Source organism: Phascolarctos cinereus, unplaced genomic scaffold (genome assembly GCF_003287225.1).
Source record: "Phascolarctos cinereus isolate Bilbo 61053 unplaced genomic scaffold, phaCin_HiC Scaffold_1;HRSCAF=81, whole genome shotgun sequence".
Classification (NCBI taxonomy): Eukaryota; Metazoa; Chordata; class Mammalia; order Diprotodontia; family Phascolarctidae; genus Phascolarctos; species Phascolarctos cinereus.
In genome coordinates, this window is record NW_027555514.1 from 99,725,907 (window position 1) to 99,870,085 (window position 144,179).

The 144,179-nt window shown below is 38.1% G+C and overlaps 3 protein-coding genes and 7 pseudogenes across 3 annotated transcripts in view; 2 read left to right on the plus strand and 8 right to left on the minus strand.

Annotated features, from left to right (window-relative positions):
• Positions 1-9,368: 9,368 nt before the first annotated feature.
• Positions 9,369-10,279, minus strand: LOC110216193 (taste receptor type 2 member 41-like; annotated as a pseudogene).
• A 9,046-nt stretch (positions 10,280-19,325) lies between these two features.
• On the minus strand, positions 19,326-20,219 carry LOC110216191 (taste receptor type 2 member 134-like). The gene has a single exon (XM_020997990.1). It carries the CDS (start codon positions 20,217-20,219, stop codon positions 19,326-19,328), a length of 894 nt encoding a protein of 297 aa, XP_020853649.1.
• A 10,803-nt stretch (positions 20,220-31,022) lies between these two features.
• LOC110216190 (taste receptor type 2 member 134-like) lies at positions 31,023-31,922 on the minus strand (annotated as a pseudogene).
• An 11,341-nt stretch (positions 31,923-43,263) lies between these two features.
• LOC110216189 (olfactory receptor-like protein OLF3) lies at positions 43,264-44,015 on the plus strand (annotated as a pseudogene).
• Positions 44,016-52,723: 8,708 nt separating this feature from the next.
• On the minus strand, positions 52,724-53,643 carry LOC110216128 (taste receptor type 2 member 134-like; annotated as a pseudogene).
• A 6,883-nt stretch (positions 53,644-60,526) lies between these two features.
• LOC110216188 (taste receptor type 2 member 134-like) lies at positions 60,527-61,470 on the minus strand. The gene has a single exon (XM_020997989.2). The coding sequence runs from the start codon at positions 61,468-61,470 to the stop codon at positions 60,568-60,570; it is 903 nt and encodes a 300-aa protein (XP_020853648.1). The 3' UTR covers positions 60,527-60,567.
• Positions 61,471-72,452: 10,982 nt separating this feature from the next.
• Positions 72,453-73,356, minus strand: LOC110216186 (taste receptor type 2 member 134-like; annotated as a pseudogene).
• Positions 73,357-82,645: 9,289 nt separating this feature from the next.
• Positions 82,646-83,547, plus strand: LOC110216126 (taste receptor type 2 member 134-like; annotated as a pseudogene).
• Positions 83,548-110,717: 27,170 nt separating this feature from the next.
• Positions 110,718-111,612, minus strand: LOC110216127 (taste receptor type 2 member 134-like; annotated as a pseudogene).
• Positions 111,613-143,519: 31,907 nt separating this feature from the next.
• The window catches only part of LOC110216185 (taste receptor type 2 member 41-like), a 1,241-nt gene continuing 581 nt past the window's right edge, over positions 143,520-144,179 (minus strand). The window contains exon 1 of the mRNA XM_020997988.2: positions 143,520-144,179. This exon is cut by the window's right edge and continues 581 nt beyond it. Within this exon, the coding sequence (XP_020853647.2) occupies positions 143,843-144,179 (337 nt within the window). The 3' untranslated portion in view covers positions 143,520-143,842.

A 144,179-nucleotide genomic window follows, 5' to 3' on the forward strand; every position in this document is an offset into this window, starting at 1 on the left:
GCAAATACATTTTCTGTAAATTAAAAATTGTAGAGGACACTGGAGTATTAAGAATAGCACCCTGCACTTCTGTAAAGAAATATGGGTGAGATGAGTTTTAGGAATTTTTCTGTTTGACTAATTAAAGCTCATGTTTTGCTTTAAGAGTTAATATGCTAGGGGACTTTAAATAAGGATCTTCTCTTAATATACAAAAGAAATTACACAAATGTTCTGTAGTAATTTGGAGTGGTGGTCGGAGCCAATTAATATCCTCTAGAAGTTTTTGAAAATCATTAAAATTAAATGCTGTTAAAGAATTAAGAGGTAAATGTACTTTTTGTGGCTTCACTGTTGTTTTGGTGACAATATGACCTGAGTAGGAGAATGAAGATTTTTCTTAAACTTTTTCCAGGGCTATAATAAGCCCAGAGTCTTGTAAAGCTAATTAAAGCTGAAATAATAAATGTGTGAGTTCACTTTAAATGGAATAGCTACAAAATACATCACTATATAATGTATCATTTTTAGCTTTTTGCAACTGAATAGCAAAAAAGCAATCTTTTAAATCAATAACTATCAAAGGCTAGGAAGTCATAAAGCATTGTCAATTTTCCTGACTTCTTTTTAATAATAAAAACAGGTGAATTTTAAGGAACCCAAACAGGTTTACTAGATTTCTTTTGTATTTTGTCAGTTTTATGCATAGAGAAACACAACAGTGGGGAGAAAATAACAGCTCTCATTAAATGTGAAATGTTGTGCCCCACAAATTAAGGGAAATTAATTGAGTTTCAACTATGTTTTATTCTACTACTTTAAATTCATCTTAAAATAATTGATCAATGGTAATCTATTAGGCAGGCTAAAAGTAATTAATATCCTTAAAAGGTTATTTGAAAATTATTAAAATTTATTAAGGAATCTTGACTAATTTGTAGTATTTTGGTGGTCTAGTTGTAGACTGTGAACCAATATGTCTAAAGTTTAAAGTAAGCAAAGGGTGATTTCTTTTGCACCTTTTAAGGGGTAATTATCAATCTATGAGACTGAAAGGCTTGTTAAAACTTAGGCATTAATAAGGAGAGTTTGGTAGTAGTAGGATAACTGTAAAGTTTATCCTCCATATAATAAATCATTTTTGTCTGGGAATATTTTTGCCTAAGAGGTATAATAGTTTTATGAACAAAATTTTGGCCCCTGGTGGGAAACATTCTTTCTTAAAGGAACATAATAAGAAAACTTCAAATACTGATTTAATGGAGGCAACTATACTTAAATTTAAACTGAAAACAAAATTAGTTATAGTCCTAAGAGTCTTTTACTTCAAACAGTAAGTTTCACTAATTATGGCTTAAAGCCAGATACAGTTAATTTTATTTTCATGGAAGTGTAATAAGCAATAAAGATTTACTTGGACTCACACATATAAGAAATTTTACTTAACATCCTTTCTTTCCCAAATTTAAACTTGTCTTGGTGAAAGCCAATTATTAGAAATCATTTATATAAAGTTGCAATTTTTCAGCAAGCTAAATTAATTGTTTAGGAACTCAATAAACAAGTTCTTTCCTAGGGGCAGATGACCTTGGCACACAGCTGGTAGGAGCTTTTGGCAAGTTTACAAAGTTAAGGGAATTGCCTTATGCCCCTCCTTTTCACTCATAAGTAAATTAAAAATTCTAGGTTTTAACTTTAAAACAGTGACTTCAAATAACTTAGTTAACAATTTGGTAATTTTCATAAATGATATTTAAATTATTTTAGCTCTAAGCTGTTTGTTAATCATAGGTAAAGATGGGAATACCTGATTTTCTAATTGACAAGATTAACTGGACTTGATAAAATAATCTAGCTGACTTTACACGCTTTCCCACTATCTATTAGTTCACATTTTAATAACATCCAAATTATTAAAAAAGGTTAGTCATAACACATAAAAATTTACCAACTTGAAGAAATACTATATTTTTAAAATTTGAAACTAACATATTACTAATTTGAATGAACTAAATTATCTTTTGATTATGTTCCAATACTTAAAAACTTTTCTTTTTGATCTGAGGAGGAAAACTTACCCTCCTTTTCTTCTCATTCATTCTCCCCCACCCCAACCTGGCCAGGGTTGGAATTTGAGAGAAAGGAAGAGAATATTTTCCAACAACTTATCTTTAATAATCTTTCAATCCTACACCCAAAACTTTGTCCAGAGCTTTAGAATACAAAAAAGAAAGAGAATTTTTTTCCTAACAATTCTGCAAAAGTTTCCAAATCTTTTACTCTCAAATCTTTGATCTTTTACCAAATCATATAGCCTAAATAATAAAATATTTTTTCTGTCCTTCTCTCCTCCATTCTCCCGCTCCCGGGAAGCGGCTGATATTAGGAAGGGGGAAAGGGAGAAAGAAAAATGGCATTTCAGAGTCCAACTCTGGCTGCAAAGGTTTCAGATTACACATATCATACACAGACAATTACAGACAATCATTCATACCTCATAGACACACACAAAATGACAGGAAGAATCCAAAAGCAAGAAACTTGTCAGAAATTCCCTACGCAAATCAAATAATATCCATTTTTATTTTATTTTATTTTTTCTTTTCATGGTATTGTAGATGTTATGAAAACCAGGCAAAATTTTTCTTAAGGTTTAGATATTTATAAGATGGAAAGCAATCTGTAGTTTTATAAGGACTTCTCGTCCTGCCGCTTGAGTCTTTTTTACAGCTCAGGGCATGGAGAGTGTGGAGGGGGTGTTGAAACTTCAGATACTTTATTACTTACTTCATTTTTAATTTCTGTTTTGGCTAATGTTTCTGCAACTTTTTCCTCCTTTGTGGTGGAACAAGAGGCTTCTTCCTTAATTACTTTTGTGGCTAAAGACACCTCTTCTGGTTTTTGGAGACATATTTTAAGTATATTCCAAATTGTGAAAGTTGACACTGGAAAAGCACTAGGTCCATATTCTTGAAGATAGTAATCACTTAATTGTTTACCTACTATTTCCCATTTTTCTATATCTATCATTCCTTCCTTGAAAACTCAAGGACAGCATTGTTCCACTGTATCTAAAAATTCAACCAGCTGTCCAAAAGTGATTAATAATCCCCTGTCTATTGCCAATGATTTTAACACTTTTAAAGGATATTTTCTGTCTCATTTTTCTGCTGAAGAGCTCTGCCCATCTCAACTGCTTATATTTTCTTATATTCTCAACTGATTATCTTTTCTTATGCTCTCAGTCAGCCCGTGTAACTTCACCTTCACTGGAAACTGAATATAACAAGGTACTTCAATTCAAAGTGAAAATAAAACACACATACTGATCTGTTTTTCTAATATCCCGCTAAACCTGGTGAACTAAAACTACTTAGGAAGAAATTATCGCCCTACCTTGTCTGCCGTCTTTTTTCAAATGGCAGGAATCACCTCTTTTCCCTATCCGGCGATCTGTTTGCTGTCTTTTTTCAAACAGCGGGAGTCATCTGCTTTCCGGTGACCCATTTCCCATCTTGTTTCAGACAGGTGGAGCACTCCTTGTTATGGCTGTTGGCCAGATAGCCCCCCGTGGTCAAGGGCTACTCACTGAGGGAAACCACTCTTTCAGACCTCCTGTTTGTGTCCCCATTTGGGCACCAATTGTCCCGAGCACCTGTGTCCCTGACAGTGTTTATTTTCCAGCGAGTATGAGAGAGATAAAGAAATACGGGAGCCAGGTGGGTAACACGTTCAGAACCAGTTCTATTTATTGATCTGAGGGCTAGGATTTTTATACCCCATTTGTGGGAACAGAAACCAGAATGGAAAAATAATAATTTTTCTCATGGTAACAGTAACTGGGGGGAGTCCCCCGCAAAAGTCATTTCCTCGCTTCTGGTTATCTTTCAAGGTTTGTTGAAAATCCTTCATCTTCTCAAGGGAAAGATAGTGCCTGGGAGAGGTTGGAGAGCCTATGTTCTGACCTAGGTGGCTCTTAGATAATGGACAGGAACAGGAACAACCTCGCCTAACCTAAATCCTCAAACCCATCAGTGCAAGCCTTCAGCAAGCTTATAGTTAAAACAATTTGACTATCACTTCTGAAAGTTATAAGATTGTTAATTAAGTTATTTGAAGTTACTGTTTTAATGTTAAAACCTAGTATTTTTAAGTACTCATGAGTGAAAAGGAGGGGCACAAGGCAATTCCCTTTACTTTGTAAACTTGCCAAGGCTCCTAGAAACCATCTGTGTGGGCAAGGTCATCTGCCCTGAGAGAAGAACCTGTTTGGGTTATACAGTTCCCAAACAATGAACTTGGCTTGCTGCGAATTTTCAAGTATATAAAAATGATTTCTAATGATTTGCTTTTACACTGTAACACATTTGAATCTGAGAAAAAAGAATGTTAAGTGAAATTTCTTATATATATGTGAATCCTACTAAATCTTTATTACTTATTACAACTCCATGAGAATAAAATTAACTGTATCTGGCTTTAAGCCGCGATTAGTGAAACTTGCTGTTTGAGGTAAAGACTCTTAGGACTATAATTAATTTTGTTTTGAGTCTGAATTTGGGTATAGTTGTCTCCATTAAATCCATATAGAAGTTTCCCTATTGTGTTCCTTTAAGAAGGAATGTTTCCCACCATGTGCCAAAATTTTGTTCATGACACTATTAAACCTGTTAAACAGAGTTATTCCCAGACAAAAATAATTCGTTATGTGGATGATATACTTTGTAGTTGTTCTGCTACTAGCAAACTCTCCATATTAATGCCTGAGCTTTAACAAGCCTTTCAGTCTCATAGATTTATAATTGCCCCTGAAAAGGCACAAAAGAAATCACCCTTTGCTTACTTTAGACATATTGTTTCACAGTCTACAATTAGACCCCCAAAATATTACAAATTAGGCAAGATTCCTTAAAAACTCTTAATAATTTTCAAAAAATTTCTTAAAGATATTAATTAGCTTTAGCCTGCCTCGCAGATCACCACTAATCAATTATTTAATCTTTTCACCACCCTCAGACACCTCACCAAGAATACTTACACCTCAAACAAAAGATGAATTTTAAACTGGTAGAATAAAAGATAGCTGAAACCCAATTAATTCTCCTTAATTTGTGGAGGAGTGGTATTTTACATCAATAGGAGGTGTTATTTTCTCCCACCTCCCCAAAAAAATTTATAAGTGGTGGCCACTCTTTGTGCTTCTCCTATCTACAAAGCTGATAAAATACAATGGAAATCTGATAAACCTGTTTGGGTGGAACAGTGGCTTTTGACAAAAGAGAAGCTTTTTGCATGAAAACAATTAAGTCTAACAACAACTTTTAGAAGGCTGCCACTTAACTTTTTATTAAGCTTTTATTGAACTTTTTATTAACTACATTCTGCAAATACAGCAATCTTAACAGTAAAGAGGATAACATGTTGTGACTATTTTTGAAATAAACTCCTGCAGTATTAGAAACATAGCATAAAAAATAATATTTTTTTTGAAAAGGCTGTTCCAAATGTATCACTTTTATTAACCCTCCTTCTTTTGCCATTAATCCCAGAGGCTTTTCTCCCAAACATATTGGACAAATGAATGTAACATATGCCTTCTTTTGAAAAACTTTCTTATATTCATGTTATAATCAATACTTTTCTTCTTTCATTTTTACCACTTTACAAACAAGTGAAACAATTAAACATGTGATTGATCATATTCTACAAGCCTTCACAGTTAATGGTGTACTTAAACAAATTAAAACAGATAATGCTCCAGCAAAACATTTGCTTCCTTTTATGCTTTTTATAACATTTCTCTGATCACAGGCATTCTATATAATTAAAAACAAAGATATTAAAACTATTCTTCTTATACAAAACAGTGGGGGTTATCTGGGCTATTACCCCTCATCGACAATTGGCTATTAATTTTTGATAATTGGCTATTAATTTTTTAAATATTAACAAAGATGGGTACATTCCAGCTGAAAAACATAAACATCCAGAGGCCTGAATCCATTACTAACAAGGAGACAAGGGTATGCCTGTATTTTTTTCAGAAAACTTTGATAAACCTGTCTAGATACTAGAGGAAAATGTCCTAGCGTGTACCACAACTCACATCTCAAATGCAGAGTATGAGGATTCAGGGAAAGCACAGAAGGAGCCGACCAGTTGCCTTCCCACATGGGGTCCAGTGAAAGCTCCCTCTCATCAAGTGATGGAAGACTCCTGAAGTTGTATTTTTAGCAATAGTAGCTTTACTTTCTACTCAAGTGTGTAATGTACAGAGTGTTCAGCACTGTACTTATTTTCCTTTTCCACACTGGTTGCAATCCCTCACATATATAGACAAATTGGGAACTATATATACTAATAACACCTGTATATTCTAAAGACAAGAAGATCCCTTTCTCCAGGACAGACCCAATGTTGCAATTACCCTCAGATCTCTAGCTTCCAGGACACCTATATGTTTTTCAGAATTTAGCGACAATATTGAACCCTGGCTTTTTCTTGTAACATCATTTTTTAATACCAGTTTGTCTAACAGATATGTAAATTTTACTCAATCTAATACTACTTTTGAATAGAATGTTACTTGTGTCAATTGTACTTTCAAACAATGTATCGATAATAATGACTATATTGTACTTTTAGTAGAACAATCATCATTTGCTATTTTCCCTACTAACATCTCACATGAACAGTTCCAGAACTCTGGTGAACATGCTCCTCAAATTATTACTTCCTCCTTAAGTCAATCAAAACAATTTATTGGTCTTCTTATTACTGGTTTAATCATTGTTGCTTCTCTTATTGTATCCACTACTATTTCATCTATTGTGCCACAATCTGAAATTCAAACTACACCCTTTGTAAATGACTTAGCAAAAAAATATAAGCCTCGCACGTAAAGCACAAGAAGCTATTGATAGAGATATATTGTATAAAGTCCATTTATTACAGCAATCAGTATTGTATTTAGGAGATGTGTACAATGTGTCATCCGGGGAATCGTGTCCTTGGCATCACTTATCTCATCCATTATTGCATCAACAGTATCATTTGATACCTTTATACAACAATTACAAGATGCATGGCATCCCGAAGCATTGGCTCGGAATGTGTTATTGGCACTTCAAAAACAAGGGGAAATTGATTTAGATTTTCAGAAAAAAAACTAGATGTGCTAAAAGATGCTGTGGAATTCATTGGGGACAAACTTGCAGAAACAGTATTTAGAGCTACTTTAAAATGTGATTATCATTTTACTATGATATGTGTTACTCCCTTGCCATATAATTCTAGTATAGTAAAATGGGACAGGATTAAGAATCATTTAGAGGGTATTTGGCATAATAGTAGCCTTTCTGCTGATTTATTTTCTTTAGCTAATATAACCCAGGAGATTGCAGACAGTCATATCCCTGGGGTTAATCCAACAAATCTGGCTATAGAGATATTGAAAAAATTAAGTGCAATCAATATATTTAAAAATTTATCTGCCTTGTTACTTCATGCATTTTCTTGGACAGAGGTATTTATCATACTATGTTTTATTATTCTTTGTGTTGTCACCTTGATTAAATCATGGGTCAGAGTGTTAGGAACGGATGTTCATTGCCTCCAGCTGCTTGCAAAACAAAACAGGAGAATTTTGAGGGCCAGGCCTAAGGAGTCTGATCTGGGTTGATGATCCAGGACAGAGTTTGACTCTTGCCTGGTCTTGACCCCCTAGAGCTGGGGTGCCAACTAGGAAGTTGGCTCCCCAAACTCCAAGCAAGGCAGGCTCTTTTGAATATCCCTCCCTGCTCTTTGAAACATTAGGTTTATACTCCTCTGTGCAGGTGGCAACAGGGAAGACCTTGGAGTATACTGTCCGATCTATGAACCCTGATAACAAGGAAACATATATTGTAATGTCATGTAGACAGAAGATGTATGGGGAGAGTCTCATGGGAATGACTCTTTGTAGTTATATTAGGTTTTTTCTATATATGCTGTACCTTCAGATGAATAAACAGCTCAGTCTTCACTGACCCGCCTAGCCCATGTCTCTTCATTTCACGCTCTCCTGCCAAGTACTCCACTTAGTTGCAGACAACAATATAGAATAAATTTTAATTTTGAGCTTTAATTTTGAACTAAAATTGTCATTTTAGTTATTACAAATAATAATAATATTATATTACCCTGAAGATTCATAATACACTTGTTGGTGGTAGTGGTGGTAGTGGTATTTAAAGAAGTTCAAAAAACAAAAAAGTTAAAAACACTGGTCTAATGAAAAGAGACCTGATTTGAACTCAAAAACTTGAATTCAAGTTACCTGTGCACTGTTGGAGTAATTTTATTTCTCTAGGTTTTATTTTCCTCCCATGTAAATGGCTTCTAAGGTACCATCAGCTCGAAATCAAAGAAGATTCTACAAACTTTATCCTGCCAGTAAAAAAAAAAAAAACCTGTCCCTCGAAATTTACTTACAATGGCTTCTTCTAATATCTGTCATTGAGTCTACCAACCTGAGCTTCTTACAAACTGCCTTCCATAATTAGTGCTCTAACCTAGATTTCCTCAGATTGCTTTTTCAAATAGCTTCTATCCTAGCAAGAACAAAAGGCTTTCAAATAACATTAAAGGGGCAGCTAGGTGGCACAGTGAATAGAGCACCTGCCCTGGAGTCAGGAGGACCTGACTTCAAATACACTCTAATACACATAACACTCACTAACTGTGTGACTCTGAACAAATCACTTAACCCTAATTGCCTCATTTTAAAAAAAGAAAAGAAAATTACATTAAAACAGAATTTTTTACAATTTCTTAAAATACAAAAATGAAGTGATTTCATCACATGGATACTGTGATAGGAGAAGCATCTGTGAAATTCTTATACATTTGGTTTTTGGAATGACAACCCAGAAGTGACCTTTCTGAGGGTCGTTTGAAGAAAGTCATCATGGTTATTTCAAAAAGAAAGAAAATGTTCTTTGAAAGATACGTGATATTTTTCTTTTCTTAGATGAATAGGACACAGTGACAAGGGTGAAAGATGACAAGAGGACAACCAGAGTATTCTGCTGGTACTCTCCAAATGTCAGGAGGAAGGAAGGCTTCCAAGGTGCAGGCTGGAGACTCCTTATGGCGAACTCAAGGGAGGACAAAAGGGAAGCAGGCTGAGCACAGACAGACATCAACTTCCTCACTGGAAGTCAGACACTCCTAAATCGATGAGATCACAGATTCATCTGAATATGTGAATACAGGAATACTTAATGAGGTAAATCCTTAACTTCTATTGGGACTTCAATATGATGAAAACTTTGAGGTCAAAAGCTATGCTTAGCTCCAGGCCTCAGTAAAAAGTCTTTTCTTTGGTATGGGAGAGAGAAGTGTGTAACTTAGATAAGAGATGACATTCTCTTGTCATTCCAGAAGATTTTAGGCAGAAGAAGAAGCATCATGAATACCACTCCTAGCTGTGAGTTGCCAAGGATAAGTATGAAGGGATGAACAGATGAGCACAGGTAAAGCACAATTTGCCATAGCCAGTACCAGGAACCCTCAAAACCAGAAAAGACATCTGTGATCATAAACAAAAATGAAAGAGCATAGAGGACTAAGAAGGAGACCAGACCCTTCAGAGCTCTGGTGTGAGCCTGAGTACTGGGATCCTGGGCACTGTGGACACTATGTTGCATTTTCCAGGAGTGTCTCCTCATACAGGTAATCAGCAGAACTGTTGATACTACAAACATAGAACAGGGGATAGACAAAGTAATGAGTTTCAAAGGTAAAACAGTGGATTTCTAGTTTCCAAGTGAAGCCGTAATAAGTTATGTTCCCAGAGTGTACCCTGCAAGAATGCCTGGTACAAAGCATTGTTCCCCACAAAATACAGCATGGTGACAATAAAAGAGATTAGCAGAGACACTAATAGGAACCAGGGCACCTGTCCATTGACTCTCCACTTCAGCCAAAGGAATATGGGGTGAGTGTAGTTTGCAATCTTCACACAGAAGAGGACACTAAGCCAAGTGGCAAGCCAGAATGTGGCTGAATTCAGAAAATCCCAGTAAATCCCAAAGTACTGGTGGGTAGCCTCCTTGGAATATTGCAGGTGGTGAAAAAAATAGTAAAAGTTGTGCATCATTCAAAGCCACACCAGGTAAAAGTAGGAGGCACCCAAAGTGATGAGGATCATATCACAGGGAGAAAGCCAGTGGCATCGAACCCACTCCCTTCCCAGTACCACAACAATGAAGCCATTAGCCATGATGCCCAGGAAGCACAACAGGATATACAGAACCATGGCAAAGATTGTAAATGGTCCTATCATTTCAGTCACTCCTATAATGACAGCTCTTGCTTAGATCTCTACTGGCCTCTGATACATGGAGCTCCTGCTTTGCCTGATGATTAGCAAGGAGAAAGCTCTAGCCTTTCTCTCTAAGCCACAGTATAATTTAAGAACTCTGTGAGGTTGGGGAGGAAGGGTCTATGCAGCTCTGTGTGGATGCAAATCTCCACCAGCCTCAGTTACCTCTGCTCTTTTCAACTGCATGTGATTTGCATTCCTCGCTTGAATCAGTGCAAATCATTTCTTCAGCTCTCATGTTGGAAGTTAAGCATTTCTATCATAATATCATAGAGCTACACCTAGAAAGGTCTTCAGAGGCCATCTAGTCGAACCCTCAAATTCTGTGAATGTAAAAATAGAGGGCTGCTCACATTGTGACTTGCCCAAGGTCACACAGATACTAAGCATCAGAGGCGGGACTTGAACCTAGTTCTACCAGTTAGAGAGTTAGTGCTCCTTCCATTGTGCCAACCTGCCTCCCAACCCTACTCCCTAAAAGCTTGACTACTCCTCCAAATGACCTGCCAGCACTTATGGTATAGGGCTTGTGATGTCTGTCCTTATATGTAAGAGTAAGAGAAAGAAGAATTACCTTTTTGTGACTATATGTACAAATTATTCTTTTTCAAACACGAATACTCCTCCAGGATGGGGCTTTATCTAATGATGAATGAACCAGGAAGACAGCACAAATGGTAAACCTGTCAATAATCTCAGTTTTGAAAATGAACTAGGTATCCAAGTTGACCCAGAAAGAAGAGGCATGGAAAGGGAGTGCCTGGAAAGAAGGGCAAGCTTCTAACAGGAAAGTCAATTGGAGTTTCCCAGAGATTCTTACAGAGAATAACATGAAGAAGCCAGGCATCCCTTCAGTAGGGCCTGCAGGATTGAAGCCAAGAACAAAACTAGCCATTGCAACCAGCTAGTAAATTTACTTCAGCAAAATGAGAATAGAGATAAATGTGTGAAAGGTACTAGAAATATTCCAGGTGTCAGAGCCACCAAACATCCAGGAGGATGAAGGAAGTAATAACACATTATAATAGTATAATATATTAATTAAGGGTGGCCTGAAGAAGCCCAGAAGAGGAATGGCCAGGGAACAACTGGTATGAAAAAGGCAGGGTGGGTGCGGTGTTAGTGGATGCAAACTCAACATGAGTCAGTAGATGATGGGGCAGTCAAAAGAACTAGTGTGATCTTAAGATGCTTCTTGATAGAAGATTGTAAGAAACAGACTGGATCAGCTGCCATGGAGGGTCACAGGAATATACAGCCACAAAGGAGTTCAGACACCATCTTTTTTTAACCTTCTTTTTGTCTGATCCCTTTTGGAGTCTGGTGAAGTCTATGGACCTCTTTTGAGAATACTGTTTTAAATGAATAAAATAAATACGTAAGATTACAAAGGAAACCACTTATACTTAAATCGTTATCCAAAAAAGATACGTATTTTTTAAATTTATTGACCCCAAGTTAAGAACCCTTGAATTAGTTAAAGCTGTTCACTTTAAAGAACAACTGAGGCCTGGAAAAGTTAAGTGATTCATCCAAGGTCACCTCGGTAATAGATTTGAACTCTGGTCATCTGACTCTAGAACCAATGTTCTTTCCATTGCCTCTCCCTTTCATAGAATAGAAAAAGGCAGTTGGAGAAAAAAAAGGGAGAAATCCTCTAAACTTCAAGAATCAGTTGGGAAGTGCTGATAGAAGCAAGAAACATAGAAACTAAATGCTAGGAAAAGGAAAGAAATGGTTCTTATGAAAATGAAATTCATTCCCAGAATACACATCCATTGACAGTGGGAATAGGGAAGTGCATGGAGTAGCAGGTAGAAAGCAGGCTGAACTGTACTAGAAAGAATAAGGGATTCTGAAATAAGCTTCGTGTAAGCCTGGGAAGGAGGGCTTTCATTATGTGCTGTTAATGCTTTCTAAAACTTGCCAAGTAGCAGTGTTGCTCTTCCAAGGACAGGCAGCCATCCCTCTGAGTTTGTGTCATCTGGTTTTCTCCACAATTGCCCATTCTGGGGATTGAGGTCCATTGATACTGAGATGGGGTTCCATCCTGCTATTTATCTACAGTGAGAAAAATTCTTACATCTGTACTAGGAACATTTCCTAATTCATTAACAAGGCCTGCATTCTTCCTCACTGAGCTCACCCCTGAGTCACTATAGTCTCACCCACAAGATTTAGTCCTAAAGCTGCGTCTTCATCCAAACTATCCATTCACCTAGCCCTGAAGATTACTTTGTTCTATGGGATAGTTATCTTATTATCTCTTTGTCTTCCTAAAAAATGGAGGGCAGAATTAGGGCCTTTTCACCCTCCACAACACAGAGGGCTCTTTCCTCTTAGATGGGATCTCACATTGTCCAGCCCAGGCCAGAATTCTGAGTCTTGATCTGGGTTAAAATAAGGAGAAAGGAAGAAGCAGGATGTTCCAGTCGGGCAGACAGATTCTTCTGAAAGACTTAATTGGTTCAAGTATCAACAAAATGATGGACATAGTTGTCCAAGCGACAGGCATCTAGAGACATTAGTCTCAACACCACTTACAAGGCTTCTAGAAAACATTCAAGTGTAAATCCAAGCAAACTCCTGAGAAATCACTATGGCTTCCACACCATCCTTTTATGTCTATTTCCTGAGGAGTAAGATTAGGTTGTTAAGTGTTTTTAATAGCTGTCTCCAGATTCCTTTAAGTAACCAGTTGAACCCTGATAAAATTTATGGAACTAAATTCTAGGCCCGTAGTTGAAGGCAAGGAAGATTTTTAACTAACTGAACAATAGAGACCTGAGGCATATGGAGAACAGTATAAAGGGGAGTTAAATGAGAAAATAATGAAGAAAAACCAATTTATCCACAGAAGTGGAAGGATGGATAGATTCAGAGAAAAGACAGAAAAGCATTTCAATTCTTTCTAACTTTCTGACATTCAACATTCTAACAAAAAAATTAGTCAAATGCAATGTAAATCAAAGAGATTTGAAGGGAAAAACAGTAATTGAGCTTGTAGGAGATTTGCATCCATTACTTTCAAGATGAATTGTCCTTGACTTGCATTCATGTATCTTCCTGTCCAGTTCTACCAAGGTTCTGACTCACCAAAGAAGAACCCAGAAAGAGAACCTAGAAGAGAAGAGGGTCCTCTAGAAATACATACATAGACACACACATACACACACACACACACACACACACACACACACACACCCCAACACCCTTACTCCATTATTGGTTGGTTGATTTCCTTCATTCTTGAACAGGACCAAAGTGGTATCTCTATGTTGGAGTCAAGGTAGTGTGTCTGACTGTGGCCTATCAGATCAATATGAGATCTGGAAGGCTCTACTATAGGAAAGTCACAAATAGCCCACAGGAATATTTAGAGTGAAGATATCTCTAAATTTGTGCTCCTCACATTTCTTTTGAGCTACTCCAATTCTACTTTGCTAACAAAGTACAATTTCTTTGATGTGAGCATAGCAGGCCAAGGAATCTTGTTCTAGTGTCTCTCATGTCATACAATTGATTCCAAAATTTTTCAGGGAGTCCTTGAGAGTGTCCTTGTATCAATTCTTCTGATCTCCATGTGAGCACTTGCCTTCTGTGAGTTCTCTGTAGTATTTTAGGCAAACATGCATTTGGCATGCAAATAACATGTCCAGCACATTGCAGTTGCACTCCAATATCATGGTGGGAAGAACAGGGGGATTCTTTTATTAATCAAATAGGAGGCAATATAGTACAACTGAAATGTTGATGACTTAGGTTCACATTCCGGCTCTGTCTTGTGTCATCTTTGTGCGATCTCCTGCATACTCTAAGGATGATGTATAGAAAAACAGGCATAAATTTTTCAGAAGACAAGAAAATTTGAAGAGATTTAAATATACATATTGGTGGAGGGAGGATCCACATTAAGTCACATCAACAAGCTCTTATTAAATGCTTACAATGTGCCAAGCACTATGCTAAGCATTGGGAATACAAACAAAAGCAGAAAGAAAGACAGATATCCCCTCAAGGAGTTTATGTTCTAGCTTATATTCTAAAAAGGGAAGACATATAAAAGGAAGCTGAAGGCGGGGTGGGATTGTAGACAATGTCCAGGAAAGTGAGGATACAGTCTGAAAAGGAATAAAGATGTGAGTGGCCTCAGCATCCTCCTTAAAATAGAGGCATTAGAAAGAACTGGCCAATCAGAGATAGAGTCCACAATGGCAGAAGGTATTTCAAATGTGTGGATTCTAGGATAAAGATGTTTCTGGGGCATTTTCGTGAAAGTCCTGGAGAGTCAGAAGTATAGATAAGAGACAATAAAAAATATATAAGATAGCAACGTACCAGTGCCTAGAACAATATTTTGCACTCAGTAGGCACATAATCAATGTGGGTTAATTAAATGAGAAAATGAGAAAAGAATCTGATAGCTCAACTCCTTTATATCATGATGAGAAAAAACTGGTCCCTACTAACTTCACAGATAGCACAAGGAATATGATGAAGAGAATACATAATATCATCATTTTCCATGTAATCCCAAAAGAGAGTAGTTAATAGCATTGCTCCCTTTTTAGATGTCTCCATATGTACATGAGGAAAGCTGAGTTCTTTATGTGTATATCTCAGTAAAAGAGAACAGATAAAAAGTAGTGAGTCATTAAACTATCCCCTTCTTTGAAGATGCAAATGCCCCTTGGATAGAATTCCTATAGCTCCCTTTTCCAATCCTTGTTAACCTAGCTACCATTTGCGTAATCCTTACTGGAACTATGGGCAGTAGATTTCTAGTATGTGGAGCACCAGAAGATAAAAAATACTGCAAGTCTACTATACATGGTCCCTTCTATGGTTGTTCACATGGCCTGAGAACAGAGTTGATGGATACTGCCATTCCTCAATATCAGTCTCCTCATTAGAGGAGGAGGGCTATTTCCTAGGTGGTCAAATTCCAGAGTTTTAGCCTATTATGGAGATATATTGATCAGTTCCAGACTTGAAGGTTGCTTCTCAGGACTGTGACCTATCCTGAGAAGAGAATCTTCCAGTGCAGTGTAAATATTGAAGAGATAACAGGAATATTCATGTGCTCCCTGCCCTCAGATGGAGGGGCAATAAGGAGCTAAAGCCAAAACATGAGGAGAACAAAACATTTTGGCTTGATTTGGACTATCTAAGTAGGGCTAATAGGAAAGGGTTTATTTGTCCAAAGCATGTTTCCCTTCCAGGGAAATGAAAGTCATGGGATAGCAACGCAACTTTGTAGGAGTCTGTATAGGACTCTCAAGGAGAGGAGTCACTAGCATGTCAGGGTGTTGCCCTGATGGTTACCCCAAGTTCTGTCTATCTTGTAGGGAAATCCAAACCACAGTTTAGTGCTGAGTCAGTCTTCAGCACCCTGTGGAAAAGTGGAACCCTATGGAGAATGAAGAGAATTGTATATATTGTTGATGAGTCCTGGAGAATCCCTTTGTGATTTCTACATTTGAATTCCTTCCAATCCCCAGCAGCTTCTGCATTTTCAGTAGGGTGAAATGTAGGCTGTCTTATACTCAAAACCACATGTTACCTTGAGTGCTTACACAAAAGTTAATTTTACCCACATTTATAAAAAACTAGACATAAACTATAAACAAACTATACTTGGAAGTTCCCCACAGTAAATTCTATGTGGAAATAATAAAGAGTAAAAGAAATAAGAATTTTGGAGTGTAGCTTCCAAAATCAATCTCACTCTATTTCACCCAGACTCAGGGGCCTCTGGACCACAGGTTACAGTATGCACTCTACACTTTATATGCCTTACTTACCACTCCTGTGTGGTAAGGAGGGCCAATCTGAACAACCTAAGCCTGACTCACAAAGATAATATAAGATACAGTCAGCCTGTTGCCCTCTGTTTTTGACTTCATTAAGGGGTTGTTGTTCTTCCTCTTTCCACTAATTCTACTCCAGATTTAGTCCCATCTGTGATGTTTCTCATATTCCAATTCTAGTACAGTCAATATCAGCCATCATTATCACTGTTTTATTCAACAAGCATTTATTAAGCATTGACTCCAGACAAGTTCCAATGCTAGTTACTGAGCACACAAAAACAAATTCAACTTAGACTCTGCTTCTCAATCACCATCTACCATTTTCCTAAGTATCCTCTGTGGGGAAAGCATTACACCAGATCCAAAGGACTCAAAAGAGGCTTCCCATATATCATCTTCCTTCGAGAAACTACAGTCTCATTGCAGACAGGAGCATATACTGACAAAAATAATTAATAACATAATACAGAACATTTTAAGTGGCAAGTTAAATGTTATAGGCAAAAAGTCCTACAGGAGTTGCCAGGAGGGAACAATCACTGAAAACTAGGAAAGTCAGGAAAGTTCTCACAGAGAAGGTGGGACTTAGAGCTTATCCTTGAAGGAAATGTAAGATTTGGATAAGAGAAGAGAGAAGAGCATGCCAGGCAGGTGCAATAACTAACTACAGGCAGGCCACCATGTTCATGGAACAAAGATTAGGACATTTTGATCACTATTTTAGGGAATAATTTGTGGCAGGAGAGATAAAGTTGAAGAGGTTGGAAAGGAACAATTATGGAGGGCCTTGAATGTTAAGTTAAGGTGTTTAGATTTTATCCCATAGGAAATGGAAAACCATCAGTACTTCAACTGACATAGAATGAAGAGGGCTTTATCCCAACATCCAGAGAGGCATGCTCCCTCCTGAGAACAGAATTCTTCCCCTTCACCCTCCCCATCCCATGAATTCCCTTGGAGTCCTCTGCTGTCCTATGCTGCTGGGACCACCCCCAGGCAACCACTACCACTCTCTTGTTACCATGGCTCACATTTCCCCAGGTCCACTTACCCTCCCAACTTCTGCTAGACTGTGCCAGACTCTCTGGAAAACAGGCTTCCCCCTCTCCTTGTGCAGCTGCTTCCATGACTGGATTGTCCTTTGCACAACTTCCTACTCCTTCCCTGTGTCTATTTTTACCCACGGAGGGGCAAAACTTGATGCAAGTTCAGTGTTGAGACAAATTGAGGTACTTGAAAGTCATCAAACATTTGATAAAGGAGCAGGTTTACCTTGCCCTAACAGAGCAAGAATATACAACATGGACATTAGCTTTTCCAGCCATGGTCCTCCTCCTCTCCATCTGGAAACTTCATCTAGTCAGTAAGTCATGTGGGTGTGGAGACTTACATAGTAGCAGGCACTTACCAAGTCTGATTCCACTGTGCTGGGACCTTTTCAAGCCCCCAGATCAGGAAGCTATGTCAAGGAAGCTGGAACCAATTAGGTTTAGGATGTGAGGAGGGAAGGCCTGGAAACTGAGTCATTAAAATTCTGGTCCTATCATAACATGGCAAGAGAAAAGTATAACATGTAAATAGGCAGACTACTCCATTGTATCTTCAAGATGGTGGAAGGTGAAGAAGAAGGTCTTCCTTCATGACATTGGACATACCCCCTATGAAGAACTTATGAGAGTCCATCGACAAAATCAGAGGAAATACACAGGCATAAATAAAACGTGACCTGCATTATTGGAGGGAAATCCGAAATGGTTAAGATCACAAAACTATCTTAGTATTTCTTTTTTAATTAATTTTAATTAATTTAATTATTATTAATAATTATTGCTTTAGTAAATTTATTTATTTACTTTCCGTTTTCAACAATTACCCCCATAAGATTTTGAGTTACAAATTTTCTCTCCATCTCTCCGCTCTAGCCACCCCAATATGTCATGTGAATTAATACGGACTCAACATATATATTCATATTAAATGTATTTTCACATTAGTCATGTTGTAAAGAAGAATTAGAACCACTGAGAGAAACCACAAGAAAAAAAAAGAGAGAGAAAGCAAATAATATGCTTCAATATGCATTCACACTCCATACTTCTTTTTCTGAATGTGGATAGCATTTTCTGTCATGAGTCTTTTGGAGTTGTCTTAGATCCTTATGTTGCTGAAAAGAGCTAAGTCTATCAAAGTTAGTTATCACACAATGTGGCTGTTACTGTGTACAGTGTTCTCCTGGTTTTGCTCACTTCACTCAGCATCATTCCATATGAGAGTTTCCAGGTTTTTCTGAAGTCTGCCTGATCATTAGGTCTTATAGCACAGCAGTATTCTATTACATTCGTATACCACAATTTGTTTGACCATTCCCCAACTGATGGCACCCCCTCAATTTCCAATTCTTGGTCATCACAAAGAGAGCTACTATAAAAATTTTTGTACTTGTGGGTCCTTTTCCTATTTCTATGATCTCTTTGTGATACAGACCTTCAGAGGTTATCAATTCTCTGACTCACCCAACCAGCATGTCTTGGGTAATATTGAATCCAGAACTTCGTAACAAAAAGGCTGGGTCTTTATCTGCAGTTCTCTCTTCTAGGGGTCCAAAGACACAAAGTAGTACCTTCAAGGAACTGACATTGGACTGGAAATAGAAGATTTGCTTCCAGGTGAGTTTTAAAAGGAATGGGAAAACAACAAAAAAGTCAAGCCATGACTGAAAAAGATTTTCAGGTATAATCATCTCAAGCGGATCCAATGAGAACAGTCTAGTGTCTGTCAGTGGGAACAGAGCTGTGGTCAGCTTGAGCCCATAATGCATTTCAGCTGGACTCTCAGAGGTAAATGACAGCCACTCTAGGTTTCTAAAGAGGGTGATGAGGGAATAGCAAGAAATCCTGTTTCTCTACCACTTTGAGGTTAGCAAAGTGCTTTGTTCTGGGTAACCTCCTGGGGTAGGAAGAGAAAATACTATTATCTCCATTGTATGTACTGTGTGTGTATAAAGTTATATAAATTATACATGTATGTATATATGTATATACACACACACACACACACACACACACACACACACACACACATATATCTTTTTCCTTCTTTTCCTGCTTCCATCCTTCCTTCTCTCTCTTCCTTTCTAATTCTCATGCTCACTACAGACTTAATTCTCCTCATGCCGTCTCTGGGTTATGAAGCATCTTCTTCAGGGCCCTTCTCAGTTTTGAGCTGCTCAGGATCAGGAAGGCAGGATGGATGGAGATGCCAGCATAGATCACGACCTGACAAACCCAAAACTGACACCTACAAATTGAAATGGGTGGTGTGATGGCAATGATCAGAGGCAGAACATATGATGTATAGAGGATGAGAAAGTAGAAAAGTGACTTCAGGGTTGTAATGTGGACCTGTATACTCTGATCCTGATGACCAGCGCTGTGGTGCTGCATGTTTCTCAAGTGTCGGCATAGGGAGGAAATAACCAAGATGGTGGAGGCAAGGAAGAAGAGGAAAGGAATAAACAAAACTAACATTTGCATTGAGAAGTGAGAATACCTCCGTGATACAAATGCTCTATCAGCCTTTTCTGAGTAATTCCCAGTGACTGGCAGGTACAAAACAAGATAGGTCTTTACAAAAGATGTGATATATATCAAATTGGATATCAGTAATGAACACAACAGTAGCCAGGGGACACATCGGGAAATTCTCCATTTTAGCCAGAAGAAGATTGGGTGAGTGAAGGAAGAAATTTTCACACAGTAGAAAACAGCAAGCCAGGTGGTGAACCAGAATGTGGTCACATTAGTGAAATTCCAGAAAATGTCAAAATATAGACTGTTGTCACCTGAGGAGAAATATCTGTAGAAGTTACCAACAACTGCTGCCCAATGGAGAAAGAAGCGGGAGATGCCCAGGCTGGCCAGGATCATGTCACCAGGGGACAGGGTCCAACATCGCACCCACTCCCTGCCCAGCACTATGATGATGAAACCATTTCCTAGGATTGCTGCCATAGACTCCAGGAGAAAGAAGATCATTAAGAAGACATTAAATAGGGTGAGCATTTTTCTCTACTGAGCATCTGCTGAGACTCAAATGCTTCAGAACACTTTACCCAGAAGTGATCAGATAGCAGGCCAGACTCACCAAGGATTCAGCAGCTCTCTTCATGTTATACAGGAACCCAGCTGGAAGAAACAGAGGAGGATCAGGAGGACACTATATGTGCCTAATATGGATTGAAAAAGAATCCTACCCCTTTTATGGATGCAAATCTGAAATAGATCATTCCCTAAGCCCAGTCTTGATTTGTTTATCCCAGATTTGCCTGTCCCTGACCAGAGCCAGGGCCAAGGAAATATCTGGGTATGGGCTACTGATCCTGGCACCTTTCAAGAATCCTACCACAATGTATATTTGTTCCCTGCCCATCTGGGTTCCCTCCCTTAAGGCTAGCTATAAGGCTTGCCCGGAACTATGGCCACTCTTGTTCTTGTTGTGATGCACGTATGTACTGCCTTTCCCCACCCCCACTATTAATTATTCTCCTGTCTATAATAGAAATACTTAGTTTTTCATTCATGCCCTGGATTCAAGGATCTATTTTGTTCTCTGTGACTAGTATATCAAGTCCCATTTTGTAGGTGTCAGGTAAACATTGAATCACTTATTTCATCTCTTTGGATCCCACCATTCAACCAGTTCTGAATCTCCCTAATTGCACAATCATTCAACCCACATTTCTCCATCTTTTCCACAGGAATAGCATTAATTAACAAGTTGTCCTTAATTTGTTCCTGGTCCCAGTCAGTACCAAGGCCCTGGGAGAGTGTAAAACAGGACAGGTGAGTTTCTATGAAGAGAAAAGGAAAGAGATAGGATAGGTTTCTACTCAGAGAAAAAGTATCCCAAAAGGTTAAGTATAGGAGTAGGGAGGGGAGGTACTTTGAGATCCTGGGGATAAGTAACTGTAAAGGTTTGGAATAACTGGATGGGAGAAGGAGAGGTAGGGTGGCATGGAATGAAGGCACAGAATTCTCCTACTTCATTTTACCCAGGGCCAACTCTGCCCTATAAGTAAAATAAGAAGCAAAGCAACACAATGCAAAGCATACTGGTAGTGAAATCAGAAGGCTGGATTCAAATCCTGGCTCTGCCAAAAACTACACTGCTCAACATCTCTGGGCATTAGGTTTCCTCATCTGTACAATGAGGGGGTTCTACTATATGGTTTCTGAGAGCCCTTCCAACTTTGAATCAATGGTTCTGTCCCATTAGGGTTCTACCATAATACTTCAGAGAAGCCAATTCAGGAATTGGGAGAAGGAATGGATGAGCCAGAGGAAGGCCTGGTATAACAAGGTAGTGAGAGGACATCAAGAGAGCAAAGTAGAAGAGGGTCTGTCAGCACAAAGAGCTCACTCTCTGTAACCCAATGAAAGAGAGCTAAGGGAGGATGAAGGACAAATTAAAAAAAAGAACAGGGATGAAGGAGAACTAAAGAAAAGGAGACAAATGAGAGCCCTTGTGTCTCCACTCACATATGTATGTCCTGACAGCTGACCCAGCTTCTAGGCACATTGTGGGTCAATCTCCTGTCAAAATGACATCTCATGACATTACAAACCAACCAGAGATTACCTTCATCCAAAGCAAACGTCATTTAAGTACATAGCATGGCAAAATAAGGGATAAGAAAGATTCAGCTATACAAAAGACTGCCATATTTCCACTGAAAAACAGGATGCACAAGATACATCATCAGGGTAACATATTTCTATTGCTGATGCTTTTTCCCCCACAGAGCAATCAACATCTTTGGTGGTATCACCAAGGGAGGTGCTTCCTTCACAAGGCTGCAGTTCATTATGCATCTACTATTACTTCCATCTGGATCCCTTATTAGGGGCTCTACTGAATGACTGCCATTGAGCTGCCATCTACTGCTTTTCAGCTTCTATGGGGCTTCTCCCCTGTTCTTCAGTTCACAGCCCCAGGACTTTTACAACTCTTTTGTGATTATACTCCCTACCCTGCAACACCTAGCCAGCTAACTACAGAAGTCCTGAAGAATTTAAGCCTATTTTTTTTAAAATAAATCCAAGTCTTCCTCACCTGTCACTCCATATCCCTAGGCAACTATCTCATTTGAGTTTAGAAGTTTCCTTACAGCTGGGCTTTGTTAGCAATACATAGAAATGCCAGTGATTTATGTGGGTTTATTTTATATCTTGAAAGTTCGCTAAATTTATTGTTTCAAGTAATTTTTTACTTGATTATCCCGAATTCTCTAAATATAACATCATGTCATCTGCAAAGAGTGATAGCTTTGTTTCTTCTTTGCCTATTCTAATTCCTTCCATTTCTTTTTCTTCTCTAATTGCTATAGGTAACATTTCCAGGACAATATTGAATAACAGTGGTGATAATGGACATCCTTGCTTCACTCCCGTTCTTTCTGGAATTGTTTCTAGCTTATCCCTATTACATATAATGCTTCCTGATGGTTTTTAATAGATTCTATCACTTTAAAGAAGACTCCAAATATTCCTGGGCTTTCCAGTGTTTTGAATGAGAAAGGCTGTCATATTTTATCAAACACTTTTTCTCTATCTATTCAGATAATCATATGATTTCTGTTTTGATGTTGATATGGTCAATTATACTGATGGGCTTCCTAATATTTAACCAACCCTGCATTCCTGGTATAAACCCTACCTGCTCAAGTGTATTATCCTCCAGATAGAGGATAAGAAGAGAATCTTCCAGTGCAGTGTACCTCTTGAAGAGAGAATAAGATTATATAAGTGCCACATTCTCTCAATGGAGGAGCAGTAAGGAGCTAAAGCCAAGACATGAGGAGAACAAAATATTTTGACTTGATTTGGACTATCTAAGTAGGGCTAATAGGAAAAGGTTTATCTATCCAAAGCTTGTTTCACTTCCAGGGAAATAAAAGTAATGGGATAGCAATGCAACTTTGTAGGAGTCTGTATAGGACTGTGAAGGAGAGGAGTCGCTAGCATGTCAGGGTGTTGCCCTGATGGTTACCCCATGTTCTGTCTATCTTGTAGGGAAATCCAAACCACAGTATAGTGCTGAGTCACTCTTCAGCACCCTGTGGAAAAGTGGAACCCTATGGAGAATAAAGAAAATTGTGTATATTGTTGATGAGTCCTGGAGAATCCCTTTGTGATTTTTACATTTGAATTCCTTCCAATCCCCAGCAGATTCTGTATTTTCAGTAGGGTGAAATGTAGGCAGTCCTATACTCAAAACCACATGTTACCTTGAGTACTTACACAGAAGTTAATTTTACCCACATTTATAGAAAACTAGACATGGAAATCCCCATGGTAAATCCTATGTGGAAATAATAAAGAGTAAATGAAATAAGAATTTTGGAGTGTAGCTTCCAAAATCAATCTCATTCCATTTCACCCAGACTCAGTGGCCTCTAGGCCACAGTTTACACTGTGCACTTTACACTTTATATACCTTACTTACCACTCCCGTGTGGTAAGGAGAGCTAACCTGAACAACCTAAGCCTGACTCACAAAGATAATGCAAGATACAGTCAGTCTCTTGCCCTCCATTTTGACTTTGTAAAAGGGATGTTGTTCTTCCTCTTTCCACTAATTCTATTCCAGATTTACTCCCATCTCTGATGTTCCCCGCATTTCAATTCTAGTATAGTCAATATCACCCAGCATTATCACTGTTTTATTCAACCAGCATTTATTCAACAAGCATTTATGAAGCATTTATTAGCATGGACAAGTTCCAATGCTAGTTGCTGAGGATACAAAAACAAATTCAACTTAGACTCTGCTTCTCAATCACCATCTAACATTTTTCTAAGTATCAACTGTTGGGAGGGTATTACACCAGGTCCAAAGGACTCAAAAGAGGCTTCCCATGTGTCTTCTTCCTTCAAAGAGCCTACAATCTCATTGCAGACAAGAGCATATACTGACAAAAATATTTAACAACATAAGAACATTTTAAGTGGCAAATAAATGGTATAGTCAATAAGTCCTACAGGAGTTCCCAGGGAGAAACAATGGCTGAAAACTAGGGAAGTCAAGAAAGTTTTCATAGAGAAGATGGGACTTAGAGCTTGTCCTTGAAGGAAATATAGGATTTCTATAATTTGATAGAAGACAGAAGGGCATGCCAGGCAGAGGGAATAACTAAATAGAGGTAGACCACCATGTTCAAGGAACAAAGAATGGGACATTTTGACAGCTGTTTTAGGGAATAAGTTGTGGAGGGTGAGATAAGGTGGAAGAAGTTGGAAGGGACCAATTATGGAGGGCTTTAAATGCTAAGCTAAGGTGTTTAGATTTTATCCCATAGGAAATGGAAAGCCATCAGTTCTCCAACCAGCATGGAATGAAGAGGGCTTTATCCCAGTGTGCCGACATCCAATGAGGAATGCTACCTCCAGAGAACAGAGTTCTTCCCCTTTCACCCTCTACATCTCATGAATTCCCTTGAAGTCCTCTGCTGTCCCATCCTGCTGGGGCCACTCCCAGGCCACCACTAGCACTCTCCTGTTACCATGGCTCATCTTTGTCCAAGCTCACTTTCCCTCCTAACTTCTGCTAGGCTATGACAGACTGTCTAAAAAACAAGCTTTCCCTGCTTCTTGCACAGCTACTTCCATGACTGGACTGCCCTCTGCCCAACTTTCTACACCTTCCCTGTGATGAAACAGTCAGAGGGGCTTGGTTTGGGAGTGAGGGTTGAGGATAAAGTCTAATTATGGCACTACAAACTATTAGGTTTCTAAGGATATATGACACACCGATTTTAAAGAGAATCCTAGCAAAAAAACAATGCATTATCAAAATCTACAGTGTGTCTGGTAGACATAGGAATCATAGTGTAGACTATGGCTAATTCACAAAGTGTATTGTTGTGTACAAATTAACAGACTCTTTGTACATTTCTTGCTCCTTCTTTTCACTTTTGAGTAACTAGAAGAAATAAAGTGTATCTTTCCCAGGAGTATTTATGGTGACTAGTGGGACTGGTAACTTGGAGAGGGAAAGAAGGATCTTCAAGGAGAGAAGAAAAGGACTCAAGAAGATTTTTCTTTTTGCCCTCTTCTTGAACTAGGGAAATGGTAAGAAAGACCAGAGAATCATTATGGAAACATATTCTAGCCTGGCCCAACAATGAAGACAATGGTCTATGCTACAGAACCATGGGTAAACTAGAAAGATGGAGTAATATTCATACTTTTTGCTTATAGATACATACAGATTAGAGAAATAAATTGAGATGGACATGAAGATGTAGATAAGTATGGATATAGGTATAGACACCAATATGTGTACAGATATAGGTATAGATACAGATACAGATGTAAGTACAGTATAGGCAGAAGGAGATGGAGAGGGAAAGGGAAGGAGGAAGAGAATAAACAGAGAGTAGGAGAGAGAGAAGGAGGAGGGGGGAGAAAGGGAGGAGAAATAGACAGAGAAAAGAGACAGAGCTATCTTTGGAACAAATTGTGATTCATTCTAAGAATTCTATTCTGTTTTGCATCTTACCAAATAATAATATAATGCAATTACTTATACTGCATGACTGCAAGTGAATATTTGATCTCTAGGCAAAGGGGGTTGCAATGTGTACTTTCCTCAGGTATCCTGAGTGGCGACTGTGAGCTATAATAATGAGAAAATTTTCCAAAATTAAGGTTCTCTATGTTACGGGATTGTCTCTGACACAAGATGTCAGTCTTCATCATCCTCAGCATCCTCAACAAAATGTTTATAACGTACATGTGCTGACATACAGACAAAAGATCGCCTGTATTCTATTTGCTTCCAATCCAATGGGAAGAGTACATTTCTACACATGTGCAAGGCAAAAAAAACCCCAAAAATCAAAAGCACAGCTCCTCTGTTTCCTGGGCCCCTGCCTAGAGTGAGTCACTGGGCTGGCCCCTTACAAATATAAGCTACCCTTCTTGAGTTCATCATGATTACTTCACTACAAACAATGAGGATTAACTAGAATATGGACACCATCCCTAAGATGAGAGCTCTTGGGGGAAAAAAATACGTGTATGTATATATGTACATATGTATGAATCTATGTGTGTGTGTATATATATATATATATGTATAAATATGTACACGTATGTTATATATGGAAAATATTTACCAAAAAATTTTCTGTTTAAATTCATTTCACTCATTTTTATCATCACTACTATCTTTATCTTCATCATAATCAGTATTACCTAAAAGACAAATCAGAGACCACATTCTGTAACCCAGATTTAGAAGGGGGTAACTCTGTCTGCATCAACCAACAAGCTGTATGCGAAGCCCTGGACTAAGCTCTGAACTCAGAAAAATGTGATGAATAAATATATATACAGGTGAAAGATTATTTATACTTTACATAACCCAGGTGTGTAGAATACATTTGTACTTAGCTGAGCAGGGAATTTCTCTTCAGATGTCCAAAAACCATCCCTGCTCTTGGTTCAGGCCTCTCCTGCAAGATATTCAAGTGTCTTTTCTTCCTTCTTTTCACTTTACAACTCTTGGCTCCTTTTTATTACTCTTCTTGTCTCTTTCCCCTTTTCGTTTGTGCCAGAACTACCAGTTATTGAATAACAGTGTTACTTTGAGCAAGTCATTTAACCATGTAGGGGCACATTTCCCCAAGTGGGGAAGTATGACTCGGTTCCTCCTAGGTCTATGATTTTATTTCTATTTTTGCTATTTCAAATATTTGGATTTCCTCACTCCATAGTGATAAACTCATATTTACCAACATCTTCTATGTAATAAACTATAACATTTTTTCTGGAGAGGAGAAAGGTGGGGGAAATGGAGAAATGGACATTTCCTTTTTCTCTCCATCTCTTATTTGTTCAAACCTGAGTGAAATACTTTCTTCTTCTGCAAAACGTCTTTTTCTCATGGGTTTCCCATGATGAGAAAGAACCACCTTTCCAATACTAATTTATTACCAATGTTGCTATAGGGCAATGGAACATCATTGCCTCTTAAGAACTACAAATGAGAACAAAGCAGTGGACAATGGAAAAGCACATGGTGAGTGTGAGCAAGCTTCAACATAGAGCCAAAGAGAAGTTTCAAAAAAGAACAGGAGTAAAGGATGTTGTCAAGAAATTGCATGTCAGGAAGGGAAGATAGGCCGGTCACATGTGTTGCTGACATGGCTCTAAAGCTAGTATTCTCTTGATGCAAGTTCAGTGTGGAGACAAAAGGAGGTACTCACAAGTCACTGAATATTTAATACAGGAGGAGGTTTACCTTGGCCTAACAGAACAAGAATATACAACATGATTATTAGCTTCTCTGGCCATGGTCCTCCTGCTCTCCGTCTGGAAACTTCATCTGCTTAACAAGTCATGTGGGTACGGAGACTTACATAGTAGCAGGCACACACCAAGTCTAAGAGGCTCTGATTCTACTGGACTAGGACCTTTTCAAACCCCCAGATGAGAAAGCTATGTCAGTGAAACTAGAATCAAGTAGGTTTTTGCTGGGAGGAGGGAAGACCTGTAAGTGGAGTCATTAAAATTCCAGTCCTATAATAACATGGCAAAGGAAAAGTATGATAAAAAAAAACAGGCAGAATACTCCATGGTATCTTCAAGATGTTGGGAGAAGGTGAAGAAGGTCTTCCTTCATCACACATTGGGCATAACCCCTATCAGGAATGTATGAGAATATGTTGACAAGATCACAGGAAATACACAGGCATGTACAAAATGTGATCTGCAACACAGATCACACAACACAGGAAGTGCCAAATGCATAAAATAACAAAACTATCTAAGAATTTCTTTTTTAGTGACAGATTTATTTATTTACTTATTTGTAGTTTTCGACAATTACTCCTGCAGGATTTTGAGTTACAAATTTTCTCTCCATCTCTCCCCTCTAGGGAGAGACAGCATGTAAATTGATATAGGTTCAATATGTACATTCATATTAAGCTATTTTCACATTAGTTATGTTGCAAAGAACAATTAGAACCAGTAGGAGAAACCATGAGAAAAAGAAACAAAAAAAAGAGAGAGAAATCAAATAATATAATTCAATATACATTCAGACTTCACAGTTCTTTTTCTGAATGTGGATAGCATTTTCCATCATGAGTCTTTTGGAGTTGTCTTAGATGCTTGCATTGCTGAAAAGAGCTAAGTCTATCAAAGTTAGTCTTCACACAACGTGGCTGTTTCTATGTACAATGTTCTCCAGGATCTACTATTTTCACTCTACATCAGTTCATGTAAGTCTTTCCAGGATTTTCTGAGGTGTGCCTGCTCATCATTTCTTATAGCACAATAGTATTCCATTACATTCATATACCACAATTTGTTCAGCCATTCCTCAACTGATGGGCATCCCCTCAATTTCCAATTCTTGGCCACCACAAAAAAGAGCTGCTATAAATATTTTTGTACATGTCAATCCTTTTCACATGTGTATGATCTTTTTGGGATATAGCCCTAGTAGTGCCATTGCTAGATCAAAGTGGAACTATCTGAGTATTTGTAAGTCATACAGACATTATTATATTCAAGAAACAATAATAAATAAATTCAAACATGCAAATGCCAAGCAACTAACATGACACCAAGTAGAGCACTGTGACCAGTGCATTAGACGGTTTGGTAGTGAGGTCCATGCTATATCTGCTATCGCTTAAATATTTTCCCCACATGTCATATGAACCACCCAACAGGATAGGGTGTCCAGAGTCATCCCAGATCCTTAGGCATCTCTCAGGCCTATAGGGAGCCAGCAGCCACCCTCCTCTGCACACCATTATATTCTGGGTGCTATCCCAGACTCATACTACTTTGTGATTTCTCATATAAATTATCCAATTGGCTAGATCGTTTGATGTTCCCACACTGCTAGATTCCCCTTCTTAAGGCGTGATGGTTTACTGAAGACTGTAATCAGACTATTACAAATGAATTAAACAAACAACAGTGATATATCCAGCAAGAATGTTCCTGAGCTGCATCACCTCCATTACATCCCTTTCCCTCGCCCCCAGCTATGCCAAAAGCCCGAAGTTCAGTTTAATTGAGTCATGTTCCCATAGGAGCTAACAAAGACTTTTCTCCTATGTTTTCACTCACAGTTCAGACCACTGAAACCTTCTTGTGTCTAAATGAATTGAGGTAGGAAGGAGGGATTGTGCACAAATAAATTATATCCCCCTTGGGTCACAGCTCCAGACAGCCACATCCCAGTGATTAGTTCCATTGAGCTCAATTCATTTATGCCTCTGATTCTCTCAAAACACCCAAATGAGAAGAGAAATTTCCTATCACAATCTGGGCATCAAAGTCCTGACCAGACAGCTTAAAGAGGAAGATGCCGTCTCTGCTAGCAGGGTACCATGTTTCTTGCTCTCTCTTCATATTCTCAGGCTCATTTTCTCTGTCATGCCAGAGTAATGAATGAGCTCCTTCCACCATCCTCACCTCTGAAGCTTTTTCCTGTCATGGAGGGCATTATGGAGGCTGGAACTGCAGCAGGACATCAGCAGAATGATTGGGGTGAGCAGAGATAGTCTGGAAAAACATCATTATGCTTAAACTGAACATGTCTTAATTATAAATTCCTTCATTAAGCAAACATTTATTAAGTATCCACTATGTGTGACACCCCTCCAATTGAATATGACCTCCATGAGAAGAAGGATTATTTCATTTCTTTCTTCATATCTCTACAACAGCTATGCGGTGCAGTGGATCAACTCTTGGACCTGGAATCAGGAAGACCTGAGTTCAAATCCAGCCTCACACACCTATTGTCTGTGTGACCATGGGAGAGTCACTTTACCTCTGTTTGCCACTGATTCTTCCTGTTGAAAATAGGGGTGATAATAATAACACCTACGTCCAAGGATTATTATAAGGCTAAAAAGACATTCGTAAAGCACTCTGCAAACTTTAAGTTGCTCTATAAATGCTAGTAGTCCTTGGCATATAATAGAGACTTAACAAATATTCATTGATTGAAGGTATTGTTTCAGGTGATAAGAGTTTTGTTTTGGTTTTTTTGGTGGGGGAGAGAAGGAGGAGCAAGAAGAGTGGACCTGCAATTTCATTAGTATAGGGAAATCCCAGTGCAGATCAGCACCTTCTCAGCAACCTATAATCTTAAAAGACTGTTATAGGGCCTGAAAGGTTAAGTCAATTCCCGGAGTCATTCAGCCAACATGTGTCTTCAGTTACACTTGAACCCAGGTCTTCCTGACAAAGGCTGAATCTTTACCTGCAGTTCCACTCATCTAGGGGTCCAAAGACACAAAGTAGTGCCTTCAAGGAACTGACATTGTACTGGGAATAGAAGGTGTGTTTCAAGCTAAATTTTGAAATGAATCAGGAAAGCAACCAAGAAGGTCAGGCCATGACTGAAAAAGCCTTTTGAGTATAATCATCTGGGGTGAGTCCAATGACAACAGTCTAGGGTCTGTCAATGGGGACAGAGTTGTGGTCAGCTGAAGCCCATGATACATTTCAGCTGGACTGTGAGAGGCAATTGTCAGACACTCTCGGTTTCTAAAGAGGGTGAAGATGGAATAGCAAGAAATTCTGTTTCTCTACCACTTTGAGATTGACAAAGTACTTTTCTCTAGCTAACCTCCTGAGGTAGGAAGAGAAAACACTTTTATCTCCACTGTGTGTATTGCGTGTGTGTATAAACTTATGTATATCTTTTTCTTTCCCTCATTCCTTCTCTTCCTTCCTTTCTAACTCTTGTGTATCTATATCACAAATAGCAACATTGATCATTGCTCAATATTTATCACTGGCATTAATTACTTCGGAGCTGAATTCCCCTCATGAAGTCACTGGGTCAGGAAGCATCTTCTTCAGATTTTGCTTCTTCTCACTTTTGAGGTGTTCAGGATCAGGAACTCAGGATGGATGGAGATGCCAGCACAGATCACTACCTGCCATACCCAAAACCAAGTGGTGCAAACTGAAATAGCTGCTGTGAGGGCAATGATCAGAGGCAGAACATATGATGTATAGAGGATGAAAAAGAAGAAAAGTGACTTAGGGTTGTAATGTGGACCTGAATACTCTGATCCTAAGGACCAGCACTGTGCTGCTGCATGTTCCCAAGTGTCAGCACAGGGAGGAAATGAGCAAGATGGTGGAGGCAAGGAAGGAGAGGAAAGGAATTAAGAAAATAAACATTTGTAGACATTTCAAAATATGCCTCCATAATGCCCATGTTTTCTCGTCCAATGTGGTCTTTTCTGAGTAATTCCCAGTAACTGGCAGTTGGAAAACAAAATAGGTCTTTATAAAAGAAGAGATAAATATCAAATTGGGTGTCAGTAGGCAACACAGCAGTAGCCAGGGACACATTGGGAAATTCTCCATTTCAGCCAAGAAGATTGGGTGAGTGAAGGAAGAAATTTTCACACAGTAGAAAACAGCAAGCCAGGTGGTAAATCAGAATGTGGTCATTACTAAAAGCCCAGAAAATAATAAAGTATAGACTGTTGATATTTGAAGAGAAATAATTATGTAAGTCATTAAGAACTGCTGCACAATGTAGAAAGAAGTGGGAGATGCCCAGACTGGCCAGGATCATGTCACCAGGGGCAAGGTCCAACATCACACCCACTCCCTGCCCAGCACTATGATGATGAAACCATTTCCTAGGATTGCTACCATAGACTCCAGGAGAAAGATGATAATGAAGAAGAGATTGAGTAGGCTGGGCATTCTTTCTCTACTGAGCATCTGCCGAGACTCAGATGTTATAGAATAACTTACCTAGAAGATGTTTGATAGAAAACCAAATTCTACCTGGATTCAGCAGCTCTCTTTACTTTATGCAGGATCCCAGCTGTAAGAGAAAGTGGAGGATCAGGAGGATACTGTGTGCCAAATGTGGATTAGAATAGAATACTACCACCTCAGCTAATGCAAATCTAACATAAATCATTCACTGAACCCAGTCTCTACTTGTTTATCCTTGATTTGCCTTCCTCTAACCAGAGCCAGGGCCAAGGAAATATCCAGATATAGGCTACCCATCCTGGCACCTTCAAGAACCCTGCTAAAATGCATCCTTCTTCCCTGCCCATCCTGCTTCCCTCCCTTATAGCTAGCTATAAGGCTCCCCCAGATCTACCCCAACTCCTGTTCTTGCATTCATGCACTTATCTACTGCCTGCTCCCATCCCCACTATTAAACATCCTGCTGTCTATAATGTAAACACTTAGTTGTACATTCATGCCCTGGAATCACACATCAATTTTATTCTTTGTGACTAGTATATCCAGTCTCATTTTGTAGGTGTCAGGTTAACATTGAGCCACTTATTTCATCTCTTTGGATCCCAACATCCAACCAGTTCTGAATCTCCCTAATTGCACAATCACTCGATCCACATTTCTCCATTTTTCCCACAAAAATAGGATTAATTAACACTTTGGCCTTAATTTGTTCCTGATCCCAGTCAGTAGCAAGGCCCTGGGGGAGTGTAAAACAGGACAGGTGAGGTTCCATGAAGGGAAAAGGAAAGAGATAGGACAGGTCTCTACTCAGAGAAAAAGTATCCCATAAGGTTAAGTACAGGAGTAGGGAAAAGAGGTACTCTGAGAACCTGGGGATAAGTAACTATGAAGGTTATGAGTTACTGAAAGCAGAAGAGGGAGGTGGGGTGTCATGGAAAGAAGGCATAAATTTCCCCTACTGCATTTTACCCAGAGCCAACTCTGCCCTATAAGTAAAATGAGAAGCAAAGCAACACAATGCATAGCATACTGGTTGTGAAATCAGAAGGGCTGGATTCAAATCCTGGCTCTGCCAAAAACTATACTTCTCAACATCTCTGGGCCTTAGTTTTCTCATCTGTACGATGAAGGGGTTCTGCTATCTGACTTCTGAGAGCCCTTCCAACTTTCAATCAGTGGTTCTATCCCATTAGGGTTCTATGATAATGCTTCAGAGAAGCCAATTCAGGAATTGGGAGCGGGGATGGATGAGCCAGAGGCAGGTCTGGTATAGCAAGGTAGTGAGAGAACATCAAGGAAGCAAAGTGGAAGACGGTCTGTCAGCACAAACAGCGCACTCTATGTAAATCAATGAAAGAGAGTTAAGGGAGGATGAAGGACAAATTAAAAAAAAAACAGGGATAGAAGAGAACTAAGGAAAAAGGAGACAAATGAGAATCCTTATGTCTCTACTCACATTGTATGTCCTCACAGCTGAGCCAGGTTCTAGGCACATTGTGGGTCAGTCTTCACTCAAAATGACATCACATGACATTACAAAATAACCGGAGATTACATTCATCCAAAGCAAAGGACATTTCATTAGATAGCATAGCAAAATAATGGACAAGAAATATTCTCCATTACATAGGGCTGCCATATCTCCACTGAGAGAAGGATGCACAAGGTGCATAATCAGGGTAACTCATTTCCATTGCTAGTATACTTTTGCTCTTTTGTCCTGTATCTCCTTTAACTTCTCCTTCAAAAAATTTTGATGCAATACCATTTAGTGCATATATGGTTAGTAATGATATTACTTCATTATCCATGATACATTTTACCATAATGTAGTTTCCTTCCTTATCTCTTTTGATAAAATCTATTTTTCCTTTTGCTTTGTCTGAGATCAGGATTGCTACCATTATTTTCTTTTTACTTCAGCTGAAGCATCATATATTCTATTCCAGGCTTTTACCTTTAGTCTGTGTGTGCCCTCTGATTCAAATGTGTTTCTTGTAAACGACATATTGTAGAATTATAATTCTTAATACACTCTGCTATCCATTTACATTTTATGGGAGAGTTCAACCCATTCACATTTGCAGTTACAATTGCAATCTGTGTCTTCCTCTCCATCTAATCTTCCCAGCCCTGTTTAAGCTTTTCTCTCTACTTTCTCCATTTCCCTTCTCAGTAGAGTTTTGCTTTTGACCACCACCTGCCTCAGTCTGCTCTCACTTATATTAGCCCCCTCCTTTTTCTTCCCCCTTTATCCTTTCCACTTCTTTCCTCCCTTCTATTCACTCCCTTCCCTTTTCTTTTCCCTTTCCCCTCCTACTTCCTATAGGGTAAGTTAGATTTCTATACCTAACTGAGTATGTTATTCCCTCTTTCAACCAAATCTAATGAGAGTAACATTCAAACAGTGCTGATCACCCTCCCTTATTTCCTTCTATTCTATTAGGTTTTTGTGCCTTTTCATGTGATGTAATTTATTCTTGTCTGCCTCCTTCTTTCCTCTTCTTCCAGTACAATCCCTTTTCCCCACTTAATTAGATTTTTTACCATCACATCAAAGTCAACTTATACCCATGCCCTCTGTTTAAGTATACCCCCTTTTAAATGTCATAATAACATTACAATTCTCAGGAGTTACAAGTGTCATCTTCCCTTGTAGGGATGTAAACAGTTTGCCCATATTAATAATATGTTGCTGGGGTTGTTTTCACTTTTCTGTTTACCTTTCTATGCCTCTCTTCAGTCTTGTATTTGAAGGTCAAATTTTCTGTTGAGCTCTAGTCTTTTCATCAGGAATATTTGGAAGACTTCTAATTCTTTGAGCGTCAAATTTTCTGTTTAGTTATGCTCTTTTCATCATGAATTCTGAGAGCCCCTTTTCCATGAAGGATTACACTCAGCTTTGCTAGATGAATTATTCTTGGTTGCAAATCCAGCTCCTTTGCCCTAAAGAATGTAATGTTCAACATCCTTTGTTCTGTTATTGTAGAAGTTGCTAAATCTTGTGTTATCCTGACAGTACCTCCATAGTCTTTAAATTGTTCTTTTTTTCTAATTGCATATAGTGTTTTCTCCATGACCTGACAGCTTCAAAACTTGGCTATAATCTTCCTACCAGTTTTCATCTTAAGATCTCTTTCGGGTAGTGATTGGTGAATTTTTTTCTGTTTCTATTTTAAACTTTAATTCTTAAATCAGGGCAGTTTTGCTCAATAATCTCATGAAATACAGTGTCTAGACTCTTTGTTGATCATTACTTTCAGGTAGTGCAACAATTGTGCTGAGGACAAAGAAAAAGGCAAAGGACAGTTCCTGACTTCAAGGAGCTCACATTCTGAAGAGGGAGACAGCATGCAAACTATGTACAAATGAGGTTGAGATGTGATAAATTCACGCCTTTGAATATAACTATCTTGAAGTGAATGATTGGCTAGGATGTAGAAGAAGAATTAGATTTGTTCCCCTCAACACAGAAAGCAGAACAGTGGTAGAAATTGGCACAAAAAAAGACCAATTCAAGCTTAAAGTAATGATAAATTTCTTAACAATTTTGTTGTTCAGTTGTGCCCAGCTCTTTGTAACCTCGTGGACCATTGCACACCAACACTGTCAATACAGTTTTCTTGGCAAATATACTGGAATGGTTTGCCATTTCCTTCTCCATTGGATTAAGGGGAACAGAAATGAAGTGACTTGTCCAAAGTTACAAAGCTAGTAAGTGTCTGAGGCCAGATTTAAACTCAAGTCTTCCTGACTGTAGGCCTAGCACTCTATCCACTGAGCTGCCTAGCTGCCTCCTCCTAATACTGAGAGCTGTCTAAAAGTAAAATGGACTACCAGAGGAGGTAGTAAGATTCATTCACTCTAAGTATACTAACAAAATCTGGATGACCATTTGTCAGACAAGTTGTAGAAGGGTTTCTTGTGGAAGCATGGGTTAGACTGGATGGCCTCTGAGGTCTCTTCCAACTGCGAGATTTTGGGATTCTATTTCAGACTCCCAAAGATACCCCAGGCTAGACAAGCAATAGAAACAGCTTTGTCTGTTTTCCTGGCTTTCCAGGAGGATGCTTACATGTACCCATGCTTACATGTAAAATACCTGCATGCCTATTGGTTACAGTTAAATATAGTTTTTCTTTTTTTTTTAAATAGTATTTTATTTTTCACAATTACTTGTAAAGACAATTTTTACATCCATTTTCAATAAAATTTTGAGTTCCAAATTTTCTCCCTCCCTCCCTTCCCTCCCTCTTCCACAAGAAGGTTAGCAATTTGATATAGGTTATGTATATGAAATCATGTAAACCCTATTTCCTTATTAGTCATGGTGTGAACCAAGAAACAGTCTGAAAAAAATTAGAGTTTGCAGAGGGAAAAAAAATGTGAAAAAAAAAGAAAGTGAAAATAGTATGTTTAAATCTGCATTCAGATTGCATTACTTCTTTCTCAGGACGTGGATAGCATTTTGTATTGTGCCTTTTAGAACTGTCATGGATCATTTTATTGCTGAGAAAAACTAAGTTAATCATAGCTGGTCATCTCTAAAGGTTGCTGTCACAGTGTACAATGTTTTCTAGTTCTACTCACATCATTGCACCATTTCACATAAATCTTTCTAAGTTTTTCTGAAATCTGCCTGCCCATTGTTTCTTATAAAACAATGGTATTCCATTACATTCACATACCACAATTTGTTCAGTCACTCCCCAATTGATGGACATCGCTTTAATTTCCAATTCTTTGCCACTAGGAAAAGAGCTGCTACAAATATTTTTGAAGATATGAGTCCTTTTCTCTTTTTTATGAACTCTTTAGGATATAGACCTACTAGTGGTATTGCTGGATCAAAGGATAGGCACAGTTTGATTGCCCTTTTAGCAGGGTTAGAAATTGGTCTCCAGAATGGTTGGATCAGTTCACCACTCAATCAAAAGTGTATTAATGCCCCAATTTTCCTGCATCCTCTCCAACATTTAGCAATTTCCTTTTCTGTGATATTAGTCAATCAGATATGTGTGAGGTGGTAACCCAGAGTTGTTTTAATTTGTATTTTTCCAGTTAGTGGTCATATAGAGTATTTTTTCATACAGCTGTAGATACCTTTGATTGCTTTATCAGGAAAACTGTCTATTCACGTCTTTTGACAATTTATCGATTGGGAATGATGTGTATTCTTATAATTTGATTCAATTCTCCACATATTTGAGAAATGAGACCTTTATCAGAGACAATTACTATAACCATTGTTTCTTAGCTTTTTCCTTTTCTTCTAATCATGATTGTATTGGTTTTGTTTGTGCAAAATCTTTTTGAATTAATATCAAAATTATCCATTTTGTTTCTTGTAATGCTCTCTTTCTCTTGTTTCATCATAAATTCTTCCCTTCTCCATAAATCTGACAGGTAAAGTATTCCTTGCTTTTGGTAACACACTTTATGTCAAAATCATCTACCCATTTTGACATTCCCTTCATATATGGAGTAACATATTGGTCTATATCTAGTTTTTACCCTACTATTTTCTGTTTTTCCCAACAGTTTTTGTATTTGGGTTTATTAAAAGTTAGATCACTATACTCAATTATGACTGTGTCTTGTGTACCTAATATATTCAACTGATCTACCACTCTATTTCTTCACAAGTAGTGGATTTTTTAGATGATTATTGTTTAATACTGTAGTTTGAGATCTAGTATTCCTAGGACACCTTCTTTTCCACTTTTTTTCATTAATTACCTTGATATTCTTTTGTTCTTCTTTGAACTTTTGTTCTTAATGATGAATTTTGTTATGATTTTTCCTACCTCTATGAAATAATTATTTGGTACTTTGAGTGCTATGACCCCGAATAAGCAAATAGAATTCTTATTTTTACTACATTGGCTGGGACTACCCATGAGCTATTGATGTTTTGCCAGTTGTTTAGATCTTACTTTATTTGAGTAAAAAAGGGTTTCATAATTGTGTTCATATAGTTCCTGGGTTCCTCTTGGCAGAATGACTCCCAAGTATTTTAAATTGCCTACAGTAATTTTAAAGGGAATTTCTCTTTCTAACTTTTATGCTAAGTTTTGTTAGTAATATATAGAAATGCTGATGATTTGTGTGTGGTTTCTTTTCTATCCTGAAATTTTGCTAAAGTTGTTTATTATTTCAAGTTGCTTTTTAATTGATTCACTAGGACTCTTTAAGTATACCATGCTATCATCTGCAAAGAATAACAGTTTTGTTTGCTCATTGCCTATTCTCGTTCCTTCAATTTCATTTTCTTCTCTTATTGCTGAAGCTGACATTTCCACTACAATATTGAATAATAATGGTGATAATGGCCATCTTTGTTCCACCCTTGATCTTATTAGGAAGGATTCTAACTTACCCCCATTACAGATGATGCTTGCTAATGATTTTATGTAGATACTGCTTATCACTTGAAGTAAAGTTCCATTTATTTCTATGCTTTCTAGTATTTTTAATAGGAATGGCTGGTATATTTTGTCAAATGCTTTTTCAGCATCTATTGAGATAATCACACGGTTTTTGTTGTTTTTGTTATTGATATGGTCAATTATGCTGATAGTTTTCCCGATACTGAACCAGCCTGGCATTCCTCTTATATATCCCATCTACTTATGTTGTATGACCCTGGTGATATATTGCTGTAATCTTGTTACTAGTATTTCTTTAAAATTTTTGCACCAAAGTTAATTAAGTAAATGGGTCTGTAACTTTCTTTCTCTATTTTGCTCTTCCAACTTTACATATCAGCACAATATTTGTGTCATTAAAGGAATTTGGTAGGACTCCTTCTTTGTCTATTTTCCCAAACTAGTTTATATAATATTGGAATTAATTATTCTTTAAATGTTTAGTACAAATCACTTGTGAATCCATCTGTCCCTAGGGATTTTTTCTTATGGAATTCATTAATAGTTTGCTCACTTTCTTTTTCTAAAATTGGGCTCAAAATTTTATTTACTCTTCTGTTAAAGTGGGCAATTTATATTTTTGTAAATATTCATCTATTTCTCTTAGATTGCCAGATTTATAGGAATACAATTACACAAAGTAGTTCCTAATTATTGCTTTAATTTCCTCCTCATTGTTGGTGAATTTATCCTTTTCACTTTTGAAACTTGATATTGGGTTTTCTTCTTTCTTTTTTTTTTAATGAAATTTACAATGGTTCATCTATTTTATTTTTTTTTCATACAGCCAGCTCTTAGTTTTATTTATTAGTTCAATAGTTTTCTTACTTTCAATTTTATAAATCTCTCCTTTGACTTTCAGGATTTCTAATTTTTGTCTAATTGGGGATTTTTTTCATTCATGCTTTTTCTAGCTTTTTTTTTACTGCATGACAAAGTAGTTAAACTGTTCTTTCTCTACTTTATTGATGTAAGAATTTAGAAATAAAAATTTTTCCCTAGGTACTATTTTGGCAGCTTCCCATAAATTTTGCTATTTTGTCTCATTTTGGTCATCCTCTTTGATGAAATTATTGATTGTTTCTAGGATTTGTCCTTTGATCCACTTATTCTTTAAGATTAGCTTATTTACTTTCCTATTAATTTTTTATCTGTGTTTCCATTGCCTTTTATGGAACATAATTTTTCTTACATCACAATATTGAAAAGGGTGCATTTAATATTTCTTTCTTTCTGCAGTTGATTGTGAGATTTTTAATGTCCAAACATATGTTTAATTTTTGAGCAGGTGTCATGAACCACTAAAGAAAAGATATTCTCTTTTCTATCACCATTCAATTTTCACCAGAAGTCTCTCATTTCTGATTTTTCTAAAATTCCTCAACTTCTTAGCTTAATCTCCTTAAAGTCTTTCTTGTTCATTTTATGATTAGATTTATCTAATTATGAGAGGGGAAAGTAAAATACTCCACAACTATAGTTTTGCTGTCTGTTTCCTCCTGTAATTCATTTAAATATCCTTTAGATATTTGGATGCTATACCATTGGTGCAGGGCTGTTAAGTATTGTTATTACTTCATTGTCTATGGTACCTTTTAGCAAAATATAGTTTTCTTAAGTATTTTAATTAGATCTATTTTTGCTTTTGTTTTGTATGAGATCATGATTGCCAGCCCCTTCCTTTTTTACTTCATCTGCTCCAGCCTTTTACCTTTGCTCTGTGCTTGTCTCTCTGCTTCAGATATGTTTCTTGTAAACAACATATTGTAGAATGCTGGTATTTAATATGCTTTGCTGTCAGCTTCAGTTTTATGGGAGAGTTCTTCTCATTCACATTCATAGTTATGATTACTGACTCTGTATTTCCCTCTAACCTGTTTTCCCATTTATGCTTTTCTCTGTCTCTCTCTCTCTCCTTTCAACCTGTTCTTCCTCCCCAGTGTTTTCTTCTAGGCCCTTAAGCACCAGGAATGCCTTTTTGGTGGTGGTGGTGGTGGTGGTGTTTAAATAAAATCCAGGCCTGTGATTTCATCCTTGTGGAAAATGTCAAGTGTGGAAATTAACTTCAAGGATGCAAATAGGCAATTGGTCAAAAACTTGGAATCTTAGAAAATTACCTGGAACAATGAAATCATTCATGACTTATTCATAATCACACATTTAGTGTATATCAAGAACTTGAATCCAGGTCTTCATGACTACAGGATGATCTCCTTGTAATGCTCGGATCAAAGCTCAAGGATTATATTCAGTTCTGGGCACCACATTTTAGGTAGGTCATTAATAAGCTAGACAACTAAGGGAGGAGAAGCACAATGGTAAATGATCACAGGGTCATAGATTCAAAGCAAGGAGAGATCTCAGAGATCTCTAGTCCACCCCCTCATTTTACATACAAATGAAGAAACTTCAGAAGAAGGTGTGATCTTATTGAAGATCACTCAAATAACAATAACAAATTAGTGTCAGAAGTATAAAGCATTAGCTAAAGGAAGTGAGATGTTTAGCCTCAAGGAGAGAAGACAATGGGGAAAATGTAGCACAGTTAGCTGTTTTCAGGTATTTTAAGAGCTGTTGAGGGGCTGCTACATGATACACTGGATGGAGCACTGGCCTTGAAGTCAGGAGGACCTGAGTTCACATCCAGCTTTAGACACATAACACTCACTAGCTGTGTGACTCTGGGCAAGTCACTTAACTCCAATTGCCTCACCCAAAAAAATAATGAAAAAAAAATTTTTTAAAGAGCTGTTGAAAAACAAAAGGCTTAAACTTGTTCTTCTTCATCCCAGAGGGCAGCACTAGGAGCAATGATTAGAAGTTGCTCCCTGTCAGAGAAATTTTCTTAACAATGAAAGCTATCCAAAAGAAGAATGATCTAGATTGGGAGGCATTGAGTGCCCTCTCATTTGAGAAGGCCTCATTCCTGGTCTTCAAGTAAAGGAGGAATGCTCATTTGTCAAGAATGGTTTAGAGGGAATTCCTGTTCAATCATGAGCTGGCCTCCCTAGATGACCTCTGGGGTCCCTTTGAACATTTCTCTGATGCCCCAAATCTTGCTGCTACTGTCATCATTTTGACTTTGCTCTTTCCAATGTACAGCCAAATAATGAACAATAACAATGTTTGCTCTTTTCAGAGCCGGACAAAAAGAGGAAGATAAGGAATGGAGGAGAAGGAGGTAAGGTCTGTGTACCAGTACATTAGAATTGAAGAACATTAGAGAGGAAAATAATATCCCTAGGGGTTCTTAACCTATGAATTTATTTCATTTACTTTTTATGCTTGTATTGCAATATGTGGGAAAGATTTAGCAGTTAGGCTTCCACAGCAGAACACTTAAATTCTAAGGGGTACTTCCAAGATCTCACAGATAGTCCCTCAACAAATCAGAAAGGGCCCCAAACACTCTGAAAAACCACTACTTCCTTAAGCCAGAGCCCTAGAAGCTAAACCAGTCACAACTGGTTGGGTCAAGAACTGAGCAAGAGCTTTTCTCCACTATGCTTGCTTAACTAGCTTATTGAATATTAACTGACACACTCTGAGGGCAGAGATAGTCGCCATTTTTGAACATGGAATGGATGACCGGAATGGGGGAAGATGACAAGGAGTAACATGGGGTGGGCAGTATGGGGAGAGTGTAACCGAAATGAGTTGGTCCAAGACCAGCTCAAATGAGAGGAGTATGGATTTTACTAACCATTTAAAAGCCGGCTCTGCTTCCATAGCAGCACACACATGCCATACCAGGGTGCAATGTGCCCGCTTCTTGGGAGAACTGTAATAAAGGCTTTCATTCACACATTTCTATAGTAGATTTTTGTTTCAGATTTTCTAATATGATATAGTTTATTTCCTTTGTATTAATATGTATTGTACATTTATACATCTTAAAACATTATGCTGAGAAGGGGTCCATAGGCATCACCAGAGTGCCAAAAGAGTCCAAAAAAAGGTTAAGAATCCCTGAGTCTAATGTTCTCAGTTTGCCAATGAAGGACGTAAGATGCCAAAAGGTAAATTATACATAACCTGTTACTGTCAGAGTCAGAATTAAAATCCATGTTTTCTGACTGCAGCACCAACGTGGAAACACTGTGTCATAATGACATGTTATCTAATAGAGTAACTTTTGTAGAATCCTAAAAGTTTTGCTAGGATGGATTAGTATAATTATAAGGCCAAAAAGAAATGCTGATATCATAGTTAAATGTAGCTTTTTTCCCCCCTAGGGGACCTGGTCAGCAAGGAGAAAAACAAAGATCGAGATACTCTGTTTAGTGTCCCCCCCCCCCCTCCCCTGGTCTTAGCAATGAGAGGAATGGCCCTCATTTGGAAATTCTAGAAAGACTGGACTATTATAGCTCCTAAAAGCTTAGACTTTCTATGTCAGTGCCTTCATCAGTGACAAAACTTTGCAAATATTTTCAGTACAAGTGAAAGATTGGTTAATTGATATTTTGTTAATTTCTTCTTTAAATAAACTACTGTCAATATTTTCCTAATAGCATACTTTGAAGAACTAGAGAGATTATTACAGTTAGCAAAATCAAAGTGGGGCTACTTTCATCACTCAAGGATTAATATTGGTGGAGTCAACCAAGTTCTTCCCCTTCAAAACCCAGGTCAAGAATCTCAAGAATAAGCTCCTATTGACTTTGTTAGAATCAAACAGGGACGCCAAATTCTATCCTGAATGGCATTTTGCTATTGCTTCTCTTTTTCTGGAAGCCTGGCCTTTCTACTTCATCAGAAGTGATAAGATGGCCTAAAGTGTGAATCTTGTTAGGACTCTCTACTGACCAGAAGACTCAAGTTAGGCTCTTTGTTGTGTTTGCAGCCACTATTTACTGACCTTGCTGGGCAATGGGCAGATAATCCTTTTGATCTAATTGGATGCTCAACTGCACTGTCCCATGTACTTCTTCTGTAACCTCTCAGTCATTGACATATACTACACAACCAGTGCAGTCTTTCCCATGGAGAAAAAGACCATCTCCTATGCCTGGTGTGCAACTCAGGTCTTCTCCTTGGCATTAGATGGAATCAAGTTTCTACAGTTGGCAGCAATGGCTTATGACTGATACATGGCACTCGGTGACCCTTCATGATATGTCATGGTCACGTGCAGAGAAATGTATATGGGCCTGGCCATCACCCTCTGGTTCATTGGCCTGGCCAATTCATCAGTGAAGAAAGAAGTCACAGTGAAACTTCCCACATGTGGACAGAATATCTTAAACCATGTAGCCTGCGAGACCCTGGTCAAGGTGCAGCTGGTTGGTGTAGACATCACCTTTAATCAGATTATTATTTTAGTACCTACTATCATAGTGCTTCTGGTGCCCTGCTGCCTCATTTCCCTCTCCTATATCCACATTGCAGCAGCAATCCTATGTATAAATTCCACTCAGGGATGTTACAAAGACTTTGGAACATGCGCCTCCAAGCTTACTATGTCTTATGGAATGTCCCTGTTCACTATATACAGCCCCACGTCAGCACCTCAGCTGAATACTACAAAATGGTAGTCCTGTTCTATTCTGTGGTAACCCTTATCCTCAAGCCCCTGATTTACAGCCTCAGAAACAAAGATATGAAAGCTTCACTAAAAAAAAAAGTGATAGGAAGGAGCTCAGCCTGAGGAAGGGAGAAAGATTATTGCTAAATAAAAGAGAGAGGAATTCCTCATAAACAATAGGGTATTGACTCAAGGTGACCTATAGAAAGATGGGAAGGTACTGAGGATCTGCACAGTGGGTACTAAGAGTGAGAATGACAATAATGACCTTAGACACTTTGCTACATGGCCTGGAATCATGACAAAGAGCCCACCTTGCTTTGGGGAAATGATCTACCTGTGTGACCTTGAACAAGCTGCTTAATCTCCCTATGCTTCAGACCCCTCAGCTTTAAAATGAGGGAGTTGGACCAAATGATGTCTGAGGTCCTTCCCAGCTCTACATCTATGATCTTATGTGCTATGATCTCAAGATGTTTTCAGGTGAGTAATTACACATTTATTTAGATGCATTTTATATATATACACATACACACATGTGTATTACATCCGTTTTCTGTGCCCACAACCCTTTCACCCAGATAATAATGATGCAGAGCCTTCAGACTCTTACCTCCCACCTCACTATGTTCTCTATGTCCTATGTGATGGTGACACAATCAGCAGTTCCCTGCCAGTGGCATATCATAATGTATGTGTGCATATCCATGCATGTATATATTGCGTAGAAATATATAAATAAATACACATATGAATTTATTCATAAAATCTCTTTTGATGCTTACAACAACCCTTTGAAGTAGATAAAAGATGTATTATTATCCCCAGTATTAGACAAGAAAATAAGCTCCAAAAGATCAGTTGAATTTTCTACAGTCACACAACTAGTAAGGGACTAATCTGGACCATGAATCCAAGTTCCATGTTGTTTCATTGATATGCTACTGCTTCTCCAATAAATCAGCAACCATACTTATTGTCTACTATACTGCACCATCAAATATTAGAACCCAGTCATGAACAGATATCAGTGTTTAAGAGAAGAACTTTCAATGAAATAGAATTTACAGATAGATTCTTAGAGTATGTCTAATGGGAGGGTCAAACACATACATGGGTGAAACAAATGAACACAGAAAGCCAGGACTACAAATGCTTCCCCTGATCCTGGAGCATCCAAAACAAGGAAGTTTCCATACATCTCAGACAACCTTCAATGATGAGGAAGAGAGAAAATTTGAAACCCAAAGTTTTAAAAGCTAATGTTAAAAATTGTTTTCAGACGTCACAGGGCTGGGACAGGGACATCAGAGAGGAAAGAGCAAACACCACCAAGTCAGGCCAGAGCCACTGTCACCAGCTTGCCCACCAGAAATTTTAAATATATACATGTTACTTTTACAGCATTTTTCTCAGAATTTCTATGTATTTTTAAGATCCTGACATATGTATTAATATTCATATCTTCATATGTGTATATGCAAGTTCTGTGAAATAGGGGCTGAGTTTCACACATAATCATTTTATGTGTCCTACTTTGTTCCCAAAAATACATTCTCTTTCTTCAGTATTCATTAAATTCAGAATAAAAAAGTAAAAGTTTCAAAAGAAAAGCTGAATTCAGAGAAAAACAAGTTCCATGGTCCCATCTAAAGCATTTAATTACATTGAGAATCTGATGTGGCTGAGCAAAGGAAGGAAGGGGCACCACTTTTTTTTTAACTCATCAATCATTTCAATCTGGACATGATTTTGAGCTCCTGGCACCAATACTTTAAAGATCATGTAAAATAAGCAAAGGACTACAAGATTGGACAAAAGTGCAAATGTCCTTATTTTAAAAGAGAGAGAGAGAAAAGAATCACATCTACAAAACCTTAGGCCAATGAACTTGACTTGGATTCTTTAGAAAATTCTTGAACAGATTATGAGACGTAGGTAGTGAACACCTAGAAAGGAAAGTGCCATTTACCATAGGAATCTCATTGATCATCTGGTTCAGAGGTGTCAAACATGCCTCCCCCATATAGCCCACAACACTCCTGAGTGCCACCCAAACCATCTACAATGGGTGCTTTCATTTCCTTCTTCTCACTCTCTTCTTAACTCTCTACAGTCTGGCTTGTAGCCTCATCATTCAAACAAAATTACTCTCTCCAAAGTTACTAATGATCTCTTAATCGCCAAATACAATGGCCCTTTCTTAATCCTCCACATTTTTTACCTCTCTGCAGCCTATGACACTGTCAATCAGTCTCTTCTCCTTGACATTCTCTCCTTTCTAGGTTTCCCTGACACTACCCTCTCCTCATTCTACCTATTCGACCATTCCTTTTCAGTCTCCTTTACTGCATCTTCATCCAGATCATACCCACTAACTACAAGTGCCCCACAGGACTCTGTTCTGGGAACCTTCTTCTCTTATCTCTCTATACTATTTCACTAAATGATCTCATTAGCTTTCATGGTTTCAAATATCATCCCTATGCTAGTGATAATCATATCTCCTTATGCAATCTAACTTCTTTCCTGACCTCCAGAATCCCATCTCCAATTCTCTACCACACATTCAAACTGGATGTCCTATAAACATCTCTAACTCTATACATTCAAAACTGAACTTATTTTTCCCACTAATTCTTCCCCTCTTTCTAACTTCTTTATCATTGTTGGTGTTACCACCATTGTTCCAGTCATCCATCCAGGCATGTAACTTAGTTGTCATCCTCAGCTCCTCCATCGTCTTTTTACCCTCCCATATGCAGTCTATTGCTAACAGCTGTTGATTTTACCATTATCCCATCTTTCTCATGTGCCTTCTTCTCTGCTTTGACATTGCCACCACCCTGGGGAAGGCCCTCAACAGCTGATGCTTGAACTATAGGAATAGCCTCCTGGTTGGGCTCCTTGCTACAACTCTCTCCTTACTCCAGTCCATCATCCACTCATTTGTCTAAGTTATCTCCCTGAAGCTCATGTATAACCATTTCTCTCTCTCTCTCTCTCTCTCTCTCTCTCTCACACACACACACACACACACACACACAAAACTCAATAAACTCCAGTAGCTCTCCTATTACCTCTAAGATCAAACATAATCCTCTCTTTGGCATTCAAAGCCCTTTTTAAACCTGTCCCCTCCATACACACACTATGCCAAATTTATTATGCCTCATACCTCACCAAATTCTCCATAATACAGGGACACTGGCCTTCTTGCTAGTGTTCCTTGAATATGACAGTCTATATTCAGACTCCAGATATTTTCACTGCCTTGCTTGAATTCTGTCTCTTCTCTTCTCTCTCTCCACCTCCCGGCTTCCTTGGCTTCCTTTAAGGCCAACTAAAATCTCACTTTCTCCAGGAAACCTTTCCAGATTCTCCTCAATTCTAGGGTCTTCCCTGTATTGATTATTTCCAATTTACCTTGTATATAGCCGGTTTGTACATAGTTGTTTTCATGTTTTCTCCATCCTTAGACTGTAAGTTCTGTATTTTGACTGGTTAACACAGTACCTGACACACAGTGAGCAGTTAATAAATGTTTATCTAGTAGATTCTTCAATGTTTGTTGCTTTTAAACTTCTGTGTTCATTTATATGTTTATCAAGTAGATGTTTTTTGTAACTATGTCAAGAAAGAGAAACTATTAGTGGCTACAAACAACTAGACATGGTGTTTTTGTCAGATAGCTGCAAGATGGTAAAGCATAAGAGAATGCAGTGATTTTACCATCAATTAAGAGGACATACAATTGGGGAAGATATTCTTAACCTAATTAATTCATAACAATGAATTGGAAGGAAGACAAAAAAATATGTACTTGTGAAATTTACACAGCTGGAGCAAAATTGGTGACTAGGAACCTTAAGGAGTTATTTGGCATGCTAAAAAAATTCACATGAAATGGGAACGCTGCAACATACATAAAGATGTTTCAGCATCACAGAGAATGCCACAACTTAAAAATGTATTAGATAATGCTATCAAAATTATTAAATTTATAAAATCAAGACTAATTCTTAATTATTTACCATTTTATGTAGACAGATGTATATCCAGCTTGATACACTTCAAACACACAGAGATGTTAGATGTCTTTCCTGTGGAAAAGGTATTACATATCTATATGAATTGAGAAAAGAGTTAGTTGCCATCTTTACTAATCATCCTTTTTACCTGAGGGAGTATTTGAGGCATCAAGCAGCATGACATAGATACAAAGATTAGCATATTTAACAGACATTGATTTAAAAATGAATGAACTCTATATGTCAACACAGGTTAAAAATACAAACACGTTCAATGCTCAAGATAAAGTAAAAAGTGTAATTGAGAAACTAAAATTTTAGAACCACAAAATTGAGAATAATGCTGAGTGCTTAGTGATGTTACATAATTTCTTTTTTCTTTTTTTGTAAGTTTTAAATTTTATTTTAAACTTAAACACAAAATAAGAAAAGGGAAAAAAAGCATTGCCACATACAGTGCAGAATATGAGAAGATTCAGTATAAAACAATAAATTTCGATTTCAAGAAAACCTGTATAATAAATACTACAGTGTTTTCAAGGTTATCCAGATTCTCTTTGCTTCCTTGTAAGTTTTCTTTGGTTATGTCCTGTGCACTTCTTACTTTATTTTTCTCCTCCCTCCCCCCAAAAAAGGCTACAATTAAGTTCAGGTACACATACACACACATACACACACACACACACACATATGAGTATGAAGGTATGTGTGAATATATGTGTGTTTATAGATATCTGCATATAAATACATAGATATCTATAAATACCTACACATATACATGCATACATATATGTAAGATGGTACTATGCTCATTTCCACTTGTCATCTGTTTCTCTGAAGGTGGATAGCATTTTCCTTCATAAGTCCAAGTCTTTCCATGTTTTTCTAAATCAGCTAGCTCATCATTTCCTACACCACAGCAATATTCCAACCCAATCACATTCTATCTGATTGTCTAAGAAAGCTTTTTCTCCCCAATTTTCTATATCCTTTCTATTCTTGGCTGCATAGGATTTATTAGTACCAGAAAATTTTAATTCAAAATAATCCAAATTATCCATTTTATCCTTCAACAATGCTCTCACATTATAATATAGTTTAAGTCTGATACTACTAAATCTGCTTCCTTTACATCTTTTTCCCCCGGTTTCTTTGAAGTTCCTGACCCTTAGTTCTTCCAAAGGTCTTTTTTTTTACTCAGTAAGATAATTTTTTAGTAATTTAATTGGGATGGAAATACATAAATAGATTAGGTTAAATTGTGATTTTATTATATTGGCTTTATCTACTCACAAACAATAAATATTACTTCAATTATTTAGATCTAACTTTATTTGCAGAAAAAAAATTTAAGTTTTTGTTCATATAGTTACTGTCTCTGTTTTGGCTGGTATACTCTCAGGTATTTTATACTGTCTACTTATTTTAAAGGGTCTAAAACAATATTAAATAATATGGCTGACACAAAGTGTAGTTTCCCTATTTTTCTCTTTTCATTAACTCTATTTTAGGTTTAACTTTGTCTGAGATCATGATTACTACCCCTACTTTTTTACAAAATAAATTATATTCCCAGCCTTTATTTTACTTTTCTGTGTATTTCTCACTTTTATTGCATTTCCAAAAAGCAACATGTTGTTGAATTCAAATTTTTAATCAGCTATAAGTTTCTGTTTTATGGGTAAATTCATCCCATTCACATTGTAAGTTATAATTACTTATATATTGTTCTCCTTCCTATTTTTCCTCACTATACTTATCATCCTATTCCTACCCCTTCTCACTCCTCTGCTTTGCCTGCAACCTTGCCTGCCTATTTGTTAGCCTACCCACCCCTGCAAGAGTCCTTCCCTTATCCTCTCATCCTTCCCTACGCCTTACCCTCTTCTTTCTTTCTGAGATTAGAAGATTTTTATACCCTTCTAGATACATAGGCCATTCCCTCTTTAACCCATTCCCAATCAGAATAAGGTTTCAGCACTACCTACCCTCTTCCCTACTAGCTACTTCCGTATCAGTTTTTCCTTTTTTTCCTCATTTGTATGAGACAATTGCTCCTTTTTATCTCTGCCTACACAGTTTTATTTTTTTAGAATCACCTCATCATACTCAGCTCAACCCAAGCCATTCTTTTAAACAACTCAAATAAAAATGAGAGTCATAGAAGTACTGATAATAATTTCATGTATGAGAAGTAAACAATTGGACCTTATTGAATCCCTTGTAATTGGTCCTTCATGTTTACCTTATATTTCTCCTAGATGTTATATGTCAAATTTTCCCCCAAGATCTGACGTTTTTCTCACAAATATCCAAAAGTCTTTCAATTCATTAAATTTCCATATTTTTTTCATTCAGGATTAAACTTAACTTTGCTGGTTAAGTTACCTTTGGTCATATTCCTGTTTGCTCTATGAAATATAGTATTCCAAGAACCAAGGTCTTTCAACATAGTAGCAGGTCTTCTGTAATCCTTATTGTAGCTCCACGATATTTAGATTGGTTTGTTTTTCTGCTCACTTCTAATATTTTCTCATTAACCAGGGAGTTTTAAAACTTAGCTATGATATTCCTGTAAATTTTCCTCCTGGGATCCCTTTCAGGTGATGAGCAGTGCATTACACTGTTTGGTAGTGATGTCCATGCTCTATGTGCTATCACTCAAATATTTTCCCCACATGCCATATGAACTACCCAACAGCATAGGGTGTCCGGAGTCATCCCAGATCCTTAGGTATCTCTCAGGCCTATAAGGAGCCAGCTACCACCCTCCTCTGCACACCATTACTTTCTGGCTGCTATTCCTGAGTCATAATAATTTGTGGTTTCTCATATAAATTATTCAATTGGTTAGATAGCTTGAAGTTCCCACACTGCTAGACTCCCCTTCTCAAGACATGCTGGTTTACTGATTACTTTAATCAGACTATTACAAATGAATTAAACAAACAACAGTGATATATCCAGCGAGAATGTTCCTGAGCTGCACCAATTCCATTACATCCCCTTCCCTCACCCCCAAGCTATGCCAAAAGTCAAAACTTCAGTTTAATTGAGTCATGTTCCCATAGGAGCTAACAAAGACATTTGTCCTAGGTTTATACTCAAAGTTCAGACCAATGAAAACTTCTTTTGTCTAAATGAATTGGGGTGGGAAGGAGGGATTGTGCACAAATAAATTATGTCCCCCTTGGGTCACAGCTCCAGATGGCCACATCCCAGTGATTAGCTCCATTGAACTCAATTCATTTATGCCTCTGATTCTCTCAAACCAACCAAATGAGAAGAGAAATTTCCTAACACAATCTGGACATCAAAGTCCTGACCAGACACCTTGAAGAGGAAGATGCCATCTCTTCTAGCAGGGTAGCATGTTTCTTCTCTCTCTCTTCATATTCTCAGGCCTGGTTTTCTCTGTCATGCCACAGCAATGGATGAGCTGCTTCCACCATCCTCACCCTTGAAGCTTTTTCCTGTCATGGAAGGCATTAAGGAAGCTAGAACCAGGGTACAGCATCAGCAGAATGATTAGGGTGAGCAGAGATAGTCTGGAACAACATCACTATGCTTAAACTGAACATGTCTTAATTATAAATTCTTTTCATTAAGCAAACATTTATTAAGCACCCACTGTGTGTGAGCTCTCCCCACCAACTGAATATGACCTCCATGAGGAGAAGGATTATTTCATTTCTTTCTTCATATCTCTACAACAGCTATGCGGTGCAGTGGATCAACTCTTGGACCTGGAATCAGGAAGACCTGAGTTCAAATCCAGCCTCATACACCTATTGTCTGTGTGACCATGGGAGAGTCACTTTACCTCTGTTTGCCACTGATTCTTCCTGTTGAAAATAGGGGTGATAATAATAACACCTACGTCCAAGGATTATTATAAGGCTAAAAAGACATTCGTAAAGCACTCTGCAAACTTTAAGTTGCTCTATAAATGCTAGTAGTCCTTGGCATATAATAGAGACTTAACAAATATTCATTGATTGAAGGTATTGTTTCAGGTGATAAGAGTTTTGTTTTGTTTTTATTGGTGGGGGAGAGAAGAAGGAGCAAGAAGAGTGGACCTGCAATTTCATTAGTATAGGGAAATCCCAGTGCAGATCAGCACCTTCTCAGCAACCTATAATCTTAAAAGACTGTTATAGGGCCTGAAAGTTTAAGTCAATTCTCTGAAATGTTCATCCAACATATGTCTTTGGTTAAACTTGAACCCAAGTCTTCCTGACAAAGAGGCTGGGTATTTATCTGCAGTTCCATTCATCTAGGGGTCCAAAGACACAAACTAGTGCCTTCAAGGAATTGACATTGTACTGGGAATAGAAGGTGTGTTTCAAGCTAAATTTTGAAAGGAATTGGGAAAGCAACCAAAAAAGCCAGGCCATGACGGAAAAATCCTTTCAGGTATAATCATCTGGGGTGAGTCCAATGACAACAGTCTAGGGTCTGTCAATGGGGACAGAGTTGTGGTCAGCTGACGCCCATGATGCATTTCAGCCAGACTGTGAGAGGCAATTGTCAGCCACTCTGGGTTTCTAAAGAGGGTAAAGATGGAATGGCAAGAAATACTGTTTCTCTACCACTAGGAGGTTAACAAAGGGCTTTGCTCTGGCTAACCTCCCTAGGTTATCTCCTTTTTGTGTATTTTTTGTGTGTGTATAAAATTACGTATATTTTTTCCTTCCCTCATTCCTTCTCTTCCTTCCTTTCTAACTCTTGTGTATCTATATCACAAATAGCAACATTGATCATTGCTCAATATTTATCACTGGCATTAATTACTTCGGAGCTGAATTCCCCTCATGAAGTCACTGGGTCAGGAAGCATCTTCTTCAGATTTTGCTTCTTCTCACTTTTGAGGTGTTCAGGATCAGGAACTCAGGATGGATGGAGATGCCAGCACAGATCACTACCTGCCATACCCAAAACCAAGTGGTGCAAACTGAAATAGCTGCTGTGAGGGCAATGATCAGAGGCAGAACATATGATGTATAGAGGATGAAAAAGAAGAAAAGTGACTTAAGGGTTGTAATGTGGACTTGAATACTCTGATCCTAAGGACCAGCACTGTGCTGCTGCATGTTCCCCAAGTGTCAGCACAGGGAGGAAATGAGCAAGATGGTGGAGGCAAGGAAGGAGAGGAAAGGAATTAAGAAAATAAACATTTGCAGACATTTCAAAATATGCCTCCATAATGCCCATGTTGTCTCATCCAATGTGGTCTTTTCTGAGTAATTCCCAGTGACTGGCAGTTGGAAAACAAAATAGGTCTTTATAAAAGAAGAGATAAATATCAAATTGGGTGTCAGTAGGCAACACAGCAGTAGCCAGGGGACACATTGGGAAATTCTCCATTTCAGCCAGAAGAAGATTGGGTGAGTGAAGGAAGAAATTTTCACACAGTAGAAAACAGCAAGCCAGGTGGTAAATCAGAATGTGGTCACATTACTAAAAGTCCAGAAAATAACAAAGTATAGACTTCTGTTATTTGAAGAGAAATAATTGTAGAAGTTGATAAGAACTGCTGCCCAATATAGAAAGAAGTGGGAGATGCCAAGGCTGGCCAGGATCATGTCACCAGGGGGAAGGGTCCAACATCGCACCCACTCCCTGCCCAGCACTATGATGATGAAACCATTTCCTGGGATTGCTACCATAGACTCCAGGAGAAAGACGATAATGAAGAAGAGATTGAGTAGGCTGGGCATTCTTTCTCTACTGAGCATCTGCCGAGACTCAGATGTTATAGAATAACTTACCTAGAAGATGTTTGATAGAAAACCAAATTCTACCTGGATTCAGCAGCTCTCTTTACTTTATGCAGGATCCCAGCTGTAAGAGAAAGTGGAGGATCAGGAGGATACTGTGTGCCAAATGTGGATTAGAATAGAATACTACCACCTCAACTAATGCAAATCTAACATAAATCATTCACTGAACCCAGTCTCTATTTGTTTATCCTTGATTTGCCTGCCTCTAACCAGCGCCAGGGCCAAGGAAATATCCAGATATAGGCTACCCATCCTGGCACCTTCAAGAACCCTACTAAAATGCATCCTTCTTCCCTGCCCATCCTGCTTCCCTCCCTTATAGCTAGCTACAAGGCTCCACCAGATCTACCCCAACTCCTGTTCTTGTAGTCAAGCACTTATCTACTGCCTTCCCCCACCCCAACTATTAAACATCCTCCTGTCTATAATGTAAACACTTAGTTGTACATTCATGCCCTGAATTCACACTTCAATTTTACTCTTTGTGACTAGTATATCCAGTCTCATTTTGTAGGTGTCAGGTTAACATTGAACCACTTATTTCATCTCTTTGGATCCAACCATTCAACCAGTTCTGAATCTCCCTAATTGCACAATCATTCAACCCACATTTCTCCATTTTTTTCCACAAAAATAGGATTAATGAACACTTTGGCATTAATTTGTTCCTGATCCCAGTCAGTAGCAAGGCCCTGGGGAGTGTAAAACAGGGCAGGGGAGTTTCCATGAAGGGAAAAGGAAAGAGATAGGACAGGTTTCTACTCAGAGAAAAAGTATCCCATAAGGTTAAATACAGGAGTAGGGAGGGGATGCACTCTGAGATACTGGGGATAAGTAACTATGAAGGTTTTGAGTAACTGAGGCAGAAGAGGGAGGTGGGGTGGCATGGAATGAAGGGACAGAATTCTCCTACTTCATTTTACCCAGAGCCAACTCTGCCCTATGAGTAAAATGAGAAGCAAAGCAACACAATGCAAAGCATACTGGATGTGTAATCAGAAGTGGTGGATTCAAATCCTGGCTCTGCCAATAACTACACTTCTCAACATCTCTGGGCCTTAGTTTTCTCATCTGTACAATGAGGGGGTTCTACTATCTGATTTCTGAGAGCCCTTCCAACTTTCCATCAATGGTTCTGTCCCATTAGGGTTCTATGATAATACTTCACAGAAGCCAATTCAGGAATTGGGAGCAGGGTTGGATGAGCCAGAGGAAGGCCTGGTATAGCAAGGTAGTGAGAGAACATCAAGAGAGCATAGTGAAGAGGGTCTATCAGCACAAAGAGCCCACTCTATGTAAGCCAATGAAAGAGAAGTAAGGGAGGATGAAGGACAAATTAGAAAAAGAACACGGATAAAGGAGAACTAAGGAAAAAGGAGGCAAATGGGAGTCCGTGTGTCTCTACTCACGTATATATGTCCTGACAGCTGAGCCAGGTTCCAGGCACATTGGGGGTCAGTCTCCAGTCAAAATTAAATCACATAACATTACAAACCAACCAGAGATTATATTCATCCAAAGCAAAGGACATTTCATTAGATAACATAGCAAAATAATGGACAAGAATTATTCTGCTATGCATAGGGCTGCCATATCTCCACTGAGAGAAAGACGCACAAGATGCATCATCAGGGTAACTCAGGTTTTTACTGCTGCTGCCTGTTCCCCCACAGAGCAACCAAGATCCTTTGGTGGTATCACCAGGGGAGCTGCTTCCTCCACACAGCTGAGGTTCTTCATGAATCTATTATCACTTCCATCTGGATCCCTGCTTAGGGGCCCTCTATTGAATGGCTTGCCACTGAGATGCCATCCACTGCTCTTCAGCTTCTATGGGGCTTCTTCTCCTCTATTATTCAGTTCACAGACCCAAAACTATTACAACTCTTTTGTGACTATACTCCCTACTCTGCTACACCTAGCCAGTTAAGAATAGAAGTCCTTAAGAATTTAAGCCTGTTTTTGTTTTAATTCAATCTATCTCTTCCTCACCTGCCGCTCCATGAACCTAGGCTACAATCTCATCTGAGTTTAGAAGTTTCCTTTCAGCTGGGCTTTATTAGTAATATATAGAAATATCAATGATTTGTGTGGGTTTCTTTTATATCCTGCAACTTTGCTGAATTTATTATTTCAAGTAGTTTTTTATTTGAATCTCTAGGATTCTCTAAATATACCATGATGTCATCTGCAAAGAGTGATAGCTTTGTTTCTTCTTTGCCTATTCTGATTCCTTCATTTTGTTTTTCTTCTCTAATTGTGAAAGTTAACGTTTCCAGGACAATATTGAATAACAGTGGTGATAATGGACATCCTTGTTTCACTCCCGATCTTACTGGAAATGCTCTTACCTTAGCCCCATTGCATATAATGCTTGCTGATGGTTTTTGAAGTCCTATCCATCATTTTGAGGAAGACTCCATTCATTCCTATGCTCTCTAGTGTTTTTAATAGGAAAGTATGTCATATTTTGTCAAATGTTTTTCTCCAACCATTGAGATAATCACATGATTTCTACTAGTTTTGTTGTAGATGTGGTCAATTATGCTGATAGGTTTCCTAATATTGAACCAGCCCTGTATTCCTGGTATAAATCCTACCTGCTCAAAGTGTATTATCCTCCAGATAATTTGTTGTAATCTCTTTGCTAATATTTTATTTAAGATTTTTGCATCTCTATTCATTAGGGAGATTGGTCTATAATTTTCTTTCTCTGTTTTGGTTCTTCCCACTTTAGGTATCAGCACCATATTTGTATTACAAAAAAAAATTTAATAGGACTCTTTCTTCACCTATTTTCCCAAATAGTTTATATAGTATTGGGATTGGTTATCCTTTAAATGTTTGATAGAATTCACTTGTAAATCCATCTGCCCTGGAGATTTTTTCTTAGGGAGTTCATTGACGGCTTGTTCAATTTCTTTTTCTGAAATGGGGTTAAGTATTTTATTTACTCTTCCATTAATGTGGGAAATTTATATTTTTGTAAATATTCATCCATTTTGCTAAGATTGTCAAATTTATTGGCATACAGTTGGACAAAATAACTCCTAATTATTGTTTTGATTTCCTCTTCATTGGTGGTGAATTCACCCTTTTCATTTTTGATACTGGTAAATTGGTTTTCTTTCTTTTTTTTAATCAAATTAACCAAAGTGCATCTATTATATAGTTTTTTTTCATACCACCAGGTCTTAGTTTTATTTATTAGTTCAACTAGTTTTGATATAGTTTTTTTCAATAGTTTTCTTAATTTCAATTTTATTAATCTCTCCTTTAGTTTTCAGAATTTTTAATTTGGTATTTAATTAGTAATTTTCAAGTTGTTTCTTTTCTAGCTTTTTTAGTTGCATGTGCAAGTCATTCATCTTTTCTTTCTCAGTTTTATTCATGTAAGCATTTAAAACTATAAAAGTGCCTCTAAGGACCACTTTCACTGTGTCCTATAATTTTTGGTATGTTGTCTGGTTATTGTCATTCTCTTGGATGAAGTTATTGATTGTTTCTATGATTTCTTGTTTGACCCATTCATTATTTAGGATTACATTATCTAGTTTCCAAATGATTTTTAGTCTATCTTTCCATAGCCCTTTATGACATGTAATTTTTATTATATCATCATCTAAAAAGGATGCATTTAATATTTCTGCATTCCATTGTGAGGTTTTCATACCCTAGTATATGGTCGGTTTTTGTGTAGGTTCCATGTACTGCTGAGAAAAAGATATATTACTTTCTGTCCTCATTCAGTTTACTCCAGAATCAACCATATTTAACTTTTCTAAAATTCTAATTTATTACAAGTTAGCACTCCTTCCATTGTGCCAACCTGCCTCCCAACCCTACTCCCTAAAAGCATGACTATTCCTCCAGATGACCTGCCAGCACTTACAGTATAGGGCTTGTGAGGTCCTGTCATTGTAGGTAAGAGAAAGAGAAAGAAGAATTACCTTTTTGTGACTATATGTACAAATTATTCTTTTTCAAAGATGAACACTCCTCCAGGATGGGCCTTTATCTAATGGTGAATGAACCAGGAAGACAGCACAAATAGTAAACCTGTCAATAATCTCAGTTTTGAAAATGAACTAGGCATCCAAGTTGACCCAGAAAGAAGAGGCATGGAAAGGGAGTGCCCTGGAAAGAAGGGCAAGCTTCTAACAGGAAGTCAATTGGAGTTTCCCAGAGATTCTTACAGAGAATAACATGAAGAAGCCAGGCATCCCTTCAGTAGGGCCTGCAGGATTGAAGCCAAGAAGAGAACCAGCCATAACAACCAGCTAGTAAATTTGCTTCAGCAAAATGAGAATAGAGATAAATGTGTGAAAGGTACTTGAAACATTCCAGGTGTCAGAGCCACAAAACATCCAGGAAGATGAAGGGAGTAATAATATACTTTAATGGTATAATATATTAATTAAGGGTGGCCTGAAGAAGCCCAGAAGAGGAATGGCCAGGGAACAATTGGTATGAAAAAGGCAGGGTGGGTGCAGTGTTAGTGGATGCAAACTCAACATGAGTCAGTAGATGATGGGGCAGTCAAAAGAACTAGTGTGATCTTAAGATGCTTCTTGATACAGGATTGTAAGAAACAGATTAGATCAGCTGCCGTGGAGGGGACACAGGAATATACAGCCACAAAGGAGTTCAGACACCATCTTTTTTTAACCCTCTTTTTGTCTGATCCCTTTTGGAGTCTGGTGAAGTTTATGGACCTCTTTTGAGAATAAAGTTTCAAATGAATAAAATAAAATATGTAAGATTACAGAGAAAACCACTTATACTGAAATTGTTATCCAAAAAAAAAAAAATACAGATTTTTTAAAATTCATAGACCCCGAGTTAAGAACCCCTGATTTAGTCAAAACCATTTACTTTAAAGAAAAACTGAAGGGCAAAATTTGATGCAAGTTCAGTGTTGAGACAAATTGAGGTACTTGAAAGTCATTGAACACTTGATAAAGGAGCAGGTTTACCTTGGCCTAACAGAGCAAGAATATACAACATGAATATTAGCTTCTCTGACCATGGTCATCCTCCTCTCCATCTGCAAACTTCATCTGGTCAGTAAGTCATGTGGGTATGTAGACTTACATAGTAGCAGGCACCTACCAAGTCTGATTCCATTGGCTGGGATCTTTTCAAGCCCCCAGACCAGGAAGCTATGTCAAAGAAGCCAGAAACAATTAGGTTTAGGACGTGAGGAGGGAAGTCCTGGAAGCTGGGTGATTAAAATTCTGGTCCTATCATAACCTGGCAAAAGAAAAGAATAACATATAAACAGGCATCGTACTCCACTGTATCTTCAAAATGCTGGAAGAAGTTGAAGAAGGTCTTCCTTCATGACATTGGACATACCCCCTGTGAAGAACTTATGAGAGTCCATCGACAAAATCAGAGGAAATACACAGGCATAAATAAAACGTGACCTGCATTATTGGAGGGAAATCCCAAATGGATAAGATCACAAAACTATCTTAGCATTTCTTTTTTAATTACTTTAATTATTACTAATAATCATTACTTTAATAAATTTATTTATTTACTTTAGTTTTCAACAATTACTCCCATAAGATTTTGAGTTACAAATTTTCTCTCCATCTCTCCCCTTTAGTCACCCCATTATGTCATGTAAATTGATATAGACTCAACATATACATTCATATTAAATGTATTTTCACATTAGTAACTTGTAAAGTTTCACATTCACAAATGTTTCACATTAGTCACACATTGTAAAGAAGAATTAGAACCACTGGGAGAAACCACAAGAAAGAAAAACAAAAAAGAGAGAGAGAGAGAAAGCAAATAATATGTTTCAATATGCATTCAGACTGCATAGTTCTTTTTCTGAATGTGGACAGCATTTTCCATCATGAGTCTTGTGGAGTTGTCTTAGATCCTTGCATTGCTGAGAAGAGCCAAGTCTATTAAAGTTAGACATCACACAATGTGGCTGTTACTGTGTACAGTGTTCTCCTGGTTCTGCTCACTTCACTCAGCATCATTCCATACAAGGCTTTCCAGGTTTTTCTGAAGTCTGCCTGGTCATCATGTCTTATAGCACAGTAGTATTCCATTACATTCATATATCACAACTTCTTTGACCATTCCCCAACTGATGCCACCCCCTCAATTTCCAGTTCTTGGCCACCACAAAAAGAGCCATTGTAAAAATTTTTGTACATGTGGATCATTTTCCCATTTCTATGATCTCTGGGATACAGACTCTGAGAGGTTGTCAATTCTCTGACTCATGCAGCCAACATGTCTAGGGTAAGACTTGAATCCAGGACTTCCTGAAAAAAAGGCTGGGTCTTTATCTGCAGTTCTTTCTTCTAGGGGTCCAAAGACACAAACTAGTACCTTCAAGGAACTGACATTGGACTGGAAATAGAAGATCTGTTTCCAGCTGAGTTTTAAAAGGAATAGGAAAACAACAAAAAAAAGTCAGGCCATGACTGAAAAAGTCTTTCGAGTATAATCACCTGAGGTGAGTCCAATGACAACAAGCTAGTGTCTGTCAGTGGGTACAGAGTTGTGGTCAGCTGAAGCCCATGAGGCATTTCAGCTGGACTGTGAGAGGAACTTGAGAGCCACTCTAGTTTCTAAAGAGGGTGAGGATTGAATAGCAAGAAATCCTGTTTGTCTACCACTTTGAGGTTGACAAAGCGCTTTGCTCTGCCTCATCTCCTGAGGTAGGAAGAGAAAATACTATTACCTCCATTGTATGTATGTGTGTGTATAAAATTATATGTATGTATGTATGTATACGTTTATATTTCCTTCTTTTCTTCCATCCCTAATTCCTTCTCTTCCTTCTTTGCTAATTCTCATGCTCACGTCAGACCTTAATTCCCCTCACGCAGTCTCTGGGTTATGAAGAATCTTCTTCAGAGCCTTTCTCAATTTTGAGGTGTTCAGGATCAGGAAGACAGGATGGATGGAGATGCCAGCATATATGACTACCTGACAAACCCAAAGCTGAGACGTACAAAATGAAATGGGTGCCGTGATGCTAATGACCAGAGGCAGGACATATGATGTATAGAGGATGAGAAAGTAGAAAAGTGACTTCAGGGTTGTAATGTGGACCTGTATACTCTGATCCTGACGACCAGCACTGTGGTGCTGCATGTTTCTCAAGTGTCGGCATAGGGAGGAAATAACCAAGATGGTGGAGGCAAGGAAGAAGAGGAAAGGAACTAACAAAATGACCATTTGGAGTGATAGGTAAAAATACTTCAGCAATACATGTGTCCCATCAGCCAAAGTGGTCTTTCCTGAGTAATTCCCAGTAACTGGCAAGTACAAAACAAGATAGTCCTTTACAAGATATGGGATAAATATCAAACTGGATATCAATAGGGAACACAACAGTAGCCAGGGGACACATCGGGAAATTCTCCATTTTAGCCAGAAGAAGATTGGGTGAGTGAAGAAAGAAATTTTCACACAGTAGAAAACAGCAAGCCAGGTGGTGAACCAGAATGTGGTCACATTAGTGAAATTCCAGAAAATGTCAAAATATAGACTGTTGTCACCTGAGGAGAAATATCTGTAGAAGTTACCAACAACTGCTGCCCAATGGAGAAAGAAGCGGGAGATGCCCAGGCTGGCCAGGATCATGTCACCAGGGGACAGGGTCCAACATCGCACCCACTCCCTGCCCAGCACTGTGATGATGAAACCATTTCCTAGGATTGCTGCCATAGACTCCAGGAGAAAGAAGATCATTAAGAAGACATTGAATAGGGTGGGCATTTTTCTCTACTGAGCATCTGCTGAGACTCAAATGCTTCAGAACACTTTACCCAGAAGTGATCAGATAGCAGGCCAGACTCACCAAGGATTCAGCAGCTCTCTTCATGTTATACAGGAACCCAGCTGGAAGAAACAGAGGAGGATCAGGAGGACACTATATGTGCCTAATATGGATTGAAAAAGAATCCTACCCCCTTTTATGGATGCAAATCTGAAATAGATCATTCCCTAAGCCCAGTCTTGATTTGTTTATCCCAGATTTGCCTGTCCCTGACCAGAGCCAGGGCCAAGGAAATATCTGGATATGGGCTACTGATCCTGGCACCTTTCAAGAATCCTCCCACAATGTATATTTGTTCCCTGCCCATCTGGATTCCCTCCCTTAAGGCTAGCTATAAGGCTTGCCCAGAACTACTCCCACTCCTGTTCTTCTAGTAATACACATATGTACTACCTTCCTCCACCCCAACTATTAAACATCCTCCTGTCTATAATATAAATACTTAGTTATCCATTCATGCCTTGGATTCACGCATATATTTTGCTCTCTGTAACTAGTATATCAAGTCCCATTTTGTAGGTGTTGGGTTAATATTGAACCACTTATTTTATCTGTTTGGATCCCACAATTCAATCAGTTCTGAATCTCCCTAATTGCACAATCATTCAACCCATATTTCTCCATCTTTTTCACAGGAATAGCATTAATTAACAAGTCGGCATTAAGTTGTTCTTGATGCCAGCCAGTAGCAAAGCCCTGGGAGAGTATAAAACAGGATAGGTGAATTTCTATGAAGGGAAAAGGAAAGATATGGGACAGGTTTCTACTCAGAGAAAAAGTATCCCATGAGGTTAAGTACAGGAATGGGGAGGGGAGGTACTCTGAGAAGCTTGGGGTAAGTAATTGAAAAGTTTTTGAATAACTGGATAAGAGAAGGAGAGATGGGGTGACATGGAATGAAGGCACAGAATTCTCCTGCTTTATTTTACCCAGGGCTAACTTTGCCCTATAAGTACAATGAGAAGCAAAACAACACAATGCAAAGCATACTGGTTGTGAAATCAGAAAGGCTGGATTCAAATCCTGGCTCTGCCAAAAACTACACTTCTAAACATCTCTAGGCCTTAGTTCTCTCATCTGTACAATGAGGGGGTTCTACTATCTGATTTCTGAGAGCCCTTCCAACTTTCAAACAATGGTTCAGTCCCACTAGGGTTCTATGCTAATATTTCAGAGAAGCTACTTCAGGAATTGGGAGAAGGAATGGATGAACCAGAGGAAAGCCTGGTACAGAAGGAGTAGTGAGAGGACATCAAGAGAGCAAAGTGGAAGAGGGTCTGTAAACACAAAGAGCCAATGAAAGCGAGTTAAGGGAGGATGAAGGACAAATTTAAAAAAGAACAGGGATAAATGAGAACTGAGGGAAAAGGAGACAAATGAGAATCCTTATGTCTCTACTCACATATGTATGTCCTGGCAGATGAGCCAGGTTCTAGACACATTGTGTGTCAGTCTCCAGTCAAAATGACATCTCATGACATTACAAACCAACCAGAGATTACCTTCATCCAAAGCAAAGGACATTTAATTAGATAGCATGGCAAAATAAGAGACAAGGAAGATTCTGCTATACAAAGGGCACTAAGAAACAGGACTCACAAGATGCATCATCACAATAACTCATATTTGTACTGCTGATGCTTGTTCCATCACAGAGCAACCAACATCCTTTGGTGGTATCATCAGGGGAGCTGCTTCTTCCACAGAGCTGAGGTTCATTATGCATCTATTATCACTTCCATCTGGATCCCTCATAAGGGGCTCTACTGAGTGGCAGCCACTGAACTGCCATCTAATGCTCTTTAGCTTCTATGGGGTTTCTCCCCCGTTCTTCAGTTCACAGCCCCAGGACTTTTACAACTCTTTTGTGACTATACTCCCTGCTCTGCTACACCTAGCCAGCTAACAACAGTCATCCTTAGGAATTTAAGCCTGTTTTTTTAAAATCAATTTATGTCTTCCTCACCTGCCACTCCATATCCCTAGACTACTATCTTATTTGAGTTTAGAAATTTCCTTTCAGCTGGGTTTTCTTAATACACAGAAATGCCTGTGATTTATGTATGTTTATTTTATATCCTGCAACTTTGCTAAATTTATTATTTCAGGTAATTTTTTACTTCATTCTCTATGATTCTCTAAATATAACATCATGTCATCTGCAAAGAGTGATAGCTTTGTTTCTTCATTGACTATTCTAATTCTTTCCATTTTTTTTCTTCCCTAATTGCTAAAGCTAATATTTCTAACACAATATTGAATAACGGTGTTGATAATGGAAGTTCTTGATTCATCCCCAATCTTCTTAGAAATGCTTCCACTTTATCTCCATTACATAAAATGCTTCCTCATGGTTTTTAATGGATTCTATCATTTTAAAGAAGACTCCATGTGTTCCTGTGCTCTCTAGTGTTTTGAATTAGAAAGGGTGTCATATTTTGTCCAATGCTTTGTCTCCATCTATTGAGATAATCAAAAGATTTCTGTTAGTGTTGATGTTGGTATGGTCAATAATGCTGATAGGTTTATTAATATTGAACCAGCCCTGCATTCCTGGTATAAATCCTACCTGTTCAAAGTGTATTATTCTCCAGATAATTGTTGTAAGCACTTCATTAATATCTTATTTAAGACCTATCCGGACAAGAGAATTGTCCAGTGCAGTGTACCTCTTCAAGAGAGAATAGGATTATCCATGTGCCACCTGCCCTCAATGGAGGAGCAGTAAGGAGCTAAAACCAAGACATGAGGAGAGCAAAATATTTTGGCTTGATTTGGACTATCCAAGTAGGGCTAATAGGAAAGGGTTTATCTGTCCAAAGCATGATTCACTTCCAGGGAAATAAAAGTCATGGCATAGCAACACAACTTTGTAGGAGTCTGTATAGGACTCTCAAGGAAAGGAGTCACTAGCATGTCAGGGTGTTGCCCTGATGGTTACCCCAAGTTCTGTCTATCTTGTAGGAAAATCCAAACCAACAGGGCAGTGCTGAGTCACTCTACAGCACCCTGTGGAAAAGTGGAACCCTCTAGAGAATGAAGAGAATTGTGTATATTTTTGATGAGTCCGGGAGAATCCCTTTGTGATTTCTACATTTGAATTCCTTCTAATCTCCAGAAGCTTCTGCATTTCCAATAGGTGAAATGTAGGCTGTCTTATACTCAAAACCATGTGTTACCTTGAGTAGTTATACAAAAGTTAGTTTTACACACATTTATAGAAACCTAGACATAACCTATACACAAACTATACTTGGAAGTTCACCATAGTAAATTCTATATGGAAATAATAAAGAGTAAAAGAAATAAGAATTTTGGAGTGTAGCTTCCAAAATCAATCTCACTCCATTTCACCCAGAGCCAGGGGCCTCTGGGCCACAGATTACACTATGCACTTTACACTTTATATATCTTACTTACCACTCCTGAGTGGAATAGAGAGCCAATCTGAACAACCTAAGCCTGACTCACAAAAGTAATGTAAGATACAGTCAGCCTGTTGCCCTCCATTTTTGACTTTGTAAAAGGGATGTTGCTCTTCCTCTTTCCACCAATTCTATTCCAGATTTACTCCCATCTCTGATGTTCCTCATATTCCAATTCCAGTACAGTCATTATCACCCATTATTATCACTGTTTTATTCAACAAGCATTTGTGCAACAAGCATTTATTAAGCATTTATTAGCATGGACAAGTTCCAATGCTAGGATACAAAAACAGATTCAACTTAGACTCTGCTTCTCAATCACCATCTACCATTTTTCTAAGTATACTCTGCGGGGAGAGCATTACACCAGATCCAAAGGACACAAAAGAAGCTTCCCATATGTCCTCTTCCTTCAAAGAGCCTACAATCTCATTGCAGACAAGAGCATATACTGACAAAAATATTTAACAATAAAAGACAGAACATTTTAAGTGGCAAGTAAAAAGTATACCCCATTAGTTGTACAGAAGTTCCCAGGAAGGAACAATCACTGAAAGCTAGGGAAGTCAAGAAAGTTTTCATAGAGAAGATGGGACTTAGAGCTTGTCCTTGAAGGAAATGTAGGATTTGGGTAAGTTGATAGAAGAGAGAACAGCATGCCAGGCAGAAGGAATAGCTAACTAGAGGTAGGCCACTATGTTCAAGGAACAAAGAATAGGATATTTTGACAACTATTGTAGGGAATAATTGTTGAGGTTGAAATAAGGTTGAAGAGGTTGGAAGGGACCAATTATGGAGGACTTTAAATGCTAAGCTAAGGTGTTTAGATGTTACCCATAGGAAATGGAAAGCCATCAGTTCTCCAACCAGCATGGAATGAAGAGGGCTTTATCCCAGTGTGCCAACATCCAGTGAGGCATGCTACCTCCAGAGAACAAAGTTCTTCCCCTTTCACCCTCTCCATCTCATGTATTCCCTTGAAGTCCTCTGCTGTCCCATCCTGCTGGGGCCACTCCCAGGCCACCACTAGCACTCTCCTGTTACCATGGCTCATCTTTGTCCAAGCTCACTTTCCCTCCTAACTTCTGCTAGGCTATAACAGACTGTCTGAAAAACAGGCTTTCTTGGCTTCTTGAACAGCTCCTTCCATGACTGGACTGACCTCTGCACAACTTCATACCCCTTCCCTGTGACTGTTTTTGCAGAAGGTCATGGTTTGGGAATGGGGGGTAGGGATTAAAGTCTAGTTATGTCACCACAAACTATTAAGTTTCTAAGGCTATCTGACCCACAGATTTTAAAGAGAATGCTAGGAAAACAAGAACTCATTATCAAAATTTGCAGTGTGTCTGGTAGGCACAGGAATCAAAGCGCAGACTGTGGCTAATTCACAAAGTGTATTGTTATGTAGCAATTAACAGACTCTTTGTACATTTCTTGCTCCTCCTTTTCACTTTTGAGTAACTAGAAGAAATAAAGTGTGTCTTTCCCAGGAGTATTTATGATGATTAGTGGGACTGGTAACTTGGAGAGGGAAAGAAGGATCTTCAGGGAGAGAAGAAAAGGACTCAAGAAGATTTTTCTTTTTGCCCTCTTCTTGAACTAGGGAAATGGTAAAGAAAGACCAGAGAATCCTATGGAAACATATTCTAGCCTGGCCCAACAATGAGGACAATGGTCTATGTATGCTACAGAACCATGGGGAAACTAGAAAGATGGAGTAATATTCATTTTTTTGCTTATAGATATATAGAGGTTAGAGAAAGAAATTAAGATGAACATGAAGACGGAAATAAGTATGGATATAGGTATAGATACCAATATAGGTACAGGTATAGGTATATATACAGATACAGATATAACTATAGTATACACAGAAGGAGATGGAGAGGGAAGGGGAAGAAGGAAGAGAATAAAAAGAGAGGAGGGGAGAGAGAAGGAGGAGGGGGGAGAAAGGGAGAAGAAATAGACAGAAGAGACAGAGCTATCTTTGGAACAAATTGTGATTCATTCTAAGAATTCTGTTCTGTTTTCCATTGTACCAAATGATAATAATAATAATGTAATAGCTTACACTGCATGATTGCGAGGGAATATTTGATCTCTAGGCAATGGGGGTTACAACGTGTATTTTCCTCAGGTATCCTGAGTGGGTAGTGTGAGCTATGAGAGTGAGAAAATTTTACAAAATAAACCTTGCGTCTTTATGTTATGGGATTGTCACTAACACAAGATGTCCATCATCACTATCCAGCATCCTCAACAAAATGTTTGTAATATATTTGTGCTGACATACAGACAAAAGATACCCTGTATTCTGTTTGCTTCCAATCCAAAGGGAAGAGTAAGTTTCTACACATGTGCAAGGCAAAAACCCCCCAAAAATCAAAAGCACAGCTCCTGTTTCCTGGGCCCCTGCCTAGAGTGAGTCACTGGGCTGGCCCCTTACAAACATAAGCTATCCTTCTTGAGTTCATCATGACTACTTCACTACAAACAATGAGGATTAATTAGAATATAGACACCATCCCTAAGATGAGAACTCTTGGAAAAAATGCATGTGTGTATATATGTACATATATATTTATCTATGTTTATAAACATACATATATATATATACATATGCATATGGATATATGTTGTGTATATATAGAAAATATTGACAAAAAAATCTTTCTGTTTAAATTCATTTCATTCATTTTTATCATCACTACTGTCTTTCTGTCTTTATCTTCATCATAATCAGTATTACCTAAAAGACAAATCAGAGACCACATTCTGTAACCCAGATTTAGAAGGGGGGATCTCTGTCTGCATCAATCAACGAGCTGTATGCGAAGCCCTGGACTAAGCTCTGAACTCAGACCAATGTGATGAATAAATATACATACGGGTGAAAGATTCTTTATACTTTAGATAAGCCAGGTGTTTAGAATACACTTGTACTTAGCTGAGCAGGGAGTTTCTCTTCAGATGTCCAAAAACCATCCCTGCTCTTGGTTCAGGCCTTTCCTCCAAGACTCTCAAGTGTCTTTTCTTCCTTCTTTTCACCTTACAACTCTTGGCTCCTTTTTATTACTCTTCTTGACTCTTTACCCTTTTCCTCTGCACCAGACCTACCAGTTACTGAATAACACTGTTACTTTGGGCAAGTCATTTAACCATGTAAGGGCATATTTCCCCAAGTTGGGAATGATGACTGGGTTCCTCCTAGGTCTATGATTTTATTTCTATTTTTGCTATTTCAAATATTTGGATTTCCTCTCTCCATAGTGAAAAACTCAGATTTACCAACATCTTCTATGTAATCAACTTTAACAGTTTTTCAAAAGAGGAGAAGGGTGGGGGAAATGGAGAAAGGGACATTTCCTTTTTCTCTCCATCTCTTATTTGTCCAAACCTAAGGGAAATATTTTCCTCTTCTATAAAGCATCTTTGTTTCATGGATTTCCCATGATAAGAAAGAACCATCTTTCCACTACTAATATATTACCAATGTTGCTATTGCCTCTTAAGGACTACAAATGAGTATAACGCAGTGGACAATGGAAAAGTACATGGTGAGTGTGAGCAAGCTTCAACAAAGAGCCAAAGAGAAATTGCAAAAAAGAACAGGAGTAAAAGATGTTATCAAGAAATTGCATGTCAGGAAGGGAAGATGGGCTGGTTACATGTCTTGAAGACATGACTCTAAAGATAGCACTCTCTTGATGCAAGCTCAGTGTGGAGACAAAACGAGGTACTTACAAGTCACTGAACATTTAATAAAAGAGCAGGTTTACCTTGGCCTAACAGAACAAGAACATACAACATGAATATTAGCTTCTCTGGCCATGGTCCTCCTGCTCTCCATCTGGAAACTTCATCCGGTCAATAAGTCATGTGGGTATGGAGACTTACATAGTAGCAGGTACCCACCAAGTCTGAGAGGCTCTGATTCCACCGGATTAGGACCTTTTCAAACAGCCAGACCAGAAAGCTATGTCAGTGAAGCTAGAACCAATTAGGTTTTTGATGGGAGGAGGGAAGTCCTGGAAGCTGAGTCATTAAAATTTTTGTCCTATCATAACATGGCAAGAGAAAAGTGTGATAAAGTAATAGGCAGAGTACTCCATGGTACTTCAAGATGTTTGGAGAAGGTGGAGAAAGTCTTCCTTCATCTAGCCATAACCCCTAAAGGAATTTATGAGAGTACATTGACAAGATCAGAAGAAAGACACAGGCACGTGGTTGGGGGCAGCTAGATGGCGCAGTGGATAGAGCACCGGCCCTGGAGACAGGAGGACCTGAGTTCAAATCTGGCCTCACACACATAATACTTCCTAGCTGTGTGACTCTGGGCAAGTCACTTAACCCCAATTGCCTCACTAAAAAAAAAAGAAGAAGAACTACACAGGCATGTATAAAATGTGATGTGCAACACAGGACAGAACTCCCAAACAAATAAGATCACAAACTATTTAAGTGTTTCTTTTTTTATTGATAAATTTATTTATTTACTTTTAGTATTTAGCAACTACTGCTGCAGGAATTTGAGTTATAAATTTTCTCTCTGTCTCTCCCCATAGGTTCAATATATACATTCATGTTAAGCCCTTTTTCACATTAGTCATGTTGTAAAGAAGAGTTAGAACCAGTAGAAGAAACTATGAGAAAAAGAAACAAAAAAAGAGAGAGAGAAAGGAAATAATATGTTTCAATATGCATTCAGACTCCATAGTTCTTTTTCTGAATGTGGACAGTATTTTTCATCATGAGTCTTTTGGAGTTATCTTAGATTGTTATATTGCTGAAAAGAGTTAAGTCTATCAAAGTTAGTCAAAGCACAACATGGCTGTTACTATGTACAGTGGTCTCCTGCTTCTGCTTTTTTCACTCTACATCAGTTCATATAAGTCTTTCCAGAATTTTTTGAGGTCTGGCTGCTCATCATTTCTTATAGCTTAATAGTATTCCATTACATTCATATACCACAATTTGTTCAGCCATTTCTCAGCTGATGGGCATCCCCTCAATTTCCAATTCTTAGCCACCACAAAAAGAGCTGCTATAAATATCGTTGTACACATCAGTCCTTTTCCTATTTGTATGATCTTTTTGAGGTATAGCCCTACTAGTGCCATTGCTGGGTCAAAGTGGAAGTATCTGAGTATTTAAGTCATACAGACATTACTATATTCAAGAAACAATAAAAGATAAATTCAAACAGGCAAATGCTCAGTAACTAATACGACACCAAGTAGAGCACTGTGACCAATGCATCAGACTGTTTGTTAGTGACATCCATGCTATATCTGCTATCACTCAAATATTTTCCCCACATGCCATATGAACCACCCAACAGCAGAGGGTGTCCAGAGTCATCCCAATTCCTTAGGCATCTCTCAGGCCTATAGGGAGCCTATAGGGAGGGTTTACTGATGACTTTAATCAGACTATTACAAATGAATTAAACAAACAACAGTGATATATCCAGCAAGAATGTTCCTGAGCTACACTACCTCCATTACATCCCTTTCCCTCGCCCCCAGCTATGCCAAAAGCCTGAAGTTCAGTTTAATTGTGCCACTCTCCAATAGGAGCTAACAAAGACTTTTCTCCTATGTTTTCACTCACAGTTCAGACCACTGAAACCTTCTTGTGTCTAAATGAATTGGGGTGGGAAGGAGGGATTGTGCACAAATAAATTATATCCCCCTTGGGTCACAGCTCCAGACAGCCACATCCCAGTTATTAGTTCCATTGAACTCAATTCATTTATGTCTCTGATTCTCTCAAACCAACCAAATGAGAAGAGAAATTTCCTAACACAATCTGGGCATCAAAGTCCTGACCAGACAGCTTAAAGAGGAAGATGCCATCTCTGCCAGCAGGGTACCATGTTTCTTCTCTCTCTCTTCATATTCTTAAGGCTGGTTTTCTCTGTCACGCCACAGTAAAGGATGAGCTGTTTCCACCATTCTCACCCCTGAAGCTTTTTCCCATCATGGAGGGCATTAAAGTGGCTAGAAACAGGGTACGACATCAGAAGAATTATTGGGGTGAGCAGAGATAGTCTGGAACGTCATTATGTTTAAACTGAACATGCCTTAATTATAAATTCCTTCATTAAGTAAACATTTATTAAGCACCCACTATGTGTAAGCTCCCCCCCCTCAATTGAATATGACCTCCATGAGAAGAAGGATTATTTCATTTCTTTCTTCATATCTCTACAACAGCTATGTGGTGCAGTCGATCAACTGTTGGACCTGGAATCAGGAAGACTTGAGTTCAAACCCAGCCTCACACAGCTATTATCTGTGTGACCATGGGCAAGTCACTTCACCTCTGTTTGCCACTGATTCTTCCTGTTGAAAATAGGGGTGATAATAATAACACCTACCTCCAAGGATTATTATAAGGCTAAAATAAGATATTTGTAAAGCACTCTGCAAACTTTAAGGTGCTATATAAATGCTAGTAGTTCTTGGCATATAATAGAGTCTTAATAAATGTTTATTGATTGAAGATATTGTTTCAGGTGATAGTTTTGTTTTGTTTTTATTGGTGGGGGAGGGAAGGAAGAAGAAGAAGAGTAGACCTGCAATTTCATTAGTATAGGGAAATCCCAGTGCAGATCAGCACCTGCTCAGCAACCTATAATCTTTTTTTTTTTAGGCAATTGGGGTTAAGTGACTTGCCAGGGGTCACACAGCTAGTAAGTGTCAGGTGTTTGCTGTGAGGCTGGATTTGAACTTAGGTCCTCCTGACTTCAGGCCAGTGCTCTATCACTGAGCCACCTAGCTGCCCCTGCAACCTATAATCTTAAAAGACAGTTACAGAGCCTGAAAGGTTAAGTCAGTTCTCTGAGTCATTCAGCCAACATATATCTTCAGTTAGACTTGAACCCAGGTCTTCCTGACAAAGAAGCTGGGTCTTTATCTGCAGTTCCATTCATCTAGGGGTCCAAAGACACAAACTAGTGCCTTCAAGGAATTGACATTGTACTGGGAATAGAAGGTATGTTTCCAGCTGAGTTTTGAAAAGAATTGGGAAAGCAACCAAAAAAGTCAGGAGATGACTGAAAAAGTGTTTCCAGTGTAATCATCTGAGGTGAGTCCAATGAGGACAGTCTACTGTCTGTCAATGGGGACAGAATTGTGATCATCTGAAGCCCAGAACACATTTCAGCCGCACTGTGAGAGGCAATTGTCAGCCACTCTAGGTTTCTAAAGAGAGTGAAGATGGAATACCAAGAAATCCTGTTTCTCTACCACTGTGAGGTTGACAAAGTACTTTGCTCTGGCTAACCTCCTGAGGTAGGAAGAGAAAATACTATTATCTCCACTGTGTGTCTTGTGTGTGTGTATAAAATTATGTATATCTTTTTCCTCCCCTCATTCCTTCTCTTCCTTCCTTTCTAACTCTTATACGTCTATATCACAAATAGTAACATTGGTCATTGGTCAATATTTATCACTGACATTGATCACTTCAGAGCTGAACTCCCCTCATGCAGTCACTGGGTCATGAAGCATTGTCTTCAGAGCCGTTCTCATTTTGAGGTGTTCAGGATCAGAAAGGCAGGATGGATGGAGATGCCAGCACAGATCACTACCTCCCATACCCAAAACCAAGTGGTGCAAACTGAAATAGCTGCTGTGAGGGCAATGATCAGAAGCAGAACATATGATGTATAGAGGATGAAAAAGAAGAAAAGTGACTTCAGGGTTGTAATGTGGACCTGAATACTCTGATCCTAAGGACCAGCACTGTGCTGCTGCATGTCCCCCAAGTGTCGGCACAGGGTGGAAATGAGCAAGATGGTGGAGGCAAGGAAGAAGAGGAAAGGAATTAACCAAAATAAACATTTGCAGTAACAGGTAAAAATATAACTGTGATACATCTGTCCTATCATACAAAGTGGTCTTTTCTGAGTAATTCCCAGTGACTGGCAGTTGGGGAAACAAGATAAGTCTTTACAAAAGATGGAATAAATATCAAATTGGATATCAGTAGGGAACACAACAGTAGCCGGGAGACAAATCAAGAAATTCTCCATTTCAGCCAGAGGAGGATTGGGTGACTGAAGGAAGAAATTTTCACACAGTAGAAAACAGCAAGCCAGGTGGTGAACCAGAATGTGGTCACATTAGTAAAACTCCAGAAAATGCCAAGGTATACACTGTTGTTATTTTAGGAGAAATATCTGTAGAAGTTGCTAAGAACTGCTGCCCACTGTAGAAAGAAGTGGGAGATGCCCAGACTAGCTAGGATCATGTCACCAGGAGGCAGGGTCCAACATCACACCCACTCCTTGACCAGCACTATGATAATGAAAACATTTCCTAGGATTGCTATGATAGATTCCAGGAGAAAGAAAATCATGAAGAAGAGATTGAGTAGGCTGGGCATTTTTCTCTACTGAGCATCTACTGAGACTCAGGTGCTCCAGAACACCTAACCCAGAAGATATCTGATAGCAAGCCAGATTCTCCAAGCATTTAGTAGCTGTCTTCGCTTTATACAGGAGCCCAGCTGTAAGAGAAAATGGAAGAGCAGGAGGACACTAAGTGCCAAATGTGGATTAGAATAGTATACTACCACTTCTATGGATGCAAATCTGACATAGATTACTCACTGAACCCAGTCTCTATTTTTTTATCCTAGATTTGCCTGTCCTTGACCAGGTCCAAGCCAAGGAAATATTTGGATATAGGCTACTGATCCTGGCACCTTTGTAGAACCATGTCTAAATGCATACTTCTTCCCCACCCATCTGGCTCCCCTCCCTTAAGGCTAGCTATAAAGCTCCACCAGGTCTACCACCACTCCAGATCTTGTAGTGACACACTTATCTACCACTTCCCCAATTCCAACTATTAAAACTCCTCCTGTCTATAATATAAACCTTTGTGCCTTGGACTCACACATCTATTTTGCTCTCTGTGGCTAGTATATCAAGTCCCACTTTGGAGGTGTCAAGTTGACATTGAACCACTTATATCTGTTTGAACCCCTCCATTCAACCAGTTCTGAATCTGCCTAATTGCACAATCACTCAACCCACATCTCTCCATCTTTTCCACAAGAATAGCATTAATTAACCAGTTGTCATTAAGTTGTTCCTGATCCCAGTCAGTAGCAAGGTCCTGGGAGAGTGTAAAACAGGACAGGTGAGTTTCTGTGAAGGGAAAAGGAAAGAGATAGGACAGATTTCTACTCAGAGAAAAAGTATCCCATAAGGTTAAATACAGGAGTAGGGAGGAGGGGTACTCTGAGAAGCTGGGGACAAGTAACTGTGAAGGTTTGGAGTAACTGGATGGAAGAAGGAGAAGTGGGGTGGCATGGAATGAAGGCATAGAATTCTCCTACTTCATTTTACCCAGGGCCAACTCTGCCCTATAAGTAAAATGAGAAGCAAAGCAACACAATGCAAAGCATACTGGATGTGTAATCAGAAGTGGTGGATTCAAATCCTGGCTTTGCCAAAAACTACACTTCTCAACATCTCTGGGCCTTAGTTTTCTCATCTGAACAATGAGGGAGTTATACTACCTAGTCTCTGAGGGCCCTTCCAATTTTAAATCAATGGTTCTGTCCCATTAGGGTTCTATGATAATACTTCACAGAAGCCAATTCAGGAATTGAGAGTAGGGATGGATGGGCCGGAGGAAGGCCTGGTATAGCAAGGAAGTGAGAGGACATCAAGAGAGCAAAGTGGAAGAGGGTCTATCAGCACAAAGAGCCCACTCTATGTAAGCCAATGAAAGAGAATTAAGGGAGGATGAAGGACAAATTAAAAAAAGAACAGGGATAAAGGAGAACTAAGGAAAAAAGAGACAAATGAGAGTCCTTGTGTCTCTCTTCACATGTGTATGTCCTGAAAGCTGATCCAGGTTCTAGGCACATTTTGATCAGTATCCGGTCAAAATGACATGACATTACAAACCAACCAGAGATTACCTTCATCCAAAGCAAAGGACATTTAATTAGATAGCATGGCAAAATAAAGGACAAGAAATATTATCCATTACATAGGGCTGCCATATCTCCACTGAGAGAAGGATGCACAAGGTGCATCATCAGGGTAACTCATATTTCCATTGCTGATGCTTGTTCCCCCACAGAGCAATCAACATCCTTTGGTGGTATCGTCAGGGGAGCTGCTTCCTTCACACAGCTGAGATTCTTCATGAATCTATTATCACTTCCATCTGGATCCCTAATAAGGGGCTCTACTGAATGGTTGCCACTGAGCTGCCATCTTCTGCTCTTCAGCTTCTGTAGGGCTTCTCCCCTGTTCTTCAGTTCACAGCCCAGGACTGTTACAACTCTTTTGTGAATATACTCCCTACCCTGCCACATCTAGCCAGCTAACAATAGAAGTCCTTAAGAATTTAAGCCTGTTTTTTTTTAAATCAATCTATGTCTTCCTCACCTGTCACTTCATGAACCTAGACTGCCTTCTCATCTGAATTTGGAAGTTTCCTTTCAGCTGGGCTTTGTTAGTAAAACATAGAAATGCCAGTGATTTGTGTGGGTTTATTTTATATCCTGCATCTTTGCTAAATTTATTATTTTAAGTAATTTTTACTTGATTCTCTAGGATTCTCTAAATATAACATCATGTCATCTGCAAAGAGTGATAGCTTTGTTTCTTCTTTGCCTCTTCTAATTCCTTCAATTTCTTTTTCTTCTCTAATTGCTACAGTTAACATATCCAGCACAATATTGAATACAGTGGTGATAATAGACATCCTTGTTCAACCCCCAATCTTTTTGGAAATGCTTCTAGTTTATCTCCATTACATATAATGCTTGCTGATGTTTTTTGATAAACTCTAGCTATCATTTTAAGTAAAACTCCATTTATTCCTATGCTCTCTAGTGTTTTTAATAGGAATGTGTGTTGTATTTTGTCAAAATCTTTTTCTGCATTTGTTGAGATAATCATATGACTTCTGTTAGTTTTGTTACAGATATGGTCAATTACGCTGATAGGTTTCCTAATATTGAACCAGCCCCGTATTCCTGGTATAAATCCTACCTGCTCAAAGTACATTATCCCCCAGATAAGTTGTTGTAACTCCTTTGCTAATATTTTATTTAAGATTTTTGTATCTCTATTCATTAGGGAGATTGGTCTATAATTTTCTTTCTCTGTTTTGGCTCTTCCTAGTTTAGGTATCAGCACCATATGTGCATCATTAAAAAAAAAATTGGTAGAACTCTTTCTTCACCTATTTTCCCAAATAGTTTATACAGTATTGGAATTAGTTGTCCTTTAAATGTTTCATAGAATTCACTTGTAAATCCATCTGCCCTGGAGATTTTTTCTTAGGGAGTTCATTGACGGCTTGTTCAATTTCTTCTTCTGAAATGGGGTTAAGTATTTTATTTCCTCTTTCATTAATGTGGGGAATTTATATTTTTGTAAATATTCATCCATTTCACTAAGATTGTCGAATTTATTGGCATACAGTTTGGTAAAATAGCTCCTAATTATTGTCTTGATTTCCTCTTCATTGGTGGTGAATTCACCCTTTCTATTTTTGATATTGGTCATTTCTTTTTTTTCTTTCTTTTTTTTAACCAAATTAACCAAAGATTTATCTATTTTTTTATAACACCAAGTCTTAGTTTTATTTATTAGTTTAACAGTTTTCTTAATTTCAATTTTATTAATTTCTCCTTTAGTTTTCAGAATTTCTAATTTGATATTTAATTGGTGATTTTCAATTTGTTCTTTTTAGCCTTTTTAGTTGCATGCCTAATTCATTGATCTTTTCTTTCTCGATTTTATTCATGTAAGCATTTAGCATTATAAAACTATCCCAAAAGACTGCTTTCATTGCATCCTATAATTTTTGGTATATTGTCTCATTATTGTCATTCTCTTGTATGAAGTTATTGTTTCTGTGATATGTTGTTTGACCCATTCATTCTTTAGGGTGATTATTTAGTTTCCAATTAATTTTTAGTCTATCTTTCCGTGGCCCTTTATTACATGTAATTTTTATTGCATCATTATCTGACAAGGATGCATTTAATATTTCTGCATTGGAATGTTAGGTTTTTATGCCCTAGTATATGGTCAGTTTTTGTGTAGGTGCCATGTACTGCTGAGAAAAAGATACATTCCTTTCTGTCCCCCTTCAGTTTTCTCCAGAGTCAACCATATTTAACTTTTCTAAAATTCTATTGATCTCCTTAAATTCTCTCTTGTTTATTTCATGGTTAAATTTATATAGTTCTGAGAGGGGAAGGTTCAGGTCCGCCACTAGCATAGTTTTGCTGTCTATTTCTTCCTGTATCTCCCTTAACTTCTCCTTTAAGATTTTCAATGCTATACCACTTAGTACATATATGTTTTGTAATGATATTATTTCATCATCTATGGTACATTTTACCAGAATGTAATTTCCTTCCTTACTTCTTTTAATTAGATCTGTTTTTCCTTTTGCTTTGTCTGAGATTAGGTTTGCTACCTCTATTTTTTTTACTTCAGCTGAAGCATCATATATTCTGTTCCAGCCTTTTACCTTTCCTCCATGTGTACCCTCTGTTTCAAATGTGTTTACTTGTAAATTACATATTGTAGAATTGTGGTGCTTAATACACTCTTCTACCTATTTCCATATTATGAGAGAGTTCATCCCATTCACATTCACAGTTACAGTTACTATCTGTGTCTTCCTCTCCACCCAATCCCCTCCTGGTTTATGTTTTTTTCTCTCTTTTCTCCATTTCCCTTCTTAGTAGAGTTTTGCTTTTGACCACCACCTGCCTCAGTCTACCCTCCCTTCTATTAGCCCCCTCCCTTTTCTTCCCCTTTACCCTTTTTTTACTTCTTTCCTCCCTTCTATTCACCCTCTTACCTTTTATTTTCCTTTTCCCCTCCTACTTCCTCTAGGGTAAGTTAGATTTCTATACCTAACTAAGTGTGTTATTCCCTCTTTGAACCAAATCTGATGACAGTAAGGTTCAAACAATGCTCATCTCCCTCCCTTTCATCTCTCTACTTCATGTGATGTAATTTATTCTTGTCTGTCTCCTCCTTTCCTCTTCTCCCAGTACAATCCGTTTTCCCCACTTAATTAAATTTTTTACCATCATATCAAAGTCAATTTGTATCCATGCCCTCTGTCTAAGTGTACTCCCTTTTAAATGTCATAATAACATTACAGTTCTCAAGAGTAACAAGTGTCATCTTCCCTTGTAGTGATGTAAACAGTTTGACCATATTAATAATATGTTGTTGGGTTGGTTTTTTCTTTCTTATTTACCTTTTTATGACTCTCTTGAGTCTTGTATTTGAAAGTCAAATTTTCTGTTGAGTTCTAGTCTTTTCATCAGGAATATTAGGAAGTCCTCTATTTCTTTGAATGTCAGTCTCCTCTCCTGAAAGATTATGCTCAGTTTCACTGGGTAGTTGATCCCTGATTGTAATCCAAGCTCCTTTGCCTAAATCATTCCCCAATTGATAAATGGTCAAAGGATTTGAATAGGCAGTTTTCAGAGGAAGAAACTAAAGATATCTATAGTCATATAAAAAAATGTTCTAAATAACTATTGATTAGAGAAATGTAAATCAAAATGACTCTGAGGTACTACATCACACCTATCAAATTGACTAACATGACAAAACAGGACCATGATAAATGTTGGTGAAGATGTGAGAAAATTGTAACACTAGTGCATTGTTGGTGGAGTTGTGAAATGATCCAACCATTTGGGATTGCAGTTTGGCACTATGCCCAAAGAGCTATAAAGTTGTGCATAATCTTTGACCCAGCAATACCGTTTCTATGTCTGTATCCCAAAGAGATCATACAAGTGGGAAACGGACCCACATGTACAAAAATATTTATAGCAGCTCTTTTTGTGGTGGCAAAGAATTGGAAGTTGAGGGGATGCCCATCAATTGGGAAATGGCTGAATAAGTTGTGGCATATGAATGTAATGTAATACTATTGTGCTATAAGAAATAATGAGCAGGCAGACTTCAAAAAAACTGGAAAGATTTACATTAACTGATGCAGAGTGAAAAGAGCAGAACCAAGAGAACATTGTACACAGTAACAGCTACTTTGTACAATGACTGACTTTGATAGACTTGGCCCTTCACAGTAATGCAAGAATCTAAGACAGCTCTGAAAGACTCACAATGGAACTTGCTACCTACATCCAGGGAAAGAACTTTGAATGCAGGTGGTGGTATACTATGTACTCCCCTTTTCTTTTGTTGTTTTGTTTTATTGCTTCATTCTCATGATTCTTCCCATTAGTTCTACTTCTTCTTTACATCTTGACTAAAAGGAAAATATGCTTAATATGAATGTATAAGTAGAGCCTATATAAGATTGTACACAATCTGGGAATGGGGAGAGGAATGGCAGTGGGAAAAAATTTAAAACTCAAAATCTTATGGGAGTGAATGCTGAAAACTAAAAATTAGTTAATTATCAAAAAAAACTTAAAAAAAAAGTTTCCTTTCCTAACAGAAGCTTTCCAGTGATCCCCAAGTCACCCTGGGATCTGGCCACCTGGCTCTGGATGCTACATTTTCCCTCCAGAGCCTAACCAATTTTCAGCCCAGGATCTGGCTACCACCTATAGAACCTCCTCTTACCCACATTGTCTTTCCTCCAAGGCCTTCATGAGGACCTCTGTGAGGCCTATATCAATTCTGTGAGAAATTAATGTGGCTCTCTTATATTTAATAATTTTTATATTTTTATATTAAGACCAAGGCTTTTCCCCTTTTCTACTTCCTCATCCAGAAATCAATCAGTGTGAGAAATCTCTCTTAGAGATTTACCTAGCTCAAGATCTAATTAGACAGTAAAAGAAATTCTAAGTTTAAGCTAATGGCTGTATTCCTGCTCATTGTGTTTGTGTTTGTGTTTGCTCAGACTGGTCTGGGGAAATGTTGATTGTACCTATCATCATGATAAATGAATATGGAAAATGATCTCTTTGACAGGATTTGAGTGACCTAAGTCAAGTACTCCAAGATTGCCCACCTACCATTTGATTCAACAATCAGAGTTGAGTAGAAACTCCTCAGGAATGTCTCCTCTTAGAAGGCAGAGACCTTTCAGTCTGGAGACAAAGACTTTCCCCTCCTCTGGAGTTATTTCATTGAAACAAAAACAAAAAATAAAAACACCACCTACTGAACACCTACCAAGTGCATGATACTATGGAAGTCTCTGGGGGGAACACAAAGATAAACAAGTTTTCCATCCTTGGAGAGCATGCAATATAGTTGAAGAGCTACATAAGATATCTACATAATCATTCAATGGGTTCACAAAGAATTACAAGCACCTTTTATATGCTAAGCACTAAGCAAATTCAAAAGTGAGATAGTGTAGTCATCAAGGGGCTTACATGGGAGGGGTGGGAGATGACTTACACAGATAAATAAATATAAGCTAATTGCAACATTGATTCAAAGTAATTCCAGGGGGTGGGAAACAACACTAGCAACTGAGGAACTCATGAAAGGCCTCTTAAAGGAAATGAGCTGAGACCCCAACACCATTATCTGTCTTTGGTCTGAGAGGGCCAGCAAAATGACCATCTTTTTGATGAGGTAGAAAGGAGTGCTCAAGGCAGTTGGCGAAAGCAGGATGCAGAACTCAAAATATGAGATAAGATACAGGATGTGACCAGCTGAAGGTAAATTGAAGAGTATCTCAAGGAGGGCAACAAGAAAGGTGAGGAGCCTCAAGATGGTGCTATATGAGAACTGGGTGAAGGGTGTTGGAGCATTTCCTGAAAAAGAGAAGACAGGGAAGTTATGATAGCTGGCTTCAAGTTTTTAATGGGCTGTTTCCTGGATAAGGGATCTGTCCTGCTTTTCCCCAAGGAGTTGAATAAGGAACACTGGATTAAAATTGGAAAAAGGTAAAGTGGGGTTGTAGGGAAGATGGGAGGGACTCATTCTAGAATTAAAGAAGGAAAAGGTCCTTTTTAATTTCACCAGCCTGTGAGGATAAAGGAAAAGTGGGTATATTAAAGAAAACTGTATTAATGAAGTATGATCACCTAAAATTGAATGCTGAAAAATTTAATCACATTTTTGCATTAGACATATCACTGTCCCCCCAAGTGTTCCACCTGTGTTGCCAAAATGATCTCAGTAAAACACAGAAATGAAGTGGAGCCACTTCCAATCTACTATTGCCAGGGATTCAACATCATAATGTCATTCCACTCCCTCACAGTCCTTCCACTTGCTTCATTGTGCTGAAAGAAACCAATTATTCACTCTCATAGTTTCTGGGCTGTGCAACTCTGCTAAAACCAGCCAGTTCTTCATCTCAGAAAACTAGTTAGGCTCTGGAGGAAAAACATATCATGGAGAGCCAGGCGGCCAGATCCTAGGGTGATTTGGGGATCACTGGGAAGGTTCTGGAAGGAAATGAAATTTCTCTTTCTAATTTTTTTGGGGAGTGAGGCAATCAGAGTTAAATGATTTATTTGCCCAGGATCACACTAGTGAGCATCATGTGTCTGGGGCTGGATTTGAACTCAGGTCCTCCTGACCTGTGCCAGCGCTCTATCTGTTGCACCACCTACCTGTCCAGGAAACTTCTAAACTCAAATGAGATAGTAGCCTAAGGTCATGTAGTGGCAGGTGAGGAAGACATAGATTGATTTTTTTAAAAAAACAGGCTTAAATTCCTAAGGACTTCTCCAGTTAGCTGGCTAGGTGTAGCAGAATAAGAAGTATAGTCACAAAAGAGTTGTAATAGTCCTGGGGTTAAGAAGTGAAGAACAGAAAGAAGCAGCCCCATAGAAGCTGAAGACCAATAGATAGCAAGTCAGTGGCAGCCATTCAGTAGAGCCCCTTATTAGGCATCCAGATGGAAGTAATAATAGATGCATAATGAACTTCAGCTCCGTGGAGGAAGCAGCTCCCCTGATGATACCAGTAAAGGATGTTGGTGGCTTTGTGGGGGAACAAGCATCACCATTAGAAACATGAATTACCCTGATGATGCATCTTGTGCATCCTTTCTCCCAGTGAAGATATTTCTGTGTGTAGGAGAATCTTTCTTTTCCCTTATTTTGCTACTCTATCTAATTAAATGTCCTTTGCTTTGGATGAATGTAATCTCTGGTTGGTTTATAATGTCATGAGATGTGATTTTGACTGGAGACTGACACACAATGTGCCTAGAACCTAGCTTAGCTGTCAGGACATATATATGTGAGTAGAGACACAAAAGTACTCACATTTGTCTCCTTTCTCCTTAGTTCCCTTTTATCTTGTTCTGAATATCCCTGGCTATCCCCTTTATCCCTGTTCTGGAATCAGGATGGCAGAAAACAACTCTGCATTTTGGAGGGATTCTTGAAAGGTGCCAGAATCAGTGGCCTATATCTAGATATTTCCTTGGCCCTGGCTCTGATCAGGGAACAGGCAAATCTAGGATAAACAAATGGGAATTAGATTCAGTGAATGATCTATGTCATATTTGCATCCATAAAAGGGGTAGGATTTTTTTCTAATCCACATTAGGCAGATATAGTGTCCTCTTGATCCTCCTCTGTTTCTTCCAGCTGGGCTCCTGCATAATTGAAGAGAGCTGTTGAATCCTTGGAGAGTCTGGTCCGATATCAGATATCTTCTGGGTAAGGTGTTCTGGAACACTGATGAGTCTCAGCAGATGCTCAGTAGAGAAAAATGCCCAGCCTACTCAATCTCCTCTTCATGATCCTCTTTCTCATGGAGTCTATGGTAGCAATCCTAGGAAATGGTTTCATCATAGTGGTGCTGGGCAGGAAGTGGGTGCGATGTTGGACCCTGCCACCTGGTGACATGATCCTGGCCAGTCTGGGCATCTCCCATTTCTTTCCACAGTGGGCAGCAGTTCTTAGAAACTTCCACAGATATTTCTCATCAAATAACAACAATCTGTACCTTGGCATTTTCTGGAGTTTTACTAACATGACCACATTCTGGTTTACCCCCTGGCTTGCTGTTTTCTGCTGTGTGAAAATTTCTTCCTTCACTCACTCAATCCTCCTCTGGCTGAAATGGAGAATTTCCCGATTTGTCCCCTGGCTACTGCTGTGTTCCCTACTGATATCCGATTTGGTATTCATCTGAACTTTAATAAGGACTTATCTTGTTTTGCAACTGCCAGTCACTGGGAATTATTCAGAAAAGACCACTTTGAATGATAGAGCAGATGTATTACAGAGGCATTTTTACCTGCCACTGCAAATATTTATTTTGTTAATTCCTTTCCTCTTCTTCCTTGCCTCCACCATCTTGCTCATTTCCTCCCTATGCCAACACTTGGCGAACATGCAGCAGCACAGTGCTAGTCCTCAGGATCAGAGTATGCAGGTCCACATTACAACCCTGAAGTCACTTTTCTTCTTTCTCATCCTCTATACATCATATGTTCTGCCTCTGACCATTGCCCTCACAGCACCTGTTTCAGTTTGCAGCTCTTGGTTTTGGGTATGGCAGGTAGTGGTCTATGTTGGCATCTCCATCCATCCTGCCTTGCTGATCCTGAATACCTCAAAATGAGAAGGGCTCTGAAGACAATGCTTCATGACCCAGAGACTGCTTGAGGGGAATTCAGCTCTGAAGTGATCAATGTCAGTGATATATGTTGAGCCATTCAATGACCAGTGTTGCTATTTGTGATATAGATGCATGAGAATTAGAAAGGAAGGAAAAGAAGGAGTGAAGGAAGTAAAAAGATATTTAATTATGTGCCTATGATATTTTGGCACTGGGGATACCAATACAATCACTTAGTTACTGACTTTTCATCTTCTCCATTCTCTCTTCCTTCACTACCTAGTTCATTCATCCCTAAGCCCTGTCAATTTTCCTCTGTACTATTTCATAGTTAATTGAAAGGTATTTTGCCGGCTAAGTCCCTTATTTTACAGATGGGGCACTAAGATCCTGAAAGATCAAGTGACTTGTCCAGGGTCAAACAATTGATCTGTTCTGCAAAGAAAAGTCAGATATACCTCAATTACTAGCAGAGGTTACCATTGGCAAATGACTTAACTCGCTTAGCCTTGCTTTCTTCATCTAAAGAAAAAAAGCCCTGTGTGTGTGTATGCAATGTATACTTTATAAATATGTGCAGTGTACATATGTATATGTGTATGTACACATATACTTACATACACATATACATACACATACACACACGCACATACACACACATATATATACCTATATATATGTGTATGTATATATATACATATATACATATATATATATATATACACATTATTTTATACACACGCATACACATGATGGAGATCATAGTATTTTCTTTTCTTGCCTCAGGAGATTACCCAGAGCAAAGCACTTTGTCAACCTCAAAGTGGTAGAGAAATAGGATTTCTTGCTATTCCCTCTTCATCCTCTTCAGAAACCTAGAGTAGCTGTCAATTTCCTCTCACAGTCCAACTGAAATGAATCATGGGCTTCAGCTAACCACAACTCTGTCCCCATTGACAGACGCTAGACTGTTCTCATTGGATTCACCTCAGATGATTATACGTGAAAGGCTTTTTCGATTATGCCGACTTTTTTTTTTTTGCTTTCCCATTCCTTTCAAAACCCAGCTGGAAACACACCTTCTATTCCCAGTACAATGTTAGTTCCTTGAAGGCACTAGTTTGTGTCTTTGGACCCCTAGAACAATGGTATAGCAGATAAGGACCTAGCCTCTTTGTCAGGAAGACCTGGGTTCAAGTCTTATCCAAGATGTACAGGCTGGATGACTCAGAGAATTGATTTAACCTCTCAGGGCCCACAGCAGTCCTTTAAGATTATAGGTTACTGAGCAGGTGCTGATCTGCACTGGTATTTCCCTATACCAATGAAATTGCAGGTCCACTCTCCTTGCTGCCCCCTCCCCACCACCAATAAAAACCCAGCAATACTCAATCACCTAAAACAATGCCTTCAATCAATAAACATTTATTAAGCCTCTATTATATGCCAAGAACTACTAGTATTTATAGAATAAAGTTTGCAGAGTGCTTTACAAATATCATCTTATTTTATCCTCACAATAACCCACAGAAGTAGGTGCTATGGTTATCATCCTTGTTTTACAAAGGAAGAAACTGAGGAAGGCAGAAATGAAGTGACTTGTCCAGGGTCACATGGATATTAGGTATGAGAGGCTGGATTTGAACTCAGGTCTTCCTGACTCTGGGTCCAACACTTGATCCACTGTGCCACATGTTGTAAAGATATGAAGAAAAGAAATGAAACAATCCTTGTTCTCATGGAGGTTACGTTCAGTTGGAAAATTTAATTAATTATTTTATTTAATTTCACTTAAGTGAAATTTATTAGTATTGTTACACTGTACTGGGAAATGTATTATCTCTGTGGTTTTGATGGGTCATTAATGATGGACCCCTATGAGGCTCTGGACTTTCCCATGTGGCCCAGGTCCCTGGCATTCCACCTGGGGCACCCGACCCTTCTGGGTCCTTCTCTATTACCTTCCAGTCACCTATTGGCCACTCCTTGACCACTGTATGTAAGTGTCCATTTTAACCCCTATTAAATCACTCAGATTCATTAAGAGTCTGGCCCAGTTATATTCTCATTATGAAGGCTCAGATTCTTAAAATCTAGCCAATAGCACAGACTCATTAGGAATCTTGCCTACCTCAATCAGTGTTTTAATAAACCTTGTCTCTGACTGAAAAAAGGCTTGAGTCAAATTCATTAGAGTCAAGACCCATGTCTTGCCTCTTTCTCCCTTTCTTTCTGCCCTTGAATTTTGGGGTTCCCAGCACCCCTAGACCACAACACTATCACTTATGAAAATTATGATATTGTCAACTAAGCTATTTGGAATTATTGTTTTAATCAGGTATTTACAAAGGTATTTTTAAAAGGAAAATTGGTAATTATATAAAGAAAAGACCTTGCAAAATCTCCTTTATAAACCTACAAAGATTTTTGGAGCCATCTAGACAGAAATTCTTATTAATCACATGCAAGAATTTTCTGTGTTATGGAATTCCTACTAAGTAAGTGGGCATCCTTGAACAAAAGTGAGGTGTAATTTTCAAGCCTGCTTCATCTAAGGATATATTTATATATGTTAATTTGGAGGTCTGCAGCAATTGGCCAGTGTCATTTTTCTAGGGTTTAAGTCATTTTCTATGTGGGATTCCAGAATGTGATGAGATTTGGGGACATCCCAAAATATTGGGGTGCAACATTGTCTTCAAAGAATTCCATCAGGATGTCTCCAAATCAAGTTTAGGCATTTGTTTCCTGTAACACAACACACCAATCAGGCTCCTCCCCCCTTAAGGGAGTCAAAGCCTAAGGGAGGTAGGGCAGCTCCTTAATGGAAACATCAGCTCTTTAAGAAAGTCAGCCCCCCTTCCTCTAAGGGAGACGCCTGCTTAAGGGGGACACTAAATAAAGGGAGATGCCCACTAGCCTGGAGAGGCTAGGGATTCCTATAAAGGAAAACCTGTCTTGGGCCATAGATGAGGAAAGGGGGGCAGGGCCGGCAGAGTTCAGAGTTTTGAGCATATCTAGGCTCATCATTATTCTGTTGTTCAGCCCATTTATCCCAGGCACAGGGGCCCTACTAGTTTTGGTATTTCATTGACCAGCATACTTGAATCTCAATTGTCTCCTAAAGTGGCTTTAAGTGGTACTTGAGAAAATTGGCTTCTCATTGACTACTATTTGAATCTCATCATTGCCAGGCCTCAAGAAGTAGACACCCAAATTCATTTGGGAAAAAGGGTGAGGGTCCTGCATTCCTCATCAAATATAATTATTTTTCTTGTGATACATTTAAAGAGAAAGGGAAGAAAAAGATTGTGTTAAATTTTTAAAGATCTGGTAAACTTTGTTATCGTGATAAGGCTAATTTATTGGGTTTATTTTTTTGGGCCTAGAAAAACTAAATATACTTTCTTTTGCAAACAGCTTTTGATGGGGGGGCAGGATGGGCAGTACTTAGGAATTTGTTTTGTTTTATGGTACTTTGAGGATTCATTTATGTTACCTAAAGACATTTTATACCAACTTAGTTTTGATAAATTCCAATTTTAAAGATTTGTTTTTGCTTTAAGGTTGAGTAAGAGAGAGACATGTGTCATTTTAGAGGTTTCCAACTAATTTACTTCATGTAAGTTTAGTGATTATTCCTTTTAAAATTAGGATAAATTTTAAGCTATTTTTAAGAAAGAGAAACACTTTCAGGAAGGAATGTTCAAGTAAAAAAAAATCATTTTTAAAAAAAACTGTTGCGTGTATGTTTAAGGAAAAGATCTTTTGTGTAAATTTCTAAAAGACCTACTAATTTTTACTTGTAATCTAATTTATTGCAATAATTTATGGTATTAATAATAATTGTGTCCAAACCTATGTTTATTGAGTTTATTGCTTGAGGATATAGCTTTTGTGGGACCCTGAATTTTCTTTTCTGAGCTTCATTCTGTGTTTGTTGTGTCCTTGAACAATCCTTAATGGGTTCTTTAAGAGAAACAGCCATCAGCAACTCAGTGGAAGCAATATCTGAGATCTAAGGCTTACAAATATCTGTCCCCAGGAATAAGGTAAGGAAGTTGACTTGAGAAAGATCATACGTTCTCATAGAAGAACTCTGTCCACCTGGTTCCATATGCTAAGCTATTTATAGTGGGGTGGGCCTCGGGGACCAGTTTTGATCCTGTCATAACTATGTCTCTGTTTATAACTCACATAGTAAATTTCTATTATCAAGGTAAACAAAGTGAAAGTTTGCCATTGCAATACTGATTCTATTAGTTATTAGAGTAATACTAAAGTTCCTAAATTACTGTAATGAGCTGTAAGTGGGAAAGATCTAGCTGTTTTGATCTGACTTTGTAGTCATTCCATGGCCTAAGCAAGAGTTAAATTAGCGTTTGAACTTTTCATATGTATAAGATTCAATTCCTGAAGTATCTCATTCTTTTGAATTATGAGTATAATTAGAGAAAAGCAAACACAGTTGTGAAACAAAGATGTCAGCCTATTAAGTTGTGAGGTTAAAGTCAGAAACCTCTTTTGTTTTTGTTTTAAGGAATAAGATTTCAGTACAGACAGTTATATTAGTGAAGAAGAGTAATGTATGAGCTATCTTGTGTTATCTTCTTGGGAAACCTGATTTTATTTATGTTTGTTATTTATTCTGGAATTAGAAATGCATGCAAACTAATTGAGAGTCACATTAAAGATGTTCCCATTGTTTAAAGGGATTCTGAGAGCAGTACCCTATGTTTATATGCATCTGAACATGGTTAATAACTGAACATGTTTTACTATAGACAAAATTTCCTAAAATCTGTTCTGTATATACAATTTGGGATTATTATATATACATATCTCAAGTCTTTTGTTGTTTGTTATTAAGCATCTTAAAGCAAAATCATTTGTGTAATATTGAACTTAGGGATGACAAAGCATCTACTTAGCATGAATGCTAGTTATATCAAGCTAAGTTATGATATTTTTTGTTTTGTTATGAATCTCTTACCAATGTGAGAATACAATCAATACTTGTTATATTGGGAATGTGATCCTTATGAGCTGAATCCACCTGAAGCTTGATTATTGGAACTTGCTATTTAAGACCTTATGGGACTGTTAACTGACATTATTCTGATGATCAGATATGATCATCAAGGAATGATACTGAGCCAAGGATCCATGATGCCAGCAACCCTATGGGATTTTACATCCATGAACTACAGGTGGAGTTCTCGTGGAAAAGGCTGGGAGAATGACTATTGGCGTGGGCTGAGGTAGTATTATCATGACTCAGTTTCCCCAATATGACACTTCTTGAATAGAAATATATCCCACCTGGCTGATTTTAAGCCTGTCTCAGAGCAATTGGCCACCTATATAACTTTTGCCTGGAATTGACATGAAGTTAGGAAAGCATTATTTCCTTACTACATAGTTGTGTCCTTATTTGTTTATGGCAAACTTCTATAATCATGTCAGATGATCAGTATGAACACAATACTAAATCTTGTAAGCAAATACTAGAACATATATATCTGAGTTACTATGGTAAGATGCAGGTATAAGATTTGAGCTATTTGGCCTAGAATTTCAGTCCTTTCCATATTTCAAAAAATTAACCAGTAAGTATTTAGCCTTGACATCTGTTACTAGTTATATATTCCTGTGTAAGTTAAAATTCTTTAATTTATCATGATGGTATAGGGATAATGAGGCAAATGATGCAAAGACTTGTGAAACCAGGATGTGATTCTGTCTCAGTTTTGTTTTAAGGAAAGAAATACCAGTATAATTAGTTATCTTAGAAGAAGAATGGCTAGTGGTTTATCTTGTAAATGGCTTAAAGAGACATCCACTTTTGTTAGAGGTTATTTGTTAGAACTTGGCTAGAAATTGGAAATGTTTTATTATAAATAACTTACTTGATATGCACTGTTTTAAAATTGATCACTCAATGTATTTATGTATACCATCCCTGAATCTTTCATTAAAATTGTAGTTCATCTGGCAACTTTTAAATTAATTCATTTCTGTATTGGAGTCCATCTTCTATTAATTCCTTAGTGGACTCTCATCCTCCTAATGAGGGAATGAACAATACCAAGTGTAAAAAATTGGATTCAGATTTTTCTGTTTGGTTTTGAGTTTCATAGATAAATCAATATGACAACTAGTCAACCTAAAAATGTAAATTCCCTGGTCTAAAAGATTCCAGATTTAATTTTAGAACAACAGAGACATAAGAGTTAACTTTCATTATTTGACCTGGTTATTGGCAAAGTGATTTAAAATTGCGTTAAGACCAATTTGGTAGGAGACTTTTAACAGAAGAAGAATGACCAAGCCTAAGAAGGCAATCAGTTGGAAACGACTGAGACCACACATAGACTAGAGGACTGCCACACATGGTGTCCCAAGAACCAGACAGCTGTATGAGATGAGACTTCTGAGCCTTAACTGAACATTTTTATCTTTATTCTTTTTACTGTTTATTTTTTCCCTTTGCATCTTTTATCTATAAGGTCTACTTACTAAAGGGGACTGCCCCCTTTGGTTGTGTCCACACGTTGGTCAATTTCTTTCCTTTTCCCCTCACACTGTTACACATTACAAGCCCCATAGTTAAGAACCCTTGATGAAGTATTTGTAATATCAGTTAGCAATTCATTGAGGAGACTTCATCTCTCAATTAGAATCAAATGGGGGAATGTGAGAAATTAATATTTCTCTAATACTTAATAACTAATTATTGTATTGAGACCAAGGTTTTTCCCCTGTTCTACTTCCTCATCCAGAAATTAACCAGCATGGGAAATCTCTCTTAGAGATTTACTCAACTCAAGAGCTAATCAGACATCAAGAGAAATTCCAAGTTTAGGCTAATGTGTATATTCCTGTTCATTGTGTTTGCTCTGATAGGTTTATGGAAATGTTGATTCTCCATATTATCAAGACAGGTGATATGGAAATTGATATCTCTTTGACCAAGACTTGAGTGAACTAAGTGAAGCACTCCAAGATGGCCCATCTCCCATTTGTCCTGTAAAATTTGGACTCCATCAAAGGGCCACATTTAAAAATCTAGGCCACATGTAGCCTCCAGGCCACATCATCCCCACCCCTGCTCTAAGATCTTCACAACAATCCCTACATCAGCCAAAGATCAAGTCTTCATTCCCTAAGGCCTTCTTCAGTGCTGCAAAGACAATACTTGCCTAGAAACATCTTCAAGAGCCATCTCCTGACTCTTGAGCAGAGTCTATAAGGCCATACCTTTTCCTGGTCCTTGGTGCCCCAAGGCAGATCCTACAGGACCCAAATATCACCACTTGACCTGAGGTTGGATCTTAAGGTAGGATCTGAATAGTCAGACTAATCACCTGCCTCTTAATAAACTGCTTTACAACCATAGATACTCTGCCTGGAATTATTCCTCAATGATTGGCATAATCCAGCTCCTTTGTACTCTTATCCCTATAGTTCTGAACCCCAACAATTGATGTGCAAAACCCATTTTCCATCCCCAACTTCTTGCTCGCTTACTCCTGTCCCCTTATCTCTACTTCCCAAGTATTACACTCCAGAGCTACCTGCTCCACCCACTGTGCTCTATGAAATATCTACTCAATAATTAAAAAATTGATTTTCACCTTAAACTTTTTCATTTCTCATTGTTTCCTTCTTCTGGTTCTTACTGAGCCCTAGTTTCCACCTGGTAACACTGCATGCCTGGCCAGCCTTTCTAGTACTGGTGCACTTTACTCATATACCATTCTTTGTCCTCTATTCACATGCTACCAAATAAAACTGGAGATAATCATGAAACCATGCTGACAAAATTATAATAGATTATCTCAATGGGGCCTTCACTGCATCTAGGCAATCCTTTTGTACCCCCTTAAACAATTTGCTATCCCATTCATGACAATGGTTGTTATAAACATTCTCATCTCTCCTTATGCCTTCTAAAGCATCTCTTCTCACTACCGTCTCATATGAGAACCTCACATCATACTTCACAGAAAAAAAATTGAGGCTATTCACTAAGAGTTTCTTCTTCTCTCCTCCTATATCACACCACTCAGATGTCTTCCTTCACCATCTTCTCCACCCATCTTTCATAAAGAGGTGGCCCTTTTCCTTGCCAAGGCAAACCTTTGACATGTACCCTTGATCCTATCACCTCTTATCTTTTCAAGCAGATTGCCTCTTTCCCTCTCATTTTCAATCTCTCTTCCCATCTCCTAGCTCCTTCCCTGCTACCTACAAACATGCCCATGTACCACCTATCTTTACCTCTCACTTAATCAGTACATCTCTGCTAGCTACAATTCTAGATCTTTCTTCCCCTTCTTGGCTAAACTCCTTAAGAAAGTCACCTATCCTTGGTGCTTCCACATCTCTACTCTCACTCCATTCAAAACCCCCTGCAATATGACTTCTGGTCTCATTGTTCAACTGAAACTGCTCTCTCCAATGATCTTTTAGTTGCCAAATCTAATAGCTTTTTCTTGAGCCTCATCCTTCTTGAATTCTCTGAAGCCTTTGAAACTTTCAATTGCCTTCTGCTCCTGGACATTTTCTGCTCTTCAGATTTTTGTGATACTATTATCTCCCGGTTCTCCTCCTGGCTGTATGAAAACTCTTTCTCAGTCCTCTTTGCTAGATCTACATCTAAATCCTACCTATAAACCCTGAGTATCCCCCATGGCTCTATCCTCAACTCTCTTTTCATCTCCATCTATACTATATCCTTTGGTGATCCCAAAAGCTGAATTATCATCTCTCTGCAGATTCTTCCTATAGATATAGATATAGATATAGATATAGATATAGATATAGATATAGATATAGATATAGATATAGATATAGATATAGATATAGATATATGTGTGTGTATATATATATATATATATATATATATATATATATATACACATATATATATCTCCATAAATTCTTTCCTGAGCTCCAATCAAACATCACCAACTGACTTTTGGACATCTCAAATAGGATGCTTTTTAGGCATTTTAAACTCAAAATGTTCCAAATAGAACTCACTCCTCTTCCAAAATTTTCTTTTACTCTGAAGGGAATCACCATTCTCCAAATCATGCAGGCTCATAACCTTGTTGTCATTCTCAATTCCTCACACACACACTCACCACTCACATCCAGTATGTTGTCAATTTTGTGATTTCTACCTTCATGTCTCTCGTCTATGTACCGTTTGACCCACTTAGCTCAGACTTGTTCAGGCTCTCATCACCTCAGGATGAGACAATATAGCAAGTGCCTTCTGGCTGGTCTCCCTGCCTCAGGTTTCTCTCTTGTCCATTCCAGTGATTTTCTTAAACTGAAGGTCTCATCACATCACCCCACTACTTAATAAACTCCAGTGGCTATTTCTCACATGATAAAATATGAAATGCTCTATTTGGCATTGCAAGTCCATCATAACCTAGTTCCTTCCTACCTTTCCTACACTTTATCCTTTCCCACACACTCTACAATCCTGCTACTCTGACCCACCTGATGTTCCTCACACACAACACACCATCTACTGTCCCCATGTCTTTGCAGTAGCTGTCTGCTATACTTGATATGCTCTTCCATTCACCACTTCCTGACTTCCTTTTACACTCAACTCAAAGCTTACCCTCTGCAAGAGGTCTTTCTTCGTGTTTCACATACACACACACACACACACACACACACACACACACACCCTGCCCTGCCTAGTAAAACTGCCTTCCATTTGCACTATATGTACCTTGTATGTATATAGTTATTTTCAAGTTGCCTTCCTCATTACAATATGAGATCCTTGAGGAGAGAGACCATGTTTTTTGCCTTTCTTTGTATCCCCAGTGATAAATGACTGACTGACTCCTTTCTGCTGCCATCATATCAACCTTGTTCCACATAAATCTCACCCTTAAGAGATATACTGAAAAGAGCTCAGTGGATCTGACAAGCTTTGTCTTATTATCTAGTCAATAACAAAGTCACTTCTATCCCTACATGGAAGATAAAAAGAAAGGAAGGAGAGAGAGAGAGAGAAGTAAGGAAGGAAGAAAAGATGGAAGGAAGGATGGAAGGAAGGAGGGAAAGAAGGGAGAAAAGAAGAGGAGACAACCTCCAACTCCCACTCCCAATATCTGGTCAGGTCTAGGTATCATTTTGTTTCCACAGGAAAGATTTTTCTTTCTTAAATAATGGCCATTTACATAGAATTTTACACAGATTATCTCATTTGCCTTGCAGAACAACCTTGTAAGAAAATTGCTATGACTATCACTATCCTCATTTTACAGATGAGGAAACTGAGGCTCAAAGTCATTAAGTGACTCATTTATGGTCACTCCACACCTAATCTTCTCCTCTAACATCAGCTCTTGCCAAAAACTATGCTTCTAATTAGCTCCACCCATTGATCCCCACTACTATCGAAAGAGCAAGATCTCTGGTTATTTTAACTTGTAACATACCTACATTCTCTTTTGTGTTACTGGGTTTATGGGCAATAAAAGACAATCCAAATCTGATCTATTACTTCTAGAAGCCCAGGAGCTGCAAACAATGAGCCATGGAGAAGGAACTAAAGTCCCAGCTAGTGAGCATCCTATGCAAATTGTTGGGTGTGGGCACAGAAAAAAAATGCAGTAGATAGATCTCAGTGAAATTGTGAAATCAAATTTGGGCATTAGATACTGTAACTGCTGGGACTTAACATTATTATAGTGTCACTCCCCAGACACCAATACCTCTACCAACTTCTTCTTGCTCTGGTAACAAGAACAAATAGACTTTTTAGGTTTGCAAATGCTTTAAAAATATTATCTTATTTTATCCCGGCAACAAACTTGAGAAGTAGGTGCTATTATTATCCCATTTTATAGAGAAAGTAACTGAAGCAGACAGAGGTTAAATGACTTGCCCAGGTCACATAGTTAGTAAATATCTGAGGCTGAAATTATTTTATTTCATTTTTAATTTATGGATTAAAACAAACAATTCCATAACATAATATAATAATAATAATAAAAGATGATCACCCATGAAACTGGGATTCTATTTTGCACAACTTGCTATTTCTTTCAAATATTCAACAAAATTATCATGTCAATTTCTTTTTTTTCTTCCTTCCCTCATCCCCCACCCTAGAGATATGTGTGTGTGAGTGTGTGTGTGTAAAATCATTCTATACATACTTCTATTTATCACTTCTTTCTCTGAATGCAGACACATCTTTCTTCATATGTCCTTTATGCTTAATTTGGGTATTTATAATAATCAAAATAACCTGTTCACTCAAAGTTGTTCTTAAAACAATATTGCTATTACTGTATACAATGTCTCTTGGTTCTGCTCATTTCACTCTTTGTTATTTCATGCAAGTCTTTCCATGTTTCTCTAAAATCATTGCACTCATCATTTTTTGTTAGAACAGTAGTATTCCTCACAATCATATACCACAGGGGCAGCCAGGTGGCACAGTGGAGAGAGCACCAGCCCTCAAGTCAGGAGGACGTGAGTTCAAATCTGGCCTCAGACCAAACACTTGACACTTACCAGCTGTGTGACCCTGGGCAAGTCACTTAACCCCAATTACCTAAAAAAACAATCATATACCACACTTTGTTCAGCCATTCCCCAACTGATGGGCATCCCTGAAATTTCCAGTTCTTTGCCACCACAAAGAAAGTTGCTATGAACATCTTAGAACATTTAAATTCTTTTCCTTTTTCGATAACTATCTTCAGAAAGAGACCAAATAGTGATATTTCTGGGTCAAAGGGCATAGATATTTTAATACCTCTTTGGACATAATTCCAGATTGCTTTCTAAAACAGTTAAATCAGTTCACAATTCTACCAACAATGAATCAGTGTCCCAATTTTTCTGTATCTCCTTCAACATTTGTCACTTTCCTCTTCTATCTTTTTAGCCAATCTGGTAGGTAAAATATTGTATTTGAGGTTGAATTTAAAGACTTCCTTGCTTCAAGTCCCACACTCTGTCCATTTGGGAAGGTGCAAAGGAATGAGTAGCAAAATGATGCTAGTCCAATTCGTGACCAATTCATATGGTTCATCCATCAGTGTCACTCAGCAAAGCTATTTTTCATCCATTGCTGATCCCTGAGCATACTCCCTACAACGGCTATTCCAAAATATCTCTGTTCTTCAAGCTGCTAATTCAACCCCTTCCCTCTCTTTCAGCAGATAGGACTTCATGTTCTACTTTGTTAAGACAAGCAAAACAACTAGGCACTAACTCCTTCAGCTTTCTCTTCCCTACTTTACTATCTCTTAAAGATAAAAAATTTTGAAACCATGAAAGAAATAAATTCTATTTTTTTATTGGAGAGGGAAATGGAAATACTCAGGCAAATCCAAGCTAATGCAATATATTTTCAGATCTGGGGTCACTTCATTAGTTGAGGAATATAAAAATATTGTGGATAATTTCATCTGTTCATATTTATGTATTATGTTATATTTTATTTTGTATTACATATTGCATTTATTTAATATATATTATACATAAATGTAATATATTTAGATATACCATGTTTACATAATATACTTCATTTTATTTTATAATATTGTTAAATATAATTATATGTAGGAATTATAGGAACATATTGAGGAATTAGCACAATCTCCACATTGCTGTCCATCTACTCTACTTCTCTCCTGGTAAGAACATATGTGGAGCCTAGTATTAATTCCAAGTGTTTAATGTTTGGTAGGACATTGATAAGCTAGAAGGCAAGAAGAATGGTGAAGAGCCTCAAGATGAGGCCATATGAGAATTGGTCAAAGGCAGTTGGAGTATTTCCTGAAGAAGAGAAGACTTAGGAAAGATACGATAGTTGGCTTCAAGTTTTTAATGGGCTGTTTCCTGGACAAAGGATTAAATCTGTCCTGCTTTTCCCCAAGGAGGAGAATGAGGAGCACTGGGTGAAAATTCCAAAAAGGTAAAGTGGGATTATAGGGAAGATGGGAGGGAGTCATTCTAGAATTAAAGAGGGAAAGGGTACTTCTTTTTCATTTCACCAGCCTATGAGGATAAAGGAAAAGTAGGGATATTAAAGAAAACTATATTAAAGAAGCACAAAGACCCATAATTTAGATAATGCTGAAAATTTTCCTCACACTTTTGCTTTAGACATATCACTCTCACCCAAGTGTTCCACCTGTGTTGCTGCTCTATTTTCTCAGAAAAACACAGAAATGAAGCAGAGCCACTTAAAATCTTCTATTGCCAAGAATCCAACATTATGTCATTCTGCTCCTTCACACTCCTTCCCCTTGGTTCTTGGTGCTGAAAGGGACCAGCATTGTTCACTGCCATACTTTCTGGGCTGTGCAACCCTGCTCACAACCCCTCAGTTCTTTCTTCTGAAGTGGGAAGGGTGGTGGTATATGTGTGCTTGTTTTCACCTGGGCTCATTTCTTCTTTTCAGTACTTATCACTGCCAGCAGATGGTAGTATTTAAGCATATCCCAATAAGTAACTTTAAAGGAGAACTTGTTATAAGAAGTTACCCCACCCCTCTCCCACCAAATCCCACCTGACATACCCCAAGTGTGCTTTACTAGAATTCTAGAAACTTGGTTACTGATTCATCTATAATCAACTGTAAGTAATAATGAGTGCTTTGCTTTAAAAATTAAAAGACTTGATCATAAAAAAAAATAACATATAGCACCAAACAATACAAATTGTAATTCAATTCAACATGCAAAGTGCTTTACAAATCGTATCTTATTTGATCCTCACAACAACTTTGGGAAGTAGGTGCTATTATTATCCCATTTTATATAGAAAAAAACTGAGGTAGAGGTTAAGTGACTTGCCCAGGGTCAAAGAGCTAGTAAATGTCTGAGGATGAATTTAAAATCAGGTCTTCCTGACTCCAGGTGCAGTGTGCTCTCCACTTAGGAGAGGTGGCAAAACTGCTAATTACCAGCTACATGTAAAATACTATGGGAGCAATGAAGGATGTAAATACAAAAGCAACTCTGTCCCAACCCTTAAAGACCTTATATTCTTCTGGGGGGAGGGGGAAGGGAGGAAGAGTGGGACAGACAGACAGACACAGAGAGAAAGGAAGAGACAGACAGAAAGATAAACAGAGATAGAAGGATCTAAAATATCCTTGTATAAGAGGAAACACCTGAGATGTGCCTTGAAAGAAGCTAAGGATTCCAGGAGACAAAGATGGTAGAGAAGAAGGTGCATTGAGGGACTATCTAGGGAAGCCTAGGAGGCACAAGATGAATTTATATGTTCAAGGTATAATTGATAGGCTAGATTAACTGCTTTTATATGAAAGGAAGAATATTAGGTGAACTGGGAAACATAGGTGAGAGCCAGATTGCAGGAGGCCTTAAATTTGCAGACTAAGTATTTTATATTTGTCCCTGGACCAAACAGGGAGCTACTAATGACTTTTTTAAAGCATATTTTCACATTAGTCATGATATATGGAAGAATTAGAACTAATGAGAGGAGCCCTGAGAAAGAAGAAATAAAACAAAACAAAACAAAAGGAGAGCAAATAGTATGCCTCCATCTTCATTCAGACTCCATGGTTCTTTCTCTGGATGTGTATAGCATTTTCCATCATGAGTCTTTTGGAATTGTCTTAGATCTTTGCATTTCTGAGAAGAGATAAGTCTATCAGAGTCAGTCATCACACAATGTGGCTGTTACTGTGTACAATGTTCTCCTGGTTCTGCTCATTTCACTCAGCATCAAATCGTATTATAAGTCTTTCCAGGTTTTTCTGAAGTCTGCCTGTAATCATTTCTTATAGCACAATAGTATTCCATCACATTCATACACCACAACTTGTTCAGCCATTCCCCAATTGATGGGCATTCCCACAATTTCCAATTCTTTGCCACCACAAAAAGAACTGCTATAAATATTTTTGTACATGTGGGTCCTTTTCCCATTTGTATGATCTCTTTGGGATACAGACCTGGATGTAGTATTGCTGGGTCAAAGGGTATGCACAATTTTATAGCCCTTTGGGCATAGTTCCAAATTACTCTCCAGAATGGCTGGATCATTTCACAACTCCACAAACAATGCATTAGTGTTCCAATTTTTCCACATCTTCTCCAATGTTTATCATTTTTCTGTTTTGTCATGTTAGCCAATCTGATAGGTGTGATGTAGTACCTCAGAGTCATTTTGATTTGCATTTCTCTAATCAACAGTGATTTATAACATTTTTCCACATGACTATAGATAGCTTTAATTTCTTCCTCTGAAAACTGCCTATTCATATCCTTTGACCATTTATCAATTGGGGAACGACTTGTATTTTCATAAATTTGACTCACTTCTCTATATATTTTAGAAATGAGGCCTTTACCAGAGACACTAGCTATAAAAATTATTTGCCAGCTTTCTGCTTCGTCTTCTAATCTTGGTTGCATTGGCTTTGTTTGTGCAAAAGCTTTTTAATTCAATGTAATCAAAGTCATCCATTTTGCATTTCGTAATGTTCTCTAAATCTTGTTTGGTCATAAATTCTTCCCTTCTCTATACATCTGATAGGTATACTACTCTTTGCTCTCCTAGTTTGCTTATAGCATCAGTCTTTATATCTAAATCATGTACTCATTTTGACTTCATCTTGGTATAGGGTGTAAGATGTTGGTCTATGCCTAGTTTCTGCTATAATATTTTCCAGTTTTTGCTAAATAGTGAGTTCTTATAATGATTTTTTTTAATCAGGATTACTAATAGAATGAAATGAATACTGGATTTGGAACCAAAGTTCAAGTCCTGTCATGTATTAGCTGTGTGACCTTCAGTAGATCATAGGAGGATTATACTTATAAAGCCAATAAGGACCTCAGAGGATATCTGATCCAACCCCTTCATTTTTAAGTGGATATGAGACCTCACTGAAAGAGTTCTTCTATTCAGATGAGATAATTGGCTCTATTTTACTTCTCCCTAACCAATTTTATTTTTTAGAATCATCACATCATTCTCAACTCAACCCTAAGCCTTCTATCACATATGCTTTCCAAACTACCAAGTAATGATGACATTTATAAGTTATCAGTAGCATTTTCTCATATAAGAAGTACACAGTTTAAGCTTATTAAATCCGTCATAGTTGGTCTTTAAAGTTTGCCTTCTTGTGTTTCTCCTGATTCTTGCAGGTGAGATTTTCTATTCACTTCTGATCTTTTCTTCATGAATTCTTAAAGTCCTTTCTTCCTGCAGGATTATACTAAGTTTTGATAGTTGAATTAGTCTTGGTTGTGAACCCAGCTCCTTTGCTCTAAAGAATGTAATGTCCTATGTCCTCTGCTCTTTTAATGTAGAAGCTGCTAAATCTTGTGTCATCTTTACAGTAGTTCCACAGTATTTAAATTGTTCTTTTTTGTAATTGCTTATAGTATTTTCTCCTTGACCTGAGAGCTTCAAAACATGGCTATAATCTTCCTTTATGAGTTTTCATCTTGGAATCTCCTTCAGGTTGTGATTGGTGGATTCTTTTCTATTTCTATTTTACCCTTTAGTTCTTAAATAAGGGCAGTTTTGCTCAATAATCTCCTGAAGTATACTGTCTAGACTCTTTTTTGATCATTACTTTCAGGAAATGCAACAATTCTTATATTGTCTCCCCTCAATCTGCTCTCCAAGTAAGTTGTTTTTAAAATAAAATATTTCACATTCTTTTCTACTTTTTCATTCTTTTGATTTCTTTTTATTGTTTCTTGGTGTCTTATGAAGTCATTAGTTTCCCCTTGCCCAATTCAGATTTTTATGCAGTCATTTTCTTCTATAAGTTTTTGGATCTCTTTTCCCAATTGGTTGAGTTTCTTTTCATAATTTTCTTGCATTACTCTAATTTCTTTCCTAATTTTTCCTCAACATCTCTTATTTAATTTTTAGTCCTTTTAAAGCTCTTCCAAGAACTCTTTTTGGGTTTGTAATCATTTACTTTTGTCTTGAAGTGGAAATAGCTGTTTTAACTTCACTGTCTTCTTCAGAGTTTGAACCTAGATCTTCTCTATCAGGGGCAGCTAGGTGGCTCAGTGGATAGAGCACCAGCCCTGGAGTTAAGAGGACCTGAGTTCAAATCTGGCCTCAGACTCATAACACTTACTAGCTGTGTGACTCTGGGCAAATTGCTTAACCCCAATTACCTTGCCAAAAAAAAAAACAGATCTACTCTATCACTATAGTAACTAACTATGCTAGGTTCTTTCTCTTTTGCTTACTCAATTTTTTTTAAAGAGGCTTAATTCCCTTATTGACCTTTAAAAACCCAGAAAATATCACCCCAGGAAAAATCCTGGAACAGCAGAGCCAGCAGAAAGATAAGGTGTAGCAGTCTTTTAGCCCAGGAGGCTTGGGGGATCAACAAGAAATGTCCCTCTTGCTCTGGTGGAAGAGGAGCAGTACAAGACAGGAGGTATCCTGGCAAGACAGCAGCACCCCTCCTCAGCAAACCAGTGGGAGATCCTGAGCCACAAGGTGGTGGAGCAGGTAGGTGCCAATACCAGGCCCCCCTCGTATACCTTGACACAACCAGGGGAACCAGCTCAGAGAACCACCATGTGTGCCAGTGGGCAGGAGTCTTCCAGCAACCAAACCTCCCCATGCTTCAGCACAGCCCAGGTGAGGAGGCATCCTCCAGGGGCCAGATTCCTCCCCCTCATCCCAACAGTTTCAGTGTGGCCCCAGGGAAATATAGAAAAACCCTACCTGGCCTCAGAACATACTAGTCACCACCCCTAGGACCCCAGCTCAGCACCAGGCAAGCTGCCAGACCCCTACAGCCTCCAGCTGCCAGTACCTGAGGCTCCAGCACACAAAGCCAGTGACCAGGCCTTTGGACCCTAGCATAAGAAGCTTGGGACAGTGCTCCCTATATTCCAGCAGGAAAGTTCAACTTTAAAAGCCAGGAAATAGGTAAACATAATAAGCTAAAAGCACAAATGGACAATGACCATAGATTTTTGTATAGGAACAGGAAAGATCAAAACACAAATACAGAAGAGGACAACATTGTCAATATATCCACATCTGAAATCTCAAAGGGGAATATGAATTCGTCTCAAGCCCAAAAAGCCTTCTTGGAAGAGCTTAAAAAGGATTTTAAAAGTCAAATAAGAGAGGTAGAAGAAAAATTGGGAAAAGAAATGAGAGATATGCAAGAGAGAGTCAGCAGCTTAAAAAAGAAAGCACGAAAATTGACTGTAAAAAACAATTCCTTAAAAAATAAAATTTTACCAAATGGGGAAAAGCATACCAAAGAAAACTCCTTAAAAAGCAGAATTGGCTAAATGGAAAAGGAGGAACAAAAGCTATCTGAAGAAAACAATTCATTAAAAATTAGAATTAGGCAAGTGGAAGCTAATGACTCTATGAGACACCAAGAATCAGTCAAACAAAATCAAAAGAATGAAAAAATAGAAGAAAACTTTCAATACCTCATTGAAAAACAACTAACCTGGAAAATAGATCCAGGAGAGATAACTTAAGAATTATTGGTCTACCTGAAAGCCATGATCAAAAAAAGAGCTTGGACAGCATCTTTCAAGAAATTATCGGGGGCAGCCAGGTGGCGCACCAGGCCTGAAGTCAGGAGGACCTGAGTTCAAATCTGACCTCAGACACTTGACACTTAACTAGCTGTCTGACTGTGGGCAAGTCACTTAACCCCAGTTGCCTCACCAAAAAGTGGGGAAAAAAAAGAAATTATCAAAAAAAATTGCCCTAAGGTCCAAAAACCAGAAGGTAAAATAGTCAGCAAATGAATCTGCCAATCTCTTCATGAAAGGGATCCCAAATTGAAAGCACCAAGTAATATTGTAGCCAAATTCCAGAATTAACAGGTCAAGGAGAAAATACTGCAAGCAGCCAGAAAGAAACAATTTAAATATCATGGAATCACAGTCATGATTATGCAAGACTTTGCAGCTTCTACATTAAAAAGATCAGAGGGCTTGGAATATGATATTCCAGAAGGCAAAGGAGCTTGGATAACAGCAAAGGATCAACTACCCAGCGAAATTGAGCATAATCTTTCAGGGGAGGAGATGGATATTCAATGAAATAGGGGACTTCCAACCCTTCTTGATGAAAAGACCAGAGCTCAACAAAAAATTTTATCTTCAAATACAAGACTCAAGATATTGAGATGGGGTTCCATCCTGCTGTTTAGCCATAGTGAGAAAAAGTCATATATCCATACTAAGGGCATATCCTAATTCTTTAAGAAAACCCACATTCTTCCTCACTGTGCTCACCACTGAGTCACTATAGTCTCACCCACAAGATTTAGTCCTAAAGTGATGTCTTCATCCAACCTATCCAGAGTGCTCTCCATTTACCTAGCTCTGAAGGTTACTTTGTTTTATGGGATACTTATCTTATTATATTTGTGTCTTCCTAAAGAATGGAGTGCAGAATTAGGGCCTCTTTTCCCTCCACAAGGCAAAAGCCTCTGTCCTCTTAGGTGGGACCTCATACTGTCCAGCCAGGCTAGGATTCTGAGTCTTAATCTGGGTTAGAATAAGGAGAAAGAAGAAACAGGGCATTCCAGGCAGGCAGACGGATGCTCCTGAAATATTCAGTTGGTTCAATTATCAACAAAATAATGGACATAGTTGTCCAAGCAAGAGGCATCTAGAAACATTACTCCCACCAGCACTTATAGGGCTTCTAGAAAACCAGGATGGCAATTGTTCAAGTGTAAATCCAATCCAACTCCTGAGAATTTACTATGGCTTCCATATCATCCTTATGGGTCTCCTTTACTGAGAAGTAAGGTTAGGTTGTTAAGTGTTTGAAATAGCTACCTCCATATTCCTTTAAGTGATCAGTTAAGCCCTGAAAGAATTTATGGAAGTAAATTCTAAGACCATAGTTGAAGGCAAGAAAGATTTTTAACTAATTAATACAAATTGGAGACACATAGAGAATAATGTGAAGGGGAGTAAAATGAGAAAAATATAAGAAAAAAGCATCTATAGAGGTAGAAGGGTGGATAGATTCAGAGCATAGGCAGAAGAGCATTTCAACTCATTCTAACTTTGTTAAAAATTAATCAAATGCAATGGAAATCAAAGGAATGCAAATGGAAAAACAGTAATTGAGCCTGTGGGAGATTTGCATCCATTTCTTTCAAGATGATTTGTCCTTGGCTGGTAATCGTGTATCTTCCTGTCCAGTTCCACTGAATCACCAAAGAACCCAGAAAGAGAGCCTAGAAGAGAAGGCACTTTAGAAATCTGTATATATCAACACTCATACTCCTTTATTGGTTGGTTGGTTACTTGGTTGGGTCTTCATTCTTGAAGAAAAATCAGTGGCCCATCACACCAATATAAGCTCTGGAAGGCTCTACTACAGGTCAGGCACAAATATCCAACAGGAATATTTGGAGTGGAGATATCGCCAAATTTGTGCATCTCACATCTTTTGAGCTACTGCAATTCTGCTTTGCTCACAGAGCACAACACCTTCTTTGATGTGAGCATGCCATGCCAAGAAGTCCTTTGCCAGTTTCTCTCTTGTCAAACAATGGATTCCAAAGTTCTTTAGTGAGACCTTGAAAGTGTCCTCATATTGCATCTTCTGACCACCATATGAGCACTTGCCTTATGTAAGTTCTCTGCAAATAGTTTTTTAGGCAAACAGACATTTGGCATTCAGATAACATGGCCAACTCATTGGAGTTGGAATTCATTATTACAAAGTGGGGAAGAGCTATTTTATAAATCAAATATGAGGTAGTATGGTATAATTGAAATGTTGAGAGACGTGGGCTCAAATTCTAGTTCTGTCTGGTAGATCTATGTGTGATCTGCTGCATACTCTAAGTATGATATATGGGAAAATGGGTAAAATTTGCAAAAGACACAAAAGTTTGAAGAGATTTAAATATAAATTGATGGAGGGAAGATCCATATGAAGTCAAATCAATGAGTTTTTATTAAATGCTTATAGTATGATAAGAACTGTGCTAAGCATTTGGGATACAAATAAAAGCAGAAACACAGAGTCTCCCCTCATGAAGCTTATGCTGTAGCTTATATTCTAATAGGAGAAGATATATAAAAAGTAGCTGAAGGTGGGGCGGGATTGTAGACAAAGTCTAGGAGAATCAGGGGTGCAGTCTGGAAAAGAATGAAGATGTGGCTGGCCTGAGCCTCTTCCTTAAAATACAAGTCCTGGAAGGAAACAGCCAATCAGAGATAGAGTCCACAGTGGCAAAAAGTATTTCCAATGTGAGGATTCTAGGATGAAGATGTTTCTGGGGCATTTTGGTGAAAGTCCTAGAGAGTCAGGAGTGTAGACTAAAGATAACTTAAAAATACATCACTAAGACACCAAAGTGTCGAGAACAATATTTTGGGCTTAGTAGGCACATAATCAATGTGGGTTGATTAAATGAGAACATGAGGGAAGAATCTGATAGCCTGACTTCTTGACATGAAGATGGAAAAAAAAACCAGTCCCTTCTAACTCCACAAATAGCCCAAAGAAAATGTTGAAAAGAATACACAGTATCATCATTTTCCATATAACAAAACAGAGTTGCTCCCTTTTCAGATGTCTCCATATGACATAAGGAAAACTATGTTCTTTATCTGCATATCTAGGTAAAGGAGAGTAGATCCAAAGAGGTGAGTCATTTAACTTTCCCTTCATTTGCAGATGCAAATGCCCCTTGGATAGAATTCCTATAGCTCCCTTCTCCAGGCCTAGTTCACTTAACTAGCATTTGCCTAATCCTTCCTGGAACTGTGGAACTGTATCTCCAGAATATGGAGCATTAGAAGATAAAAAATATTACGTGTGTACTACACATGGTCCCTTTTGTGCTTGTTCACATGGCCTGAGGGCAGAGTTTATGGACATTGTCATTCTTCAATACGTGCTTTCTCATTAGAGGAAGGGTATTCCCTGGACAACAGAATTCCAGAGTTTAGCTTTCTAATATACTTTCTAATATAGCTTTCTAATCAAAAATGCAGTTGTGCTGAGCAGTTCCTTGAAGGTTGCTTCTCATGCCTGTGACTTGTTCTGAGAAGAGAATCTTCCAGTGCAGTGTACCTCTTGAAGAGAGAACAGAATTATCCATGTGTCCCCTGCCCCTAGATAGAGAAGCCATAAGGAGCTAAAGCCAAGACATGGGGAGAACAAAATATTTTGGCTTGACTTGGACAATCCAAGTGGGTCTAATAGGAAAGGGATTATCTGTCCAAACCATGTTTCACTTCCAGGGAAATAAAAATCATGGGATAACAATACAACTTTTCAGGAGTCTGTATAGGACTCTCAAGGAGACAAGTCACTAGAATGTGCCCTGATGATAACCCCAAGTTTTGTCCATCTTGTAGGGAAATCCAAACCACAGGATAGTGCCAAGTCAGTCCACAGGACCCTGTGGAAAAGTGGAATCCCCTGGAGAATGAAGAGAATTGTGTATATTGTTGATGAGTCATTGAGACTCCCCTTGTCATTTCTACATTTGAATTCCCTTCAGTCCCCTGCAGCTTCTGTATTTTCAGCAGGGTGAAATGTAGGCAGTCTTATACTCAAAACCACATGTTACCTTGAGTAGTTATTACGAGGTTTAGGGTTGCTGGGAACCCTAAAATGTCAATGATAGGGCAGCATTGCCTGGAATGAATTTAGGCACTCAAATTGTCTTCAGTCAAGAGGCAAAGTTTATTGTGAGGCCAAAGAAGAGGGCGAAATTTCATAGGGAACTTGCAACTTAATAGGAGTGATACTAAAGCTTATATGAAAAAGGGATAGCAGCTTAAGGGAGACCCCAGCTTAAGGGGTGGGAGCTCTTTAAGGAAGACAGTCACTCCTTAATGGAGACAGCAGCTCCTTAAGACAGCCCCCCCCAACAGCACACAGCCCTTTCCAAGGAAAGCAGCCCCACCTATGGGAGAGGAGCCCCACCCCAAGGGAGATGGCCTATTCAGGGAGACTGCTTCTTAAGGAAGATGCCCACTAGCCAGGAGAAGCTAGGGATTCTTACACAAAACCTGTATGGGTGGGGAGATGAGGTAACCAGGGACAAGTAGGCAACGGTACAGGTAGTTAAGAGTTTCTTGGTACTTCACATAATGAACTTCTCATTGACCAGTCAATTTGAATCTCATCAGTTATACAACACCTAGTTTTACCTACATTTATAGAAACCTAGACATGAGCTATACACAAACTATACTTGGAAATTTCTTGTAGTAAAATTCTGTGTAGAAGTAATATTTAATGAAGTAATAACTTTGGAGTGTAGCTCCCAAGATCAATTTATTTATTTATTTATTTCTGTTTTTACTATTCCAAATATTTGGATTTCCTCACTCCATAGTGATAAACCAGTATCTTCTAGGTAATAAACTAACAGTTTTTTCAGAAGAGGAAAAAGGTGGGGGAAATGAAGAAAGGGAAATTTCCTTTCTGTCTCCATCTCTTATTTGTCCAAACCTAAGGGAAATATTTTCCTCTTCTATAAGGCATCTTGGTTTCATGGGTTTCCCATGAAAGGAAAGAGCCACCTTTCCAATACTAACATATTACCAGTGATGCTATATGGCAATGAAACCATTGTCTCTGGAGAACTAAAAATGAGTATAATGCAGTGGATAATGGAAAAGTACATGGTGAGGGTGAGCAAGCTTCAACATAGAGCCAATGAGAAACTGCAAAAAAGAACAAGAGTAAAGGAAACATCAAGGAATTGCATGTCAGAAAGAGAAGATAGGCTGGTCACCTGTTTTGCAGACATGGTTCTAAAGCCAGTACTCTCTTGGTTCAAGTTTGGTGTTGGGACTAAATGAGGCACTCCCAAGTCACTGGACATTTAATAAAGAAGCAGGTTTACCTTTCTCTAACACAGTAAGAATACACAATGTGGATATTAGCTTTTTTGGACATGGTCCTCCTCATCTCCACCTAGACACTTCATCTGGTCAATAAGTCACATGGTTATGAAAACTCACATGGTCACATGCAAACACCAAGTCTGAGAGGATCTGATTCCACTGGACTGGGACCTTTTCATGCCCCTACACCAGATCAGGGAAGCTAGGACTGATCAGGTTTCCTGCATGCTGAGTCATTATAATTCTGCTCTTATCATGACATGGCAAATGAAAATTAAAAACATAGACAAGCAATGAGCTCCACAGTATTTCCAAGATGTTGGGAGAAGGTGAAGAAGAGGGTCCTCTTCATCACACTGGGCATATCACCTATAAAGGACATATCAGAGTACATAGACTCACAGGAGATACTTAGGCATGTATAAAATGTGAACCTGCAACACTGGAGGGAATTCCTAAATGGAGAAGATCACAGAAATATTTGAGCATTTCTAAGCCATACAGACATTATTATATTCAAGGAACAATAACAGATAAATTCAAACAGGAAAATGCTCAGCAATTAATATGACACCAAGTAGAGCACTGTGACCAGTGCCTTAGAATGTTTGGTAGTAAGGTCCATGCTATATCTTCTATCAGTCAAATACTTTGTACACATCATATGAACCACCCAACAGCAGAGGGTGCCCAGAGTCATCCCAGCTCCTTGGGCATCTCTCAGGCTTATAAGGAGCCAGTTACCACCCTCCTCTGGATGCCATCCCTTTGTGGGTGCTACCCCAGTTTCATATTAGTTTAAGATTTGTCATGTGGATTATCCAATTGGATAAATAGCTTGAAGTTCCCATACTAGATTCCCTTCTTAAGGCATAGTGGTTTATGGATAACTTTAACCTGACTATTAGAAATGAATTAAGCAAACAACATGATATACCCAGCAAAAATGTTCCTGAGCTGCCCCTCCTCCATTACATACCCTTCCTCCAAACCCCAGCTAAGCCAAAAGTCAGTTCAGTCCAACTGAGCCACTCCCCACCAGGAGCTGACAAAGATTCATGTAGACCAGTGTTCAGACCACAGGAACCTTTTCCTCTCTCAATGAATTTGGGTGAGGAGGAGGGATTGTGCACAAACAAATTATATCCACCTTGGGTCAGAGCTCCAGACAGCCACTGCTCCATGTGTCAGGTATTAGTTCCATTTAACTGAATTCATTTATGTCTCTGATCCTTTCAAACCAAGCAAAAGAGAGGAGGAATTTCCTATGAGCTGGGTGTCAAAGTCCTACCTGGACAGCTTAAGGAGGAAGACACCATCTCTGCTAGCAGAGCACCATGTTTCTTCTCTCTCTCTCTTCATGTTCTCAAATATGCCTGTCATGCCACAGTAATGGATGAGCTCTTTCTACCTTCCTCACCCCTGAAGCTTTTTCCTGTTATGGAGGACAATAAAAGAGTCTAGAACCAAGGGAGGACACTGCCAGAGTGATTGGGTAAGCGGTTACATCATCTAGAACAATGTCATTATGCTTAAACTGAACATGTCTTAATTACAAATTACAAATTTCTTCATTCAGCAAACATTTATTAGGCAGCTGAACTGAACATAACCTCCATGAGAACAAGGATTGTTTCATTTCTTTCTTCATATCTTTACAAAAGCTGTGTGGCACAGTGGATCAAGCATTGGACCCAGAGTCAGTAAGACCTGAGTTCAATTCCAGACTCTCATACCTATTATCCGTGTGACTCTGGGCAAGTCATTTCATTTCTGCCTTCCTCAGTTTCTTACTCTGTAAAATAGGGATGATAATCATAGCACCTACCTCTGTGGGTTATTCTGAGGATAAAATAAGATGATATTTGTAAAGCACTCTGCAAACTTTAAAGTATTCTAGAACTAGTAGTACTTGGCACAGAATAGAGGCTTAATAAATATTTATTGATTGAAGGCATCGTTTCAGGTGATTGAGTATTGCTGGGTTTTTATTGGTGGTGGGGAGGGGGCAGCAAGGAGAGTGGACCTGCAATTTCATTAGTATAGGGAAATCCCAGTGCAGATCAGCATCTGCTCAGCAACCTATAATATTAAAGGACTGTCATGGGCCCTGAGAGATTAAGTCAATTCTCTGAGTCACCCAACCAGCACATGTCTTGAGTAAGATTTGAACCTAGGTCTTCCTGACAAAGAGGCCGGGTCCTTATCTGCTATGCCATTCTTCTAGGGGTCCAAAGACACAAACGTGTACCTTCAAGGATCTGACATTGAACTGGGAATAGAAGATTTGTTTCCAGCTGAGTTTTGAAAGGAATGGAAAAGTAAAAAAAAGTCAAGCCATGACTGAAAAAGCCTTTTGAATATAGTCTTCTGAGGTGAATCCAATGAGAACAGTCTAGTGCAGGCGTGGGGAACCTGTGTCCTTGAGGCCACATGAGTGCATTGCTCTGGATAACTCCTGAGGTAAGCAGAGAAAATACTACTATCCATATTGTATGCATATGTGTCTGTGAGGGTGTGTGTATGTTTGTGTGTGGGTGTGTGCGCATAAACTTATACATATATACATTGCACATATTTATAAAGTATACATTGATTACACACACACACATACACATACACATTGCACTTTTTTCCCTAGCTGAAGAAAGTCAAGGCTTAAAGAGCTAAATGATTTGCTCACAGTCCCCCTTGCCAGTAACCGACGTGTATCAAAAGATTCTTTGCAGGATAGACAGAGAGGCCAGTAAAAAGGATTGCACCATCATGTGGGCACAAGTAATTTAGAGCCTAGGACACAGGTTATTCATGTGGCCGTGGGTGTGACTATAAGAAAAAAAAAACAAGGACAGGTAGAATCATGGTGAAATGAATTGAATGATAGACTTGGAATCAGGAAGAGCTGGGTTCAAATTCTGCCTCAGACACTTACCACTTGTTAGACCCTGGACAAGTTATTTGATCTTTCATGGCTTCAGTACTCCATCTATAAAATGAGGAAGTTGGCCTCCAAAATACCTTTCAATTAGCTACAAAATATTACAGAGGAAAAATTAAGAGGACTTAGGGATAAATGAACTAGGTAGTGAAGGAAGAAAGAATGGAGAAGATGAAAAGTCAATACCTAAGTGATTTTATTGGTATTCCCAGTTCCAAAATATCATTAGTAAATAATTAAATATGTTTTTCCTTCCTTTCTTCCTTCTTTCACACTTTCTCTTCATTCCTTTCTAATTCTCATGCATCTGTATCACAGATAGCAACACTGGTCATTGAATGGCTCAATATTTATCACTGACATTGATTGCTTCAGAGCTGAATTCCCCTCATGCAGTCTCTGGGTCATGAAGTATCATCTTCAGAGCCCTTCTCGGTTTTGAGGTGTTCCGGATCAGCAAGGCAGGATGGATGGAGATGCCAGCACAGATCACTACCTCCCATACCCAAAACCAAGAGCTGCAAACTGAAACAGGCACTATGAGGGCAATGGTCAGAGGCAGAACATATGATGTATAGAGGAAGAGAAAGAAGAAAAGTGACTTCAGGGTTGTAATGTGGACCTGCATACTCTGATCCTGAGGACTAGCACTGTGGTGTTGCATGTTCCCAAAGTGTCGGCACAGGGAGGAAATGACCAAGATGATGGAGACTAGGAAGAAGAGGACAGGAATTAACAAAATAAATATTTTCAGTGGCAGGCAAAAATACCTCTGGAATATACCTGTCCTATCATCCAAATTGGTCTTTTCTGAGTAATTCCCAGTGGTTAGGTATAAACTCTGATAGCTCTTTACAAAAGATGGGATGGATATCAAATTGGATATCAGTAGGGACCACAACAGCAGCCAGGGGACAAATCAGGAAATTCTCCACTTCAGCCAGAGGAAGATTGGGTGAGTGAAGGAAGAAATTTTCATACAGTAGAAAACAGCAAGCCAGGTGGTAAACCAGAATGTGGTCATGTTAGTAAAACTCCAGAAAATGCCGAGGTATAGATTTCTGTTATTTGAGAAGTATCTGTAGAAGTTGTTAAGAACTGCTGCCCATTATAGAAAGAAACGGAGATGCCCAGGCCTGTCAAGATCATGTCACCAGGGGCAGGGCCCAACATCATACCCACTGCCTGACCAGCACTATGATGATGAAACCATTTTCTATGACTCCTGCCACAAACTCCAGGAGAAAGAAAATCATGAAGAAGAGAATGAGTAGGGTGGGCATTCTTTCTCTACCAAGCTCCTACTATGACTCAGATGTTCCAGGAAACCTAACCCAGAAGTGATGTGATAGCAAGCCAGACTCTCCAAGGATTCAGCACCTCTCTTTGCTTTATGCAGGAGCCCAGCTAGAGGAGAAAGAGGAGCAGGAGGACACTATGCATGCCTGATGTGAATTAAAAAAGAATTCTATGACCTCCATGAATGCAGATTTGACTGAGATGACTCACTGAACCCAGTTTCTATTTGTTTATCCTAGATTTGCCTGTCCCTGACCAGAGCCAGGGCCAGGGCCAAGGAAATATCTGGATATGGGCTACTGATCCTGTTACCTTTCAAGAACCCCCCAAAAATGCAAACTTGTTGTCTACCCATCCTGTTTCCCTCCCTTAAGTCTAGCTATAAAGCTCCCCCAGATCTTCCCCCTCTCCTGTTCTTGAAGAGACACCCTTGTCTACTGCCCTTTCCCCACCCCACCCCAACTATTAAACATCTTCCTGTATAATGTAAACACTTAGTTCTCTATTCATGCCCTGGATTCATGCATCTATTTTATTCTCTGTGCCTAGTGTATCAAGTGCCATTTTATAGGTGTCAGGTTGACATTGAACCACTTATTTCATCTGTTTGGACCCCACCATTCAACCAGTTCTGAATCTGCCTAATTGCACAATCACTCAAAACACACCTCTCCATCGTTTTCCACAAGAATAGTATTAGCAAACACATTGGCATTGATTTGTTCCTAATTTCAGTCAGTTGCAAGGCCCTGGGCAAGTGTAAAACAGGACAGGTGAGTTTCTATGAAGGGAAAAGGAAAGAGATAGGACAGATTTCTACTCAGAGAAAAAGTATCCCATGAGGTTAAGTATAAGAGTAGGGAGGGGAGGTACTGTGAGAAGCTGGAGACAAGTAACTATGAACTTTTTGAGTAATTGAAAGGGAGAAGGGGGAGGTGAGGTGGCATGGAATGAAGGCATAGAATTCTCCTACTTCATTTTACCCAGGGCCAACTCTGCCCTATAAGTAAAATGAGAAGCAAAGCAACACAACAGCAAAGCATATTGGTTGTGAAATCAGAAGGGTGGGATTCAAATCCTGGCTTGCCAAAAACTATACCTCTCAGCATCTCTGGGCCTCGGTTTTCTCATCTGTACAGTGAAAGGGTTAGACTCTGATCTCTGAGGGCCCTTCCAACTTTAAATCAATGGTTCTGTCCCATTAGGGTTCTATGATAATAATTCAGAGCAGCCAATTCAGGAATTGGGGGAAGGGATGGATGGGCCAGAGGAAGGCCTGGTATAACAGGAGTAGTGAGAATATATTAAGACAGCAAAGTGGAAGAGGGTCTGTCAGCACAAAGAGCCCATTCTATGTAAGCCAGTGAGAGTTAAGGGAGGATGAAGGACAAATTTTGAAAAGAACAGGGACAAAGGGGAACTAAGGAGAATGGAAACAAATGGGAGCCTTGCGTCTCTACTCACATATGTATGTCCTGACAGCTGAGCCAGGTTCTAGGCACATTGTGGGTCAGTCTCCAGTCAAAATCACATCTCATGATATTACCAACCAACCAGAGATTACATTCATCCAAAGCAATGGACATTCAATTAGATAGCGTAGCAACATAAGTGACAAGAAAGACTCTCCTACACACAGGAATGCCATGTCTCCACTAAGAGAAAGGATGCACAAGATGCATCATCAGGGTAACTCATGTTTCTAATGCTGTTGCTTGTTCCCCCACAGAGCAACCAACATCCATTGGTGGTATCATCAGGGGAGCTATATTCTCCACAGAGCGGAGGTTCCTTGTGAATCTATTATCAGTTCCATCTTGATCTCTGTAAAGGGGCTCTACTGAATCGCACTACTACTAAGCTGACATCTACTAGTCTTCAGCTTCTTCTCCCCAAGTCTTTAATTCGTAGCCCCAGAATTATTACAACTCTTTTGTGACTAGACTCTCTAGTCAGCTACACCTAGCCAGTTAACAACAGAAGTCCTTAGGAATTTAAGCCTTTTTTTTTTAAATTAGCCTATTTCTTCCTCACCTGCCACTCCATGACCCTAGGCTACTATCTCTTTCCAAGACCTTCCCAGTGATCCCCAAGTCTTCCTGGGATCTGGCTACATAGCTCTGGATGCTCTGTTTTTCCTCCAGAGCCTAACAATTTTTCAGTTCAGGATCTGGCTACCACCTATCCAATTTTTCACACCCACATTATGTCTTTCCTTTAAGGCCTTCATGAGGCCTCTGTGAGGCCTATATCAGTTCTGTGAGAAATGAATATTTCTCTCTTATATCTAACAACTAATTATTGTATTAGGACCAAAGTTTTTTACCCTTTTCTACTTACTCATCCAGAAATCAATCAGTGTGGGACATCTCTCTTAGGGATTTACCCAGTTCAAGATCTAATCAGACAGTAAAAGAAATTCCAAATTTAGGCTAATGGGGTTTGCTCAGACAGGTCTGGGGAAATGTTGATTCTCCCTATAATCAAGACAGGTGATATGGAAATTGATATCTCTTTGACCAAGAGTTGAGTGACCTAAATTACTCACCCCAAGATAGCCCACCTCCTATATGATTAACCAATCAGAGTTGAGTAGGCAAGCCTTGGGAACACTTCCTCTTTGAAAAGAATATAAACTGTGACCCCACCAAAATTAGGGGTCTTTGGTCCAAGAGAGGCAGCCAAATGAGCATCCTTTAGTAATAACCTTCTGGTCTTACTAATAAAATGATAAATTACCCAGAAACTATGTCTCTCAAATCTTCAAATCATAACAGGTCAGGATCCTACCACTAACCTCCAGGTGCTATCTTCCCCCTAAGACCTTCCCAACAATCTCTACATCAGCCCAAGATCAAAGCTTTCACCCCTAAGGCCTCCTTCAGTGCACCAGAGATCATCCTTTCCTAGAAAAATCTTCAAAAGCCATCTCCTAACTCCTGATCAGGCTCCATCAGGCCATACCTTTTCCAAGTCCTGACTATGCCAAGGTACATCTTGCAGGATCCAAATATCACTACTTCCCATGAGGTTGAATCTTTAGGGAGAACTTAGAGTAGTCAGTCTAATAAACTGCTTTTTAATACACTGATTTCCAACCACAGATACTCTGCCTAGAATTATTCCTCAATAATTGCATAATACAGCCTCTTCATACTTTTATCCCTGCAGTTCTGAACCCCAACAATTGATGTGCAAAATTCATTTTCCATACCCAACTACTTGCTCCTTTACTCCTGTCCCTGTTATCTCTACTCCCTATGTTCCACTCCAGAGCTACCTGTCCCAACCACTGTGCTCTATGGAATGCCTGCTCCATAATTAAAAAATTGATTTTCACCTTAAACTTCTTCATTTCTCACTGTTTCCTTTTTCTTGCTCTCACTCAGCACTAGTTTCTGCCTGATAACACTCATCCCTGGCCACCCTTTCTACTACTGGTGCACTTTATTCATACTATTCTCCTTGTCTTCTATTCACATGCTACCAAATGAAGCTGGAGATAACCATGAAACCATGCTGACTTGGTCCATTACAAAATAATAGTACATAATCTCAATTGGGCCTTTGCTGCAGCTAGGCAATCCTTTTTCATCACCTTAATCAATTTGTTACCCCATTCACCACAATGATTGTCCTAAATATTCTCATCCCTCCTTATGCCCTCTAAAGCATCTCTTTCCAGGACCCCTCTCATTTGAGAACCTCACCCCATACTTCAAAAAGAAATTTGAGGCTATTATCTGAGGGTTTCTTCTTCTCTCTTCCTATGTCACAACTCAGAGATCTTGCTTCACCATCTTTTCCACCCATCTCTCATAAAGAGGTGGCCTTTTTCCTTGTCAAGGCAAACCTATTGACAGGTACCCTTGATCCTAACATCTCTTATCTTCTCAAGCAGATTGCCTCTCTATCATTTCTCCCTCTCTCATTTTCAATCCCTCTTCCCATCTCCTAACTCCTTTCTAGCTGCCTACAAACATATGCACTTACCACCCATCCTTACCTCTCACTTAATCAGCCCATCCCTGCTAGCTACCATTCTAGATCTCTCTTTCTCTTCTTTGCTAAACTCCTAAAGAAAGTCATCTACCCTTGGTGCTTCCACAACCTCTACTCTCACTCCATTCAAAACCCCCTCCAATCTGCCTTCTTAATCTCATCATTTGACTGAAACTGTTCTCTCCAAAGTTACCAGTGATCTCTGAATTACCAGATCTAATAGCCTTTTCTTGAGCCTCATCCTTCTTGAATTCTCTGGAGCCTTTGAAACTGTCAATTGCCTTCTGCTCCTAGATATTTTCTTCTTTCTAGATTTTTGAGATACTAATCTGTCCTGGTTCTCCTCCTACCTGTATGAAAACTTTTTCTCAAGCCTCTTTGCTAGATCTCCATCTAAATCCCACCTATCAACCCTGGTGTCCCTCAAGGCTCTATCCTCAATCCTCTTTTCATCTTTATTTATACTATATTATTTGATGATCTCAACAGCTTACATAGTCTGAATTATTAGCTCTATGCAGATTCTTCCCTGATCTTTATGTACAGCCATAAATTCTTTCCTGAGCTCCAATCAAACATCACCAACTGCCTTTTGGACATCTCAGAGGGAATGCTTTTAGGCATTTTAGACTCTAGATGTTCCAAATAGAACCCAGTCCTCCTCTCAACTTTTCTCTTACTCTGGAGAGGACCACCATTCTCCAAATCATGCAGGTTCAAAACTTGGGTATCATTCTCATCTCTTCACCCCACATCACACTCACCCCAAACATCTAGTATGTTGTCAATTTTGTCATTTCTACCTTCATGTCTCTTGTCTATGATCTATTCGATCCACTCAGCCCACCACCCTTGTTCAAAGCTACCATTACCTCAGGATGAGACAATATAGCAAGTGCCTTCTGGCTGGTCTCCCTGCCTCAGGTTTCTCTCTTGTCCATTCCAGTGATTTTCTTAAACTGAAGGTCTCATCATATCACCCCACTACTTAATAAACTCCAGTGGCTATTTCTCACATGATAAAATATGAAATGCTCTATTTGGCATTGCAAGTCCATCATAACCTAGTTCCTTCCTACCTTTCTTATACTTTATCCTTTTCCACACACTCTACAATCCTGCTATTCTGACCCACTTACTGTTCCTCACAAATAACACACCATCTCTTGAGGCTCAAAGGCATTAAGTGGCTCATTTATGGTCACTCCACACTCATTCTTCTCCTCTAGTGTCAGTTCTTGCCAAAAATTATGATTCTAACCAGCTCCACTGCAATGATCCTAGCTGTCTACTATCTAAGAGCAAGGTCTCCAGTTATTCCTCCTTTTAACATACCTACATTCTCTTTTGTGTTACTGGACAATAAAAGACAAACTAAATTTGATCTATTACTTTTAGAAGCTCAGGAGCTGCAGACAATGGGTAAGGAACTAACATCCCAGGTGGTGAACATCCTATGCAATTGTTGGATATGGGCACTGAAAAAATGTTATAGATAGGACTCAGTGAAATTGTGAAATCAAATTTGGGCATTATATACTATAACTGCTGGGATTTAACATTATTGTAATATCACTCCCCAAGCACCAGTCACTATATCAACTTCTTCCTGCTCTGGTAGCAATAATAATAACAAGAACAATAGCTAGCATTTGTATAAAGTACTTAGGTTTGCAAAGTGCTTTACAAATACTATCTCATCCTATCATCACAACAAATTTGAGAGGTAGATAAGGAAACAGGCAGACAGAGGTTAAATGACTTGCCCAAGTAACATAGCTAGTAAATGCCTGAGGCTGAATTTTTATTTAAATTTTATTTTTAATTTATGGAATAAAAAAGCATTTCTATAACATAGTACACTAAAAAAGATTATTGCATATGAAAATGCAAATCTACAATGCAAAACTTGCTATTCCTTTCAAATATAAAACAAAATTATCATGTAAATTTCTTTTTTTTTCCTTCCCTCCCCAACCCCCACCCTACAGATGGATCTCATTAGGCACAAATAGGTATATGTGTGTGTGTGTGTATATTTGTGTATGGGGGGGTGTATGTGTGTGTGTAAAACTATTCTATATATACTTCTATTTATCAGTTCTTTCTCTGGATGCAGATACATCTTTCTTCACATGTCCTTTATACTTAATTCGGGTATTTATAATACTCAAAATAACTTATTCACTCAAAATCCTTCTTAAAACAGTATTGCTATTACTGTGCACAATGTTCTCTTAGTTCTGCTCATTTTGCTCTTCATTATTTCCCACAAGTCTTTCCATGTTTTTCTAAAATCATTGAGCTCATCATTTCTTATAACACAGTAGTATTCCATCATAATCATATGCTGCAACTTGTTCAGCCATTCTTCAATTGATGGGCATCCCTGCAATTTCCAGTTCTTTGCCACCACAAAGAGAGCTGCTATAAACATTTTAGAACTTATAAGTTCCTTTCCTTTTTCCTTAACTATTGTCAGAAATAAACCAAGTAGTGGTATTGCTGGGTCAAAGAGTATAGACAGTTTAATATCTCTTTGGGCATAATTCCAGATTTCTCTCCAAAATGGTTGGATCAGTTTACAATTCCACCAACAATGAATTAGTGTCCCAATTTTTCCACATCCCCTCCAACATGTGTCACTTTCCCCTTCTATCTTTTTAGCCAATCTGGTAGGAGGAAAATTATATCTGAGACTGATTTTAAAGTTCTCCTGATTCCATGTTTAGCATTCTGTACACTCAGGAGCAGTGCTAAAGAATGAGTAACAAGATTGTGCTAGCCTTGTCCTCCACAAATGCATGCCAATTCACATGGGCCATCCATCATTGCCGCTCAGGAAAGCTATTTTCTCATCCTTTACTGATCCTTTAGCACACTCCCTATGATAGCTATTTCAAAATCTCTTTGTTGTTCAAGCCCCTAATTCAACTTCTTCCCTTTCTTTCAGCAGATAGGACTTCATCTTCTACTTTGTTAAAACAAGTGAAACAACCAAGCACTGACTCCTTCAGCTTTCTCTTCCCTACTTCAGTATCTCTTACCCTTCTACAGATAAAATATTTTGAAACCATGAAAGAAACAAATTCTATTTTTTTCTCTTATTTGAGAGGAAATTGGAAATACTGAGGTGAATCCAAGCAATTGCAATATATTTTCGGATCTGAGGTCACTTTGTTATTTTAGGAATATAAAAATATTGTACACAACTTGGTTTGTTCATAAAATGTTCACATTTGGCCTCTTACACTTGGACTTTAAGGATGTCTTCATTTCAGACTAACTGGTCTACCAGCAGTTCCCTAAATTTGGCATTCTAATCTCCCGCCTCAGTTGGTGCATTCAGCCTTCATGCCTCGTATAGCTCTGTCATAATCTTTATCTTCCCTGATATCTCCAATTGCTACTGCTTGGTCCCTCCAGAAATCACTTATCATTACATTGAAATATATACCTGCTGTATGTAAACTTCCTGAAGGTAGGGATTTCTATTTTTGTCTTTGAAAGCCAAAGGTCTCCCACCGTAGTTTACACATAAAAAAACACTTACAATGGTTGTCAAACTGGAAGTTTTAAAATTGAAAACAAAAACATGGATGATTATTATTTTTGGCTTTCTGTCTGCCATTCCAGCAGTCACAGAAATTTGTTTTCATAACAAATCTAAGAATATAAAAGAAGGAAAAAAGTAATAAAAAATTTTGCCACATTGAACTCTAATGGATCAGTTATTAGCTGTCACTAAAAGCAGTTTTGACTTCATCCAATATTTAATTTTATCATCTTCCCAAATTTCTGAAACCTGAAAATTTGCCCAGATTGATCATGTTTTCAAACCATTTTCTCTAGTTTTGCAAATGTTAGCTCATTTCTTAATGATACCGTCAGGTAACATGTAGTACGGACAGATGATTTGGGTTCAAATTCTGGCTCTGCTTTTTTTGTTGTTCAGTCATTTTCAGGTATGTTCACCTCTTTGTGATCCCATTTGAGGTTTTCTTGGTGAAGATGGCATGGTTTGACATTTCCTCCTCTTATGTGACCTAGGGTAAGAATTTGCACTTTTCTGAGTCTCATTTTCTTCATCTGTAAAAATAGGGCATCAACTACATAATCTCTAAAGTACCTTCCAGCCCTAAGTCCTATTAACCTGAGGCCTAGAATGATGAAAACAATGTGTCCCTAAAACACTGTGAGTTGAACAACTCTTGTTGGGTTAGGAACCTATGGAAAAGAAGAGGCAGGTAACTGAGGGAAAGATGTTGAAGATATCCCCCACCCTAGGAGAAGTATGCCCTAGATTACACACTAGAGAGGTCTCATCTCTCTCTGGAGAAATTATTTCAATTCAATAAACATTGGTTAAGCATTTACTATGTGGCAGGCACAGTACTAAGTCCTGAGGTTATAATTTTTTTTAAAAGACAATATCTATCTTAATCAAAGGAGTTTCCAATCTTCTAGGGATTTTTGTTGCTCTTCCTCTGATCTCGAAGAGAACCGCTGACATCAAGAGGGTGATGTCTTGACTTGCAAGTAAATTGGATTTAAATGAGGCAGAGTTGTGCAAAAATCTCTCCTCCAGAGTTATCAGAGTCAGTGGCAAGATCAAGATGACTGACAGTGACCCAGTCTCCCATAGCAATGGGGGAAAACAATATACAAAAGGAAGCCAAAAGGAGAAGAGGGGCAGGGAGAAGGAAGCCAGGCCCAAGAGTGTGATGATGGTAGAGTCAAACCAAGCAGTGCAGATGGAAGGAAATGAAGAGCTGGCTGGGAATTCTGAGTCTTCTTTAAACAGAGTCTTTGGAAGGACTTCATGCTGTACCCTCTCACCTTCTAATCAGAGGGGCAGAGGCTACAGAGAATATTGATGAGGAGTGAGTACCAAAGCTCATATATTCTCCACGTGGTGAGTTTCCTGGTCATGACCTTTTCCTGGGAGCATGATGATAGTGGAGAAGGATCTGAGGAGTAGAGGTGCTGGGAAATGGTTTACAGGAATACAAAGACACAAACACACACACATACATATATATGGATATCCACATACACATATATGAATTGCATATTATTTATATTATATATTATATCGTATTTTATGTTTAATAGGCATTATATATTATATAATGTTTACATATATTGTATTTGTATGATGTAATGATATTTATGTAATATATAATAATTAAATATAATTATATATAGGAATATATTGAGGAATTAGCACAATCTCCATATTGGTGCCCATCAACTCTGCTTCTCTCCTGGTAAGAACATACGTGGAGCATGGTGTTAATTCCAAGTGTCTAATGTTAAGAAGGACACTAATAAGCTGAAGAATATCTTAAGAAGGACAACAAGAATAGTGAAGAGCCTCAAGATGAGGCCATATGAGAATTGGTCAAAGGCAGTTGGAGCATTTCCTGAAGAAGAGAAGACTTAGGAAAGATATGATAGCTGGCTTCAACTTTTTAATGGACTGTTTCCTGGACAAGGGATTAAATCTGTCCTGCTTTTCCCAAATGTGGAGAATGAGGAACACTGGGTGAAAATTCCAAAAAGGTAAAGTGGGATTATAGGGAAGATTGGAGGGAGTCATTCCAGAATTAGAGGGAAAGGGTACTTGTTTTTCATTTCACCAGCCTATGAGGATAAAGGAAAAGTGAGGCTATTGAAGAAAATCATATTAAAGAAGTATGAAGACCCATAATTTAGATAATGCTGAAAATTTTTCCTCACACTTTTGCATCAGATATGTCACTCTCACCCAAGAATTCCACCTGTGTTGCTGGAGTGATCTCAGAAAAACACAGAAATGGAGACACTTGAAATCCAACATCATAATGTCATTCTGCTCCTTCGCAGTCCTTCCACTTGCTTCTTGGTGCTGAAAGGACCGGCATTGTTTACCGTCATAATTTCTGGGCTGTGCAACCCTGCTCACAACGCCTCAGTTCTGAAGTGGGAAGGGTGGTGGTATATGTGTGCTTGCCTTCACCTGGGCTTATTTCTTCTTTTCAGTACTTATCACTGTCACTAGATGGTAATAGTTAAGCATATCCCAATAAGTAACCTTAAGGAAGAAATAGTTATAAGAAGTTACCCCACCCCCCCCACACACCCCAAGTGTGCTTTACTAGAATTCTAGAAACTAGATTACTAATTCATCTATTATCAGTTGCGAGCAATAATTAATGCTTTGCTTTAAAAATTAAAATACTTTATCATAAGAAAAAATAACATAGAACTAAATAACAGAAATTGTAATTAAATTCAACAAGCAAAATTCTTTACAATTGGTATCTTATTTGATCCTCATAACAGTTTTGGGAAGTAGGTGTTATAATTATCCCACTTTATAAAGGAAAAAACTGAAGCAGACAGAGGTCAAATGACTTGCCCAGGGTCTCACAGCTAGTAAATGTCTGAGGCTGAATTTAAAATCAGGTCTTTCTGACTCCAGGTGCAGCGCACTGTCCACTTAGGAGAAGTGCTAAAGTTACTACTCACCAGCTACATGTAAAATGCCATGGGAGCAATGGCGGATGCAAATACAAAAGTAACACAGTAAGCCAACAGCAAGCCCCACCTCAGCAAACCAGTGAGGCCCAGTGTGGTAAAGCAGGCAAATGCCCACACCAGGAACCCCCACATGCCTTACCAAATAGGCATCCTCCAGTGGCCAGACCTCCACATGCTTCAGTATAGGACCAGAAAAATGCAGAAACATCCCACTGGACCTCAATACATGCCAGACACCACCACTAGGACCACACTCAGCACCAGGTAAGCTACCAGACCTCTACAGCCTCCAGCAGCACCAGCCACCCATTTTCCTCCCCCTCAGCACAGCACCAGACTCAAAAGTTCCCCTGGGGCCTCAGGGAAACATCTCCAGGTAAATAGCCAGGGCTTGCAGCCACTGGCACAAGAAGCCTGAGACAGTGCCCCTTCCATCTCAGCTGAGATTTTAATTTAAATTTAAAATGTAAAAGAAAGGAAAAAGGCCAAATCAAAAAGATGTGCAAAAACCAACAAAAGAAAAAAAAAGAATCTGACCATAGAAAGTTATTATGATGACAGGGAAGACCAAGACACAAACTCAGAAAAGGACAATGATGTCAAAACACCTATGGGCAAAACCTCGGACTCAAAATGCAAATGGTCTCAAGCCCAGAAAGAACTCATGGAAGAGCTCAAAATAGAGCTTAAAAATCATGAGAGACATAGAAAAAAAATGTGAAGATAAATGAGAGTGATGAAAGAAAACTATTATATGATATGATTTTTAAAAGTAAAACTATTTAGGAACAGCTAAAGAGTAACTATCTTACACAAATAAGGAGCAAGAGGAATTTGATGTGAGGAGGAGGAATATTAGTTCTGGAAACCTACTTTCATCAGAAATGGGTTCAAGAGAAGATGGCAGAGTAAAAAGGTAGTCACTCTCATCCTCCCCTATCAACCCTTGAAAATCCAGAAAATATCACCCCAGAAAAAAAAAATAAAAACCTGGAACAGCTGAACTAGAAGAAAGATTGGGCATGGTGGTGTAGCAGCCCAGCAACCGGGTCTCCTAGTGCCTCAGCAAAAAATAAAGGAAGCAGCACTACAAAGGGCCCCAGGTTGATAAGTACCCTGCAGCATTTATCTGAAAGGAGCTGAAGAAAGCAACCTAGAGTCTTCCTAAAGTCCCAGCCTTGCTGATTCCAACCCAACATCAAGTAAGCTGTCAGAACCCTACAGCCTCCAACTGTCAACCAGGAGATCCTGAAGCCCAGGTGGTAGAGCAGGCAAACACCAACACCTGGACCTCAGATTGCCTCAGTGAGGGTGGAGGAACCAGCAGAAACCAGCTCAGAAAACCACCAGGTGCCTTGGCACTCTACCGCAAAGGAATCTCCCAGTGCATTAGCAGAAAGAGGGAGAGAGCATTGCAAGGGGCCCCAGGCAGATAAACACCCTGCAGCACACATCTAAAAGGAGCTGAAAAAAGCTAAAGGAGAGGAAAAGCAGGCAATCTAGAATTTCCTGAAAGCTTCAGCCTTGCTGATTCCAGCCCAACATGAGGTAAGCTGCCAAAACCCTACAGCCTCCAATTGCCAACATAAGAGGCCCCAGCACACAAAACCAGTGACCAAGACCTAGGCTCCCAACACAAGAAGCTCGGATCAGTGTCCTCTGTTCCTCAGCAGGAGAGCTCAATCTCTTTAAAGGCCAGGGAATAAACAAACCATGAGTAAAAAGAAATGTACCACAGATTCATATTATGAGAAGAGTGAAGATCAAGACAGAAATTCTGAAGAGGACAACATTGTCAACAAACCCACATCTGCAACATCAAAAGGGAATATGAACTGGTCTGAAGCCCAAAAAGCCTTCTTAGAAGAGCTCAAGAAGGATTTTAAAGTCTAATGAGAGAGGTAGAAGAGTCCTTAAAAAATACAATTGGCCAATTGGAAAAAAAAGTACACTGAAGAAAAAAAGTCCCTTAAAAATACAATTGGCCAATTGAAGAAGGAAGTACAAAAACTAACAGAAGAAAACAATCTGTTAAAAACTAGAATTGGACAAATGGAAACTAATGACTCTAGAGAGCAAGAATCAGTCAAACAGAAACAAAAAAATGGAAAAATAGATGAAAACATAAAATACCTCATCGGTAAAACAACTGACCTGGAAAATCAATCCAGGAGAGACAATTTAAAAATCATTGGACTACCTGAAAATCATGATGAAAAAAAGAGCCTGGACAGTATCTTTCAGGAAATCATAAAGGAAAACTGCCCTGAAGTCCTAGAACCAGAAGGTAAAATAACCATAGAAAGAATACACGCTCACCACCTGAAAGAGATCCCAAATTGACAATCCAAGGAATATAATAGCAAAATTCCAAAATTACCAGATGAAAGAGAAGGTGCTGCAAGCAGCCAGAAAGAAACAATTTAAATATCATGGAACCACAGTCAGGATTACACAGGACCTTGCAGCTTCTACATTAAAAGACCACAGGGCATGGAACATGATATTCTGTAAGGCAAAGGAGCTTGGATTGCAGCCAAGGATCAACTACCCAGCATGATTTTTCAAGGGAGGAGATGGATATTCAAAATAGGGGACTTCCAAACCTTCCTGATAAAAAGACCAGAGCTCAACAAAAAATTTGATCTTCAAGTACAAGATTCAAGAAAGACATAAAAAGGTAAATGGGACAGAAAGATACAATATGTTGTTAATAAGGGTGGACTGTTTACATCCCTACAAGGGAAGATGACACTTGCAACTCTTGAGAACTGTATTGTTATTACACCATGTTAAAGGAGTATACATAAAGGGGTGGATATTAGTTGACTTTGATGTAATGATAAAAAAAATCTAATCAAGTGGGTTAAATGGATCCAAGTAAGTGGATTAGTCTGATCTTAGAAAATGTACTGAGAAAGGAGGAGGCAGACAAGGGTAAATTACATTACAGGAAAAGACAGAAAATCCTATTACAGCAGAGGGAAAGAAGGAGGGGGTGAGCATTGTTTGAACCTTACTCTCATCAGATTTGGCTCAAGAAGGGAATAACATAATCAGTTAGGTATAGAAATCTAACTTGCCCTATAGGCAGTAGGAGGGAAAAGGGGAAAGAAAAGGGAGGGGATAGAAGGGAGGGAAGAAGCAGTAAGGGCAAAGGGGAAGAAAAGGGAAAGGGATAATAGAAGGGAGGAGGACTGAAGGAGGCTGTGGTCAAAAGCAAAACACTAGTGAGGGGGAAAGGAAAAGGAGAAAGAAAAGCATAAACAGGGGTAAAAGAAAGGATGGAGAAAAAGATACAGATAGTAATCATAACTGTGAAAGTTGAAGAGCTTTTTTTCTCTTCTGTTGAGTTTTGTTTCTTCTTTCTGATGGTTCCTCCTATTGGTTTTAATTTTTACTTACAAGTTCACTAATGTGAAAATATGTTCAATAGGAATGCAAATGTATAGACTATTTCAGATTGTGCGCCATCTTGGGGAGGGTGGTGGGGAGGAAGGGGGAGAAAAAATTTAAACTCAAAAGCATATGGAAGTAATTGTTGATAAATTAAAATAAACTAATAAAATTAAAAACAAAAAAGAATAAACTGTTTTTCATTGCTAAAAAAAAGAAATGGGTTCAAGAGTGAACAATACATATATATCTAGAAGAGTATAGAAGTCTTCTAAATTCAGAAGGAATTAAATTTTAAGGGGATAGGGAGGAGGAGAGGATAAGGGGGGGGATATTTAGAAGGGAGAGAGAGGGAATAATTTAAAGGGGGTATAGAAAGGTGTGTAGATTAATGAGAATGGGAGGATAAGGGAGGGATTCTTGGAAGGGAAGTAGGTTAAGTAATAGGAGGGCAAGGTAATAGAAGTAAAGTAGAGGAGTCAGAAGGGATAGGAAATAAGAGATACACACAAACAAAAAATAAAGATTAGTAGAAGAATTTGTTAGGGAAAATGGAGCAGTTAAGGCTAACATAGATTTAATCAAAAGAGAAAAATAGAGAAACTACACTATGTATCAGCCATATTTATCAATATTGTTTTCAACTATTTAAAACAAGTAGACAATATAAGATGGGAATATTGCTGTGGTATAAGACTGATGACTTGGTGGATTTGGAAAAATATAGAAAGACTTGAACTTACGGAGGAAGAGATTATCCATACTCAGAGAAACAGAGCACAAATAAGTATAGTACAGTCTTACATAGATGCATATGAAAGTATGTCTATATATGACTATGACTTGATATTTAAGTATATGTATGTGTAAGTATTTGTATGTATGGGTGTATGTCTGGTTTGTGTGCATACATTTATATATCTATGAATATATGTGTGTATGTGTATGTATACACATATGTATATGTGTGTATATGCATATGTGTGTATACACACACACATACACATGTATATCTGTGCTTAATTATAGCCTTTGGGGGGAAAAGGTGGGGAAAAGAACAAAGTAAAAAAGTGTATAGGAGAGACAAAAGAAAACTTACAAGGAAGCAAAGAAAAGATATACAGCTCTCAACACAACTCTTAGTATTTATTATGTAGGCTTTCTTGAAATGGGAATTTATTGCTATATATTTTGAGTCCTCTCTCACATTAAGCTATGCACATAGAAATACTTTTTTTCTTTTTTCTTTTGTATTATTTTAGTTTTGTATTTAAGTTTATTTCTTTTTTATTTTCTTATTTCTTATAAAGTTTCATTTTTTTAATTAAGAAAAAAAAAGAAAGGAAAAAGGCCAAAAAAAGAAAAAAGATGAGCAAAGAACAACAAGAAATAATCTGACCATAGAAACTTATTATGGTGACAGGGAAGACCAAGACACAAACTCAGAAGAGGACAACAATGTGAAAACACCTATGCTCAAACTCAAAAGAGAAGTGGTCTCAAGCCCAGAAAGAACTCATGGAAGAGCTCAAAAGGGAACTTAAAAATCATGTAAGAGATGTAGAAGAAAAATTGGGGATAGAAAGGAGAGTGATGCAAGTGAACTATGAAAAAAGAGTCAACAGCTTGGAAAAGTGCTTAAAAGGTAGAATTGGACAAATGGAAAAGGAGATACAAAAATCCACTGAAGAAAACAACTCCTTAAAGACTACAATTGGCCAAATAGAAGAGAAAGTAAAATATGAAAGAAAGAAAGAAAAGAAAAGAAAGTACAAAAGCTAATTAAGTAAAACAACACCTTAAAAGTTTAGAATTAGGCAAGTGGAAGCTAATGAATCTATAGACATCAAGAAGCAATCAAATAAATTCAAAAGAATGTAAAATGCCACATGGAAAAACAACTGACCTTGAAAATAGACAATATCACAGTCATTGGACCATCTGAAATCCATAATCAAAAGGAGGACCTGGACAATATCTTTCAAGAAATTATCAAGGAAAACTGCCCTGATGTTCTGGAACCAGAGGGCAAAATAGCTTTGAAAAAATCACTGATCAACCCAGGAAAGAGATCCCAAAATAAAAACTCCAAGGAATATTATAGCCAAATTTCAGAGCTTTCAGATTAAGGGAAAACTACTACAAGTGGTCAGAAAGAAGCAATTTAAATATTGGGGAGTCACAATCAGGATTACACAGGATTTGGCAGTTTCAACATTAAAGGATCAGAGTTCATGGAACGTGATATTCCAGAGAGCAAAAGAGCTAGGAGTACAATCAAGAATCACTTACCCAGCAAAATTAAGCAGAGGGAAAAATGGGTAGAAATGGTCATTCAATCAAATGAAGGATTTCAAGCTTTCATAAGAAAACCAGAACTTAACCAAAAATTTGACCTCCAATATCAAGACCCAAGAGAAGTTTAAACAGGTAAAAAAAAAAGAAAAGAAAACATAAGGCATTCAATAGAGCTAAACCATTTACATCCCTACATGGGAAGATGATACTTGTAATTCTTAAAAATTGTATCACTAATAGTACAGCTAGAAGGAATATACATAGACAGAAGGTATGAGTATAAGGTGAATTTGAGGAAATTACATAATAAAGGGATGAGAAAGAGAAGTACAATGGGGCAGAAGGAAGGGAAAGGTAGAATGGGGTAAATTATTTCACATGAAGAGGCATGAAAGACCTATTCCAGTGGAGGGGAACATGGGAGGGTGGGCGATGAGCACTGCTTGAACCTTATTCACATTAGTATTGGCTCACAGAGGGAATCATATACACAATCAGCTGAATGTAGAAATCTATCTTACCCAACAGTAGGAGGGGAGGAAATCAATTAAGAGGGTTGGGGGGATGGGTGGAGACAGACAGAAGAGAGGGTAGATCAGGTAAAGTTGTAGACAGAAGCAAAACACTGGTGGGGAGGGAAAGGGTGAAAGAAGAGAGAGGATAAATAGGAGGAAGAATATGATGAAGGGAAATAATAGGCAATCGTAACTGTGAATGGGATGAACTCTCTCATAAAACAGAAGTGGATAGTAGAGTGGATCAAAAACCAGAATTCTAAAATATGTTGTTAATAAGAAACACACTTGAAGCAGAGAGATGCACACAGACTAAACATAAGGGACTGAAGCAGAATCTGTTATGCCTCAGTTGAAGTTAAAAAAAAAAGTGGGGTAGCAATCCTGATCTCAGACAAAGTAAAAGCAAAAATTGACCTAATTAAAAGAGATAAGGAAGTAAACTACATCTTGCTAAAAGGTACCATAAACAATGAAGCAATATCAATACTAAACATATTAAGCACCAAGTGGTTTAGCACAAGAATTCATGACCAAACAAGACAGAGTATTGCACATTGTAAAAGAGATAATTTTGATTATATCAAATTAAAAGGCTTTTGTACAAATAAAACCAATGTAACCAAGATTAGAAGGAAAGCAGAAAATTGAGAAACAATCTTTACAGCAAGTATCTCTGATAAAGGCCTCATTTCTCAAGTGTATAGAGAACTCAGTCAAATTTCTAAGAATACAAGCCATTGACCAATTGATAAATGGTCAAAGGATATGAACAGGTAGGTTTCAGATGAAGAAATCAAACCTATCTCTAGGCATATGAAGGCATACTCTAAATCATTATTGATTAGATAAATGCTAATTAAAACAATTCTGAGATACCACCTCACATCCATCAGATTGGATAATATGACAAAAAAAAAAGGAAATGATAAATGTTGGAGAGGATGTATGAAAATTGGGACACTGAGGCCCTGTTGGTAGAGTTATAAATTGATCCAACCATTCTGGAGAGCAATTTGGAACTATGCCCAAAAGGCAACCGAATTGTGCATACGCTTTGATTCAGCAATGTCTCTACTACATCTGGATCTAAAAGATATAAAAAAGTGAAAAGAACCTACATATGCAAAAATATTTATAGCAGCACTTTGTGGTGGCAAAATATTGAAAATTGAGAGTATGCCTATCAATTGGGGAATGGCTGAACGAGCTGTAGTTTGTGAATGTAATGTGCAATAAGAAGTGATGAACAGGCAGCTTTCAGAAAAAAACTAGAAAGACTTGTGCAAACTGGTGCAAAGTAAAATGAGCAGAACTAGGAAAACATTGTACACTGTATCAGCAACATTGTGCGATTCAGCTCTTCTCAGCAACACAACAATCCAAGACAAGTAGAAAGATTTCAAGATGGAAAAGGCTATCCATATTCTATAAAGAACTGATGAACTCAATGCAGATTGAAGCATATTTTTTTACTTGTTTTATCCTTTCTTGTGATTTTTTCCTTTTGATCTGTTTCTTCTTTCCCAACTGTGACTAATATGGAAATATTTTTACATGATAGCACATTTATAAACTGTGCCAAACTACTTACCATCTTCAGAAGAAAGGAGGAAAGGAGAAAAATTTGGAGCTCAAAATCTTGTAAAAAAAAAAGGCTAAAAATTTTCTTGACATGTAACTAGGGAAAAAATAAAATACTATTTTAAAAATAATTTTTTTTTAAAAAAGGAACACAGTCCCTACCCTTAAAGAGCTTATATTCTTCTGTTAGGGGAGGGGAAAGAAAGGAAAGGCAAACAGACAGAGACAGAGACAGACAGACAAAAAAAAGACACATAGAAACAGAGACATACAGAGAGGAGAAGGACCTGATCCTTGTGTAAGAGGGAACTTTCCACCTAAAATGTACCTTGAAAGAAGATAAGGATTCCAAGAGACAGACATGACAGAAGGTGCATTGAGGGACAACCTAGGGAAACCCTAGGAGGCTCAGATGAATTGTTGTGCTCAGAAGATAATTAGGAGGGCAGGTTAACTGCTTGTGCATGGAAGGAAGAATATTAGGTGAATTGGGAATGGTAGGTGGGAGCTAGATTGCAGGGGGCCTTAAAATTGCCAGACTAAGCATTTCATATTTTTCCCTGTACCAAACAGGGAGCTACTAAAGATTGTTTTTTTTTTTTCAAGATTACTAATACTATGGAAAGGATACTGGATTTGGAACCAAAGTCCAAGCCCTGTCATGTATTAGCTGCCTGACCTTCAGCAGATGATAGGAGGATCATAGCCTGGTCCAACCCCTTCATTATTTTTCTTTTTTTTAATTAATTTGTTAATTTTAGTTTTCAACATTCACTTCAATAAGGTTTTGAGTTTTAAATTTTCTCCCCCTCACTGCCCTCCCCCCACAAGATGGTATACAATCTTATATAGACTCTACATAAACATTCCTATTAAACATATTTTCACATTAGTCATGTTGTAAAGAAGAATTAGGACCAATGGGAGGAACCACAAAATCGGACTAACCACAAAACAAAACAAAAGAAAAAAAGAGAGAGTAAATAGTATGCTTTGATCTGCATTCAGACTCCATAGTTCTTTCTCTGGATGTGGATAGCATTTTCTATCATGGGTCTTTTGGAGGTGTCTTAGATCCTTGCATTGCTGAGAAGAGCTAAGTCTATCAAAGTTAGTCATCAGACAATGCGGCTGTTACTATGTACTATGTTCTTCTGACTCTGCTCACCATCAGTTCATACAAGTCTTTCCAGGTTTTTCTGAAGTCAGCCTGTTCATCATTTCTCATAGCACAATAGTATTCCATTACATTCATATACCACAACTTGTTCAGCCCTTGCCCTCAATTTCCAATTCTTTGCTATCACAGAAAGAGCTGCTATAAATATTTTTGTACATATGGGTCCTTTTCCCATTTTTATGATTTCTCTGGGATACCAGCCCAAACCCTTCATTTTTAAGTGGATATGAGATCTCACTGTAAGAGTTCTTCCTTTCATGCCTCTTTTGAATGAGATAATCACTCCATTTTACCTCTCCTTACCCAATTTTACTTTTAGGATCATCACATTATAATCAACTCAACACTAAGCCTTCTATCATGTATGATTTTTTTAAAATTACCCAAGTAATGATGACATTCAAAAGTTACCAATAACATATTCCCATATAAGAAGTAAACAGTTTGAACTTATTAAAGCCCTTATAATTAGACTTTAATGTGTGCCTTCCGAAGTTTCTCCTGATTCCTATAGGTCAAATTTTCTGTTCACTTATGGTCTTTTCTTCATGAATTCTGAAAGTTCTTTTTTCATGCAGGATTACACTCAGCTTTGCTGGGTAAATTATTCTTGGTTGCAAATCTAGCTCCTATACTAAAAAGAATATAATGTTCCATGTTCTTTGTTCTTTTAATGTAGAAGCTGCTAAATCGTGTGTTGTCCTGATAGTAGCTCCACAATATTTAGATTGTTCTTTTTTCTAATTGCTTATAGTGTTTTCTCCTTGACCTGAGAGCTTCAAAACTTAGCTATAGTCTTCCCATGAGTTTTCATGTTGAGATGTCTTTCAGGTAGTGATTGGTGGATTTTTTCTAATTTTATTTTACTTCTAGTTCTAAAACTTCAGGGCAATTTTGCTCAATAATCTCTTGAATTATAATGTCTAGACTATTTTTAATCACAACTTTAGATAATCCAACAGTTCTTATATTGTCTCTCCTCAATCTGTTCTCCAGGTCAGTTATTTTTATAATGAAATGTTTCACATTCTCTTCTATTTTTTCATTCTTTTTTGGTTTTGCTTTATAATTTCCTGGTGTCTTATGAAATTATTAGCTTCCCCTTGCCCAATTCTGATTATTAAGGAGTTATTTTCTTCCATAAATTTTTGGATCCTTTTCCCAATTGGTTGACTTTCTTTTCATAATTTTCATTCATTACTCTCACTTTTTCCCTAATATTTTCTCATCTTCTCTTATTTAATTTTCAGTCCTTTAGCTCTTCCAAGAACTCCTTTTGGGTTTGTAACCATTTTGCTTTTTTTTTTTAGTAGATGTAACTATTTTAGCTTCATTATCTTCTTCTGAGTTTGAACCCCTATCTTCGTTATCATCATAGTAACTAACCATGGTTAGGTTCTTTCTCTTTTTCTTTCTCAAATTTTTTTTTTGGCTTTTTGGTGAGGCAATAGGGATTAAGTGACTTGCCCAGGGTCATGCAGTTACTTAATTTTCTTTGAGAGTTATTTCTTGGCAGTTAACCTTGTGTTAGAGTCTGGTTCAAGTCTAAGGTGTAGGGGATAAGGTCTCAGGCTTTAGGTTTTTTGTGCTGCTGTTTTCTGACAACATTTTTTTTTTGGTGAAACAATGAGGGTTAAGTGACTTGCCCAGGGTCACACAGCTAGTAAGTGTTAAGTATCTGAGGCTGGATTTGAACTCAGGTCCTGATTCCAAGGCCAGAGCTCTAACCTAGCACCACCTAGCTAACCTCAGGGGCCTGACCTCAGGTATTCCTTGATGCCCCTGAGCTGTGACCAGGGCAAGGCCCCCAGCAATGCTATCACTGCAAATACTTTTACTCCCTGTAGTCTCTCCCACAGCTGCAAGCTTCAGCTCATCCCTCTATCCTAGAACTCAAACCAGGAACTCTGCTCTCCTGCAAATGACCACAGTCAGCAAGGCCCCAACCCTCACTGACCACACCCTCCAGCCTGTGCTCACCTCTGCTTACCCACAGCCACAGCCTGGAGCTTGTCTGGTCTGCACACTTGGGCCCTGTATCTAGCACCTATGAAGAGCCTAGCAATCTTCCCCTGATGAGCCATCTGACCCCAACACAGTCCAGTTAAAGGTTCCTGAAGCTGAGTCGCCTGCAAACCCAGCAAACCCAACAACCCAGGGGTCATTGTTTGTTTATTCAGTGTTGGCTATCTGGAGGTATGTACTCTTCAATCAGGCCAGACCACTATCCCAATAAGTCAAGTCTCATCTTTCTCCCAAATTGTCTTAGGCTGAACAGTTGCTTTATCTTGACTTTTCATTATTTCTGCTATTCAAAATTCACTTCAAGGCAACATTTTAAATTTTGTTGGGGGGGTGGGGAGTGGAGGGTATGGAATTTGGGAAAGCCAGGTAGTTTCATGCCTTATTCCACCATCTTTCCAGAATCCTCTGTCAAAACCATTAGATCAAAAAAAATTGCATTCATGTCTTCTAATTCCTGCTTTTGGGATGCTATTTCTCCCACTAGAAAATTACTTTTAGAGTTAAGAAATGACCTCTATAATCTCTCCTCTTCAGCTACACAATTTAAAGATGGAAGGGACTACAGATGTCATCTACTCCAAATTCCTTGCCTTACAAATGAGGAAAATGAGGTTGAGAGAAATTAAAGTTTTTCTCCCAAGTTTGCACAAATCAGACAATCATAGATTCAGAACTAGAAGTGACTCTAGAAGTCATTTATTACAATAGTCTCATTTTGCAGATAAAGAAACTGAAACCCAGAGAGTAATTTACCCCCATGGTGAAGTCCAAACTTAAATTCAGATTTTCTGACTCCTTTGTCTTTCTAATATAACATTGACACTGTCTCCTACCTTCTCAGTTTAGTCAAATCTTTGATTAGCATTAGAGCAAACATACACCATTGGAACTTAATTCAATCCTGTTCAAGAAAGCATTTGAACAGTAAGTGATAGCTATCACTTTCACTGGAAATCCAGAAAACATTAAACAAATTAGTAGGGACTTTTAAACAGAATATTGTAAACAACTCTCACATAATTCTTAAAAGAGGATGAGGCAAAATATTTTTGTTTTATGGATGGAATTGAATGGACAGAACCTTGGAGAAATGAGGACTAGGGGGTAATGGTGCAGCACAAAAGAAGGTGACTAAGTAGCGATGTTCAAAGAAACAACACAGAAAAGTTCTGATTGCCTATCTGTAGCAAAGGGCTCAAGTAGGGAATTGTTGAGCTTCCATGATAGGATACAAGCGAATGTAGGAAAGAAATTAGTTTCTTGTTTGTTCATAATACCTTAAATGGTTCTCTTTAAAGAACCAAAAGCATTTCAAATATAGGATCTCATTGACTCTTGCAAACATTATAAGTTACTAGGTATAATTATCTCCATTTTACAGGTATAGAGCCTGAGACACAGAAAAACTTGAAAGACTTAATATAGCTGTGACTACTGTCCTAGTTCCAGAACCAAGGAATATGAGGTCTTACAAACCAAATTTTCAAAAGTGTCTGTAGAAAAAAAGGGGTTTATTTATGAGTAATAATAACAACAATACTTTATAAATATTACTTTGTTTTATCTTCACAATAACCCTAGGAGGTAAGTGCCTTTATTATCCCCATTTTTACCAATGAGAAAACTGAGGAATAAAGAGGTTAAATGGCCTGCCTTCAGATCACAGAACTAGAAAGCATCTGACCTTAAATTTTGAACAGAGCACCTCTTGACTCCAAGTCCAAAGCTCTATCCACTGTACTACCTAGTGCAGAAGCCCAAACAACAAGCCATAAGGGTTTAAGAAGAAGGAAACAATTTTTCTTTCTGCTAGCTTCTGGTTGGGTAGGAAGTAGACAACTACAGTAAATCCATGACTGAGATGTAGGTTTGAAATTTAAGTTTTCTCCTTTATTGTATAGAAAGGATGGTAGCAAAGTTGAGTTCCTAACTGGAGAAAAGATGAAATATTAGGGAATTGGGTGGCTTTTTATCTCAATTAAAAGGCTATCAAGGAGGCTGTTGTCAGTTTAATACAAATATGTCTGCTCAAGGGAAAGGGGATAAGAAATTCTAAATTTTATCTGGGTTTCCCCTAGGAAAAAGAAGAAGATACTTTTGAAGTTCTACTCTTAGATAAAAGAAAAGATGGTCGTAATAATACCAAAACAAACGTACCATTACTGGCTAAGAAATAGAATGGTGGATCAGTGGAATAGGTTAAATATGCAAGACACAGTAGTCAATGACTATAGTAATCTATTATTTGATGAACCCAAAGACCCCAGCTTCTGGGATAAGAACCCACTCTTTGAAAAAAAACTGCTGGGAAAACTGGAAAAGAATATGGCAGAAACTAGGAAATAGACCCAAATCTCACACCATATACCAAAATAAAGTCAAAATGGGTTCAGGACTTAGATATAAAGGCTGATACCATAACTAAACTGGGAGAACAAGGAATAGTTTACCTATCAGATCTATGAAGAACAGAAGAATTCATGACCAAACAGGAGATAGAGAGCATTATGAAAAGCAAAATGGATAATTTTGATTACATTAAATTGAAAAGTTTTTGCGCAAACAAAGCCAATGCAACTAAGATTAGAAGGAAGGCAGAAAATAGGGAAAGACTTTTTACAGCCAGTCTCTCTGATAAAGGCCTCATTTCTAAAATATATAGAGAATTAAGACAAATTTATAAGACTATAAGCCATTTCTCAATTGATAAATGGTCAAAGGATATGAACAGACAGTTCTCAGATGAAGAAATTAAAGCCATCTATAGTCATATGAAAAAATGCTCTAAATCATTATTGATTAGAGAAATGCAAATCAAAACAACTCTGAGGTACCACCTCATACCTATCAGATTGGCCAACATGACAAAACAGGAAAATGATAAATGTTGGAGAAGATGTGGAAAAATTGGAACACTGATGCATTGTTGGTGGAGTTGTGAAATGATCCAACCATTTTGGAGAACAATTTGGAACTATGCCCAAAGGGCTATAAAAATGTGCATACCTTTTGACCCAGCAATAGCACTTCTAGGGCTATATCCCAAAGACATCTACATATGGGAAAAGAATCCACATGTACAAAAATATTCATAGCAGCTCTTTTTGTGGTGGCAAAGAATTGGAAATTGAGGGGGATGCCCATCAATTGGGGAATGACTGAGCAAGTTGTGGTATATGAATGTAATGGAATACTATTGTGCTATAAGAAATGATGAACAGGCTGACTTCTGAAAAACCTGGAAGGACTTGTATGGTCTGATACTGAGTGAAGTGAGCAGAACCAAGAGAACGTTGTACATAATAACAGCCATGTTGTGCGATGACTAATATTGATAAACTTAACCCTTCTCAGCAAAAGGATCTAAGAAATCTCCAGAGGCCTTGTGATGGAAAATGCTGTCCACATCCAAAGAAAGAACTATGGAAGTTGAATCACTATCTTTTTTTTCTCTTCTGCTGAGTTTTGTTTCCTCTTTCTGATGGTTCCTCCTATTGCTTTTAATTTTTACTTACAACTTTACTAATGTGAAAGTATGTTTAATAGGAATGTAAATGTATAGCCTATATCAGATTGTGTGCTGTCTTGTGGAGGGTGGTGGGGAGGAAGGGGGAGAAAAATTTTAAGCTCAAAAGCGTATGGAACTGATTGTTGATAAATTAAAATAAATTAATAAAATAAAATTCTAAAAAAGAAAACCTATCATGAAAGATTCTAGAATCAAATCTCTAATTAATTCAGTGTTAAATCCTGACTTCAAAAGACTGATGGTGACTTATGCCTCCCTACTCTCAGCAGAGATATGGTAGACTACAGGGGCCAAAAGAGGCAAATATTTTCAGGAAAGACCAATGTATCATTTGTTTTGCTTAACTACAGTTACTTGTTAAAAAGACAAGATCTCCTCTGTGGGTTATGTGAGTCATTGGGAAACGGCAGGAATAGAAAAAAATAAAAAGGTAAAAAGAATCAATAAAACATTTAAAAAGAAAAGTAAAAATCTCCAGGTAACTTGACATTCAAGATGCTCTGCAATTGGGAGCCACCTGATCTTTCATATTTTTCATTCCCCACTCCACATTCTCTCTGGGGTGTGCCAAACTGGCCTCATCTCTGAAGACATGCTATGCTTTCCTTCCTCTGTGACTTTGCACAGACTGTTGCCTCTTCCCAGAAGAGTCTATCTATTCTACTGCTTTTGCCTATTGCAATCCTCCCCAACTTCAAGGAGCAATTAAATGACTACTTCCTCCAGAAAGTTTTCCCGAATCCCGAAGTGGTAAAGACTTTCTTCCTTGTACCTCATTACCACGTAGCATTTTTTCCTGACCTTTGCTAATGTATTTGTCATGTATTGTTTGCTAAATGTGCAGATGACTTTATCTCTACCAAGCAGAATAGTGGGGGAAGAAGGGGGAGTGAATTGGCAAAAAGATAAATTCAAGCTTCAAGTAAAGAAAACTTCCTAACAATTTTATTTTTGTTATTTTTCAGTCATGTCCACCTCTTCATGACCTCATGGACCATAGCACATCATTGCTGTCAATGGAACTTTCTTAGCAAAGATACTGGAATGGCTTACCATGGATTAAGGCAAACAGAGGTTAAATGACTTGCCCAGAGCTACACAGTAGGTGTCTGAGGCCAGATTTGAACTCAGATCTTCCTGACTCCAGCCCCAGAACTCTATCCACTGAGCCACCTAGTTGCCTCCTCCCAATACTTAGAGCTGTACAAAAGTGGCATGGACTACCAGAGGAGGTGGTAAGCTCCCCTTCACTGGAGGTGCACAAACAAAATCTGGATGACCATTTCTCAGACAAGTGGTAAAGGGGATTCTTGTGGAAGCATGGATTGGACTGGATGGCCTCTGAGATCTCTTCCAACTCTGAGATTCTGGGATTCTATTTCAGGCTCCAAGAGAAACCTCAGGCTAGACAGGTAATACAAACAGCTTTCTCTGTTTTCCTGGTTTTCCGGTAGGATATACATATGCTTACTTGCAAAATACCCACATACTAATTTGTTAGAGTTAAGTGTATTTTTTTCTTTTCTTCATAGTATTTTTTCCAATTACATGTAAAGACAATTTTCAACATCCATTTTTAATAAAATTATGAATTCCAAATTTTCCCCCTCCTTCCATTCTCTCCCTCCTCCACAAGATGGTAAGCAATTTAACATACATTGTATATGTGCAATCACATAAAACCTATTTTCATATTAGTCATGTTGTGAACAAAGAAACAGTTTGCAAAAAAAATTATAGTTTGCAGAGAAAAAAAATTTAAAAAAAGAAAGTGAAAATAGTATGCTTGAATCTGCATTCAGATTCAATCAGTTCTTTCTCTGGATATAGATAGCATTTTCTATTATGAGCTTTTTGGAATGGTCTTGAATCACATTGCTGTCACTGTATACAAAGTTTTCCTGGTTCAGCTCACTTCACTGCATCAGTTCATATAAGTCTCTCCAGGTTTTTCTGAAATCTGCCTACTTCCTGCTAATTCTTCCCAACTTTTCTATTATTATTGAGGCTACCACCATTCTTCCAGTCACCCAGGCATATAACTTAGCTGTCATTCTCAGCTCCTCACTCTTTCTTTTACTCTCTCATATCTAGTCTATTGCTAAGAGCCACTGATTTTAGCACTATCATATCTTTCTCATGTGCCTTCTTCTCTGCTTTGACATTGCCACCATCCTGCGGAAGGCCCTTATCAGCTGATGCTTGGACTATAGCAATACCCTGCTGGTTGGGCTCCTTGCTACAACTCTGTTCCCACTCCAATCTGTGATCCACTCATCTGTCAGTTACCTTCCTGAAGCTCAGGTATGACCATGTCATACACACACACACACAACTCGATAAACTCCAGTGGCTCTCTATCACCTCCATGATCAAATATAATCCTCTGTTTGGCATTCGAAGCCCTTTTTAACCTGTCCCCTACATATATACACACTTTGCCAAATTTCTTATACCTCACACCTCGCCAAATTCTCCGCAATACTGGGGCAGTGACCTTCTTGCTAGTGTTCCTTGAATAAGTCAGCCCATATCAAGACTCCAGATATTTTTACTGGCTGCTCCACTTGCTTGGAATTGTCTCTTCTCATCTCCACCTCCTGACTTCCTTGACTTCCCTTAAGTCCAACTAAAATCCCACTTTCTCCAGGGAACCTTTCCAGATCCACCTCAATCCTAGGGTCTTCCCTTTCTTGATTATTTCCAATTTACTTTGTATATAGCTTGTTTGTACACAGTTGTTTTCCTGTTGTCTCCCTCATTAGACTGTAAGTTCCTTGAGAGCAAGGATTGTCTTTTGCCTTTCTTTGTATTTCCAGTGTTTAGTATGGTACCCGACACATAGTGAGCGCTTAATAAATGATTATCAAATAAATTTCTCAATGTTTGTTTTAAACTTTCATGTTCATTTATGTGTTTGTCAAATAAATGTTTTTGCAACTGTGTCAAGAAAGAGAAACTGTTAGTGGATGCAAAGGACTAGACATGGTGTATTTGTCAGATAGCTGCAAGATGGTAAAGCATAAGAGAATACACTATTTTATCATCAATTAAAAGAACATATAATTGGGGGAGATATGTTTTAACCTAATTAATTCATAATAATGAATTTGAAAGAAAACAAATCAAAAAGTCCTCTTGTGAAATTTACACAGATGGAGCAAAATCAGTGACTGGGAATATTGAGGGTGTTGTTTGGCATGTTAAAAGAATTAACATGAAATGGACACACTGCAACGTACATAACCATGTTTCAGCATCAAAGAGAATGCCACAACTTAAAAATGTATTAGATAATGCTATTAAAATTTATAAAATCAAGACTAATTCTTAATCATTTACCATTTTATTCAGACAGATGCATATTAAGTTTAATACACTTCACACAGAACTGTTAGATGGTTTTCCTGTAGAAAAGTTATTACTCATCAATTTGAATTGAGAAAAGAGTTAGTTGCAATCTTTACTAATCATCCTTTTCACTTGAGGGAGTATATGAAGCATCAAATGGCATGATATAGATACAAAGATAAGCATATTTAATAGATACTGCTTCAAAAATGAATGGACTCTATAGATCATTACAGGTTAAGAATACAAATATATTCGATGTTCAAGATAAAGTAAAAAGTATAATTGAGAAACTAAAATTTTGGAACCACAAAATTGAGAACAATACTAAGTATTTTCTGACATTACATAATTTCTCTTTTTTTTGTAATTTTTAAAATTTATTTTAAACTTAAATACAAAACAAGAAAAGAAAAAAACATTGCCATGTACACAGTAGAATGTAAGAGGATTGAGTATAAAACAATAAATTTCTATTTCAAGAAATCCTATATAATAAATATTACACATTGTTTTCAAAGCTGTCCAGCTTTTCTTTGCTTCCTTGTAAGTTTTCTTTTGTTCTCTGCTGTGCACTTTTTACTTTATTTTTACCCTCTCCCCACAGAGAAGGCTACATACAATTAAGTTCAGGTATACACATACACACACACACACACACACACACATGCACATATAAGTATGAATGTATATATGTATATATGTGTGTGTTTATAGATATTGATGCATAGATATTATATGCATATCTATGTATGCACATATCTATACATCGATATCTATAAACACACACATATATACTATATATAGGACCATACTATGCTGATTTCCACTTCTTATCTGTTTCTCTGAAGGTGGATAGCATTTTCCTTCATAAGTCCAAGTGTTTCCATGTTTTTCTAAATTAACTAGCTCATCATTTCTTACACCACAGCAATATTCCAATCTAATCACATTCTATCTGAGAGATTGTCTATGAAAGTTTTTTTCAGTTTTCTGTATCCCTTCTATTCTTGGCTATATAAGTTTTATATATACAAGAATAATTTGATTTAAAATAATCAAAATTATCCATTTTATACTTCAATAAAGCTGTCACCTTATAATATAGTTTAAGTCTGATACTACGGGAATCTGCTTCCTTTACATCTTTTTTCCCCTGGTTTCTTTGAAGTCCCTGACCTTTGATTCTTCCAAATGAACTTTGTTATTATTTTTTCTAACTCAGTAAGATAATTTTTTAGTAATTTAATTGGGATGGCATTACATAAATAGATTAGTTAGGTTAAATTGTCATTTTTTAAAAATTATATTAGCTTTATCTACCCATGAACAATAAATATTACTTCAATTATTTAGATCTGACTTTATTTGTATAAAAAGTGTTTTTAGTTTATGTTCATACAGTTCTTGTGTCTGTTTTGGCAGGTATACTCTCAGGTATTTTTTACTGTCTAGTTATTTTAAATGGTCTAAAATAATATTGAATAATATGGCTGACACATAGTGTAATTTCCCTATTTTTCTCTTTTCATTAAATCTATTTTAGCTTTAACTTCATCTGAGATCATGATTACTACCCCTACTTTTTTTACATAACAAATTCTACTCCTGGCCTTTATTTTATGTTTCTGTGTATCTCTCACTTTTATATCCTTTCCTAAAAGCAACATATTGTTGGATTTAGATTTTTAATCTATTGGTTTCCATTTTATGGGTAATTTCATCCCATTAACATTCTAAGCTATAATTACTTGTACATTTTCCTCCTTCCTAGTTTTCCTCACTACCCATCCACCATATTCCTATCCTTCCTCACTCTTCCGCTTTACCTGCAACCTTGCCCTCCTGTTCCTTAACCTACTCACCCCTCCAAGAGACCTTCCCTTATCCTCTCACCCCACCCTATCCCCTTGCCCCCTTATTTCTTTCTGAGTTTAGAAGACTTTTATACCCTTCTAGATATGTAGGTTGTTCCCTCTTTAATTCATTCCTGATGAGAGGAATATTTCAGCACTACCCACCCTCCCCCTTACTAGCTTCTTCTGTATCAGTTTTTCCTTTTTTGCCTCATTTGTATAAGATAGTTGCTCCTTTTTAATCTCTCCCTACACCATTTTTTAGAATCACCCCATCATACTCAGCTCAGCCCAAGCCTTTAGTCATAAAAGTACTGATAACATTTTCATATACAAGAAGTAAACAATTTGACCTTATTGAGTCCCTTATAATTGGTCCTTAATGTTTATTTTTAAATTATATAATCTAAATTTTAATTTTGAGCTTTTGAGGACAAAAGTTATCATTTTAGATATTATAAGTAGTAATAATATTAAATTACCTTAGAGATTCATAGTATACTGTTGTTGAAAGAAGGTCAAAAAACAAAGAAGTTGGAACCACTGGTCCTTTGATTTGGACTCAAAGACCTGAATTCAAGTTACCTGTGTGACTTTGGAGTGATTTCATTTCTCTAGGTTTCATTTTCCTCCCATGTAAATGGCTTCTAAGGTCTCTTCAGCTCTAAATCAAAGACAATTATATAAATTTCCTCTCAGTAAAAAAAAAAAAATTACTTACTATGGCCTCTACTACTATCTGGTATTGCCTCTAACAACCTGAGCTTCTTACAGTCTGCCTACCATAATTAATGCTTTAACCAAGATTTCCTCACACTGATTTTTCAAAGGCTTTAAAATAACATTTAAAAAGAAACTTTAAGTTTTATTTTTTAATGATAGAAAAATACAGTGGTTTCATCACATGGATACTGTGATAGACAAAGCATTTGTTTGGTTTTTGGAATGACAACCCAGAGGTGATCATTCGTGAAAGTCACTGTGGTTATTTCAAAAAGAAAAAAAATTTTCTTTGAAAGCTACATGATTTTTTCTTTTCTTAGAAGAATAGGACACAGTGACAAAGGTGAAAGATGACAAGAGTGTTATCTAGATAAATGTCACAAATTCCATGAAATCATTGTTGAAACAGGAAGAAGTTTATTAACAAACTGAGAAGGCCAGGTGTCCCACACATGTGAGAGCACCTGTATTGACAAATGCACACATTTTTATTCCCTATTCCCCATTCGAATTTCCTTCCTGTTTCCCCATTCTCTGGGTATTATGGAGGTTACAGGTTATCTCAAGCATTTAATTTTCCCATATGAGTCTCCACCCCTAATTACATCTCCCACTCCCCACATTTCAGGGACCCTGGCCCTTTCTTGGGAACATGTTAATTGAACTGATTTTCCAACTGTTATTTTGTTCACCACCAAGAGTGTTTTATTATTCTAATATAACTCCCTTCGTTTAACTTCCACCTAGCCCTCAGACTGCATTCCTATCCACTGCACTTTTGTGGAAATAATAATTTTTTTAAAAATTATTTCTCACATTCCCTTCCAGTTTTAAACTGACTCCAACCTCTGTTTGAGTGATATGCAGAAGCAACATCCATATATTCCACAAAGAGGATAACCTGAGTATTCTAATGTCCAAATGTCACGAGAAAAGAAGGCCTCAAATATGCAGGCTGGAGACTCCTTATGGTGAACTCAAGGAAGAACAAGAGGGAAGCAGGGTGGGCAGGTGTAGACAGGCATCAACTTCCTCACTGGAAGTCAGACACTCCTATATCCATAAGATCACAGATTCATCTGAATATCTGAGTACAGGAATAATGAATGAGGAAAATGTTTAATTTCTATCCAGACTTCAATAGGATGAAAACTTTGAGGTCACAGGATATGCTGTGCCCTACTTCTCAGTAGAGTCTTTTCTTTGGTATGGGAGACAGAGGTGCATGTCTTAGGTAGGAGATGATACCCTCTTGTCATTCCAGAAGGTTTTAGGCTGAAGAAGAAGCTTCATGAGTGCCCCTTCTAGGTGGGAGTTGCCAAGGATAAGGATGAAGGGATGAATAGATGAGCACAGATAAATCACAATTTGCCATGGCCAAAACCAGGTATCCTCAAAGCCAGAAAGGACAACATCTGTGATCATAAACAAAAAAGAAAGAGCGTAAAATATTAGAAAGGAGACCAGACACTTCAGAGCTCTGGTGTGAGCCTGAGTACTGAGTTCCTGGGTACTGTGGGTACCATGTTGCATTCTCCAGGAGTGTCTCCTCAAAGAGGTAATCAGC

Coding starts and splice junctions, on each gene's coding strand:
- LOC110216191 (XM_020997990.1), bottom strand. CDS start 20,219: ATGCTCACCCTATTTAATGTCTTCTTAATGATCTTCTTTCTCCTGGAG.
- LOC110216188 (XM_020997989.2), bottom strand. CDS start 61,470: ATGCCCACCCTATTCAATGTCTTCTTAATGATCTTCTTTCTCCTGGAG.